Raw genomic sequence first — 144,179 nt, 5'->3', positions numbered from 1 at the left:
TATATATATATATATATATATATATATATATATATATATATATACATATATATATGTATACATATATATATATATATATATGTATACATATATAGATATATATGTATATACATATATAGATGTATATATACATACATATATATGTATACATATATAGATATATATGTATACATATATAGATGTACATATATATATATATATACATATATATATGTATACATATATATATGTACATATAGATATATATATATACATATATATATACATATATATATATACATATACATTTATACATAGATATATACATATATATATACATATATATGTATATACATATGTATATATAGATATATATATATATCTATATATATATCTATATATATACATGTATATGTATATACATATGTATATATAGATATATATATATATATATATATACATGTATATATATATCTATATATATACATGTATATGTATATATATATATACATATGTATATACATATATATGTATATGTATATATACATGTACATGTATATATACATATACATGTATATATATATGTGTGTATATATGTATATATATACATACATATATATACATACATATATATATATACATACATATATATACATACATACATATATATATATATATATATATATATATATATATATATATATATATATATATATATATATAATCACATTATAACCAAATCAACTGTAATGTTGACCAAGCGGTTCTATTGTAAACATGGGTTATTATTAGTTATGAGGAGTCCCAACCCACATTGGATCACGACTCCTTCTAGAGTAGTGATCCACCATGTGTTATGAACCCCATGGTGTCATATACATATGAAGTGCCACAGATAATATGCTGGTGAACACAAAGATAACAAACAGTCTTCTAAAGTATCTTATTGATGTCAATATTTAATGTGACATTCACCTTATCACAGTGTAAAGATCTATACCAATTACTACAATTTGCAATCAGACTAATATATATTGATTAGTGCAGTATGAAATTAGACATATAAATTGAGAAGCATTACAATGGTATCAAAGCCAATCTGATTTAGAAAGTCAACATGGTATTAGAACTAGGTTAAGGGGATGGTTAAGGAAATTAAACATGGTCAAAGCATAATTATTTGAATCGTATATGATGCCTCAAGCCTTAGTATGTGATGTTTAAGCTGTTGACTCGCACCTACACCTCCAACTCGTTGGTCTGGTCAATGTTGGAGTAATGAAAAAAATTCTTCCCAACCCAACATGAAATTTTGCCAAGCAATATTCCCTGAATACCAAATAAATGTCACTTAATTCCCAAAACTTCGTAATAAACAAGTGGTCTTGGGAGCAACAATTTCATGCAAGGTTGACATGCCATTATCATGGTTGTCTCAAACATCACATACTAAGGCTTCATTCCTAGGTTAAAAGTGTTAAATAGTCAAAATTGTCTCTTTTTTTCAAGCTTAATTTCTTCTTTAGTGTGTGATATTTAAGGATGGCCCAATTATCATAGCTTGGAGACAATCTGTTCAAGATGTCATGGAGGATTAGAGACACCAATCCAGATACACATATGCAGGCCTAAGTGGCAACAAAGGATAGTAATAGTTTCTAATGCCAAGCAAACATACATAATATTATTATTATGCATAAAGTATATAATGAGCATTTGGCAAATTCAAGAAGCATCTAAAATTCATTATAACAAAGACAAGGAAAGGAGTAATCAAATTTTAGACTGGATGAGTGTGGTAATTATGGAGGGTTCAACTGTGAGGGAATTCATTACTTAAGATGTGAATAATGTGGTAATTCTAGACATTTTGACTATGAGGGGATTCATTGCATGCTTTCCTATTGTGGACTATGCAAGGCATTTTGAGAGCCTTTGTTTGTTAAAGTCCCACCTTGGGGTAGAAGTCAGCATAAATAAATGAGTGGACTAGTATTATGTAAGGAATGAAATAAGTTTGATGTGATTTTTTTTAAGATTGATGATTTGTGCAACTGTATAAGAGTCCACAAAGTGTCAATTGAGTAATAAATTTATCAAGCTTTATATGACTATTATCACTAGTCTATATTTGGGCACGACATATAATAAGGTTTTTATCTATTAGTTATAAAGAAATCAAAAGAAGTATGTAAAATTGGAATCGTCAAACACTTTGGTAAGGAAATTGCAGAGGAAGGACTTGTAGGTACAATGGAGAAGTAGATTTAGAGATGATAGAGCTAAGTTTCATATCATAACCCCTCAACAAAAATGGAGTTAGAGTTATAATGATAATATTGGGCATAATTGTTACAACCCTTGATAGGCATGTATTAAACATGGAAGGACTAGAGGATGATGAGACTCTACATTTGTTCAGCTTGCACAATTTTTATTTTTATTTTTTGCCGGGGGGGGGGGGGTGTGTTCTTCAACCAGATGTTGAATATGCCTCTTTCATATCATAATAAGAAATGTTTCATTTATATTGTTTGGCAAGTACTTGTATGGAGCCACTCTTTAGTTTGATGCATATGGACCTTCATTGGAGCAATTTGTATCAAGGATGTCAATGTACAAATAAGTATTTAGTTTTATCTAGTCATTGTAGTCTCTCTCTTATATGTATTTGTATAGTACTATAAGAAGCTATTTTTCTTGATCTTTTCCTTTGTCTCTAGGGATGTTCTTGCAGGTAAAGAAGATTGGTACATTAGGCATGCTACCAAATATTGTATAGGACTCAATCTTATGACATTAGCTCTAAAGAGGTTTTGATCTAGGATTCGTTAATAGTCTGCTGATCATGCTAGATAAAGTGAGGCTCTTGAAGTAAATATCTTTGATGATTGAGATTATGAGTACCCTTCTATATTGAATTGAGGTTTATATTTCATTAGAGGCAACCTTGAAAAAAAAAAGTATTCTTTCGTGATAGAGGGAGAAGATAGAGGATATATTTTAGTTAACTTTTGAGGATCTTGATCATATTTATTCAAATGGGGTAGACCACTTTGAATCAATCATCCAACTAATAACACAATTATCAATCTTATTAAACTTTAGCCATATGATTAATATCATCAGAAAACACAACAAGATACTCATACACAAGAACACCAGATATGTTAACTAGGGAAACCCTTGATCAGAGGAAAAAACCTGGTGGGGATGGTACCCACAAGATGATGTACTAATATAAATATTCCTTGTTAGAGGATGGACCCTATTAGGAGTTTATAACAACATTCAGTACATATCAGTCCCTATTAGGAGACTTTGAATCCCTATTAGGACTTGTTGAAGACAGATGGACCCAGTGTCTAAATAGCTTCAGGGCAAGACCAATGAACCCATTGTCCAAATGATTTTTGTATTATTCCTTGCAAAATAATAGAAATGAATAATATTGCTCATTTCTCTTTCTCTATCCTATCAATCAGACTTATGTTCCTTATGATCTTGTAACCAGATCACAAATCTCGCATCCAATAATCCCTTGGATCACTTACTCACATTCACCAAACACTCTACTCCTTTTTGCATTTCGCACTCAATACAATGATCACAAAACACTTACAAATAAGGAAAATATATTTCCTTTATACTATATCTTTAAAATAATTCTTTGAGCCGGCCTTGAGGCTTTCTCAATTAATTATAATAAGATAATTATTTAATTCATAATTACAGTAGCATTGTCGTCTCACGGTCTATACAATTTCTCACTTATGCAACACTAGGGCTTAGGCATTCGCTGACATCATCATCAAAGTATCATATATCACTGGTCGACCATGCATCTCTAGATTATATCTCTGTCAAATGATATAATACAAACATTAGAAATTACTTTTTAGGTACCGTGTCTTTGTACTGCTCTCTGTAAATCAGGCATATCTTCTATACGTCTTTAACTCGGGTACTGTGCATTGAACCTTAACATCATGACACTATACCAAACATGTCTAAGAATGCGCATCACCAAACAATCAAAACATTGTTTGTACAACTAAGATCTATGTTTGTTTCTCTATTGGTCTTCGCAATCTTACTGTTATGTTGACATCGATGAAAAACATAGTCATGAATGCAACATGTCAATACTCTCCAATACTTAGGATACTCCCTCAATGTAGTATTATCAACATTCATGCTAACAAAGACCCTTATTCTCTGATATGGTTCGTGGTGGATGTCATGACAACCCCACATGAGAGTATTTGTGGTAACTCTGTATAACTTTTGATGTCATTTGTGTATGGTCCTACCCCCTTGTACATCATGAGGAAGTGACAGATTCTAAATGATTATCACTTGTATTTATAGAAGTTATTGAAATATGACAGTCTTAGAAGAACTTAAATCTTTCTATAATGATATACATCTTTTTATATAATTGTTGAATAAATCATGATAGATTATATTTTGTAAATCAACAACTAAGTATTGGATGGCATTCAATTGACAATCTATGAATTATTTGTATAGATATATCATAGGTACTTGGTGAATATCATGTGATGTGATATTCAGGAGTCTATTACCTTATTATTCAGGACAAGTTGGTGAATATTATGTGTTGATATTTAGTGGGCCATTACTGAGAGTATTTGGTGAATATCATGTATATCCCTGCTTGGGATCAAGAATAGTGTTTCAATCTTCTAAATTCTTCCTAAGGATCCACTTTATCTTTGTTTAATTTTATCTTTTATCATATGATGTCCTTTATTACTTGGAATTGTTTGTTCCTTGTGATAAATTTATCCTTTTTAGTAGGTTTCAATCCTAAATTACAACCTCTTTCTTTCTTTCTTGAAAGCATATTTTGATCATAAATCACCTCTCTAGGGTATAAAGTGTGTTATCCTTCACTAATAATCTCCTTTATAAAAAATTGAGGAAGGTGTGTATTTTTTTCCTCCTTCCCTTCTTCTGATCAATGATGTTATCTTTATTAAAGATATCATATTGGGGGTAGATATATTTGAGAAAAGATCTCTTGCTCCTTTCATTTTTTTTCCTTTGAAAGGATCTCTTTACACTTGCTCCAAGATATATTTTTACAACTATTTATTCCTTTCCTCAAAAGAACTGTGAAATCATTGGCTTGGACTATATGTACATCATTTCTTAAAGGTGTTTTGTTAGATTGTGGTGACTGATCAGGAAAAAAAATAAAAATTGGTACTATTTATAGATTCTCCATTCATAGATTCACCACTAAAGTTATGGCTAATTTATGGCCGACATGTTATAACCCTAAAGTGGTTTAATACTTGTATAAAAGGGCTTAGGGTTAGGGATTGTTTCATAGTGTGATGCGAAATTGGTTCTTGCGACACTGTTGAGCTGTAAGGGATTACGGATTGTAATCAGGTTGTAATCACTGGATTGTAATAAGATCGGACTTGTTGTTTGGTGGACATAGCTCAGGGATTGGGTGAACCGCATTAAATCTTGGTGCCTTGTGTTCATTTTTGTGTGATTTATTATTTTCTATTATTGGTTATATTTGCATGTAGTTTTTATTTATGTCTGTGATTTTATCCTAACATGTTTATCCTTTCTCTACTTTTCCTTAAGATGTTATCAATTCATATATTAACATCTTGAGAGGGGCCATATGTGCAACCTCCTTGTAGATTCCAAGATTTCCTTGCAAACAACATGTTTTGTTTGGTTATCCTTATTCAATTTTTTGGTTATTCTTTTTTAAAATTCCAAAATGAGTTGACAAAATAACCAACTTGGTAGACCATTTTACTCTTCTTAGCATTGATTTGTGGATTTCTTTTCAAATAATGTTTTTATTGGTTATTGTGAGCACCAACATTTTAGGATGAGTTTGATAACACTTCCCAAATAATTTGATTCTCCTTAGCACCAATTCGTAGATTTCCTTATAGACAATTTTTTTCTTGGTTATCCTTGGTACGATTTTTTAAGATGAGTTGACTAGCATAACACAACTTGATAGACCAATTAACTCTCCTTGACTCCATTCTTTTGGATTTCCTTGCAGATAACTTATTTCTCAATTATCCTTGGTACCAATGTTTAAGGATGGGTTGAATATCGTAATACAAAATGGTATACTATTTGACTCTCCTTGACACTAAATTATTAGTATGGGTGGACTAGAATAACACAAATTTCTAGACGATTTTGGTCATTTCTCCTCTATTCATGTAGAGCACACAACATAACACCAATTGTTATCTTGTAGAAATTATGCTCTATCATGGATCACCAAATATAATACAAATTACTACCCTGTGAAATCCATGTTTCTTTTATCTCCCTCCTACATGAGCCCACAACATAACACACCTTGCTTATTGATTACAAATCATGGCAATATCATCTTATCCTTTATGTATTTGTTAGAATGTTTGGAATAACTAAGAGTGGGGGTGAATCAATTATCCTCAAGTCTAGATGTACAAATAAAACACTTAAAACTTCAACAAACTTAATCCAATAAATCATTGATTAAAACTGTTAATAATAATCCAACTTATTCATTCCATTTTAGGTCTTTGTTCTATATGTGACATATTGCATAAACTTATCACAGTCAACAATAAACTTAAACTTAAAAATAGTAAGTAGCATGAACACACAACAAACATCCATGCAATGTTTGACACCAAGATTTAATGTGGAAACCTAATTTGGGAAAAACCACCAGTAACATGCTACCACTTTTTCACTCTTTTGAAGTGAGCTTTATTAGGAGCCAAACCTGTTAAAGATTACAAAACACACTATTAGGTGTGACCCCATTAAAGGATTTAATCACCCTATTAGGAGTGGCCTTATTAGAGGAATTAAGAACATTTCATTAGAATGTCAACTTGATTAAAGGATTTACAAATGACTGTTAGGTCAACCTTATCAAAAGGATTTTACAACTGCCACAATGGTTAGAAAGTAACGATGAAACTTTGATTTGATAAACTATGACTCATTTTGAAAATTCAAATCTATGTTCAGCTCAACTCTGGTTCATTGTCTAGACTCCATCATTCTCATCATCTTGAATCCACTTGGAAACTCTTCAAGAAATCCTTCACCTCACAAACTTTGCACAACTCCTTGCAAGTCTATCTACCACTTGTCTTTACAAGTTTCCAATCCAACAACCAACAAAAATACATACCATATACCTCCTTGAATAGGTATCTTTGATCTTTTGCCACTTAATCACAATCATAGATCTTAGGGTTTATGATCGGATCCAAAACATTCAATGTTCTAAATCAAATATCCAATTTATCGCCGCATCAGTGATGTAAATATGCAGTTAAAAATAATCCAACCAAAGTTATAGGAAGTAGACCTAACACAATTCCAGATAACAAAACTTCAATCATATTTTTTTATTATGACAAAGAATAGGTAAGGGGTTAATAGCTAATCTACATAGTACCTCAAATTGACTTGGAATCTCAATTCCTATTGAGGTTATTTTCTATTTCAAATAAGTTCTATACTGCTTAACCCAATGAATAAGACTAAGGTGAAAATAAGCAAAACTAATACAAAACCAAAATAACTAATTATAGTAAGCATGGAAGAAATCAATAAAAAAAACAATGATTGATATGTATTTTTGTTAGGCAATTACCTCAATTTATTCTTTAGGAGTAGAAAAAATAGTTTAAATAAATAGATACAAAGTTAGTATTGAATATCTGACAATGATGTTATCAACAAACATAGAGGGAATATACAATACAAAGATATTCTATTATAAAAAAGTAAAAATGAAATCCCCACCTATAAATAAAATAAATACCAATTATGTAGTAATTTAATTAATGATCCTACTCCTTTTCTATATTAAGTAAAATTATATTGCTATGTTAGAAGCAGGCTAGCTATACTTAATATACTTCAAATTTACCCTTGGTATCATATTGACAATCAAGCAAGGATTGTAGAAAATATTAGTAGTTTTCCATTTCCTGGTCTCTTTCTTTCATGGGATCAATTTACCCTTGATTTTAGAATAATATAGGGAGCTTAGCATGTCTGGGAATACGGGAGGACGCGCTTTTGCTAACATTATTACTAGTATTCGATACTGGGTTATCCATAGCATTACTATACCTTCTCCATTCATTGCAGGTTGGTTATTTCTCAGTACGGGTTTAGCTTATGATGTATTCAAGAGTCCTCGGCCAAATGAGTATTTCACAAAAAGTCGACAAGAGGTTCCATTAGTAACTGGCTGTTTCGATTCATTAGAGCAACTCAATGAATTTACCAAATCTTGATCTTTTTAGGAGGTATTAATGACTATAGTTAGAAGCTATCTAATTTTTACAATTAGATGGTTGGTCGTTCACGGGCTAGCTGCACCTAGGGTTTTTTTCTTGGGATCAATATCAGCAATGCAGTTCATATAGTGATAAACTTTATTATAAACTAAATCACAGAGCTACTTATGACACAATCAAACCCAAATGAACAAAATGTTGAATTGAATCGTACTAGCCTCTATTGGGGGTTGTTACTTATTTTTGTACTTGTTGTTCTATTCTCTAATTACTTTTTCAATTAGGAATAGTAATAATATTTTTTCTTACCTAATTGAATTTGGTGAGATCTAATATTTCTATGTATTATTATTTATGCCTCATGAATACTTTTTTAAAATGTGAAAGGAAATAATAAAAATGGGCGAAAGGATCCCTCTTTGGTTGATAAGTATTTTAGCTGGTATTCTCATTATTGTTTTAATAAGAGCCAGTTCTTTGGCTTGGACGGGGCATTTAGTTCATGTGGCTATTCCTAAATCAAGAGGAGAGCACATAAGGTGGGATAATTTTTTAGATGTAGTACCACATCCCCAAGGGTTGGAACCACTTTTTATAGGTCAGTGGAATCTTTATGCTCAAAATCTTGATTCCAACAATCATTTATTTGGTACCACTAAAGGGGCGGGAATTGCTATTCTAACTCTTCTCGGGAGATTCCATCCACAAACTCAAAGTTTGTGGCTAATTCATATCGTGCATCATCATTTAGCTATTGCATTTGCGTTTTTCATTGCTAGTCATATGTATAGAACCAACTTTGGGATTGGACACAGCATAAAAGATATTTTAGAAGCACATGTTCCTCTAGGAGGCTTATTAGGACGCAGGCATAAGGGTCTTTACAACATAATCAATAACTCTCTTCACTTTCAATTAGGTCTTGCTCTAGCTTCTTTGGGAGTTGTTACTTCTTTAGTAGCTCAACACATGTATTCTTTGCCTGCCTATGCATTCATAGCACAAGATTTTACTACTTAAGCTGCTTTTTATACTAATCATCAATACATTGTTGGATTCATTATAATAGGGGCATTTTCTCATGGAGCTATATTTCTAATATGAGATTATAATCCAGAACAAAATAAGGATAATGTATTGGCAAGAATGTTGGAGCATAAGGAAGCCATAATATCGCATTTGAGTTGGGTTAGTTTATTCCTAGGTTTTCATACCTTGGGACTTTATGTTCATAACGATGTTATGCTTGCCACCTTCTTGTTCTTCTTGTTCTTTCCAACACTTCTAGAAACATCTCCTTAAATCTTAGCCTTTAATGGATCAACTAATCCTTTCCATGCATTAGATAATACAACTCATCAATCCTTTTTGTCAACATGTTTTGTTTATTCTATGATTTTAAGTATATCAACTACAAATCTTCATCTTTCACAAACTATCATTTTGTTGTCACTCAGTCATCACTATGTTCTTTTGCTTAGTCTTCACTAGATCACTTGGTCATTACTACAATGTCTCACTCGGTCATCACTATTCAAATCAGTTAATATTATCACTCAACAATCTTTGTCACTTGGCCAACATTGTTCTGCTCGACAATGCTTAAGTTCCTTAATCTTCTACTTCAACTCCTTCATTGACTGTGCAATACTGATACTTGGTCAGGCTTACAATTATGACTTGTTTCAACTCTAAACTTCATCCAACTATCTCCTAAACTTCATGTATTGATTTTAAATTAGCTTGTCAAGTACTAACTTATTAATTAGTGCTCACTGTGATTCCATCTCACCTACACATCTCAACTCAACCTTTCACTACGTCATCTTATGATCTCTTCTTTTCAAATCACTAGGTCATCTTATGATCTCTTCTTTTCAAATCCTCTTCATCAAGTAAATGATATGGCACTCTACATTGTTAGTGAATGTCTCTCTAGTAGGTTTGACACTTGTCTTACCAATAGGTTTGACATCAATAACAATATAATAATTGTTCCAATTAAGCTCTTAATAATTGTAGCTCCAACAATCTCCCTCTTTGGCATTAATGGTGACACGCTCAAGTGGCAACACCTTTCTACCTTTCACAAGATATGCAATATCTTCAGGTTACCATGAAATCAAAAAAATAATATAACACCTTAAATTTCCAACTGCATTGCATTGCTCCCTTTGTATTCAATAGGTAGATACGATGTAATATCCTTAGTTTCATTCTAATTCTCATCTAGTCAACTTCAGTGGTTACAACAATCTTCAATGTTTTGCATATGATCTTCTATAATTGTTAACAATCTTCTTCATCTCTCCCTCTTTCTTTATCATCTCCCTCTTTCTTTATGTCTTCATTAACAACATTGTTCATTATCTTCTCCCCCTATTTATTTTCATCTCTCTCTTATGGTAACAACCTATTATCATTGCTCCCTCTCTTCTTTATTAACAATAGTATCATCTCCCTCTCTGACAACAATGCCAAAGATATCTCAATCACCATAGCAACAATAGGTACACTGTCATACATCTTCTTCATGTAGATATCATTAGTATTTCTTGTAAATTTTCTCACTCTATCATCAGAATCATCTTCGATACCATCTCTTCACAATATTTTACACCTTTAGGAAGATCCTAAAATGTGATCTCCTGCATCGATGTGTATGATATTATGAAAATAAAATTTGATGCAATACCACATTTCACCTTAGTTAGCAATTGAGAGGGGAATGACCCCTAACTTGTCTCTCAAGTACTCATGTGCTTCCTTAGGTAATGCCTTGGTAAATATGTCAGCTATTTGTTCCTTTGTGTTCACATATTCAAGCCTCACTTCTTTGTCTTGAACCAATTCTCTCAAGTAACAATACTCAATCAAAATATATTTTGTCTTAGTATGCCTCACTGGATTCTTTGAAATATTAATAGCACTTGTATTGTCACAATAAATTACTACAATATCAGTAATATCTTCATTCATACTTTCAACAATCGCTTGATCCAAACAATGCTAGAATAATTTATTGTTGTAGCAACATACTCATCTTTTGTCGTGGATTGAGAAATGTAGTTCTGCTTCTTTCTTGTCTGAGAAATTAATGTCTTTTCAAGAAATAAAGTGCCTCCACTGGTGTTTTTTTTCATCAACATTTCCAACCCAATTTGTATCAGTATGTGTCTTCAACTTAAATTTATCATTCTTCTTATACCATAGCCCATAATCTTTGTTCCTTTCAAATATCTTAGTATCATTTTGACAACCATCATGCAATTCTCCTTAGGATTAGCAAAGAATCTTGCAACTATGCCAACTATTAATGCAATGTCAGGTCTACTATGAACTACATACTATAATTTTCTAATCATTGATATGTACAATATCTAGTTCACCTCTTTAGAATCATCATTCTTTGAAAATTTATGTCATGTAGTCATAGGTGTTCCAATTGGTCTTGAGTTTTCCACAACAAAAGTTTTTAGTATCTCCTTGATATATTTTTTATTGTGTAATGTAGATACCTTTCTTCATCTGATATATCTGCAAACCAATAAATAATTTGATCTCTCTAAACATAGACATTTCAAACTCTCTTTTCATGTCATTAGCAAGTGATTTACACAATTCATCTTTTCCTCCAAATATGTTGTCATTCACAAATATAGATAAGTATGAGATAATTTCCACAGTAAGTCAAATTGTGATATTTCTATCAGAATTTAATTGTGTGATTGGATCTAGGTGATGCTCATAGGGGTGAAGCACTAGGACTTCCTAGGAGGTGACCCATCCCAGTACTACTCCAGTCTAAGCACACTTAACTACAAAGTTTCCTCCATGGTTAAACCCAAAGCTTGCAAAACCTTCACCAAGTGTTGTGCTTTATGAACCATTCATTAGAAAGCCCCTTAAGCTCATCAATTGATAAGTAGGAGATAATTTCCATAGCAAGTCTAATTGTGATATTTCTATTAGGATTTAACTATCTGATTTTTGAGTCAAACTCATTGACCCATGTTTGTCATGCCCAAAATATAGGGCAAAAAGACACTAACAATTTTATTTTATTTTTTAATTTTTGAAAGTGATAATAGGATTAAATGTACTACATAAGTATTCAAATATAATTACTTAACTTCCTCAAACTCAGGTAAAATTGCGAAATTCAAGTACCAATCAAATGTGAATTTTTCTTAACATATTTTAAACTTAAAATTGCATAGCTTAGTATATATCACCATGTTATCAAATTAATCTAAATTAAATAAATATGATTACCAATCATAAAAATGCTGCGGTAAGGTAACCATCATCACATCTTCTCTTTAAAAAAAAGAAAAGAAAAAGTAAACATATGCAAAAACTGAAATACCAGAAAGATCACATGCAAGAATATTACTCAATTTTTTTTTATCAAACTACGTGATCCAATCATTTCTCATTTATTTTATTGAACCACCTGATTCAAAGGCTCCACCGAGAAAGAACCAAGAAGAAAACTCGACTTCGTTGCCATTTCAACAATAAGTTCAAAAATAACATTTTTACATAAGATTAATATCCGGAGGAGAAATCTCCCAACATAATTGAAATCTAATACAATTTTGAATTTCCTTCTTGGCCCCTAACAAGGGATTCATTATGAATTTTGCAATACATCATGGTGATCATGGAGAGAACGAAAACTAACCGGGAGACAACTAATCATAACATGAAGACGAAACAGACATTCACTCCCATCCCAAGTTTGCACAATAGGTTCAACATTTAACCAGACTAGAGAGAAGGTGGATTTTTCCAACAAAAGACGTCGGTCACAACACCATAACATATGCCCTTTCGGAGCTAAAATCTCAAGAACTTCCATTCTTCCACAAATGCCCTTTCGAGGCCAATATCACAAGACTTTCATTCTTTCACTTCTTCAAATTTCAAAATTTCAAAACATGGTATGTGATGACAAGTAGGGGCCCATAACACCCTACCCTCTTTCCCTCTTCTTGTCTTGAGAAGAGACTCTACACTGTTGGAGTCCAACTAAAGCCCTTCCCCTGTACATGGCCACTTCTTTCCTATCCAAGGGTGAGTAATGCCAAAACAACCCTCATAATCCCTTTGAAAAATCAAGAAAAACACAAGGGAAAGATATTCAAAAAACATGTTTCAATCCCTCCCAAAACATACTTAACACCCATAGAAACATACATATGCAAACACAATAGCTTAAGCATAAACAACATGAGCGGAATGAGTTGAAAGATTCCTACCTTCAAAATAGGGTTATGGCAACATGAACAAATTTGAGATGAGCTTTTCCTTCCTTCCTTCAATCTTGAAAATTTTTCTCTAAAACTAGAGATTGGGTGAACACTCAAACCCTCTCAAGAATGCCTCTAAAAAGGCTCCTAACTCAACCACTTACAAAATGCAATAACTCCCCCACTTGACTAATGTTTCTAGAAACTTCTAACTCAACCTCCCTACTAAAGTAAACTTCAAGGTGGAGTTTATCTTGTCAAACTCATGATGGAACTTCAATTTTCGCAATAAAGCAAAAATGAGATATTTTGGTGACCATAAAAGTCAACAAAAGGGGCTAGGGAGGTGGAAAATGCCCCCAACCCATACCCATACCCCTTAGGCATTTATATTTCATGATTTTAGGCCTCTAAGACTAATTAGGGACCTATCAAAAAGCTATAAATTTTTTGGACTTCCTAACATCCCTTCAAAATGCAAAATAGTCACTAATCTTGGTTAGGGCACTTAATCTCGATTACCACCTGATTAGCAAAAGGTCACTAACCTAGTCCAACTTAGCTCTTTAAGTTACTCAGCTAACCTAACTATCAAGCTGAAATGTATATACAATTCATGAGTGTCAAGTGACACTATAAAATCACTGTTACGAAACATTAACACTTACTAATTACAGAATGATACATTCATCCAAACCACGATACAAATAAAATAGAAACAACAAGGTTTTCGTCTTTTGTTAGATTCAACCCTAGTTTCCACAATCAATACATAGGGTTCAGTTTCGTTTCTCCGTTAGATTTTTCGGCTAAAATATTCTGCACACTCATTGCACACATCAGTAGTTCAAGAAAATTTCATGCATCTATATATAACTTATCAGGGAAATTACATAAATTAAAACATGAACCTTTCATATAACTAACTGTTTAATTCATTTCTACTCACATTTAATCATCAGAAGTCACATAATCAATATAACATAACTTATTCATTAATTCAGATTAAAATACTAGAACAATCATCGTTAGGTATGCATATACCTAGACATCATGACATCACCAATAGAGCATACTAAACCATCTAAATTGCATATAACCCAATCATTGAGGTACCATAATCAATGTCATCATCATTGGGTGACAACACCTCATATCATAGTTAGTGAAATTTTAAAGTTTTAAACAATTGAGATAATGTAGTAGCTTTCAAATCACTGGGCATTAAAACATAGATGTATCAACTGATCTCAATTCCACTAGGACATTCACAACAAAAGCATTACTTCATATCCATTTAAATCTCCTATAACAATTTTAATAGAGAATTCATAATTGATAATTACATATGAGGAGGGACCTTACAATGTTTCATGAGTAGTGATTCAACATGAATCCATTTCTCATGAGAATAAATGGAACACTTAGCACTCGTTGGATCTAGGTGATGCTCACAGGGGTGAAGCACCGAGACTTACCGAGAGGTCACCCATCCCAGTACTACTCTAGCCTGAGCACGCTTAACTACAAAGTTTCCTATAGAGTTAAACCCAAAGCTTGCAACCCCATTTGCAAAACCTTCACCAAGTGTTGTGCCTTATGAACCATTCATTAGAAAGCCCCTTAAGCTCATTAATTGATAAATAGGAGATAATTTACACAAGAAGTCAAATTGTGATCTTTCTATTAGGATTTAAGTATGTGATTTTTGAGTCAAACTCATTGACCCGTGCTTCATGAGTAGTGATTCAACATGAATCCATCTCTCATGAGAATAAATGGAACACTTAGCACTCATTGGATCTAGGTGATGCTCACAGGGGTGAAGCACCGAGACTTACCGAGAGGTCACCCATCCCAGTACTACTCTAGCCTGAGCACGCTTAACTACAAAGTTTCCTATAGAGTTAAACCCAAAGCTTGCAACCCCATTTGCAAAACCTTCACCAAGTGTTGTGCCTTATGAACCATTCATTAGAAAGCCCCTTAAGCTCATTAATTGATAAATAGGAGATAATTTACACAACAAGTCAAATTGTGATCTTTCTATCAAGATTTAACTATGTGATTTTTGAGTCAAACTCATTGACCCATGCTTCATGAGTAGTGATTCAACATGAATCCATCTCTCATGAGAATAAATGGAACACCTAGCACTCATTGGATCTAGGTGATGCTTTGGGTTTAACCATGGAGGAAACTTTGTACTTAAATGCGCTCAGGCTAGAGTAGTACTGGGATGGGTGACCTCCTGAGAAGTCCCAGTGCTTCACCCCTGTGAGCATCACCTAGATCCAGTGAGTGCTAAGTGTTCCATTTATTCTCATGAGAGGTGGATTCATGTTTAATCACTACTCATGAAACATGGGTCAATGAGTTTGACTCAAAAATCACACAGTTAGATCCTGATAGAAATATCACAATTTGACTTGCTATGGAAATTATCTCCTACTTATCAATTGATGAAATTAAGGGGCTTTCTAATGAATGGTTCATAAGGCACAACACTTGGAGAAGGTTTTGTAAATGGGTTGCAAGCTTTGGGTTTAACTTGGAGGAAAATCTATAGTTAAGCGTGTTTAGGTTCAAGTAGTACTGGGATGGGTGACCTCTCGGGAAGTCTCGGTGCTTCACCCTTATGAACATCACCTAGATCCAATGAGTGCTAAGTGTTCCATTTATTCTCATGAAAGATGGATTCATGTTGAATCACTACTCATGAAACATGGGTCAATGAGTTTGACTCAAAAATCAAACAATTAAATCCTAATAGAAATATCACAATTTGACTTGATATGGAAATTATCACAATATGACTTTCCATGGAAATTATCTCCTACTTATCAATTGATGAGCTTAAGGGACTTTCTAATGAATGATCCATAAGGCACAACACTTGGTGAAGGTTTTGCAAATGGGGTTGCAAGTTTTGGGTTTAACCATGGAGGAAACTCTGTAGTTAAGCGCGCTCAAGCTGGAGTAGTATTGGGATGGGTGACCTCCTAGGAAGTCTCAGTGCTTCACCCCTATGAGCATAACCTAGAACCAATGAGTGCAAAGTGTTCCATTTATTCTCATAAGATATGGATTCATGTTTAATCACTACTCATGAAACATGGGTCAATGAGTTTGACTCAAAAATAAAATAGTTAAATCCTAATAGAAATATCACAATTCACAAATATTTTAGCTAACAATATTTTTCTCTCAAATTCATTCTTTAGATACATATTGCTATTGTCATTTGTTTTTACAAACCAATTTTCACCAAGTATGCATGCAATCTCTCATACAATGTTGTAGGATCTTGTTCCAAACCATATAAAGCTTTATGTAATTGACATACCATGTTTCTCTTGATGGGCTCAACAAAACTTTCAAGCTGTTCAACATAGACTTCCTCTTCAAGTATACCATTAAAAAGTGAAGACTTCACATCCATTTGATAAACTTTGAATCCTTTATAAGAAAAATATGCAGGCAAAGTTCTTACTCCTTCCAACCTTGCAACTAGAGCAAAAGTTTCTCCATAGTCAATACCTTCTTCTCATGCATATCCTCTACAAACTAGTCTTTCCTTGTTCATGAAGACCCACTTTGTTCCAGTCACATTCTTGTCCTTTGGTTTGGGTACAAGTGTCCATGTCTTGTTCTTTTCAATTTTCTTAATCTCTTCATTCATTGTTGCAATCCAATCTTCATTCGCAAGGGCATCCTTGACTAATCTAGGCTCATACTCACACAATAAACATGTATCACTCATTAGTATTCTTCTTGTCATAACTCCTAAATCTTTGTCTCCAATGATTTGATCTAGTGTATGATTCATCTCACATACTTTGCTAGCACAACTTATTTTATTCTTTATTCTTGATGAGGTTCACTAGGTTCATCTAGTTCAACATGTTCAACCACTTCAGGTTCTTCTTGATGCATTTCTATCTATATCACAAGTACATATTTTTGACGGTCGACATTCTTTGCATATTACTTGGCTTCTATTGTCTGACACTCGGTAGGTTGTTGTTTCTCGATAGGAACTTTATGTTGTGACTCGACAATATTCACATTTTGTATTACTTCAGCTAGTTTCTCAAGTTCAAGAATGGTGTTAGGTTCTCCTTCATAGATATATACAAAATTTATATAGTCCTCAGGTTCTTTCTTACATTCCATCTCATTCTTCTCGGCAAATTCATCAACTCTAACATTTGCACTTTCTATAACATTGTTAGTGTTATAAATCAAATATTTATATGTCTTACTCTTTGTGGAATAACCTAGGAATATGTCTTCGTCAGTTTTAGCATCAAGCTTTCCATTCCTTGAATCTTTTAGAATATAACAATTGCTTTAAAAAACTTTGAAATAATTTACATTAAACGTGAATGTCCATACCATAGCTCAAAAGGTGTTTTGTTTGTACCTTTCCTGACTTGTACTCCGTTTAGTGTGTAGATTGTGTTGAAATATAACTTCAATTAAATTTGATTATGTGATTATATCAAACATACATATATACCTATATATATGTATATACATATATGTGCACACACACACACACACACACACACACACACACACACACACACACACACATGTCTGCATTCAATATCTTTGACTCATATCGGGCTTTACTTGCTATCACTAATTTAATCAATAGATTGGTTATGATATTTATCGGGCGTGATCACTACCGTCAATCTTAGCATTGTAATTATATTGTGTTAAGTGGTAGTTATGCCCACGTAGGGTCATGATCCTACATGGCCCTTGGCCACGTGGAGTCATGCACCTATACGGACATGACTCCTAATTGTATATAAATATTATCATGCATCAGTGGAAACTAAATATATCAATTACAAGTCATATATGCAGCCCCAATGATTTGTTCGTCTTGCAGATTATTAAAGAACAACTATACATTATCATTCAAGTAGAAGATTCTCCAAGCAACAAAGCATTGTTCTAAATTGAAGATTTGCAACATACGAATCTGAGAGCAAGTAAGTTACATATTCTATTATAGTCTAAAGTACATTTTATTCTATCAAAGATCCTATTGCATTAACATGGTATCAGAGCTATCTTGATAAGAAACTCTGCTATTCATAATTTTAAATCTAAATCTCAGATTTATAAAACTTAAACTTATCCTCTAAATTAAAAAATGGTTAATCACATAATATTAGAGGATAGACTTGAGGGAGCATCAAACTTCTCATCATGGAAAATTAGAGTCATGATAATATTAAGAGAAATAGAATTAAAAGAGTACATAGAATCAAACAAATCCATTCCTGAAAATGATCCAAATAAAACGACATGGAAAAGGCACAACAACAATGCTATGAAAATCATTATAGACTCTATAAAGGATCATATTCTCCCCTCCATATCCAATCTTTAAATTGTATTTGAATTCTTCTCTAATATCAGGGATACTTTTGAAATCAATAATACTAGTAGATTACTAACTCTAAAACAAGATCTTCTATATATAAAAATGAACAATGGGGAGTCAATTACATCTTACTTCCTAAGAATTTCTAAACTAAAAGATCAACTTGCAGCAATTGAAAATCGAGTTGATGACAAAGAACTCCGCATGATAGCTTCAAGAGCTATTTTTCTATCTTGGGAAATATTTATTTGAGGTTTAAGCTCTCGATCTAAACTCCCTAAATTTGAATTATTCCAAAATAAGTGCACACAAGAAGATTCAAGGCTAGTTTCAAGGGGATTAAGCATAGATCACGAGGGAGAAATTCAAGCCCTTCATGCAAATTCAAACAAGAAAGGAAAATTCAAACGTAATAAGAAGGAATTTGACAAATCATATAGGAAACAAGATTGATCAAAATTAAAATGTTTTAAATGTAACAAAATTGGTCATTCACACAACTTCTACCTGAATGGAAAAGAATTCAAGTTGCTCTAGCAAAAGTTAAAGAAGAGAAAGAGGAAAAAGAAAACATTGCATTTTATTTAGCTATTTCAAGTGAATTAAATTCAAGTAAAAATACATGGATTATAGACAATGGAGCATCTCGACATATAACAAGTTTTAGAGACAAATTTGAAAGCTTCTTTGATTACTCCTCAGAAGAAGTAAATGTTGGAGACAATTCTGCTCATCCAATCAAAGGTATTGGGTCCTACTCAATCCACTTAAATTTAGGTATTATTCTTCGACTTAAAAATGTTTTATATGTCCCTAGTATAAAAAAGAATTTGGTCTCTATCTTTGATCTTGCTAACCAAGGTTTTAGAGTCACCTTTCAAGAGGATAGAATTCTATCTTGGCCAAAAAACTCTAACATTAAGAAAGCTATATCTATTGGGTTTAGAGATAGAGGTTGAAATGTCCCTTTTCTGATTTTTTCATGATATTTCCAACCTCTAATCAGATCTTTAAAATCAAACAGCTAATATCCCAAAGATCCACCAAATTCCTCAAGAAACCCCAAATCGGGTATGTTGAAAATAGTGCTAAAAGCTTCACAACTTCACAAATTATTAATGAATCTGAAAATGGAAATTTTTACAGAACTTTCAGCAGCATAATAGCCTACAAATTGATATTTCCAGATCCATATAGCCTTTACACAACAGCTCGAAAATGTAGGACCAAAACTATGCTCATCGGGCTCCCGGAATAGCACAAAATATGCCCGGAAACACCACAAGAACACTAATAATCTATCTCAGAAGTTTAATCACATCCCAATATATATATTCAGCTCTATTTTAACAGCTTAAAGTATAAAATATAGCAGCAACCAAAACTGATATGAAATACTCAACCGGAAACACCAAACTCTTACAAAAATACACCCGAAAACTCACAAATCTGCACTGTTCAGCACAAAGGCAAACTCTGTATGAGCATGCACATGGAATGGCTTCAAACTCCCGTCCTTAGCCTTCCTGGAAACCTGCAAACTCCCATTCTTGGGTCTCCCTGGAAACCTGCAAACTCCCGTTCTTGGGTCTCCTTCTCCACAGGTTTGGCAGCCTCTGAAGAATAACAAAGAAAGAGCAAAATCAAGTTCTGGAATGAGCCCAAAATGCCTCCAAACCCCTTAAAAGAGGGCATAACTGTAACTCACGTCCAAGAGAGGTTAATGAAACATATTTTAATAATAATTTTCATTTATTAGTCCAACGGTTTTCAAAGATTAACCCCCTTTTTCCGAAACTTCACTTTCTTGGGCCTGCCTGCCTTAGCAAAGATTATTATTTTTTAATTATTTGAAAAGGGGACATGACAAGTCCTCCCCTCCCAAACATTGCTTGTCCTCAAGCAATGGCTGAACAATAAACCAATCAATCCACCTGGATCCTAAATGTAGTCATGAACTATACTACTACCAATTAACACAGGCTCCTGCAATATCCTCTGCAATATGACCAAGATGAATCCATAATCAAACTGACAATTATAGCTCAACCAAACTCCAAAATCACCACTACCACAGTCAAAAACCCATGAGACACAAACTCTTAGAACATTAGAACCCAAGTAAAGTGGACAAATCAAACTGCCAACACCATAAATACCATCAACGCATCCCACTGGCCTATACGGAATGTACAATCCAACTCTGCAACAATGGTGAATGCTCTCAAATGAAACTATACCAAGTATGGAGAATCCACACACTGTACAACTCCTGTAGTCAACACAACTCTGTAGATCATCGGCCACTGTCTCATAACCATAACTCCCATGCACCCCTAATGGTGAAAAGCCATCACAAGATAAACAACAAGAAATGGAACCCAAACCAAATTTTCCTACCATCAACTCCTCAACACAAGGATCATTTGCTAACTGATGTACATGACCTGCAATATAATGTTGATTAAAAAAACCAACCTCAGTCAACAACTCACCATGAACAAGTGATATAACCCACTGTGACTGATCACTAGCTAAGTCAGGAGATGTCATAGCCAAAGGAGTAGAATCAATAACAACACCTGCTGAAGCATCACTCCAAAACTCCTACTCTAAGTCATGTATTATCAAGCTATCAACTGCAGGACCTATCACCATGTCGTGCCCATCACAACTCTCATCCCGAGGCATCAAACTATTCCATAACTGATGATAAGCACTAGGAACCAAAGTACATCTCTGTATCATAATCTCATCAACATGGTCATCAAAGGTAAATTGATGAGCGTACCTCATAGTGTAATGCCGATAGAATGCGCCAATCTCAGTCAGTGGCTCAGACTGTAATCTAGATGAAACTAACTGCAATTGATCATTAACCATGTTGGAACTGACTACTACCTCCAAAGATATCACCAAGGGAGTAGTATTACTAGCAAGAACCATGCCAACTGTCGGCTCACCAAAATCACACATGGTCTTTGATACATCATCTCTAGTCTTCGTGCCATCAGTACTAGAGGCCACCACCATGTCAGGCATATGACAATCTGCTACAACACCCAACTCAACTAAACCTGACTCTAGTGGGAATGAACCTGATATGCCAATGTTAGTATCAAGGATGGATGCATCCCCATCTCCACTGTCTCTGACAATCTCGGCCATGGACATCCTCGGATCACCAAACACCATAGCTTGTGACTGTATAGAATCAGGTAAAGACTGTAGTCGCTCTAACTCCATGGTCACCTTAGCCAATTAAAACTGTGACTCCTTGAAAGCCAACTGTGTACTCTCAAGAATCTCAAAAGTCACCTCAAGTTTCTCAGTAAGCTCACTCACCTCATCTTCCTTGGCCAACAATGCATCATATGTTGTACTGCCCCACTCCATAAGATAATCTCTGTCGGCTACCAACTGCATATAATTCTGTCTCAAAATCTGAATAGCCTCCCATAAAGAGTGAAACTCTATCAAGGAAAGATAACTGCCTCCCTGCTCATCACTAGTAGGAGAACCCCATCCATAAATTGCTAACAACTGATGAGCAACATCGAAATGCTGGCAAGTGATAGCAATGTCTTGGTCACTAACTCTCAACTGATTAGACACATGATGGCATTGGCTTGACTGTCTCCTACAAACCTCCTCTGATGCACTGTCTAAAGGAGTATCCTCAAAGTTACTAGTCTCTAGAGTATTACCATCCATATCCTGTGAATCAAATCTAAAACTCATATCAACATACGGAGTATCAAAAACTATAGCATTACTGTCCAACTCCTCTGTACCCAAGGAAACTAAGTCTTCACAATTGCCCACTGCATCCTCCTGGATGTCATTAATGCCAATATGATCCTTGGACTCATCTGTACACACTACCAAATATGAAATATCATCAACACATTCCAGCAAGTATGGTCGACTGGATATATGAACAAAGCCCAACACTGGTGTATAAAAACTAATACCAACATCGGATAAGCTCCTGGCACAAGAAAAGACAACACCGTGCAATCTGCTAATCAAATCCATGATAGCACCCAAATAATCACTGCTGCCAAAAAGTGTTAAAGATTTCCAATCAACTGAATCCCAAATGCCAATATAACAATCTCGAGTCCATATCCATAAACTATAATCAGCTGGTAACTCAAGCAAAATCTTCACTTGAGTAATATGACCAATACCAACTAATTTCACATACCTGTCATGATGAGAGAATGTAGTCACAATACTGCCTTCACTCACCTTCAGCTGGCTGGACAAATCATGTGAAGTACTACCAGCCTCAACCTCATGTGATGAAGCATCTAACTGTGCCTGGTATTCTTTCTCAGCAAAGTCATGAATGCTCAATGTATGCTCATCTCTACCAGGTATCTCACCATCCTGCACAACAACATCCTCATAATCATCATCTGAACCCACTACACTGTAGTCACTGCCTGTTGTAACTATACCATCCTGAATACTTGTGGCATCACCCTTTGACGACCTGTAAACAATTGTCTCAATCTGAGTATCAAGTTGACCGTTACTATCAATCTGTGTAATATCCTTTCCCACCACCTCCTGTGGCAGAGTAGAATCTGAGACCTCTACCTGGCTATCAGCTAGTTTCTCAAACTCCTCATGCAAGTTCTTGGGAATTGTGTCATCTGTCCTGTGAGAAAATGTGCGAAATAGAAATCCAGTCAACTTATCCACCTTAGCTGGGTCAGATAACATGTCATTCATTATACGGTGGTGCTCAACCAACTGTTTAGACATGTCATGGCTTATTTTCATAAGTTTATCTCAAATGTCTAAATAACCATCCTTTCTACTATTTTGACTCTGGCTATCAATTGTCCAAGATCGTTTCCACTGAGACTCTGTACTATACCTGTCCATTCTGGATAAAGTAGAGTGTAACCCCAATAGGATATAACTTCTTCAAACACCAAGAACTAACATGCAAATGATTACAAGTAGCATGCAACCATAGATTTGGACATGAAACTGATTAGAAGCAACATGCAATCATAAATTATGACATGCAAGATTTGGGTAGTTCTCAAAACTGAAATGCAAGATCTGGGTAGTTGTCAAAACTGACCTGCAACTTCTACAAACCCTCAGGCTGGCAAGATCATGGCTCTGATACCACTGAAATGTCCCTTTTCTGATTTTTTCATGATATTTCCAACCTCTAATCAGATCTTTAAAATCAAACAGCTAATATCCCAAAGATCCACCAAATTCCTCAAGAAACCCCAAATCGGGTATGTTGAAAATAGTGCTAAAAGCTTCACAACTTCACAACTTCACAAATTATTAATGAATCTGAAAATGGAAATTTTTACAGAACTTTCAGCAGCATAATAGCCTACAAATTGACATTTCCAGATCCGTATAGCCTTTACACAACAGCTCGAAAATGTAGGACCAAAACTATGCTCATCGGGCTCCCGGAATAGCACAAAATATGCCCGGAAACACCACAAGAACACTAATAATCTATCTCAGAAGTTTAATCACATCCCAATATATATATTCAGCTCTATTTTAACAGCTTAAAGTATAAAATACAGCAGCAACCAAAACTGATATGAAATACTCAACCGGAAACACCAAACTCTTACAAAAATACACCCGAAAACTCACAAATCTGCACTGTTCAGCACAAAGGCAAACTCTGTATGAGCATGCACATGGAATGGCTTCAAACTCCCGTCCTTAGCCTTCCTGGAAACCTGCAAACTCCCGTTCTTGGGTCTCCCTGGAAACCTGCAAACTCCCGTTCTTGGGTCTCCTTCTCCACAGGTTTGGCAGCCTCTGAAGAATAACAAAGAAAGAGCAAAATCAAGTTCTGGAATGAGCCCAAAATGCCTCCAAACCCCTTAAAAGAGGGCATAACTGTAACTCACATCCAAGAGAGGTTAATGAAACATATTTTAATAATAATTTTCATTTATTAGTCCAACGGTTTTCAAAGATTAACCCCCTTTTTCCGAAACTTCACTTTCTTGGGCCTGCCTGCCTTAGCAAAGATTATTATTTTTTAATTATTTGAAAAGGGGACATGACAGAGGTCTATATAAATTTTGTAATAGTCAAAATTTAGCCCTAAGTCATGAAACCTCAATTTCTTCCAAAATTTCTCATAGGAGGCTAGGTCACCTTAACTATCGTGCATTATCATCTATAGGAAAAATTGTAAAAGGATTGCCTAGTCTCAAAACTGATCACTTAAGCATTTGCAAAAGATGTGCCCTAGGAAAAAAAACTAAGCAGTCATTTCCTAAAAGTGTTCACAAATCAAAATCTATTCTTGAACTTATCCACACTAACCTTTGTGGTCCCATGTCTGTACCTTCCTTAAATGGATGTCTCTATTATGTAATTTTTATTGATGACTATTCTAGAAGAACTTGAATCTACTTCTTAAAATAAAAGGAATCAATTGAAGTATTATCAAAATTGAAGGAATTCAAAGCTCTAGTTGAAAATAAGTCAGGATAGAAAAATAAAAATACCCAGGCCAGACAATGGAGGTGAATACATCTCTAAAATTTTCAAAGATTTTTGCATCACTGTTGGGATTAAGAGGGAGTTTTCTGTACCATATAATCCTCAACAGAATGGAGATGTAGAATGCAAAAATAGATCAATTGTTGAATCAGCTAGAGCAATGATGCACAATCAAAACCTTCATACTTCTTTCTAGGCTGAAACATCTAACACTATAGTTTACATTCAAAATAGATGTCTACATTTAGTATTAGAAAATACCACTCCTAAAGAAGTATTTACAGGTATCAAACCAAATCTACATCACCTAAGAATATTTGGGTGTCTTGTTTGTATTCACATTCCTAAAGGGAAAAGAACAAAACTAGAACCATTTGGGAAGAAGGGGATACTCATTGGATAAAGTGAAATGACCAAAAGTACTCATTGGATATAGTGAAATGACCAAAAGCTATATGATTTTTGTCCCGGGTCAAAGAACAATTGAAATTAGTAGAGATGTGAAATTTTAAGAAAATGTTGCCTTCAATCTTTCTGAAAATAATGATGAATCTTACAAAACCTATCACTAAAATAGATGAAAATCGCTTAGCAGAAATTGAGAGGGAGATGATGTTGAACCTTCTTCTACCACTACATCAAATCCAGAGGATATTGAAAATGTTAACAATAAAAAGAGGCCACTTTGGGCTAGGAAAATGATGAAAGAAAATCATGTTGAACCTAATGAATTAATTCGAGAAAGTAAAAGAACCAAAAACCAGTCATGTTATGCAGCATTATTAACTAAACTTATCAAATAAGAACCTTCAAATGTTGAAGAAGCCTTATCAAGCAAACCTTGTAAAGAATAAATGATTGAAGAATACAATTCTATACTAAAAAATGTTGTATGGGATGTTGTACCCAGACCTAAAAAAAAATCATTTGTTTCTTCTAAGTGGTTGTTCAAAATCAAGCATGCACTTGATGATAGCATTGAAAAGTACAAAGCCAACTTTGTAGCACGAGGTTTCTCACAGAAAGAAGGCATCAATTATGAAGAAACATTTGCTCCAATTGCTAGAAATACTTCAGTTAGGACTATCTTGGCTATCGAAGCACTCAAAGGGTGGAAAGTTCATCAAATGGGTGTTAAAACAACATTCCTAAATGGTGAAATTGAAGAAGAGGTTTATATTGAGCAACCATAAGGGTTCTACACTCATGATGGAAAATCTTGCTTGTGTAAGTTAAAGAAAGCAATATATGGTCTTAAACAGGCTATTAGAGCATGGTATGAAAGAATAGACAACTCTCTAACAAAGTTAGAGTATTTTAAAAATGAAGTTGATCCTAAATTATACTTCAAGATAGATGGTGATGACATAATTATTCTTGTATTATATGTTGATGATTTGTTGATAATAGGTGAAGAACATCTTATAAAGAAGTGCAAACAAGAACTAACAACAAAGTTTGATATGAAAGATCTAGGTCTTCTTCACTACTTCCTAGGACTGGAAGTCTAACAAAAGGGTAACTACATTTTTCTAAACCAGGGAAAATATACTATTGATATTTGGACAAAATTTGGAATGATGGAATATAAACTAGCTACTACTCCTATGAAAGTCAACCTACACAAGTTGAAGGATGATATGATCAAATCTGAATTTGTACGGATCCTACTCACTATAGGTACATTATTGGATCCTTAATGTATTTGGTGAATACTCATCTTGATATATGTTATGCTACTAACACTTTAAGCCAGTTTATGTGTGCACCAAAGAAGACACATCTACATGTAGCTAAATAAATCTTGAGATATCTAAATGGAATTATTGGCATGGGAATCAGATATGATCAAGTAGACATCAATCTTCATGGATATTCTGATTCCGATTGGGCAGGTAGCTCTATTGAACGTGAGAGTAATTCTGGATGTTGCTTTAGTCTTGGATTTGGAATGATTTCTTAGTTTAGCAAAAACCAATCCTCAGTTGCATTAAGCTCTACTAAAGCATAATATATTGCCTCTTCTTTGGGAGCCAGAGAAGTTGTATGGTTATGGAAGTTGCTAGTTGATTTGTTTAAAAGGCTTTTGAAGCCCATTGTGATTCATTAAGATAATCGAAGTTGTATCAAGCTTTCAGCTAATCCAGTTTTTCACAATCGTTCTAAGCATATTGAAATTCCTTATCACTACATTAGAGATATGACGGATCAAGGTGTTATCAAACTAAAGTACATCAATATTAATGAGCAAACAACACATATCTTTACCAAGCCTCTTAATAAAGTGAAGTTGGAATACTTAAGAGGCAAACTTGGTATGATTAAATTGTAATATTGGATATTGAATTTAAATTTTCAATTTATGTGTGGTTGTGCTTCTATGGTTGTTTAGTTGCATTAGATATGTAATGAAAGGGGACGATCTCTCATGGACATATATATTCAGAAGGTAATCCTTTGTAAGGTGACAATCTTGCAAATGATAGGCCTATTATCATGACGTTTGTTATGGTTACACTGGAATTCATTGATAATGAATGCATTATGATTACTCTAGATATTGTGTTGGACAATTAGAGATCATAATATATGTTATGATAGTGTTCATAGCATGGTGATTTTAATTATTTGACTAGTCAATATTTCAAAGTGTTAAAAAAGTCAGATAATGTGTTATGTACAAACATTTGGTATTCTTATATCTATTGAGGAATCTATTACTTATGCCTTGCTAAGAGGGAGTGTTGAAATATAACTTTTGTCGAAGTAATATTAAACAGATTAAATCTAATTATGTGATTATATCAAATAGACATATATACCTATATATGTATATACACATATGTGCACATACATACATACATACATACATACATACATATACATACATACATACATATACATACATAAATACATACATACATATATATATATGCATCCAATGTCTTTGACTCATATCAGGCTTCACTTGCTATCATCGATTTATATCGAGATTAATATACTATCACCAATTTAATCAATACATTGGTTGTGATATGTATCAGGTGTGATTACTACTGCCAATCTTAGCATTGTAATTATATTGTGTTAAGCGGTAGTTATGCCCACATAGGGTCATGACCCTACATGGCCCTTAGCTGCGTAGAGTCATGCTCCCATGGGGACATGAGTCCTCATTGTATATAAATATTATCATGCATTGGTGGGAACTAAATATATCAATTACAAGTCATATATGCAGTTCTAGTGATCTGTTCCTCTTGCAGGGTATTGAAGAACAACTATACATTATCATTCAAGTAGAAGATTCTCCAAGTAGCAAAGCACTGTTCTGAATTGAAGATATGCAACATATGAATCTGAGAGCAAGTAAGTTACATATTCTATTATAGTCTAAAATACAATTTATTCTATCAGAGATCCTATTGCATTAATAAACTGTAGTGTTGACATCTTATCTCCAATACCTTGATGAAACATTATTTTCCATCATCAATGTCTTTGCACAATCCATTATGGATCTATTCCTTCTTTGCGCAATACCATTATGTGGTGGAGTCCTAGGTGCATACGTCTACCTTTTATTCCTCTATCATTGCAAAATACATGTTGAAATATTTAGATACAATCTCTTCACCTCTATATGATCTCAAGCACTCCAAACTCTTACCAGTTTCCTTCTCCACTATAGCCAAATACCACTTAAATAATTGAAAAGCATCAAATTTTTCTTTTAAAAACATTACAGTCATCATTCTAGATAAGTCATCGATATATAAGACAAAGTACTTATCTCTAGAGTACACTTTGCACTCCAATAGGACCACATAAATCAGTACGAACTAATTCAAAAATATCATCAAAAGAAATATTTTTGCTCTTGAAACTAGACTTAGTCATTTTTCCCAATTAACACTATTTGCACATCACCTTATTCGGTTTGCTCAATCTTAGAAATCCTCTTTACTCTTCTTTTCTTGTTAATCTCAAACAAATTGTTAAAATTTACATGATGTGATCTCTTATGCCAAAGCCAAACATCTTCATATTGTGCAAATAAGCATGTATATTCGTATAGGTCTAGATAGAGCAAATTACTTCTATCTTTCTCTATACTTCCAATTAGTTCACCAATAGCATCATAGATCTTTACCTTCTTGTTTAAAAATTTAACCCTATAACCAGAATTGATCAATTGTGCCACACTCAACAAGTTATATTTCAGATTATCAACCCAATATGCATTATCACATCTAATCTCATCATTAATAATAATTGATCCTTTACCTTTCGCATAACATGGCGCATCATTTCAAAATTTAACACTATTACCATTGCATTGAATCAATCTTTCAAACTTACTTGTATCACCAGTCATGTGATGTAAACATCCACTATCAATTATCCATCTGTCATTTTTGCTTGTATGTGAAATTAGGGCAGCCTTTTCACATTTCTCATCTTCATCAAAACAATCTTTCCTAGTAATATACACAACTTATTCATCATTTTCATCAATACCACTACCAAAACTTTCTTCAACAATGTAACAAGATTTCTTACCTTTGCCTTTGTAGTCTCTATTACCTCTACCATCTCTGTTATATCTTTTGTCTCAGTACATTTTGTCCTTTCCCTCATCCCTATCTTCTATTTCAGGATACCTTGCAACAATATGACCAACTTTATTTCATGTGAAATAGATAATAGGAAGTTTACCTTTGTATTTACCTTTTCCTCTAGGTAGCCTCTTGGCCTGTAATGCCTTGAGTTCATCAAGTTCTTCATCTAAGCCACTATCAAGATTCACATGTTTATTTTTCTCCTCCTTTCTAAAACCATAAAGAGTTTTATTTCTTTGAAAACACTTTCAACATTAGTAAGGGAATAATTATCAAAATTAGCTAACTCAAAAGTTGTGAGTCTACCAACTAGACTATCCAATTGAGATCGTTACCAGGTGTGCATCTCCACTCTTGTATTACAGATACTCTAATAGCATAAATAGGAAGTGAAGTTCTTAGTAGCTTGCTAATCATTGTCTTCTTAGATATTTCACCTTCTTTTTCCCTGATAGTATTCACAACTTCTTTAATTTGTGCAACATCTTGTGTTATATTATCACCTTCATTCATTCTCATGTCATCAAACTTTCCTCTTAGACTTTTTGCCTTATCTCTCATCACAGTTGTGTCTCTTCCATGAATTAATGCCAAATTGTCCCATAATTGCTTTGCATTCATAGTCTTTTACTTCATCAAATTCAGAATATTTTATAGAGGATGAAAGCTTAATCATCATTTGGTTATGCTTTTGCTTCTCTTTAATTTGCTCAACAATCATAGGTTTGGGAAATTTAATGTAATCATTTTCAATATAGTAAAGTGTAGAATCTCCAATACCTGATAGGTGTAATTTCATTAGCCTTTTCCATGCAGAAAATTTCTTCTTGCTCAGCTTGGTTAAATCTTTCTTATACATCTTGATCTTTAGCTTTAAGTCCTTCAAACTTTCACAGAAGCACCAAGTGCTCTAATACCAATTGTTAAAATGTTTGGAATAACTTTTTTTTTTTTTTTTTTGCGGAGGGTGGGGGAAGTGAATCAATTATCCCCAAGTTCATATCTACAAATCAAACACTTAAAACTTCAAAAAACTAAACCCAATAGATCACTGATTAAAATTGTTCGCAATAATCCAACTTATTCATTCCATTTTAGCTCTCTATTGTATATGTCCCCAATTGCAAAAACTTATCACAATCACTAATAAACTTAAACTTCAAAAAAGTAAATAGCATAAACACACAACAAACATCCACACAATGTTTGACACTAGTATTTAATGTCAAAACCCAATTTGGGAAAAACACTAGTAACATGCTACCACCTTTTTACTCTTTTGAAGTGAGCTCTAGTAAGAGCCAACCCTGTTAAAGGTTACAAAACACACTGTTAAGTTTAACCTTATTAAAGGCTTTAATCACTGTATTAGGAGTGGCCTCGTTAGAGGACTTAAAAACATTCTATTAGAATGTCACCTTGATTAAAGGATTTACAAATGACTGTTAGGTCAACCTTATCAAAATGATTTCACAACTGCCTCAATGGTTAGAAAGTAATAGTTAAACTTTGATATGATAAACTACAACTCACTTTCCAAATTTAGATCTCTTTTCAACTCAACTCTGGTTCATTGTCTTGGTTCCATCATTCTCATCGTCTCAGATTTGCTTGGCAATTCTTCAAGCAATCCTTCACCTCACAAACTTTGCACCACTCTTTGCAAGTATATCTACCACTTGTCTTCACAAGTTTCTATTCCAACAACCAACCAAAAAACATACCAGATACATCATGAAATAGGTATCTTTGATATTTTTTTGCTTAATCACAATCATAGATCTTAAGGTTTACAATCAGATCCAAAGCATTTAATGAATATGTCCCCCTTCTTATTGTTGTTCTTCTCAACACTTCTAGAAACATACACTCAAATATTAGCCTTTGATTGCTCAACTAATCATTTCCTTTCATTAAATAATACAACTCATCAATCCTTATCGTCAACGTGTTTTGCTTATTCCAAGATTTCAACTATGTCGGCTACACATCTTGATTCTTTCACAAACTAATATTTTGTTGTCACTCGATCATCACTATGTTCTTCTAATTGAACTTCATTGGATCAATTGGTCACTACTACAATGTCTCGCCCAATTATCACTATTCAACTTAGTCAATAGTATCACTTGGCAATCTCTGTCACTCAACAATCTCTGATAATCGGCCAACATTGTTTTGCTCATCAATGCTTATGTTCCTTAATATTTTGCTTCAACTCCTTCATTGACTGTGCAACACTGATACTCGATCAGGCTTATCATTATGACTTGTTTCAACTTTGAAATCCATTCAACTCTCCCCTATACTTCATATATTGATTTGAACAACACATTAGCTTGTCAAGTACTAACTTATCAAATTCCCATTGTAATTCCATCTCACTTACACATCTCAGCTCAACCTTTCACTAGGTCATCTCGTGATCTCTTCTTTTCAAATCCTCTTCATTAATCAAATGATATGAGAATCTACACTGTTAGTGAATGTCTCTCCAGTAGGTTTGACACTTGTCTTACCAATAGGTTTGACATCAATTAGACTATAACAACTGTTCCAATCAAGTTCTCAACAATTGTAGCACCGACAATATTCTCTCAATCTTTATATCGAATCACTTTCTCTCTTGCAATGACATTCTAAGAATTATATTAGTCATTAAGACACTCTGATTATTAAAATATCTTCAAGTAGTTAACTTGGAGCTTTTTGTTTTTAGCATTAACACCTTTCATGTTGCTTTCAATTTTTTGTTTTGTTTATCTCTTTTTTCTCCATTTTATGTATCCTTGAATATGGTTGCATGAGTTAAGATCCTTATGTTGGGATATTGTTCCTTTGAACTTACTAATCTCTCTCTCTCTCTCTCTCTCTCTCTCTCTCTCTCTCTCTCTCTCTCTCTCTCTCTCTCTCTCTCTCTCTCTCTCTCTCTCTCTCTCTCTCTCTCTCTCTCTCTCTCTCTCTCTCTCTCTCTCTCACACACACACACACACACACACACACACACAATGTACATGTAGAATTATACTACCATTAGAGCAGGGGTGAAATGTATCATTGTAAATTATAACATGGTATAATTTGCACCACATTTTGTGTCCTTAGCTTAGTCTGTGGTGTTCTATCCCTTACCAAACCTATTTATGGATAAAATTTTGAAAATATAATGTATTATGATTTCATAATGATTCAAATGGCTATTCTAAAATTCAATGCACTTTATTTCCTACTCGTCTTCTCTATTTTGGTGGGTAAATGGCACCTAAAGCACCCTTGACCCACTAATTCCCAACCAATTTTAAATATATTAGTGTCAGGTTTCTATTAGTTGTTCCTTGACCTTAGTATCTGCATATGACCACCGGAGGTCACCTTGATTCATGAAATATATTAAGAACTCTATATAATAACATTCTTTCATTTCACTTTCACATCAATCCATAATCATTTATCACATTAAGCACAAGTATTTAAGGAAATACTTCATCTGACCATATCCTTCTAGTATTCTTATGATGTAAGTACTATGAAAGGTTTAAAAAACCTTAATAACTAATCTTTGCTATGTCATGTCACATTAAATTATATCAACACGTGATCTTATTCAAAGAGCTTCACATCAACAAATCAAAGGTATAAGATTTAGTTTCATACCTTAAAGCTTCCATTTAAATTCAATTTTATTATTGATTCCAAAAGTGGAGTTAGATATAGAAAAACCCCACCATTTTGTCCTCTTTGTTTGTTTAAGAAATAAGATAGGGAGACACGTAATCGGAAACAAACTAAGATAAAGGCCTACAAAATGAGATTTTGCAGATATAGGCGTCTCTCTATAATCTTTGGGGCTTGAATTATTTCATTTAATACCTTGAACCCTATGTAAGAGAATTCTTCATTTATTTAGATGTTGTATCAATCCAATACATTTATCACATCATCCATGAATATTCAAGGCAATATTTCATCCTACAATATCCTTCAGCGCTTCTTCATATCTAAGCATTATGGCAAGTTCAAACAAACTTCATGCATGTATGCCTTTATGAGTTATATCCTTTATTTATTTTCATGATATTATATTAAATTATGTGATTGAATTAAAAGGGTACTGCATCAACAATAATGAGGTATAAGATTTAGTTTCTCACTTCAAAGCTTCCATTTCAAGAACATTCCAAATCTATTGTACGATTACTTACAAAATTAGGATGAAATCAATTTGATTAGGGATCCCAAAATAATTGTTTTTTTAGGGATTCCCAACTATGGTTAAGAGAACGTAACAATATCATGTGTTGATTGTTTACCACTCCTAAAATAATCACTATTTCAAGTTAAAAATAGTATTACGGTGAAATATTTTGAAAGGATTTCCCTGTATGTCAATGTTATTGGAATGGTTTTATTACGAGGGGAAATAAGTATAACCATAGTAGAACTAATGTAGATAAGGTACCAAGTGAAATTATTTATTTCTAGCTCAAGAGGTATAGTCATAAATATTAGCTAGATGTTTGGCGGAGTTGTTTATCGCTTGAGAATGATATGAATATGCCAACACAAAAAGATTGATACATGGAATGCAACAAGAGCACAATATAATATGAGGCATCCCAAAGGTGCATCACAGGGGACATGGCATTTAGGGTTAAAACCAAAGATAGAGGGAAAACAACTTTAAGAATTAAAGGAGAAAATCCCATAACGGTCAAGATAGAAGACCATTGGGTGAAAAACACAAGTTCTTCTAGAGTCAAGATGCTTGATCCAAATAGTGTATGGTATATAGTGGATATGTTCAACATTACACTCCTAAGGTATAATAAAACAATTATAAAATGGTATCTTACTATTAAGAACCAACAACTTGACATGATGATGATGGGAATTGGTCATAGATATGAGTCAAGAGCCATTATGAGCATGGTACCAAATTATAGATCTAATAGTCTCATGGTGGAGTTTAGAAACTATTGTCATTTTTAAGGCATTTTCAACTAGTACAAGGTGGGTTCTAACTGTTCAATTTTTATTTTAAGTGAGAAAATGTAGTATATGGATGTGTATGGGAAGGTCTTTTTGTCATTGTGTGGAAACAGTATCGCCATTTGGAAATATTAAGCATGAATAGTCCAATCGATATATCATTATTTTAAATGGATTTGAAGTTTAATATGAAAACGATGGCCATCCTCCAACCTATGTACAATCTAATCTAAATTATCTTTCAAGTAATAAATCTTGTGGCTTAAGGGTCAAGATCTTTACTTTCTCAGGTAAACCTTATAATACCAATTTGGTATAGGTGAACACCACAATTGACATACACTAGTCAAATTTATTTGAAAGGTATAATGTAGAGGTAAAGTTCAATGCAAAGGAGTCCATACAAGAGTATTCAACCATAGGATTGACTGATCTTTAGTTTGAAGCTATTGTTGGAATATTTTTAGACATTGTATGGTTGTTTTGAACTTCAATGCTATTAATTTTATTAATGAATTTTGAATTTTATAATCATTGTATCTTTTCAATAATGCCAAGTTTAAGAGTTTTTAATTTTGGATTACTATCATCAATTATATTCAACTACCACTCTACAATTTTTTGGAATTTTTTTATGAATCATGCTATTGGTGAAAAACTTTAATGGTTTTATTTGTTGATAAATTTTATTGAAAGAAGTTTTTTTTTTCACATAATCAAAATAGTTGTTTAAGATAACAACTAGTCATGGACACTTACATTTGTGTTAAGAACGCTAGAAAATTTTAAAAATTCATTCACTGAAACAAGATCTTTACATTATGAACACATGCATCCACACCATTAACCATTTTTTTTGTTATAGTAACAAAACAAAATAGTTAAATAAGTTACAATAGAGAGAAAAGACAAGTTGCATTGCATAAACGAATTGGAACAAATGAAGTAAAATATAATTGGAGTAATGAGACATTGAAATTGTGTCAACCAATTGTACCATCTTAAATTGGACAAACTCACTATTTAAGAACTTTTAGCTCCCATACTTTAGTAACCTTATGAACCATGGATGGACTTGTGCTCAATCATATATTCCTCCTTTTTTGCCTCATATCTCTCACTTTCACTGTGCAATTTTTGAGTGGGCCAATCCTAGAATAGGTCAACCTAGTTCAACTTGTTCCCCGGGCATTTTGAACCCTATGGCCAATTTTGTCTCAAGGTTAAAAAATTAATAATTAGGTAGTCTTGTTAGCTTTCCTTGTTTTTACACCTGAAAACTAGTATAAAAGGAAGCCTAAGCATCTCATTTTGACATCCATAATCATACATAAGCTATCCATAATGATTATAGAAATATTATATTTAAGCATTCAAGCATCCAAGAAAGAAAATTTCCATCAAGAATTCGACGCATCGAAGATTCTAGGATCCTTTGTGAGCATTTCCTCTTCAAGATCTAACATTTTGCTAGCCATGAAGGGAGGAAATCTACATAGAGGCATTCATCATCATCTTCATTGATGCACATTTAAATCCATGGCTCCATGATGTGGTTTTAGAATATCCATTGCATTTGTGGAGATTTCCTATATCCTTCGTTGTGAATTCAACATCTACAACATACGAGCATTACAAATCCTTATTGATAAGGGTTTTCCATGAGTAAGGTGAATACTTAAACTTGTCTTCTTTTCTTTACACATTTACATTTCAATTTCAAGGCTAATATAGGGCTTGACCAAGCAAGCCTTCATCCACCTATAACAAAAAAAAAAGTTCTTTTGTGTGCACAAGCAGGATAACAGAATTGCTACCACAGATATGAAAAAATTCTTCGCTAAACCATTTTCAAAGAAGTTGGCTAGACTTTGCTATTGTGTGCTGAGAACATGATAAATTCATCATAAAGCATCCTATACATGTTGTACCATGTCAACATCTTCCTCAGGTCCTAAGAATTTAAATAACATTTTGTGTGTTTTATATTGTGATCATGAATCTGTAGTCTGAAGTTTTATCACAAGTTCAAATCCACAATTTATAGAGATAAAAGAAATATTCCTCTACACATTTCAAGGTGAGTACTTTATCATTCATTTTAGTTTTTATTCTATAACTATTCTCATATCTTAATTAGGCTGATTACTTACATTTAGCACTTAGATCTATCTTACACTTCTTATTAAATCAATTAGTTCAACAACGCATTTACATTTTTACATATTTAATCAAATCTGACATTCCATGAAAGAGAACTTGCTTGTGCCTTTCCTCAAGATAATTAAAGTTTAGCATTGGCATCCCTTTATCCCTTTGGGATTTTATAATATAACTTGAGTTATTTTTGTAAAGCCCTCTTCTCTTGTATTGAATGTTCACATGCAAATGGTTAGTGAATGAATTCACCTAAACATAGTTTATATTACAAACTCATTAACATCATCCATTTTCACCACTAAACACCAATTACTGGTATAAATCCAATGTTTGTCTTGCATGCTTGAAATAGACCAACAATAATTAGTGTAAGAGAAAATAAATATTTGATTAACATAACAAAAAAAATTTTGAAAGAGATTTATGGAGGAAACATTGGCAACATATCCTTTTAAGGGTGCTTGGAAATCAAAGCAGTGTCTTCAAACTTTGGAGTTGGACACAAAGATTATGGAAAGTGGTGACAATAAAAAAATTAGTGTGTATAAAGGAATTGATAGTGAGCCACATGGAGACTCAAATTAGAGCAGATTAGATGAAGCTTAATGGAGCTAGGCTACTGAGTGTTGGAGAATAGGATCAGGCATTTTTAAATTCAAAATATGCTTAATCATTAATTGCCTACAAGTATGAGTGATCATATTTTTGGCTTTAGAGGACCTTGAGAGATCACTTTTCTAAGATAATCTAAATGAAAAAAGAGTGGAGATGCCCAATAAAAGTGAATGTCACAATTTCTTAGAATGACTGCAATACCAAAAGGCATGTTCAATGGATTAAGGGTGACTACAAAATAAACAATATGATGAAGGATAGATAAAGGTGATATATTTGCAAATGGGAAGCTTTTCTGAAGGGTCCTCCAAGCTAATAATTGGGCTTGAGAATTGACCTTAATTTCCAAATGCGTTGACTGAGTTTATTCCATTTACCCTGACGAAGCCTATATTTCCAACATGAGTTTAATAAGGTAGAGGTTGCAAGAGGGGGTAGAAGTTGTCTATAAATGGTCTTTAATGGGAAGGAATGAAGGCTACATGTAGTAACCCATCTCCAATCACAAACAAACATTTTTGTAATGAAGGATGGATACAAGACTAAACAAATGAGGGAAAATAAGTTGTGGAATACACTCAATTATATGTTCATTAAAAGGATCCAAGTTTTAATGGAGTTTAAGAAGTTTCCAAAGCTTCCAATTAAAGCTCATGGGATGCCAAAGGTCTTAAAAAGTTTGAAATTCCTTTTTTGAAAATTCTTTTGTCCTTGAGATCCAATGATTTACTTCCAAGCTAAATCAATATATTCCACCAAATTGAAGACCCTACAGAACTCAAGCCACATCTAGGAGATTTGTCAAATTGAATAAGTTTTTTGAAGTAAATTCCCAAGACCTCCAAATAGTGTTAAATGGTGACAATCCATGTATTTTAAAATAAGGGGCCTTAAAAAATTATTCCTCGAACCAACTGATTTCCAAGGGCCTCCTTTTGTATCAGTATAGATAAAGTGCCTAAGTAATTGCTTCCAAGGATAATTTCTTCCATAGCTCTAACCAACCAATTCGTAGTAAGACAAATCCCTTGTATAAAAGGGTATATAGCAACCAACCCTCCTTTATCTTTTGGTTGAATACAATAACCAAGATATAGTAGGGGAGCCCTTTTTGTTGTCTCATTTTTCCCAAACGAAGTTCCTAATTAGCTTGGTAAACTTTATAGCAAGTCTTGGAAGGAAGCTAACAAGACAAAATACATACATGACTAGCAAGAAGAATCTTGTTGGCAAATTGAATACATCTTGTCATTGAATGAAATTAGTTGGACTAGGGAAAAAAACTTATTTATTATTTTGGTCATAACCAACTCCATACATCCTTAAGAGATACTCCAATGAAAAAGGGAACTCTGAATGATCTAGTGATAGAACCATGTTTAACTTCTCTTTGATCCTTAGGAATCCAAGGAGGGGAAGCAATAGGTTGAGTCATGAGGAATTTCATCTTATTCTTAACCAATTTTGAGCCTTGTATTATGAAAAACATATCTACTACATCTAATTTGTTTGAAATTGTTGAAGTTGAGATTTATATGAATGATATAATATCATCGATAAAGATTGAGTTAAGACAAATGAGCCTCTTGGAAAAGGGACACCTTTGATGAGATTGGTGGAAATGGCATGCTAAAAAGGTATCCTAAAGCATCTACAACTAGAACATAAAGAAGAGGAGCCATCAAACAACCTTGACATGTGAGCCTTTATAGAGGAGATTTAGGGGATGAAGAACCATTGACTAAAAAATTAACATTAGCATTTGTGAAGAACATTTAAAAAAAAAAAACATAAGGCCAAAAATCAACTACTTAAGAGTATTAAAAATTAAGGAAAATAGCTATGATAATAAGCCTTGTCAAAATATAAGTTTATGATTAGGGCATCTTGAGTTGTTTGCTATGTGGACTCATTAATATCTCAAGGTAGCAGAATATTGTCCAAAATGAATCTACCTCTAGGGAATGTAGTCTATTAAGGTATAATAATATATTGAGCGATTATTTTTGAGTCTGCATGGAGGCTTTGACTCTTATATTGTAAGAAGTGTTAAGAAGGGTGGTAGGCCTCCAACCATTAACTGAGTCTTGTTCATTTCCTTTTGTTATGAGCTTAATTATTCCTTGATTTACAAAGGCACCTACAAGGAACTATTTCGATGTATACATAATAGAAGTGCTTTCAAATTTATAACCACATATCTTTGTAAATTTAAATTGGAAGACCATCAACCCTAGGTATTTATCTCTAAAGGCATACTAGAAAGGGCCTTGTCTAAATTTTCCATAGTAAGGAGGCAATCAAGGTAGGGACTATATTATGGACCTATATTTATGAGCAATGCAATACGAAAAGTTCTCTTCCAAAATATTTAGAAGGGAAAATCTAATAAAATCATCGATGAAAAGGACTTTACAATACTCATATAAGACTTAAATGATTATGGAGTGTTGAGTTTTTATTGATCCTTTAGAGCTCTCGATGGCATAACTATGTTCTTTTTTGGGAGGTTTATATGAAAAGAAGTGGAAGAATAATTTTGAACCTCTATGATCCTCTTTAAGTCATTGAAGACAAACAAAAAATTGGTCACTTTTGTTCTTGCAAGCTTCAAATTTACATGGGAAAATTTTCAGCTGAACCACTTGTTATTGACTTGTTATATTGGAAGAATTGATAGTAAGGAGGGTTTACTTTGAGCACAACTGACTTCCAAGTGACTTTACAAGTCTTCTAAATTTGACAATAACTCTTTGACCAGTGTAGAAGTGATGGTTGTTTCCCACAAAGCAATCTAATGGCCTTGTTGGAGTTTAGGTTTAGATTTCCAAATAATAAGGAGATTGTCAATACAATCATATTGCTTTAGGTAGGAGATCTTAAGATTAAAAGGAAGGTTTGAAATAAGTGAGCTTGAGTTGGAAAAGGAAATGGTAGTAATAATATGAAGATGGTCTGAAAGTGTAGCAACAAGGTCCAACTAAGCATGCAAAGTAATAGAGAAGGGGAGAATTTGACAATTATAAGAAATGTAAAATTGATCAAGGCATCTCATTTTCCTTAAATACTCATTCCTACATTTATGCCAAGTAAGCCAATTTTCTTTTTGAAGCCTAAATTTGGCAATGATGGGATAAATAAACACCAAGGACATTTCTAGCTAAAGTCCATGATTCAAATTCTTTATGAGAAAGGTTGACATTGTTATTCCTACTATGGTTTGCAAAATGTTCCACCATATTAAAGTCACCACCTATAGACCATTTAGTTGGGGATTAGTTGAGGCATAACTAATCCCATCAGAGAATTCCATTAGTAGGGTAGTTGGGAGCATAAATATAACAGCTAGGAATTGGTTGAGGCATAACTAATCCCATAGGAGAATTCCATTAGTAGGGCAGTTGGGAGCATCAATATAACAAAAGCCATAGATGATATCTTGAATCATAATGGAGACCCAGACTCAACAATTATAAGTATTTATGTCAAAGCAAATAATATGTTTAAAAATCTTATGGGAAAGGCTCAAAATAACACCTCCACTCCTTTAGAGTGTTTAGTATGCTGGAACCAAGCCTTCTTCCAAATGGAAGTTAGGGTTGCTTACAAGTGAATATTGCCACTTTTGAATTATTGAAGCATAATGCCATTGTGTTAGTTAGATTTCTAAATGGGGAGAGTCAACCCCCTAACATTTCAAGATTGAAACATTTTAGGGTTGGGAAACAATGGGAGGATCTTCCTCCATAAGAAACAAGGTTCCAATTTTTTCATCAGAACTAAGAAAAAAATTAAGACTAATATAATAGTTAGAATGTATAGGTGAAGTAGAGCATAATTAGGCCATGACAACAACTTAGGAAGAAGGAGTTGAAATAATGTGATATTTGTAGGAGATAGGGTATCCTTTCATCTTGTAGGAACTCTAGAGTTGGGGATGGGAGTGCTTCTTTAAATGACTTTGATTCTTGGGATTTAGAAGAAGGGGTTGGAGAAGACGAGGGAGTGGAACAAAAACTATCAAAAGAGGGATCAATATCTATGGGAGAAAGAGGGTTGGAATGATTCTTAGAAGGCTACAAGGGAGCATCATTGGATGAGTTATTGGTGGGGGAAATTAGAGTGTTAATAAGAGTGGTTGGGAACAAGAGTGTTAGTGGGAATTGCATTGTGAGGTTCACGAGTAAAATAATATTGATTTAGATGGCCCTCTTGATGACAATAAAAATAAACATTGGTCTTGTTGGGGTAGTGCAAATTTTGCTCGAATTCAAAGCCTTACCCAACAAGTTTGATATAATTAGGAAGATCATGAGTATGGTCCATTTCAACAATAAACTTTAGGTTTGATTTTGAGGCTAGACCATTTATCTGAGTTTTTCTTAGACCATAATACTCTTCCAAGTTGGGAGGCTATGTAATGTAGAAATAATTTGAAAGCTAGGTGAAGAAAAGGAAGTTTGACCCACATTGGGTACTTGGACTTAGTAGTTCCTTCTAGATGAAGTCAATATCTCATGCTTGAACATAGCAAATTTGACCACAATCTATCCACGAATCAAATTGCAAGATTGTTTTAGCATGGTTTGGATCAACAAAGATATATGAAATATAACTCATATTAGCCCCCCAAATGATTCTGGAACCGGCTATCCTTCCTAGAATTTGCACCATTGACTAAATTTAAAAAAAACAAAAACGCAATGACTTTTTTTGAAAATTTCAACTTCATGATCTTCATGATCTATATATTTTATGATCGAAAACAACAATTTTTTTGAGAAAATTTTGCTTTATTTTTGTGAATCTGAAAAAGAATCATGTTTGATTTTATTTTTTTGGTCTTTGGTGCATTTTGTTTGGAGATTAGCCAATGCCAATGATTTAATGAGCCAACCCTTAGACTCCCAACTATCTCTGCCACCTTTATAATTTATTGTTTTGAGAGAATCCCTTTAATAAAAAATAAAATTATTTTGGAGTTAGAAATAACATCTAGGATATTGTTAGGAAGGTGAAGGAATGGATTTGCCTTTCTTGTTATCTTTAGATTTGTCCAAATTCGTCGAATCCTATTGTGTTTTGGTAGATTTGGCATGAGGAGAGGATATCATGAATGGTGTTCTTGAGACATTTAGATTGACTTGAAAATCTTGGGCTTGGTCAACAATAACTCAATCAATTGCCTTTGCATATGTGTTGGCTTATTCTCGTGCTTTTTTGTTCATAGTAGTTGTTCTAAGCCTCAATTTGGAGTTATTTTTTGGTGCAATGTCCGCCTATGCAACATGCTAGGGGGCCGCAAGGTTTGTGGCAATCTTCAACACTAAGGTTAGTTGTAGACAAACCATCTACTTCTGTCATCAAAAATAATTTTTCAACTATGCTTGTTGTAAATTTTGTCGATAGCTCATTTTTAACATGTATTCTAGTTGATTGATTAAAACTTGTAGGTTCAGATCCACCAACACAACTGAAAGGGCCCCTAGAACTTAATGGAGTTATCATTATCATCACGAGATCATAATAATACAACATAAATACAGATACAAATTAATAGACCATCTGACAATCTTATATAGATTTATAGATAATTCCATTTCTTATCATATGGAAGAAGAGTGTATAAGGAATTTGATGTCTTCATTTTTAAATATAGGTGAAAGATGGAAAGCTAGAAGATCTATATTATACGAATATTATGCATAAACCACATAAAAAACTATGTACAACATATATTACCACTAAGCATCATCAAATACTCTCAACGATATTTTAAGTCGGATATATAGTTTTAGTTCTTGCCTTCGGCAGGTAACTATTGTTTTCATTTAATGCACTTATATTTCTTTTTGTCCAATCAAATTTCAAGATTTTTAAACTTGTTTACATATAATATAGTTTGAGAATTTCCATATATTTATCAGAATTTAATAATACAAATTATCTATAGTTCTATTGGTTATTATAGAAAATTGCAATGAAAAAATCAAATTCTACAACTTTAATTCAAAAAATATATCACATCACTTTAAACAATACTAAATATCATTTATGTTCGCCAATCTTAATAAATGAAATCGTTGTTCTGTATTAATTACGATTTGTCTAAGTCAGTGAGGTTGAAAAGGACAAGCATACATTTTAAAACTCAGCGCACTTTTAATTTATGAATAGAATGCTAATCGCGAATAATCCAGCTGCCATTATGGCTCAATCCCGTATTCATATGCATAAATACATCTCCAGAGCCACATCAAATAATCTTTTTAACTATCATTTTTTTAATTCTGTCTAGAGGGTAATTTAAAGAATGTTAAATAAAATAACTTTATAATTGATAAAGTAAAAATTATTAACATTTTAGAAATGTATTAAAATCTATTTATTTGTGTGATATAGTTTATTTATTTATTGAAAGAAGCATTTTATTAATAAAAATAAACATTTACAAATAAATAACAGCAATACAATGCTGACTGCTATAACATAAGTTATAACATAAAATCTGACTGCTATAACATAAAATCTAATTATTTGTGTGATATAGTTATAAAATAAGTTTTGATAATTTGATTGTTAAATTAAATAATTATAGTAAATAAGTAATATTAATTTAATTTATAATAGTACTATTTTTTTGATCATCTAATGTAGGAAAAACTATCTATATAATAGTCACCCATATTCCAAAATCATATGAATTAGAATTGGTCACAAAGGAGAGTCATTAAAGAATGTTTTTGTCAAATGAAGTTCCATGGATGGCCTTTTTCATCAAAATAGGTTAGCTATTTCCAAACCTAAAATCAAATTCTTACTATGTAAATAAATATCTTCTTAGAAGCATTTCTAACATTTTTTAAAGTATCTTGCATGAAAAATCTAATGTGCTCGTAATTTCTTGAAAAAAAATTCATTTATCAAAATTCACCTATTGAATGTATTTAAGATTACATTTAATTCAATAGTAATAATCAATCCATATAAATAAATATATAATTTTTATTATTAATTATTTATTTTTATACTTCCAAATATTTTTTCATTTGAATCTAAAAGCATTATACAGGAACTTTGACGCTTGCGTTGCTTGTTTTAATATAAAAAAAAAAATTCACCACGAGTCCCTTCCAACTCCAGAAGAAATGAAATATTTCTAAATGTGCAATCAAAACAGTCTTTCTGTAATATTTATAAACTCGGGCATTCGTATTGATCGAACGGAAGATTCGATAGCCGAATGGAGGTTGCAAACACTGATGTTCTTTGTTTTTCTCACCTGGAAGAGCTTACCGACGTTTTACTTCAGGCGAGGATTTTGCCCCTTCTAAATGCTACGGATCTTGGACGCTTGGCCTGCTGCAACAGAAGGCTTCACACAGCATCACTTGCGGACCATTTATGGTACCCTCTTTTCATTTTACACAATTCATCTCTCAAATATAGACATTACGGCGACAGTAAGAGATTAAGCCATCCTCCAGCATACCCCTGGCAATCTTGGCACCAGGCATTCTGCTCCAAGCAGGTAAGCTTTACATTCTTTAATTCTTTTTTTTGATAACAAAAGTTAATTAAGTCTGGGACAAGGTTTATAATAAGTGGATTTTTTAAATTTTCCCAAGCATAGGGTGCGAGCCGATTTTTGTGAACCAAAAACAAAAGCAGGCGAATGCTGTAGAAAACATTTCTTTTACCTCTACATTTTGATAAGGCTAATAATTTTATGGGAAAGGTTTGGGTGATTTTCTGAAAACATGTTAATTGGCAAATGCGTTTTTGGCCGGAAGCAAATCACAGCGTCCTTATGATTTACCAGCTAGCCCAAAGCAAAAGTTAGGGTATTCCCTTCTAAAGACTAGCCCATCTAGTGGTCAAGCGTTCACCGTAGCGATCTCAATGGACCTGGACCTGCTTAATTTCCGGATTTCAGAACTGAACAAAATGGAGCTTCCAATCTGTCTGTTCAGCATCCAGATGCTAGCTGCATGACCTACAACTGCTGATTTCTTCACAGGCTGGCAAGACTTTTCATTCACATGTCAAAATAAGTAACAAATTCTGAAAGTTATGCTTTCATTTGGGGCTTTCAACGTGATTTCTTTATCATCTAATTAGCAGGATCTTTGCTTGACCCTACTACCTTAATTTGCACAACATCTACTGCTCCCACAGGACTCTCTTTTTGAGTAGACACAACAGTTTTGCTAGTAGTATCTCACCTCCACACTTTCTTATTCAATTTCTGAGTTTCTACTCTTAGGTTGGTAAATAGGGCATCTGACTGATAATTTTTCTAGTTTAATTTTGGTATAACTGGAAAACATAAACATAATAACTTGGAATGCCACCCAAGATCTCCCCATGAATCCCTAATTTTATCAGTAAATTAGTATGGAAATTTACTGATTTTTCAACATTCCCGCACTTTTCTTAATGTTGTGCATTAGTTTCTCATAAATGTCCTCAAATTATAGTATCATTTATATTGGTATAATTGTTGAAGAAGTTTGGTTTGGAGAATCCTAAACCAGTTTGCACTCCTCTGTTTACAAGATGTAAGTTGACTATGGAAGATGATTAACCGAAAACTGATGCAAGTACAGATCACTGATTTGAGGACTATTGTATTTGACTGCTACTGGACCAGATATCATGCATGTTGTATGCTTAGCAGCCAGATTTTCACAAGAACTGAAAGCGTCACTTGTTATGGAAGTGAAAAAGGATTTTTAAATATTTAAATGGTACAAAAGAGTTTGGATTAATGTATCCAAAATATTCAGATGTCACTCTGACAACTTATGTAGATTGGGCTGGATGTTTGGATAACCGGTGGAGTGCTAGTGGTGAAGCTTAATTCCTTGGCTTCTGGTTGGTTGCTTGGTCAAGCAAGAAGTAGGATTTTGAAACATTATCAACTATTGAATTAGAATATATTGCAACATCAATTATGATTGTAGTATCAATTATATTAAGCATAACAACTTGGAACGCCATGTAATGTCCCCTGGTAAGGTTGGACCAGACTATTACTTAATCCGAACTTAACATTATGAGCCCTAAGAATATATTCTTAACAATAGTTCCAAATGTCCAATCATATTACTATTTGGCTTAAGGATGGAAGGTGTAGGTGCTATCCGAGTTGCCTAGAAATCAACAACGGATTCCCTCAAAGTTGATAGGTCCAAGTCTGTATCACGAAGGTTTACAGAATGCTGACCCCTACCCTCCCTCGGGATAAGATCCATTTGCTTGGATTTGTACAAAACCCCTCTTTGGTAACATACAACAAATTCCTTTCTATAAATCAAATAGTAATAGGATTAGAAATACAGTATACAATTATATATATATATATATATATATATATATATATATATATATATATATATATATATATATATATATATATATATATATATATATATATATATATATATATATCGTGGATAGGACTTTCAGGTCTCATTACATATATATTAATAATTATATTGGATTATTCTTTCATATTCTTTTTCTTCTTAATTTCTTCGTCTGTGATGATATGGTTGAACAATATTCTGCTGTTCTTACTTTTCAATATTTCCTTCATTGCCTTCTGCCCCCACTGTGTTTGGCATTTAATATCTTTTGTGTGTATTGTGGTGGTGCTTCAGTTGTGACCTTCCTTTGATCCATCAGCACTACCGGCTGTGTTTGTTCAAATTGGCACGAAGCCTATGCCAATTGCAGTAATCTATCTCCAACGTGGTAGGACATGTCTGTATTTTATGTCAACAAAAATCATACTAAATAAATGAATAATGATTGTTAGTTAGTATACGTTTACTGAATAATACTTATGTTTAAGCTTATAGGTCTCCGACTCATATTGATTATCGGGTTATGATATTATTATATTACTTTATTCATGAGTATTTAAAATATTTAATATATTATATAATTGCTCATTTATGAATATTGTTTGTCAATTATTAATTATTCATTTAACCAATTATATATTTATAATTGATATATTAATTTATTTAATTATTTATTAAACAATAACATTGATTTAATTAATATACTTTTATTTCTTTATATCAATTAATAATAAGAATCTTATTACAGATAGGGGATACCGCTCCTAAATTTGCTTGTTGTCAAGCAACTTAAGGTCTATGTTACCTGGGGACATGTTTCCGGCAAAAATTGACCTCGTCCCCATGTCCCCCCGTCCCGGAAACTCGGAAACTTCCGGAAACCTTTCCCTTGGCTGTCCCATAAAATTAATGTTTCAGTTTTGATAATTTGTTTGATTTCCACTCTCATGTGAACTGTAAAGTTAAATTATTTTACATAAACATCATATGTTAAGGTTCTATAATTTATATAAGCATGCGTTATCCATGTTTTTATAGGAATATTTAAAATTTCTCTGTATATTTTAAATTTTCCCTACTTTTTATATAGTTGTTCCCACTGCCGTCCCCTGGCGTCCCTGACTCTGAGAAAAAAAATCCGTCTCGAAAACTCGTTCCCCCGTCCCCATGTCCCCCCGTCTCTGAAACCTGGGGTAACATAGCTTAAGGTTTGGGTGCTCAAAATCTCTGCTCCTCAAGTTGCATCTTCCTCCTATAGGCCTTTCCATTTAACCAGGTATTTGAGAATGGTTTTATTTCTCAACTTCTTTTCTCTCATGTTAAAGACTCTTTCTGGTTCTAGGATGAGTTTGCCTTCATCATCCATCAGAGGTAATTCTTCACATGGAGTAATTTGTTGTTGAAGGACCTTATTTAATCGTGATACATACAAGATTCTGTTGTTCTCAGGCAACTCTAGTTCATAGGCTACCTCACTAATTTTCCTTAAAACTTTGTAGGGCCCATAGAATTATTGAGCTTTTAATAAATAATAAAACATTATTTTAATAACTTCCCTTAATGTTCAATCAATCAACAACACCAATAGAGCCCTTGAATTTCACAATCTTATTTGGATTGAGGGGCTTGGTGAGGATATCTGTTGTTTGATCCATTGTGGGAACATACAATAACTGAATAGATCTGTCCTCAACAAGCTGTCGAATGAAGTGACAATGAGTTTCCACATGCTTGGTTCTTTCATGGAAAATTGGATTCTTGGCAGGTTTGAGAACACCTTGATTATCACAAAAACAAAGAAGTGAGACTTGCTTGAGATATCTGCATATCTGCAAGCATCTATCGAAGCCAAACTGCCTCACAAGTTGCTTTAAAGCTCCACAGTACTTTGCTTTTGTCGAGGAGAGAGCCACAACTTGTTGCTTATTACTAGTCCGTGCGACTACACCAGATCCCAAATTGAACACATACCTAGATGTTGGGTTTTCTATCATCAATTGAATGTGCCCAATCTCAATTTATGTATAGGCTCATGACTCCGAGTGTACAAGAGTCCAAAATCAAAGTGCCCTTTACATAACGCAACACACACTTCATTGCTACCCAATGATTAGCCATGGGGGCTGTCATAAAGTGTGAAATGTAGCTCACTGCAAAACTGAGGCCAAGTCTAGTAGTAGTAAGATAGATGAGACTACCCTCTAGTTGCCTGAACAATGATTCATCTACTACAGGTGAATCAAACCTAGCAGACAACTTAGGCCCTTTTCCCATGGGTGAGGAGGTAGGTTTGCAATCTTGCATTAAAAAATTATCCAGAAGACTTCGAGCATACTTGGACTGGGAGATGAAGATACTGCTCTCTGTTTGCCAAACCTCAACAACTAAACAATAATGAAGAAGTCCTAGATTTGTCATGTTAAATGAGCTGAGCTCACCAATCAACTATTCTGAGTTGCCAGTAATGGTTAGGTCATCAACATAGACAACAACTGGAAAAATCTCATTAACAACCTCTTTGACATACAAATTAGGATTAGATGGACATCTTTGATAGCCTTGATCTGTGAGATACTTATTAGTCTTGATGTATCAAGACCGAGGAGCCTGTTTCAGGTCATATAGTGTGTTTACCAGTCTGCACACCTTGTGTTTTTGATCGACAACCTTGAACCCTGGAAGTTGAGTCATATAGGCTTCTTCCTTCAACTCACTGTTGAGGAAAGCATTCGTAACATCCATTTGATGAACTTTCCAACCAAATTGGGTTGCTGAGGCAAGGACAAGCCGAATGGTACTCATCTTGGCTGTAGGAGCAAAAATCTCCTCATAGTAAATGCCTTCCTTTTGTGAGAACCCCTAGCAAAGAGACGAGCTTTGTACTTGTCAAGGGTTCTTTCAGCTTTGTATTTCACCTTATACACCCATTTGCAGCTAATGGGCTTCTTCCTTGAAGGAAGATCAGAAAGGACCCAAGTGCGATTCTTCTAAAGACTCTGATATTTGACTTCCATAGGCTTTTCCCACTCAGGTATCCCTTTAGCCTCTATATATGTTTGAGGATCATAAACCTTGTGAATGTTGGCCATGAGAGGAAAATTATAACTGTATGCTCTTGTTTATGGATGATCTACCCTTAATAACCTCATCATGATGAAGATCACCAATAGTCTTAGCCCACCATTTAGATTGGATAGTAGAAGAACCAACATCGAATGTAGGAACTAGAATCGGTACTAGATTAGGAACAAGTTCAACAGGTGGAAGATTACCATCATCTGGAGGAAATTCAGGTTGAGAATCTTCAAACTCAAAATCTGCATCATCCCTCCCATCAGGTAGACCTATCAAAAGATAGACACCCAAATCAAAAGCCTTAAAAGATTGATCCTCAAAATTCTGCAGAAATGAGGATGGGTGAAAAGGTTAACACGTTTCATCAAAGACAACATCCCTGCTGAAGACAAGATGGTCAATGTCTACATCTATCAATTGGTAAGCCTTATGGTTGTCACTGTACATTGTGAACATAAGCTTTTGACTATTGGAATCCAACTCGAAGCACTTGGCATTTGGGATTCATACATAAGCTAAAGAGCCAAAGATTTTGAGATGATTGGTCCTAGGTTTGTGATTAGTCCAAACTTCTTCAAGAATCTTTCCCTTAATAACCTGTGTAGGGGAACAATTAAGGAGATAGACCGTAATGAAAATTGCTTTTGCCCAAAACTTATTACCAACTCTCCTATGTTGTTACATCGAACGGGCCATCTCAACAATAGTACGTTTGCGTCACTCTACAACACCGTTTTGATGAAGAGTGTGGGGTGTGGTTAACTGACATTTTTATGTTTGCGTCGCTCTACAACCAAACTCTTTTTTTACCAAGGCCTTAAACTTCCGAAATACAATAAAAGCATATGATTTGTGCCTAAGAAAGTACACCCACATTTTATGACTAAAATCATCAACAAAAAGCAAGAAATACCTATAACCAGTAATAGAAGGTGTATGCATTGGCCCACAAATATTAGCACGAACCAACTAAAGTACCTTTGAGGCTCGCCATGAGTCACCATTTGTGAACAATGTTCTATGCTTCCTAGCCTGATATGCTTCGCAAACACCCTGATGTTGAGCCTAGATCTCAAGTAAACTAGCTACAAGTCCCTCCCAAGCCAACCGAAAGAGATAGTGCACATTTAAGTGCCCACGCTGCTGATGCTAAAGACTGGTGATGGAAGAACTTCTGGCTGCCATGGTTAACTCCAGAGAATCACTAGTATCCACAAGTCGGAAAAGACTGTGATCCTCAATGCCAACAGCTACAGTAGTGTGACTCTCCCAATCAACTTGTGTGAGCTGAATACAACATCTAGTTGAGGAGAATTCCACATGATCTAACTGACTGAGAGAAGATTTAGTTTCATGCTAGGAACATAGTACACATTGAGGAATATGAGATCCCTCCTACTAGAATGTACTTGGACAGTGCCCTTTCTAACAACATCGTATTCTGCTCCCTTAAAAAACAACTGAGTCATCGAATATAGAGAAGTCTATGAGCTAGGCAATGAGTAAAGTGTCATGAAGCACCTGAGGTAGTCTACTAGGCAGAAGATTTCATATGATCTGTAGATCTTTTAGCCATGAAGGCATAAAAGTCAAATTCTTTCTGATCAGTGTGCTCGACAACTTGCGCTTTCTACTGAGACCCTCCTTGCGTCTTTTGTTCAGAAGCCAATTGTTGATTGCAATCTTTCTTCATGTGACCGTATTAATGACAGTAATTACACTATATGTTCTTTTTCTTAGAACTATCCTGAGGTTGACTGAGCCTTTCTGCTGTGAAGGTTGAACTTTCCCTTTGTTTTTTGACTGAGAGTGTGTTGCAAAAGCTTTCTCTGTAGAAGATGAGGAAGAACCAACACCAAACTATTGTTTCCAACGGTCTTGCAGTAGAAGCTTGGTACAGAGGCATGGAAACTTCAGATCAACATTCATGGAGGTAATGTTGAGAGTTCAAACAAAATGTTCATAAGATCTCGGAAGGCTCTTCAAGGTAATAACCACCATGTCTTCTTCCTCCATCTTCCATCCAATCGCCTCCAACTATTTAATAGATGGTCCTTAATCTTCGTTAGATGCTCCTATAAGGACATTCTCTCATCCATCATGATGGAGAAAAGCTGATTCTTAAAAAGAATGCACAACTTTTTTCTAAGGTTTCATGCAAGGTCTACAGGTGCTCCGAAATCTCAACAACTGATTTTCCAGAGGGAACCTGTAGAAGTTGATCATCTGTAATAGAAAGTTTATTGAGCATAACAACTTCACGTTTGCACTCATCAAACTTTGCCTGATCTTCATGTTATTCAAGACACAAAAAAAAGGTACTATGAAGATGGTGATTGCACAAATTTCAGTGCACTAAGACATGCACAATTTCAAATTTGCCGGCACAAAAATCAAGGCATAGATTTGGGACAAAATTGTCTGAAGACCCAGAAAAATCCAACAAATACCTAGAAGAGATCTCAAAAAACCTAGAAAGAATTTGAAATCAAAATGAAATTCCGATGTCATGGAAATCAAGGCATGGAAGACCAGGTATCCAATTTTTTTTGACAATGACCCAAATGAGATTTGAAGACCCACCAAGAATTTGCAAGTAGTTTTTAACAATGACCAAAAACCTGAAAGTTTTGAAAGAAACCCTAGCCATTCTTGAAAAAGCCAAAAACATTGTAGATTTTAACTGTAGAAAATGGCAGAGTGGTCGTGGATCTGATACAGAGGGTGTGTGGAAACCCTAAACAGCTTGAGATCAGAAGAGGGCAGCTAAAAAAATGATCAAAGTGTTTTACAAAAACGACTGTTTCAGGAAAAAAAAGTCAAGACAGCATAGATAGGGCCATTTTTGTCTCTGTTGCAAGTCGAGCAGCTTGCAAAGAAGTTTGAACAGAGGAAAACATTGATAAAAATGATGTCTAGTAGAAAAACGACAGCCAACAGTGAAAATGAGCAACAATGACGTTAAGAAAACCCAAGTCGGGTTGTGCTTGCTCACAACTTGAAGAGAAAAAAATCGTTGAAAAAACCTATTCAGGTTTTGAAAAAAATGTTTTTTCTTGCCCATGATTTTGCAAAGATATCACAACAAAAACCCTGGTCAGGTTTGAAAGAGATTTGCAGACCAAAATTCTAATGAGCCCAGGCTGAAGAAAATTAATTTCGAAATTTTTTAATGCAAATAATTTCATAAGAGAAATTGTAAATTTTTTGAATTATTTTAGAGCTCGCTTTAATACCATATAATGCAAGTAATTGGTAAATTATTGGATGTATCAACACTGAGCAAAGCGCTAACTAAATTTACAATATTTACAAAATAAGCAAGTTTCTGAAAGGAAACTACAGATAAGATTAGAGACGATCTTATCACCTAAAATTACAGTAAAGTACATTATTGAGCATTAAATAAATAATAAAACATTATATTAATATTTTTGAGATTCTCAAGAGTTTGTTGGGCGTGCTGCTAATTTCAAAAATCCTTTCACAAACCTCTTGTTGTAGCTTCAAAGTCCCACAAAGTCTCATAATTGAGTCAATGTTCTAGGTTTTGGCCATTCCTTAATAGCCTTGATCTTTTCTTCATCAACACTTAGACCATGTTCACTGATTTTGTGGCCCAAGTATAGAATTTCCTATCCAAATTTGCATTTTGAAGCTTTGGGACAATGTGACTCTTGTTGAAGAATTCCCAATACCTCATCAATGTGCTTAAGATGATCTTCCCAAGTTTTACTATATATTAGGATATCATCCAAGAATATTAATAATTTTTTTTTGAGTTGCTTTCTGAAGTTATGATTCATACAAGATTGAAATGTAGCAGGGGCATTGGTTAACCTCAATGGTAAGACTAAAAACTCAAAATGCCCATATTTGCATCTTAATGCTGTCTTTGGAATGTCTCCTTCTAATTCTTATTTGGTGATATCCCGACCTTAAGTCAATTTTTGAGTAGTACTTAGCTCCATAGAGTTTATCAATGAGTTTGTCCACTCTAGGGATAGGATATCGATTCTTGACAGTTTCTTATTTAAAGCCCGATAATCGATACACATCCTCATTGTCCCGTCCTTTTTAACTAGCACAATCAATGATGCAAAAGGGCTGGAACTTGGTTGAATGTGGCCAATCTCTAATAATTCATTTATAGTTTTTTTCTATCTCCTTAAACTTTTGTGGATGCTGGTATGGAGTGGTGATTAGTGGCTGTGCTACCTTTTCTAATTCTAAAATGTTTTCAAATCCTTGTTTGGGAGGTAATCCCGGAGGAATGTCATCAAAAACCTTTTTGTGCTTTCTTAGGATAGGTCCTCTATCAATGTGAATGGCCTTTTCTTGAGGGGTAGATTTGTCAAGTATCATGCACTGTGCTGCCCATTCTCCTTGGTTCTTTCTAAACATCTGTTCCATTTTTTGCAAGAGACTACTTTCAGGGACCTGTTGGGTATCCGTATCCCTTTTAATGTCACTTCTTCTCCTTTATGTTGGAAACGAATTGTTAAATTTGGTAGATCAAATAAAAAGCATCCCAATGAGCATATCCAAGGGTTCACTAATATTATATCGGAGGCTAATGGTACCGCATAAAATTTTTCTTTAATGGGTTGTGTTCCCACCAACATTTCTAATTGTGGAACCTTTTTTGTGCAATTAACCAATGCTCCTGTTGTTGTTGCTGCTGAAATTATTTATCCTAGATTCTAGACTATTTTTTCTATCCTAGATTCTAGCTATTTTTAGCTCTTAATTTTAACATCTTTGATAGGTCAACACTGGGGCAAACAGTGAAACAGATTTGATGTTTAATAATGAATTTTGGTTTGGTCTATACATGCCAATCTGGAGATTGTAATCTTGCAAAAGGAGGTGTAGCTGTTTGCACAAGGGCTGTAGGTAGCAAACTGAGTGGTTATGAATGCAACTATGAAATTAAACCTACAACAAATCAAAACATTGCTGGTGACAGGAACTATCACTTCCTGCTTACAGTAATCTGTGACAGCAACAACAATAACAATGATAGTAATAACAACTGTCCACAACATTGGCAATGAAAACAAGAGTTAAGTTTTTAATTTTTTAATTTTTAATTTTAATTTTTTTGATAGATAATAGGCCTAGAGGCCAAAGATTGTGAAGATTAATTATACAACTCAACTTAATTGGGCATTGAGGGTAAGAGATGGGTAGGTACTGTAATACTCCAAAATTGGCTCATTGCCATCTCAACCAATTCTGGTCTATTTCTGATCAATCCTAAGACCTATTCTAATAGGCAATCCGCATTTTGCTATTCGCTACTTGACTTAATTGTCAGATGCAGAAAACCCTAATCTGCATTCATCATATTTCTTATTTAATTCCTATAGTATTTACTCATATTTGTCGCATTAAACCTACTTGATTTAATTATAATTTAATTATTAAGTATTTATACATTAATTAAATTATAATTATATCCTAAGGCTGATGTATTATGGAATTAAATTTATTTAATTTAATAAATACGCCTGTCTTGATTAATTAAATGGGAAAGGTATTTCTAATTAATTAAACGAAATTATTTAATTAAATGGAGTACTTACTTCTAATTAATTAAACAAAGTTATTTAATTAAATGGGAAGCCATTCCTAATTAATTAAATGAAGTTATTTAATTAAATAAGAAAAGTATCTCTAATTAATTAAAAATTATTTAATTAAATAGAAAAAGTAATTATGAGAGCATATCTCATTTTATTAAATTAAATATCTCAACAAAATCTCTCTTCAGTTCAAAAAGGGAAATTTCCAGTTCACTATTGATAAAAAATGAGTTAAATGAGTTAACTCCTTTTTCTACTCAAATTAAAACAGTTAACTCCTTATTTTACTCAAATTAAATTTGTTAACTCCTTTTAATTTGTGAATCTCCCTTTATGACTGAACCTCATCTTCAATCCTGACTGTTGATCCGAATCGATCTCAACGTTGATGGATTCCAGGAAAGTCTATTTAAGAGACCCTCATCTCTTCATTTTGAGGAGGATGAATTGATTTGTTATCAAATTGCTGTTGAAATTCATGCTCACATTTATTTACATTTCTTGCATACATTCTCATTTTCTTAGTTTAATCATGCATATGCTTAATCTAGTTTGCTTTATTTGTTCTTAGATTACATTGCATCTTTCATGCTAGATTAATCTGCATACTCATTCTTAGCTTAATTTCATTGTCAAATCCTTCGTTCTTAGAGGGTCTGGTTGCTTAAACACCTCGAATCTGAGGATATCTGACAAGCAATTCCCTCTAGATAGAAGGCAACAGGTCGCTTTGTAGGCTGATTTTTGGATGAACAATCCAATGTTCATTCTGGGATGAATCCGCATGTAAAGACCATGTTGAAGTGTGTGTGTTAGCATAGGTCGCATTTTCACGCATACATTTTCAGGCATATCCGGCTTGATAGGAGGTCGTGCACCTTCGGACTCTCGTGCGTACTGAGAGAATCGCTGAACTTGCAATGTCTCATCAGGTACTGCACTAGTATATGCCGCATAATAATATGCTGCCTGAGCTGACTGGAAGCGGATCTCATCCTGTGTCAGCTCCAATCTCCGCTTTGCAGTCTTCGCGCGCTCTCTCTGAAAATCTGTCTCTCGTTGTCGCTCTACCAGCTGCGCATCCCTGACTGCCAATGCAATCTGCAACTCTCCCAATTGTCGGGAGGCCGCACAAACCCGCTCTCGGTATCGCCGTACCACATCCTGTACCCCACTTGCCGGTTGATCCGACATATCCTCATCAACCATCTCTGGTGCCTGCTGCGGTGGAGGTACCTGTGGCTGAGGCACTTGCTATTGTGGGACCTCCTGCTGAGGGGCCTACTCCTTTGTCCTCTGCCTCCTCCGTCGACTGTGTCCTGCGCCACTGCCCCCAGCACCTGGGTCTGATCCCATCTGACGTGGGGGAATAGGCATCCACTGTACCCGGTGCTGGACCTGTGGTGGCAACTATGGCTGTGCCTGTTGTTGCTGGGGCACCTGTCCCTGTCCCTGTCCCTGTACCTGCCCTGCCATCCCTACTGGATCTGTAAAACGTGGGTATGGATGATTGATAAAAAATGCCTGATATGTAGGCGTCATCTTGACATTTGCTATCGCCGGCAGGTAGTCCCACTGAACTGCAGCTAGGCTGCGGATGTCTATCATGGATCGTCCTGGATTCATCCGTGGAGGCCATCCCCGCTCAATATCCCTCTGCACCCTGGCATAGGCACAGTACTCAGCTGAAATGTCCTGTGGTCGGCCATACTGCCGCCACACTCGTGAGATCACGAATCTCTCTATGACTGATGTCGTCCTGCCTGCCAGTGGTCGAGAACTAAACATCCAAGGCAGCTCTCTGGGGGCATCATCCCAGTCCTCTGTCTCTCTCCAGGGTCGCCATATAACAGACACCAGGTCATCGAGATGTGTCCGACAATGCTCAATCTTACCCAGGTGGGCCTGGGTAATATGCCCTCGATATCTGCAGATGTAGGGTTCCATGGGCTCCCGAGAATCCTCAAAAATCGGCCTACATACAGGGACATGCTCCCAGGCCCAGATCTGTAGAACATAAACACCCGCTGCCGTGGTCTTCTTCTCGTGGAAGACGACCTCATGCATCTCATGAAAAAGATGGGCCAACATACACTGACCCCACCCAAAGATCTCGGGTGCCTCAACCATCCTACGGAGCATGACACCCCATCTACACTCCAACCCATGCTGTCCCCTGTCAGGACATAGGAAGCAGCTCAAGAAAATACCCAGCACGGATGCCAACCTGTGTGTGGGTCCATAGTATGCATCAACTCATCCCAGCTGATGGCCCTGCCTCTCGGTAGCTCTCTCCCGAATACAATGGAAAGTGCCTCTGTCCCTAATCGAGGCACTGCATCATAGACGACCCAGGCGCCGTGAAATGGGATCCTCAGTAGCCTCCATATATCCTTTGGGGTAATTGTCATCTCACCCATCGGCAAATGAAATGTGTTCGTCTCCGAATGGAAATGCCCTACCAAAGCAGTCAGTAAGCCGTGATTCACCATCACGGCTGGAATCCGGCATAATGAAGACAAACCCAATCGGGCAATGTGTGCCCGATCTGCGTCATCCAAACTTCGCAATAACTCTCCATATGGCGGATAATGAGATCTAAATGAAACATCTCCGAAGAACTCCTGCACGCACAACAAAAAACGACAAACAAACGATCAGTATCAAGTCAAATCGAAGCATCAAAACGAAATAAAGTGCAAATTTCCAAGTGCGAAATCACAAAACTGTCACGGAATTTCGCGCGAGATCCGTGAAATCTCGCGCGAAAACATTCAATTTCGCGCGAAATAATTCTTTCTTCGTGCAAAGAATCTAGCCTTCGCATGAAAAAAGATCTCCTCGCGTGAAGATAGAGCTGCCCGGGCGAGAAAAGAGATTCTTGCGCGAAACACGAATCGCCTCGCGCGAAGAATCCCCATCCTCGCGCGAAACCAGAATCGCCTCGTGCGAAGATTCTCCGGCCGCGCACGAAGAAACAACGCATCCTGTTTCTTCGCGCGAAGAAAGAAGATCTTCGCGCGAAGAAAGAAGATCTTCGCGCGAGAAGAGATTGGTCTCGCACGAAGAAAGAATTGACAAACCTAAAACATGCTAAAAACGTGCATAAATGAACTCAAAATGCGTGAAAACGGAAGTACGAACATGGGAAATTGATGACTCACCGGTGGTCCATAGTCTGCTGGTTGGCTATGTCGTCTGGAGCGCTCAAAACAATGATATCTCACATTCACTGCCATGTCTCTATCAGAGCTCAAAATCACTACAAGACAAAAGCACAAATGAATTGAAAATGAGCCTTTGAGCCCTTATATAGGTGTTGACCAAATTTTTCAAAGTGCTCGGATTTGCTCAAAATTCACACCTTTGGCTAATTGGACTGTTGTGGATCCATTTTCAGGATCAAATCCGAAATCTGACACACCTAAGAGCCTAAAAAATGCGTTTTAAAATTTTGGGGACCGACGCGATCGAACGCTTGTGCAGCCCAAATCTTTCTGATCCTTTGTGATTCTTGGAATCCTTTCAACTTTACATTCTCCATATTTTTCAAAATTCATTTTGGAAAATAGTCAACTTAAGTCAACTGTGGCTAAATCTGGTCAACTTTTGGTCAAACTCGGTCTTTGCAACTTCGAAATCATTTCAAATCAACTTTGAATCCTCTTCAGATCATCCAAATTTCTTCAGATCATTCTGATCTCTTCATATTTCTTCAAGATTGTTCTGATCTCTTTATATTTCTTCTAATCATTCTGATCTCTTCTATATTCTGCTGAATCTCAAAATATCTCATGATATACTGCTTCAAATTATATTTCTGGTGTGTCATCTTTCGATTTCGCTCCCGAGAGGGCAGGATGACCACATCATTGAATACCTAATTGCTCGGGGCATCTAGTTCCCATCTTATGCCTTAGTCACTTGGGGCATCTCATCACTTGGGGCATTTTGTTCCCTTCTATCTGGCATCTTTGCCATCTATCTTATCTTTTCATCAATTGATGAACCTTATAACAACTCTTCTCAGAGTTCGATAGACAGGTATTGGGACAGTCTAAACCCCGACTCCTGAGGATCAAGCCTCGTTCTGGGGATGATTCTATGACTCATGATTGGACCTTGTTATCTTTTTTTCAATCTCTTGGGTATCTAGGTGTTCTATCTAGATCCTTGAAGGTTAAGCTCAGTTCTGGAGATAGTCTTCTAAATGCTATCGATCTCAGGTATCTAGGTGTTCTATCTGGATCCTTGAAGGTTAAGCTCCGTTCTGGAGATAATCTTCTAAATGCTACCAATTTCAGGTATCTAGACGTTCTGTTTGGATCCTTAAAGATTATGCTCTGTTCTGGAGATAGTCTTTTAAATGCTACCAATCTTAGGTATCTAGGTGCTCTACTTGGATTCCTTGGGATTAAGCTCTGTTCTAGAGATAGTCCTTAAAAGCTTATCAATTGGTCTCTATGTCATCAACTTCGGAACCAATCTCATCTTTGCGTCATTCTTTCTGATTTTCTTTGAATTGAACGTACTGCTCGCACATTCATTCAAAGAGGGGCAAAATGTAATACCCCAAAATTGGCTCATTGCCATCTCAACCAATTCTGGTTTATTTCTGATCAATCCTAAGACCTATTCTAATAGGCAATCCGCATTCTGCTATTTGCTACTTGACTTAATTGTCAGATGCAGAAAACCCTAATCTGCATTCATCATATTTCTTATTTAATTCCTATAGTATTTACTCATATTAGTCGCATTAAACCTACTTGATTTAATTATAATTTAATTATTAAGTATTTATACTTTAATTAAATTATAATTATATTCTAAGGCTGATGTACTATGGAATTAAATTTATTTAGTTTAATAAATACGCCTATCTTGATTAATTAAATGTAATTATTTAATTAAATGGGAAAGGTATTTCTAATTAATTAAACAAAATTATTTAATTAAATGGAGTACTTACTTCTAATTAATTAAACAAAGTTATTTAATTAAATGGGAAGCCATTCCTGATTAGTTAAATGAAGTTATTTAATTAAATAAGAAAAGTATCTCTAATTAATTAAAAATTATTTAATTAAATAGAAAAAGTAATTATGAGAGCATATCTCATTTTATTAAATTAAATATCTCAACAAAATCTCTCTTCAATTCAAAAAGGGAAATTTCCAGTTCACTATTGATAAAAAATGAGTTAAATCAGTTAACTCCTTTTTCTACTCAAATTAAAACAGTTATCTCCTTATTTTACTCAAATTAAATCTGTTAACTCCCTTTAATTTGGGAATCTCCCTTTATGACTGAACCTCATCTTTAATCCTGACCGTTGATCTGAATCGATCTCAACCGTTGATGGATTCCAGAAAAGTCTATTTAAGAGACCCTCATCTCTTCATTTTGATGAGGATGAATTGATTTGCTATCGAATTGCTGTTGAAATTCATGCTCACATTTATTTACATTTCTTGCATACATTCTCATTCTTAGTTTAATCATGCATATGCTTAATCTAGTTTGCTTTATTTGTTTTTAGATTACATTGCATCTTTCATTCTAGATTAATCTGCATACTCATTCTTAGCTTAATTTCATTGTCAAATCCTTCGTTCTTAGAGGGTCTGGTTGCTTAAACACCTCGAATTTGAGGATATCTGACAAGCAATTCCCTCTAGATAGAAGGCAACAGGTCGCTTTGCAGGCTGATTTTCGGATGAACAATCCAATGTTCATTCCGGGATGAATCCGCATGTAAAGACCATGTTGAAGTGTGTGTGTTAGCATAGGCTGCATTTTCACGCATACAGGTACCCTTGGTTTAAGATTTATACTCAATCAATTTTAAATTCCGTTTTTGATTCCATAATGTATAGCTTTAATCTTGAGCAGTCCTTTATATAAATCCTGAAAATCAAAACTTGGCTAAGATCAAGTTGTTAGAAGATTAAAAGAAATTACAATCCATGTTCTGAAATATATCTTAAGTCGAAAATCTTAATAAATCAAAAGCACAAGGAGTGGAATATTAGAAATAATCACAGCAATATCATAAAATTTTCCTCGACATGCTGTCTATTGATATGAGGATTCCCAAATTTGTAAAGGATACCAGATTTTGTTGATCAGTAGCGTTTCTTACGAATTACATATATTTTCTTTTTATGCATACAAATGAATGAGAATAAATCATAGACATGCATCCTTATCTTAAATCTAGAAACAAAGGCTTGAAGCCAAACTACTAAGAAGGAGTAACATCTGAATCGGACAATTCGTCAAAGGGGTTGTTTGGCTTAATAAATTTGAGATTGATGTTATCAATATCCTCCCATAAGCCCACTTGATCTTCGTTCATAAACTTATCAATCCAGTCATATCCGGGAGGGTATCTAACATGGAGGAAGTGCATAAGGAAATCCACATTCCTCCTTATGACAGGTTTCCACTTTTTGAGTCTTTTGCGATCTTCAGTGAATACAATAGGGAAAAGAGGAACATTATTTCTACCAAGCATAAGGAACATTATTTCTACCAAGCATATTAAGGTCATAGTTGCAAGGCCTAAGAATCGTTCGATATTACTTTCTCTAGATCTCCTATATAGATGCTCTTAAATACTCTCCTACAGAGAAGATCTATACTGTATTTTTCAGCCTTCACTGACTGAACCATTGCAACAAACATTGATGAGATGTCGGAAGGGACTCTATACCGATCTTGGTTAAGAATAAATTCCTTATCCAGAATTCTGTCCACTGCTCTTATGGCCAAAAAATATGTAGACAACAAAATATTTTTAATTATTACACCTGTTATAGGCCCATCAAATACAGTTTGTACCATAGGTCCGTGAAGTTTAATAATAGTTTCTATAATCGGGCCTGAACAGGAGAGAGCCTATGATAGTGTAATAGTTCTCTAAATATACTAAACGTTCAGGCCTATGACAATGTAATAATTCTAGCTCTCTATATATACTAAACATGAAGGCCTAAGGTGGGAGCTGAAACGATGCAGATGTTAACCGAAAAGATGAAAAGTAGTACTAGTCTTTTAATTATATATTAATATAATTGATTCTGCCAAACATAAAACAAGAAACTTAAGATGCCAAAAGGTCATGTCTTACGAGAAGTCTGGGAAGACACAAAACAACCAAAACCTAAATAAGAAATGAATCTAAAGAATTCTTAATTTGATAAAATCGTCTTAGGCAATGAAGCGTTCCCTTTCTAGCGTATACTCTGGGTTATTATTCCCAAGATACACCAATAAAAGAGGAAGGTTTCTGTGCTAAGACCAGAAAAAGGCACCTGAAACCATCTTCTCCTTCCAAGCATGGTACAGATAGACATCGTCATTATACTGTCAGTCAAGAATAAGCTAAGGTTAGAAGACGACCGTCCTCAAATAAAGGCTAATAGCAGGCTAAAGAGTAAACTATGTGTTCTTCAATATCTTGAATCAGAAGGATAGAGATACTACACGTTATAAAAAACAAAGAACACACCTGTTTACATAGTTACCAGTCCTATATGCGTGAGAAAAGCTCAGAAGGAAAAATGAAAAATGAAGGGGTAATTGTATCTGGGGATATCATTATGTTTGAGAGTATGACTCTCAAACATACAATATCACTAGAAACTAGAATCCCAAACGACACTGCCTAAAACTCTACAAACTGGTTGTTTAAATAGAGAAAGAAACTCCGAACTTAGATAACCTAACCAGTGCATCCTTCAGATTTGATACATTGAGATAATTGTTCTGACAAAAACCTGAATTCCAAATATCAAGTCTGTTATTGGGAAAAAACAGAAACTATTAAACGTAAAAAGCCAAAAAGAAAGGATCTGCAACTAATTTGAAGGGGGCAGAACTGAAATAAGGTATAGAATCTCTAGAAGAGAGCAGGCATCAAAATTAGAAACATCTTGATGATAATAAACTGCATTGAAAAAGGCAAATCAAACAGTCCCATCCAGAATTTGTGTAAAAGCACTTTATTATGTCTAGGATGAAACTTAGATTTGTAACCTAGATTTATGCCATATTGTACAGATAAGGCACCTTAACAGATTTACAAACATAAAAATGGATTATACCAAAGCCTTTGACATTAATTTTGAGTTGACTATAGTAGAATATTTCAAAAACTTCCACTATTCAAATCCATAGCTTCTGCGATGTCCCTACTAACCACCGCCCAAGATAGCTTAGCATAATTTAAACTAGGAGTTAATTTTTCTTCTTCTTGAGTTGTTATTGATTTTAAAGATAATATGATTTTCATGCTATTCATATAAGAATTGAAAAATGAGAATGGGACGTGATTGATTTTAAAGATAATATTATTTTCATGCTATTCATATAAGAATTAAAAAATGAGAATGAGAAAACTAAAATACCATTCGATGATATCTTAATAAACCTTCTTGCTTCATAATTCTGGACAAATCCTAGTTTTGAGATTAACACAAGGGTTTTCAGTCTAAGATTAAATTTATCATTACATATTTAAAATATCAAAATAGAAGTTACATTTTGTCTGTTTAGGCAAGAAAGCGATGTCCAGTTTAGTGAGATTCAGTATACAAAAACTAGCTAGATATGCATAATATTGCTCGGAGACAAGTACTATATCTAAATAAACTAAGCTAATTCTGATAAAAAACACAAAATCTGACCCTAAAGCTGCTATATATGGCTGCCTAAAGGTTTACATCATCCTGTGAGTCAGATGTAGTATGGCTTTAATATCTCTAATCTCTAAGGGCCCGTTTGGTTGCTGGAATACAATGAGAATAGGAATAGAAAATTAGAATTCGTTTTTAATTCTTTGTTTGGTGCGTCCAATTGGAATTGAGAATAGGAATATGTATTCCCATTTTGCCCCAAAATGAGCATTTGTCCATTCTCAAAAATACTTGTAATTGGAATTGCTATTCCCATTCCCATTTTGAATTTTTCTTATTTGAAAATGTTTTCAGATCCACTTTACTGTAACTCCCTGTTGAAGCTCCCCAAAATGACCATTTTCAAACTAATGATACTGAAGGCATTGTTCAGTGGCAAAGTGAATAATTTGATATTCAAATTTCTTTGCTGAGCTCTCATCGGGGCAGATCCGGTGGCTCTTGGCCTGACCAGTCTGGGGACGAGCAGGCCAACGCATGTTAAGACATGGCTTGTGCCTCAGCTCGCCCCAATTGTGAGGTCAAGCGTTTTGCCCAAGGTTCTTGACGAGCTCACAATTCACACAATCCCTCTCCTATTTGCTCTCATCTCCATGGATAATAAGAAGCTCTATGATTTCATCTACACGAGCGGGTCCGCTCTTCTCGATTTCGCTGTAAAGGAGTTAGGGCTTCGGAGAGACGAGGCCTGCCACGACCTGCTTTTCAACCTCGGCTTCAATGCATTCAGTGAAATGCTCATCTTTTTCCCCAGTATCATCAACTATCCTTACCAGTGCGACTACATCGCGAGCAGACAATGCGAGTATATCAGCACAGGATACGACTTCTATTCCTATTCTAATTTCTAATTTGTTTATCCAAACAGAGAAAACAAATTTCTAATCTAGAAAAACAATTCGAGAATAACAATTCAAGAATAACAATTCTCATTTCTCAATTCCTATCCCCGCAACCAAACGGGCCCTAACCGAATTTCCAATGTTTCCCCTTCCCCTCTTTAGATTGCTGGATTGCTTTAGTTTAGGAAGGATGAATTTGAAGTTGTTATGATCCTCTCCATCCTTCATTGGATAACTCTCCATTTTAGCTTTTCTGAAAATAGGAATCAGCCACTGGATGTTTTTCTCCTTGATTACATTGCACCATCGGAGTAAGAACTGGAAGTTGACCTTCATTTTGGCCACACCCTTTCAAAATATACCGGATCCCTGATGGACATAATAGGCCGTTTGGGAATTTTTTCCAGTTTTAGGCTGCCAATGAGCCAATCCATGTATGCCTCAGGGTATGGTATTTCCAAATGGCTATTGATGTTGAAAACTGCATCATGGAGACCCTTCATCCAAGTTGGATAAAAAACAAACTCACAGATTCTTACCGTTTCCCACTGATTAACCCCAGCCTTCAGGAAGCATGCTATGAAACATCCTATGATCTCAGTATTCGTTCTTCAAGTGCAACTGTAATCAAAATGTTTTTCTCCTATCACCCTACTGACTGCCAACTACACCATATCATCTTGGACCTGAATAATTCTTCCCTATCTTTCAGGTTTAACTGTTCCATGAAATGTCATTGTTCTATTTTCAGAGAGCGGAATTAGATTAATGCAAAATCCATTGGAGATCAGTTGAGATGGACTCAGAAAGCAGCTAATTTGTGACAATCCAATAGAGGAAGAGAGCAAAGAAAAGCAGGTACTAAGAAGAAACTTGAAAGTTCGAGAACACTATCATTAAGAATTGAAGACTCCAAACCAAAAAATAAAATGGTTGAATAATAATGAGAGGCAAATCATTACTCCTTCAGGGGTTAAAAGCGACTATATATCCTGATGAGAGCAAAGCCTTGAGAATTTTAAAGCCAGAACTAGATAAATAGGTTAGAAGAAGGGTGTAAAGAGAATCAGAAATCACAAATCAGCTAGACACCTATATGACCAAGTATTAATTGAGCCAGATAATAAGGATAAATTATTACAGGTATATTGCTAGGCGTCGAATGGTTATGATTTCGTTAAATCATAAACTCCCTTTAAGGAAAGCAGCAAAAATCATATATTGTAAAGAAAATAATAATAATTTTAAAAGGGAGGCATTATGTTTTCATAATGCTACTTAGATACTTCCACTAATAATCTACCACAATATCTTGCTGAGTGGGATAAATGCTTCCAAAAACTAGTTCCCATAATCACATACTTAACAAAAAATGGAAGACAACTCAATGGATAGGATCTAGTATCTAATCTCCGAATTCATAAGCTGGTTAAGTTATAAATTGAAGAAATATCCTTCCTAGGCTAAAGTTGATCCTTAAATTTAAAAAGATCATCGCTATAAATTCTCAATCCTTCCTAAATATCAAAAGCTTGTATTTGGATGGGATTTTAAAAAACAATTGACTTTTGAATGAAAGACTTTAAGCGTAAAAACTACCTATCGAAGATGAGAAGAAAGATCATAATTCTGCATTAAATCTAATGTTATCAGGATTAAAACTACAAAACCTATGCTAAACCTTGAATAGAATCAGGAATAAAACACAAATGTAATTGTTTTGAAGATGATGTCGACCAGCTAACTACACTTCATATGATCAAAATAAAATGATAAAAAGGTAAAGTTATATGTTAAACCGAAAATGATCCTAAGCATTTCAAAACTGAAAAAGCTAAGGACCTGAAAGGAAGAAAATAATGCAAGGGTGCCAATACTTAAGCTGCAAATGGGGCTAAAGCTAATTGCTAACCTTAACCTATAGATGAAAGATAGAAAGGATCTATCGTTGATAATATTTTTGATAGAAGCATCTATTAGGATTATTATGACAATTAGATACTAATAATTGGATGTATTTGAAAGCTAAAAGCCTAATCCTCATTATAAGGTGTATGATCAGTTTTGAACACATAAGACGTGCAGGGAATGTTCATCTTTAGGCCAAGATACTCCATAGTTCATTTCCCTAATGTCATAACATAGGATTCAAAGGTATACAATTTATCAATTAGTTAATGAACAATCCATCAGCCCCTAAATTTGCTAAACCATCAGCCTCTGTATTGCCTTCTTGGTAAATATGTTTGAATTCAAGTTCCTCAAAAGCCTTTAATAGATCAAGGGCTACCTCTAAATAAGATTGGATTTTCCAATTCAAAGTTTTGCCAACTCGTAACGCATTTGCGAATCCCCTTCAATCTCATCCCCCTTAATCTCTAAATTGGATATGTTCAAAGACTGGCTGAGTTTTGAACCTTCAATTAATGCAAGAATTTCTGCTATATTATTGGTGGTATTGAACATTGGCCTAGCTAACTTATTTATTACAATGTATAATGCATCCAATACCCGCTTTTCTCGGAATTCCTCTAGATGCATCATCCAAGTCTAGTTTGAACCACCTCGCTTTAGGAGGGTTCCATTTGCATTTATCTCTCAAATGTTTACTAATGTGCCTATCTTGCCCAAATTGGGCAGGAATGATGAATCCAAACCAGTTTTTACCAATGATACCATCCATCAAAGAAAAAACACCCATGGGGGGATTTTGATTATGAAGTCTGTTGTTTAAAATTTCGACAATGCTAGCTTCCATTTTATTAGAGAGTGACTCAATTGTCAATTCTTTGTCCTAGAATTTACGTTGATTCCTTTCTTTTCATAGTTTCCAAGTGACTATAGATGGGATAATTTTCGAGATGTTTTCATAAAGTCCTTTATGTAATTTTTTGCGGCCATTGACTGAGATGTGCTATGAGGTCAAAATGGAAAGCAGTTTCCCAATTTACTTTTGCACAAATATTGAGCCAACAGTTTTTGGCATATGAACAATTTAGAAGAATGTTATCTACAAATTCCTCGTCTAACTTACACAGACAACATCTAGAAGGGCCTTCATAGCCCCTCTTTCTAAACCATTCTACAGTGAGGATTTTCCTTTGCATAGCTGCCCATAAAAAAGTTCCGGCTTTTGGGGCACAATTTCTATCCTAGTAGAGGTCTATAGGAAGAGAGAAAGTTGGATAATAGACGAGGATAGGGAGTTATAACCATCCTTGACTCTATAGTTCCCATCATTGGACCCATCCCAGACTTATCTATCTGACCTATCTTTTAAAGAGAAGGTTTTGTTATAATTAATCTTTTTAAAAGCCTCTAATTGTTGATTTGATAGTAGGAGCTTACTAAAATCTTTCCACTTCCAGCCTAAGAGAGCATCCCTATCCTTAATAATATTATTACTAAGTTTCAAGCCTCTAGCTTTACATAGAGAATTTTTAATGGAAGGGTTTGTTGTGGGGTTTTCACACCATCGCCCCAGTGCAAATGGGGACCCCCTCTTTTTCTCTTGGTTTTCTCCTTTTGGCTTTAGTTTTTGGTAGTCTTGGGCTTAGTCTTCTAAGGTCCCCTCTTTTGAATGAGAATTAGTAAAATTAGCCAAGTTTGGAAAGTGTTGTCCACCTCTAGGACACAGGGTTCGCTGAATTTTTTGCTTTAGGTTCGAAATCCGGCGAACCCATAAACATGAAAAACATTCATTGAAATTCGATATGAAATTCGTACGGCAGCAGTTTGGTGTCGTTTTTTTCTTGGAAACATTGGAAAAAATAATCTAAGAAATGAACCCCTGTTAGATAAAAATGCATCGATTTCGGAAGGCCTCTGACGTTCGCATCTCACATCCCTGTTTGTTGTCTCTGTCCATGTCTGTGCATACATTGCTGTTCGTTTGTATGTGCATCTCACATTGCTGGTCATCACCGTCGAGAGCGGCCATTACAAGTCTCAACGACCTTCCATCAAGAGCAACTATTAGCAAATTCCTGGCAGGAATCTTCAATTCCATTTTTAGGTTTCATTAGTATATATTATATGGATGTTTATTAGGTTTGGATAGTTTACGTTATATGTATGTTTATTAAACAATATAAATATTAATAGTATATTTATTATATTTGAGTTTTTCTTAAATCTATTAGTTTTGTTTATTTGTAGTATTTACTAATTTATTTATTAATTCATTATTTAGTATTATTTTAAATGAAATAATTATTATTGTTTTAAATAAAATAATAGGTATAATAATTATGTTTATATATAGAAAATTTAAATAATAAGTATATTTTTTGTTAGAAAAAACTTTAGTATTTGATGTATATTTAATTTATTTATTAGTAGTAAAATATTAATAGTTGGGCTGTTTATTTATTATTATTAATTCATTATTTATTATTTATATTTTTAAAAATTATACAAGGCAAATTTAATTTCAATTTTTTTTTGAATTTTTGGACCTTGTTGAACTTCATCCGAACTTCATAGTTGTCGAACTTGAACTCGAACTCAAACTCAAACCTTGTGACTTTGGTCCACCTGGCTCCAAGAATGGAAACTATTTGTATGTCTAAGAATTGAACGTCTTGACATACTATATTTGGCTTGTCTATTTTAAGTAAATTGCATCACCTGCTAGATTAACCTTACTTTGACTTTGGAACAACAAAGTCTATTTTTAGTGAATTTCACTATCTCTTGGATTGACCTTAATTTGACTTTGAGACAACTTGTTATTTTTAGAAACTCTATTTTTAGTAAATTTCATTGCCTCTTAGATTGACCTTATTTTGACTCTGGGATGACTTACTATTTTTAGAAAGTCTATTTTTGGCAGGTCTGATTTGACGACAAGTGAGCTCTGGTTGATAAAGAGACAAAAGGGTATCTATTTCTATTTCCAAAAGAATGAGCAAGCAAGGCAGTCAATTAAAAAATGGTTAAGTTTGGAATCATCCTTGAAATATCCAAAAGTGGAAAGGCATAAAAACACTAGGAAAAATGGTTGTCATGGAATTCTTCCATCATGGACAAAATCTGTACCACTCAAAATTTTGTCAGCGAAAAAATTAGAAATCTTGGAAAAATTGGCTTAGTGTTGGAAAGGTCTCCTTCATGGAAAAAATGGCTAAGTGTTGGAAAATTTCTCCTCCATCGAAGAAAAAATGGCTAAGTGTTGGAAAGGTCTCCTTCATGGAAAAAAATGGCTAAGTGTTGGAAAACTTCTCCTCCATGGAAGAAAAATGACTAAGTGCTGGAAAATTTCTCCTCCATGGAAGAAAAATGACTAAGTGTTGGAAAATTTCTCCTCCATGGAAGAAAAAATGACTAAGTGTTGGATAATTTCTCTTTCATGGAAGAAAAATGGCCAAGTGTTGGAAATTTCTCCTTCAATGAAAGATAAAAATGGCCAACTGTTGGAAAATTTCTCCTCCATATCTCAATTCACCCTCTTCAAATGTGCACCCACGATAGGAGAAATGAGTGATAATAACAAAAAATAAGGGAAATTCTTCAAAAACATAAGGAAAGGTGTAACAAAGTGAATTTAAAGCATTGAAAGAGAAATGTGTGAAGGAGAAAGAAAGAATTTTTGGAGGAAGAAAATATGTCTCTAGAGAGAGAGAATATGTAATAACTCTAAATGTTTCATTTTGAATTTATTGCACGATTCTTATATTGCTTATTTCTATTTTGCAGGAGGAGAAAACTCTAGTTCTAGAAATTCAGGAAAGATGCTAAAGTCCAAATTCTAGTCGTAGCATCAAAGACATTCAAGTACCGAGTAATCCAGTCCCAAGTGTTCAAAGTTCAAAGATCAAACATCAAAGTTCAAATCCAAAAATCCAAGAACACGTCAAAGGAAGTTCAAAATGAAGAAGTTTTTAAATGAGATAATCATCAACAAGGGATTCCAATCCATTTCACTAAGATAAATTTACAAGCAAGTAGATGGTAGACGAGAACGTTCGAGGAGAGATTTTCAGAAAAAGTTAGTCAAAGTTGGATCTTAGTTATAGAATGATGTAGTTGGAAAGGACTCAAGCTTACATGGCCTCCATCATGATTTTATAGCATCCAATTATCTTTGGTGAAGACCGAAGGTCTCCATGTCAAACTTCTATGCTTTTAGAGAATGAAGTCGAGAATAATGTATTCAAGGAAGACTGAGTATTTATTGTGTAATGGACATGTATTGCACCACACTTTCTTTCTGTGCAAGCATACATATGGGCGTTTATTACCCACTATAGTAGTGGATTCCTTATTGCATTAATATAGATTCCTTTTCTTTGCCCTAATCCTAATTATGGGTTGATGTGACATGATTTGGGCCATCGGTTATTGTGATCATCTAGGCCATCCATTGTAATTGAGGACCTATATAAAGGCCTCACTTCTCATTTGTAAGAGGAGGATTCTCTGAGATTGTTGCTATGAGCTACTAAGATAATAGAGTTTTCATTGAAGCTTGGTGAATACTTGATGTGTCTTGGTGCTTGCTTGTTCTCCCAAACTCCCTCAATTAGATTAAGTTTAACCTAGTTGAAGTGTTGTGATTACAATAGAGAATATGATGGTTTATTGATGAATTCCTTTGGTTCATACTTTTGATGTTTTGTTGATTCTAAATCGTTGTGCAAAGTTAGCCAGAACCCATTTTATGCATATGTTTAACTTTGATCATTCATATACTTTGTTCTTTATGATGGTGTATGTGGTGGTATGAAAATCTTTGGCGTTACCCTTGAAGATTGGACTAGTTCACGTGTAGTTGTAGTATAACTTGGCGAAACGGAGCTTGGTAAATTAAGGAATTTGTCCATTAGAGTACCATTTATTGTCATCACTTCCCTTAGGAATAGATTAGAATCTCTAAACCGTATCCCATTTCATTTCTGCATATTTCGTGAAAACCCAAAAGGTACTTTATTGCAAAACCTTTAGATAGCTCCCACATCTAGTATGACCTGAAATGAATCTGAGTAAATACACGAAAGGCCCTTGTGATCATCAGCAAGTCACATCAATCACTGAGCTTATCCATAGTCAAGACTGAACATTGAAGGAACTGTATCCCATTTCATTTCTGCATATTTCGTGAAAACCCAAAAGGTACTTTATTGCAAAACCTTTAGATAGCTCCCACATCTAGTATGACCTGAAATGAATCTGAGTAAATACACGAAAGGCCCTTGTGATCATCAGCAAGTCACATCAATCACTGAGCTTATCCATAGTCAAGACTGAACATTGAAGGAACCTTGGAGTCATCGTATGATCTTCTAGGAACAGGGTCTAAACCTAAAGAGTCCAAAGAAACAAATCCAACCCAAGAGTATTCCCAGAAAAGAGCATTAATCCCATCGCCTATGTCCCAAGATAATTTCTTATTGATAACAAGGTTTCAGGATTTAATGAAGTTCCATATAGCCTAGATCCTTTAGGATGATTATGAGCTTAAAAAAGATTAATAGGACCAGCATTGATAACATATTTGTTAAAAGAATGGAGACCCATTTCCTATTTAGATCTTCAAGAAGTTTACAAATCAATTTTGCTCCTAATGCAAAATTTTGCTTTTCCAAATTTTTAATTCCGAGCCCTCCATTCTTATTAAATGACTGACTGATGTTTTCCCATTTAATAAGAGAAAACATTTTATTTTCAGAAGATCCTTGCCAAAAGAATTTTTTGATTTTGGCTTCTAATTTGTTAATGTTTGCTGGGTTAATGGGGAGAACCGTCATTTGATATATAGGAATGGCTGAAAGAACAGATTTGATATTGGTAATTTTACCTGCATTGGACTACCATTTACCTTTCCATCCCTCAATCTTATGATGGACTTCAGATATAATATCCCTCTAAGGAAAGTTACTTTTAGTTCCCTTATCCAAAGGAACCCCTAAATATTTACACGGGAAATTTCCCAATTTGAAACCCAGGATGTTACATATGTCTTTCTCAACTTGGGGAGGGGTGTTCATAAAGAAAATCTCTGATTTATCAGTGTTAACCTTCTGACCAGAGGCTTCCATATAAATATACCATATAATTTTAAATTGCTTAGCTTCATCAAGATTTTATAAACTGTGTTGCAGAGGGAAATGGGTCTAAAGCCTCCCATAGACTCAAAGTTAGACTCTTTGTCGATAAGTTTGATAAAGGTGGTATTAATTTCGGCTAGGAGGGACCCAACATTTCTAGAAGCTTCTATAGCTTTATATAGATCATATCCAATGATGTCCCAACACTTTTGAAAGTACTTAGGGTTAAATCCGTCAGGACCTGGGGCTTTATTTGGGTTCATTTGAAACTCTGCCAACCTAAATTCTTCAATTGAAATAGCTTTATTAAGAAATTTATTATCCTCCTTGGTAATAAGGTTTGGGATGGAAAATAGTAACTTAGTTTGCACATCCAAGTTCAAATGGTCCTCGTTATAGATGTTGAGGAAGAAATCTACAATTTCCTCAGATATCTCTTCCAGCTGCTCAATAATTTCACCTTTACTATTTTTAATTCTAGATATCCTATTAGCTACTCTTCTATATTTAGTACTGTTGTGGAAAAGCTTTGTATTTCTATTACCTTCTGAAAGCCACGATTCTTTGGATATTTGTTTCCAGAAGATTTCTTCCTTGGACAAAACATCTTCAAGACTCGCAAACAGTTGTTTTTCCTTCATGAAGCGTTCATTATCCATCCCTTAATGACAATATTGTTTAAATTTTCCAAATCTGCTTCAATTGCTAGTTTCTCATCAAAAATATTGTTGAAATGCTCTTTGTTCCAGGCATTTAATTTGATCTTGATGTGTTTAAGTTTAGAAATAAATTTAAACATCTTAGAACCCTTCACTTCACACTCGTCCCACTAAGATTTTACCAAATTAAAAAAGTCCTTATGTTCCAACCACATATTTTCAAATCTGAATGGATATTTTTTGTCAGGGAGGGATTCAGATATATTAAGTCTTTGGCTGGAAAGTGATCTGATCCATAGTGATTAAGGATTCCAGCTTCAAACATGAAGTCGAAGTTTGGAAGATCACCTCTGAACAATAATATATCCAATTTTTCACTTCCTTATATCAGTCCAAGCGTAAATGCCTTTCTTAGTTTTGATTTCGGAATAGGTTTATTGGAGATTATCCACTGACTAAACTCCTTTTGGGCTTGAGAACTAATGTTACTACTTCCCTTTTCTCAGAAGCATCTAATATTGCATTGAAATCACCCCCACTAATAAAATTCTCGGTTGCGTCTTGGGAAAATAAGGAATTGATTTGGTTCCAAACCGCAACCTTGTCCCTAGTATTAGTTGGACCATATACATTAATTATAGAAAAAGATAGATTACTATGAACTCTTAGCTTTAGCAGTGAGCACAAATCCAGTTTTGCCCATTGGTAGTATTAGATTAAGTTTATCCTTTGTGGATCCAAAAACATTGCAAGTCCCCCAGAGACTCCTACTGATTCAACCCAGGTAGAATTCTACAATCCCACTCCCACCTTTTTACTGAATTTAGCATATTCTACTTTGTCCATTTTTGTTTCTTAAATTAAAATTAAATATGAGTTGAAAGTTTTAAAGCTCCTTTTCAGGAGCCACTGTTTATTAGGGGCTTTAAGTCCCCTAACATTCCAAGCGGATATTGTCATTGGGGGGTGGAAGGGTCCTCCACCCTTCCAACTTTGAATAAATTAGTTAATTTTGATTGATTTACAGCCATCCCATCTTTTTTATGAAGTTCTGATAGAGGCTTTCTTCCTCTCTTCTTTTTATGTTTTGTAGCGATTTTAAAGCAGCAATACCTAAGCTTTCTGCAAGTTTATCATCTAAATTGGAGGGGTGAACAGAAACAAAATCTTTACCCTAATTTCTGTTCACATCAACCTTCCATCCAAGATCAGGATCCATGCCCCGATCTTTACTTTCTCCTAGCAAACATTGGTCTGTGAGGGGGGTCCCAGAGTTAGCTAGGTTAAAATTAGGACCCTCACAGGGGAGGGGAGGAAGAAAAATATCTGGGTCCAATTGGGGTTCAGCACCTAGCTCCTCGGTCCCGTCTATTTCTTCTTCTATGTGATTGTCTAGGATTGCTGGATTGTACTCAACAGGAGAACAGGGCTTCTCAGTTCAAGTTTGGGATTGGAACAGATGCCAAGAGGAGATTTCTTCACATATTTCCTCGTGTAATCATTAAGTCTTTCATTAGGAAATTAAGGGTTGACATGTTACCTTTGACTTTATTTATAAAATTGTTTGTCTTTCATACTATTGAACTTTAGATTCCTACATAGGGGAGCAATATCCAATGAATCTCTGTCAGCCTGCTTCAGATCTGGATCAGAGATGAAATCCATTTCAGTTCGATTTGGAGAAGGATTTTCATGTACTGTCCTCTTATGAGTCATAAGGTCTGGAATCATATGGGATGGAACTTTATCCATGATAGGGGATGCGTTAGACAAAGGACCCCCCAATTGAACATGGGAGCACAAATCCGGTAAAGGAGAGGAAAGGGGTCACAAAACCCTCTCTTTTTTTGATGGAGGAGTTTTCAGAAGACAAAAACGTCCTTTATCTTAAAAACGAAAACCTACCTCTATACTTGAATTAACCGATCTCTTTTCTACAGGATAAAATTTATTGCTTAAATCAGAGTCTACCAAGGCTATATTTGAATCAATTTTGCCTCTAAAAAAAGATGGTTTTAAATTATAAACCGAATTATTGGTAATAATCTTGATCGTTTTTAATGAATTCTTAGTGGAAAAGTCTATCAAAATTTTCATGCAGCTGGAACTAAGGAAATTCTCAGGTAAACCTTTAAATCTTCCCAGTAAATTCCTAATTTTTTCAAGGATTAAAACTTTCGTTAATTCAACAGGGAAATTTGAAATTTCTATCCAACAAAAAGCAGAGTCAATGGGGATTTTGGATAGATCGAAATTGGTACTCCGTTTGTAAAAAGAAATAGAATGACCCTTGATAGATAGTGATAAATCTGAAAGAAACTTGTCTTTTATTTGTCTATTAAGGCATTTTACGAAAACAAAATCATTTTGAAGTTCAGTGGTACATAACTCTCCTTTGTAGTGAGTGGAAAGCCAAGGTGCTAAATTAAAATCAGGAAAAAAGACTACCTTGCCAGAACGCTATTAGACCCAACTCATGACAATCACGCCATAGTCTTTCCGTTGTCTGGTTTCCGACGATCAAGTATTCACATTCCAAATTTTGATTGGAAATGTTGGATCTAGGTTTAGGAAGTGATTTATTGCCTTGCTGATAATCATATAGAATATTGTTTCTTTGCATATTCTGCCTTAATAAACGCTCATTGTATGCTATGGTTTTGTGATCGGCCCTCCAGTTTCTCTGAAACTTGCAATATTTCGTTTTGTGAAAATATGCACCTGCCTGGGAAGAGAGATGGGAGTTTCCAATATTCTGTGTAACCTTTAGTTGGTTATCTTGTTTATGCTTTCTTGGTTTCTGATTTCTGACCAAGATCCATCCCTTTATTTTATTGATAGAAGTTTCCACTGCCTGGGTGTTAGCAGAAACCTGTTTTGGAGTGCTTCCAGGATCGATCGCTGAAAAACCTTCTGGAGCCAATGTGCCAAATGTATTAGTTGTTTGGACTGCATATTTAGTTTTCAGGAAATTGTTTGCTGCCCTTGCGTACTGGCAGCCTGCAAATTGTCGTATTTGAAACCTGATGTCACATTCACACACACAGCTTTTTATGAAAACAAGAGTTTATTAGTATAAATAAAATATCATCAAATTAATCATACTGGAATCAAACACTTTGAAATCTGCTTCAAATATTCTGATTGAAAACATTAATTTAAAACGTGGCATAAACACATAAATATGAAATGGAATATAAATAAATAAATATTACTGTGCTTCACCAAAGAGTGGGCCCTTGGTGCATGGTTTTCTGGGTGAATTAAATAAGATTGCCTTTCTATGTGATCAGAGGAAATGCCATTTTTTATTATTAAAAATGATGATACAACAGTCTACACACATCAACCTGCTCACACCAATCTGTACAGAAAAGTCTGCCTCCAAGCTGATATTTCATAGCATATATATAGATCAGGTCTTTAACAATAGCCTGGAACAAATTGACTATGTTGCTGTTCACAAAATCTAGTCATTGGCCATAAATCAGAAACTGATCTCTTACAACAACAGATATAAATAGGAAATACAATTTCTTCCATAGAGTGCATCCTTTATCACAGCTATTCTCCATCGTATGCTTCCTTCTTTAGTTGGTTTCAGTCACTAGTGGCACTTGAAGTGGTTGATGGAGAGTGTAAACCCTAAACCCTAAACCCTAAACATTGAGCTGGAAATGCACCGATAAAACATTTACGTGGCCAAAGCAGGAAGTAAGTAGAGAAGGCAGTATTTTTCGATGACAAACCATTGTGACCATCATGTAAATAGATGTGGATACATTCAGCCAATTAGAAGAGCAGGTTTCCTTGAGCAGACACAATAAATCGACCCAATTGCAGTGGATGAAACATGATAAAAATCCACATTATGATAGGTCTAACTTTAGCCAACTTGATAGGTGAAAAATACATTAGTGGAAGATGGTGCTGAGTATTTTTGTGGTAGCCAGAGGAAAGAGATTTCCATAGAGAGTGACATAGAGGTTCCTCTATGAAAAGTGACATTAAGACTTTGCATCCTTAAATCAGCACGGTGAAGGATTTTATTTTTTGAGGCCATAATAGAAATGCTCATTAATAAAGACAATCTAATTTAATTGATTTGCATAATTTTTTCTCAATACTAAGTATTACCTATTAATATTTAATCATATGGAACATGAAATGTTAAAATTGCATGGAAATGGTGTATAGAAATTGTTAGAATCTGAAAAGATTAATAACCCAGAAAACTAGTGCAAAGAATAAATATCTAAACTATGAATGCAAATGATACAAAATCAAAATAGCAACACAGAGTTAGTCTCCAAGAGAGTAATGCAAATGTTAGAAGCAAAATAGCATTAAGAGGATGCAAAAACAAGAGATACAAATACAAGCCAGGTAGCATGCTTATATAGGTTAGGAAGAGGGAGGAGGTGGCAACACCGACCAATGAGGAGCAACCATCTATCGGACTAAAGATAGCGAAGTATCTCCCTGAGATAGCTAATGGATGCTCACATGTAGGAAGGTGACACCTTACAACCATTCACCTAATAAGACATGCTTTATTAACCTAAGCGAGATTATTAAAAGTGTAGGAAAAACTGAGCAATATAGGGAAAAATAAATAACCTACTAGGAAATAAAAAACTACACTAACACCCCCCCATAAGCGAAGCTTAGGTGGATGTAAAAATGGGTCCTGGCAAGTCAAGCCTGATGAGGTACCCATGTACATAAGATTCCCCCAAAAGAGAGAGAAAAGAGACCTCCCAAAAAAAGTCAGGACTCCGAGTGAGAGGAAGAGGACTCCTCAAAAGATGAAGCATCTCGTACCCCCAACAAAGCTTGCAAATGAAGGAACTTGCTCTCAGTGAAGGGTTTGGTGAAGATATTAGCAACCTGCTCAGATTTCGGACAATAGCGAAGGTCAATGATTTGACCATGGATGAGCTCTTTGATGTAGTGCATGTGGACCTCTATGTGTTTGGTTTGCTGATGATGAACCGGATTTCGTGAGATCTAAATGGTACTCCGGTTGTCACAAAATATGATTGATGGCCGTCTAATCTGGATACCAAACTCAGTGAGAAGATGTTGAAGCCAAATGGCCTTAGTGGTGGCATTTACAACCCCCCGATACTCAGCCTCAGCAGAAGATAGAGCAATAGCAGAAGATAGAGCAATAGCAGACTGCTTTTTGCTCGACCAATAAATAGGACTTGAACCAAGTGAGAAGTTATACCCTGAAGTAGACTTGTGATCCTGAGAATCACCTGCCCAATTTGAATCTGTTAGTCTACCAAATCAAGCTCAATACCTGCTATGTAGTGAATCCCACAACTGTGAGAACCTTGAATGTAGTGAAGGATCAGCTTGGTTGCTTTCCATTGTAGCTCATGGGGCTCCTGCATGAATCGAGAGACCATGCCTACAGCATATGAGATGTCAAGTCTCGTATGAGTCAGATAAATGAGACTCCCAACAAGTTGGCGGTACAAAGTGCCATCAACAAGTGGAGAAGAACACTGAGGCTCAAGTTTGACTCCAGAAAGGAAGGGAGTCGGATCAGGCTTATAGTCAGCCATATGAAACCTCGAGAGTAAATCTAGAGCATACTTGGATTGTGTGATGGTGATCGCGGAAGGAGACTGAAAGATCTCAATCCCAAGAAAGTAATGCAACAAGCCCAAGTCAGTCATCAAAAAATTGTCTTGAAGGGCCACTTTGATAGCCTTAATGGTGGGTGAAGAACTTCCCGTGATCAGCAAGTCATCAACATACAAAACCAAAAATAGAAGTGAATCACCTTGTTGCAAAATGTAGACATTAGGATCAGAATGGCACTGAGTGAACCCAACTGATAGAAGGAAGGAGTCCATCTTGGCATACCAGGCTCAAGGAGCTTGTTTGAGGCCATAGAGAGACTTTCGAAGATGGCACACAAGTGAAGAATCCTGAAGGAAGCCCTGTGGCTGCTCCATGTAGATCTCCTCATGAAGGTCACCGTGAAGAAAAGCACTCTTCACATCCATTTGATGTACTTCCCAACTATTAGCTGCAGCAATGGCAAGAACAAGTCAAATGGAATTCATTCGGGCAATTGGCACAAAAGCCTTAGAGTAGTCAATCCTAGGAACTTGGGAGAATCCTTTGGCGACCAAGTGAGCCTTGTGTTTGTCAGCTGACCCATTTGCTGCAAATTTTGTTTGATAGATCCACTTACATCGAACAAATTTTCTTCCCTTAGGAAGAGGGACAAGATCCCAAGTGTGGTTCCTCATCAAGGAACTAAACTCTTCCTGTATAGTTGTATCCAACTCAGGAATACCAGAGGCCTCATGAAAGGACTGTGGATTTGAGGCAGTAGCAATGAAGACATGTGGAGCATCCTAGAATTGTGAACGAGTCCGCTTGGTGTTTGATGGATCCCCAACCCAATCACCTGCGGACTGCAAGGTCTGTCTAGCCCAAAGTGGACCGGAAGATGGAGAATCTGGCGGGGAATCGTTAACCTCTGAATGATGACTAGGAGAGGAAGGAGGTGAGTTCTTTGAATCACTCTCTGCATTGGAAGTGGAGATAGAAGACTGTACAAGTGAATCTGACTCATCAGAAGATCTGTCATGTATTCCAAGTGACTCCAATGTCAAAGTAGGAGTTGGAGAAGTGATAGAAAGTGAGCTTGAAGATCCCTCCTCAAATCAAACACTCCTCTCAATGAATAACTCGTGTAGTAGGGTGGAGCAATCAATAACCCTTCACACCATCAAGATAACCTACAAATATGCAAGGTCTGCTTTGCGGATCCAAGGCCTTACGTTTCTCTGTAGGAATATGGGCCCATGCAGGAGAGCCAAAAACTCGAAAGTGCTTAACTGATGGTTTCCGACTGCTCCAAGCTTCAAAAGGAGTAACTCCCTTCAAGGCTTGGTGAGGACACAGTTCTGGATATAACAAGCATAGTTAACGGCCTCTGCCCAATACTGTGGTGCAAGAGATCTAGAGTGAATCATACAGTTTTCCATTTCCTTCAAGGATCTATTCTTCCAGTCTGCAACACCGTTCTGCTGAGGATTGTATGGAACTGAATGCTGTAAATCAATCCCCTCTAAAGTGCAAAATCTTTCAGATTGATGGTTGACATACTCACCACCATTGTCTATGCGCAAAACTTTGATGACTTTCCTAGATTGCTTTTCTACAAAATTTTTGAAGTCCTGAAAATGATCAAATACCTCTGACTTCTGTTTGAGAAAGTACACCCAAATATATCGAGAAAGGTCATCAATGAATGTGAGGGCATATCGGGCCTTGTTGAAAGAAGGATGTTGAAATGGACCAGCCAAATCACTGTGCACTAACTCTAGTATTTGTGAAGCTCTCCATGCCTTACTTTTGTCAAACTTTTCCTTAGAATGCTTACCAAGAATGCAACCTTGGCAAACATTGCCTAAGAACTGAACCGAAGGCAACTCTGTGACCATGCTCTGCTGGTTGAGCTGATGCAAATAGCAGAAGTTAAGATGGTCAAACCACTCATGCCATAATTTACTCCCATCATTAGAGTGAGTGAGCAAAACAAACGAAGGAGGATCAGGAACAAAGTGAGAAAACAGATAGAGTCGTGACTGATGATCTGCTCTCCCAACTGCAACTATAGAATCACTGTGCAACTCACGTATCTCCACGGAATCAGGAGTGAACTCAACCCACTTGCTTGAACTTGTGTGAGTGATCTGGTATACTGATAGGAGATTAGTTGATAATGAGGGTACACAAAGAACATCATGGAATGTGCCATCCCCCACATCACAGACCCTCTCCCACACACCTCAACAAGAGTGTCATCACCCATCAAAATAGAAGGCATAGTGCACGGCTCCAAGGATGCAAGTTCTTCCTTAGATGAAGCCATGTGGTGTGAAGCACCCAAATCAAGAATCCAAGTGGATGGTGAGGAAGCAACTGCAACAAGAGCCTTGCCCTTTCCTTTCCCCTTGGTGTTTTCTTTTGCCTTGTTAGACCCTTCATTAGAACTTTGTTTTATAGACTTAGGAACACTAGTATTATTCTTCTCAAGAATGTATGTCAAGTGATCAATTTGTTTCTCCAAACATTTATGTTCATCATGACTGGGTCTTTTACAATAGGCACATTTGACCTTTTCTTTCTTATGCTTATTGCCCTTGGAGGATGGGGTATCAATAGTTGCTTTTGAAGCAACCGATATCTGATCCTTCTTTTCCTCGCTATTATTTTGTTTCTCATCCTTACTATTGTTGTTACTACTTTGCCCTTTTTGTTCTTTTCTGCCTTGGTTGGCAGCCAAGGCATGTGATTTAGAGGACTTAAGAGTGCCCTTTTGGATTAGCTTGTCTTGTTCTCGAGTGAGATTGACAGCAAAATCATCTAAAGATGGCATGGTGAATTGAGTACCAAATGCACCTTTAGTAGCATAAAAGGTAGAGACAAACACATAATATTCTGAACTTAGCTTAGAGAGAATACTCATAATTAGTTGTTCATCTTTATTTTCAATTCCACATTGTTTTAACTGTAGCCTTAGTGATTTCAATTTGGTGAAGAAATCCTGGATTGTGTTGAAATTGCCTGGACTTAAACTAATTAGTTCATTTTTCAACATATGACTCCTCATTGAATCTTGTGTGGCCAAATAGTGTTTCTAGCTTTGTCCATATTTCATTTGGTGTATCCAAAGACTCAACGTGAAATAGCAAGTCAGGAGAAACAGACAAACACAATGTTCCATATGCCTCATCACATTTGTTAAACCACTTAGGCTTATCTTCATCTTTATTAGGTTCAGTTTCAAGTCCCATAGTTATCTTATTTAATCCAGCTTTCTTTAAGTGAATTGTCATGCATGATTTCCACTCAAAGTAATTGTATGGAGTTAGGATGGGCATATTTGTTTGATCCATGATGAAGAAATGCTAAAAAAAGAGAACCCAGCCACGACAATGCCCCCCCCCACCCCACCACCTTTTTTACTCAATCAAAGAACCCCCCCAAAGAAATATGATCTGGCACTTTGTTTTAGTGCATTTACAACTACCACCAGGAAAAAATACTTAGTGGTCTTGATTTCAATGCATTACAAACCCTCATGAAGAGCATATGCTGAAAGTGAAACTTAGGCACAATAATCAAGGAACAAATAGCACCACTGCAATCTACTCGACAAATCATGCACTTTTAGAAAAAGAATTGCCTCGATATGAGGTCGTATGAGAAAGTTATGATCCTTCGAAGTTTCCAAAACGAGAACTATGCACAGTCACGGCTAAGAATCTGCAATTTTTGAAAAATTTATGCATGAAAATCAAAAAACAACTCCACTAGTGGATAGAGCACAAAAAAAAAGCCAAGGTCATAACAAGAATCGTCAAAATCGGAGTCCATATGAGCAAGAATGAGGCATTTGAAAACTGCATTCAAATTTGCGACTATTAACGGAGAGAGGTACGGCTGTAGCTTTATGCGCTCGATTCTGCAAAATATATGAATTGCATGCAAAATCTAAAAGATACCCAGATGGTTTTTCAAGCTGCAAACAAAACCCAAAAAGTGTTTTCTTTGTTGATGTACAGAAGATGTAGCTGTAGTGTAAATCAGATGCTTTTAACAACAAAAAACGGCCTCAACAACCAAAAAACAACCCTAGCAATCGAAAGACGTCATGAAAAGATTGAATTAGCTACCTAAGTCAATAAATGGCATGTTGGAACTTGCAATATTGATTGAAAACACCAAATATGCAAGTTGGTTGTCAGATTTGAGATTGAAACCCCAGTTTTGCAACTTGTATGACGATCTCTGATCTCGGTGAAATGAAAGCCAAATCTGACTTTCTCAAGCTTGTTGGACACGTTGGAACAACCAAAAATGTTGCCAGTATAACCAGAAATGCTGCAATCACTCAAAGATTAAAAATGTTTTTGTCAAACTTTTCTGATTCTCAAGATCATCCGAAGATGTGAGAGAAGAGCATATTGAGTTTTTCAAAAACTTACAATAAGATTTATTAACCCCATCGGAATCTCTCAAATAAGAAAACCAAAATCTACTCTTGCACGTAGAAAAGCTCTTATACCATGTTAGACTCTGAAAAGATTAATAACCTAGGAAACTAGTGCAAAGAATAAACATCTAAACTATGAATGCAAATGATACAAAATCAAAATAGCAACACAGAGTTAGTCTCCAAGAGAGTAATGCAAATGCTAGAAGCAAAATGGCATTAAGAGGATGCAAAAACAAGAGATACAAATACAAGCCACGTAGCATGCTTATATAGGCTAGGAAGAGGGAGGAGGTGGCAACACCGACCAATGAGGAGCAACCATCTATCGGACTAAAGATAGCAAAGTATCTTCCCCAGATAGCTAATGGATGCTCACATGTAGGAAGGTGACACCTCACAACCATTCACCTAATAAGACATGTTTTATTAACCTAAGTGAGATTATTAAAAGTTTAGGAAAACCTAGCAATATAGGGAAAAATAAATAACCTACTAGGAAATAAAAAACTATAAAATACAGTGTAATTGACTCTCATCAATCTTTTTTTTGACCAGTAATAAAGTATTTCATTAATCTGAAAAAAGGATTACATACATTTGGGGGAGTCATATAGTGACAAAACCAGACTCCCAAAAAGAACACTTGACACCAAAAGCACCCTGCCCATTACATGTCCATTAGATTGAAACTAAAAAACATGGAACCTGTACTAGACAAAAACTAGGTCCATGAGACCACCAAGGGGAAAACCAGGATCACTTGCGGAACCAGCCTGCATGCAACCTCCTTCTTGGAGAACTTAGTAATCTCGATCTCACGGCTAGGACTAGCCACCACCATCCTATGCCCTGCACCAGATCCACGGCCCCTATGAGCTCCACTTGCGCTTCCTTCTCCACCAACATCTCTACCTTCCAGCAGTGACAGGTCGACTCCAATAACCACTCCACTATTGCTACCAGTTCTCCACCCTGTGTCACAATTCTTCTTCCTTTTTTGGGGAAGCTAACAACGTTACCATTGGATGATCCTCTTCATCGAGTGGAGCCTGTGAGTGGATAGGTGTTGCTTCTTCTGCCATATGCCTGCTGAGTTGGCCCTTTGGGTCTTCTTGCATTGCCTCAGACATTTTCGTAGCAAAAACCACCCCTTTTTTTGCAAAGGGGAGATGCCCCTCTGTTGTGGAGGAAGATGACCACACCAATAGTGGTTGGAGTTCACCATTTCCACCACCAATTAAGCGCCTTGGCCCTTGTCCCATGTGTAAACTGATCCCAATCTCTGCCCTTTGCACCAAATCTTCCAACCCTACAACCCATTTGGGTTCCAGGCACACTCATGCTATGCAAACTACCTCTTCTTTTTCTTCGCCAACCATCAGAGCCAAGGCAATGAAGAGGTAAGAAATGTCCAGATTGCACTAAGGGCACCAACCATGGACCAGGTATTCCTCTTCGAAGATCAAGAAAATAGCCTCCCAAAACTTGTCATCATCGAGCCTGAAGACGTTACCTACACGTTTCACTGTGATATCTTCTGTGAAGGACGATATTTGGCCAACAATCCTTTAAGAAAAGTTGGCTTCCATTGTAATCACAGACTCTCTCTAACCCTTCACCAAATTCACAACGACGATTGCCTTGGCAAATACACTATCTCCGACTTCAATAAATGCTTGCAAGCGAAGTCTCCAGAAAAAACACGCTTCAAAAGTTGTGCCATCATTACCATTATTGCTTGCCTAACTTGCCGTCCTTTGTGCAGTTAGAGGGATGCTCATTACATCTGCCACACAATGAATTTATTGCCACCTTTTCGAATGAAGCCTCTACGTGATCAATCCAAATCTTTTGATCTGCTACAAATCTAACTCTTTTGGGCGTATGGTACTAAAATCTTCAAAAAGTTCCAGGTTGTTGTGTGATAGTCTCGTTACCCCAACCTTGGATAGTTTATCAGCCAATGAGTTGGCATCTCTCAAGACATGGGAAATTCTAAATTCATCCAATTCCCCTAGCAGTGTTCCAATTTGTCTGACAAATCTATTCAGGTACCATGTATCCATTTTCCCTTTGAGAATCCTGTTGACCACGATCTGCAAGTCCTCTTCAAGATGCAACTTGTGGACCTCAAGTTTGATATCCATGAGAACTGCTTCAACCACTGCCAAATATTCTGCTTGATTATTTGTACCATCTGCCACCCGCTTTGCCCCAATTGCAATGATGCTTCCTTCATCATTTCTTGCAACAATCCCGATTCCAGATGGGCTTGGGCTCCTCTTTGAGGCACCATCGACATTAATCTTGACCTATTCGGGATCCGAGGGAATCCAACTAACTATTACAATTTCCTTCACAAGCGGAAGAGGATGATCCCTCTTAGGCCCATTAACGACCAATTGACTCTCATCAACCTTAGTTAATGGTCATTGAAACTTTTACTATTCAATTTTATTTGTAGTCGTCTATAATTAGACGAATTTGGCTTATTGCTAAAGCTTTTTAAAACTTTATATACATTATTTTTTAGAGTTTCATGGTATCAGATTGGGTCCAACTTAAAGATTGTTTTGTGAGCGGAATTTTGTGGGCTGGTGTGAAGCCATAATTTGAAATTTCTTTTTGCAGATTTTGCATGCTATTAAAGAGGGTGTTTTGTTCTGTTCTTTTTTGTGGAATGGTACAATGTTTTTAAAAGATCGCAAGCAGACATCTAGGTGTAAACATACTGAAACATGTTTTCTACCCGAGCTATGTTGAGCCATTTTCAACTAGCATTTTTGGGAGAATTTGGCTCCTTTTTTTTGCAATTTTTTTGCTAAATCTGCAGTTATCCACTGCAATTTTTGGAGATGGATTGTGTGTGGGACTGATTTCTTGGTCCCTTTTTATATATTGTCTCTGGTCAATCTAGAGTTTGTTTTAAAAAATTTCTAAAATTTTAGTGCTTTTTGGGACACACATAGGGTTTGGAGTTCTGCATTGTTATTTTGTGGGTAGTGTTGAGTTACATGGGCTGAGTTTTTAGAGTCTCTAATTGATTTAGGTATAGCTTTTGCTAAATCTTTGTAGGCCTTTGCATTTGATGTGTAACGCCCTGCCAAGGGATCCAAAAGAATTAACTTAAAGTTTTACTAAGTTTGCCAACATTTTTTTTTTTGAACAAGAAAGATAAATCATACACATCAAAGACATAGTAGTGGAAGCAATAACATACAATCAACTATAATCATACATATCAGGTTACATTTCTTAAGGATCCCAAGACGTTGAGTCACATTTAATTTTTAATTAATACTAAGTCTAATAAATAACACATCCATATGAAAGAATAATTAAAGAGTCCAATGTCCATTTAAATAATATACATTTGTTCTGAATGCTTGTTGGCAAATGAAATTCAGAATGCTCAATCATCCACTGTAAATGTCATAGGGTATGAAAGGCTAAAGGAATATACATATGTAGAAATAGAAATACATCCTCCTCCTCGGATCCATGATACAAAATACAATAAAATAAATGAAACCATCCACCATATATGATATATCCATCCATCATAAAATATAACTATCCATCACAATGATATAAAGATAGAATGAAAGGAAATGCAGACAAGGAAGCTCCAACCATGGTAGCATGGACGGATCTCAATGGTAAGAGTAAAAAGAACTACCACCCGACCGTGTGGAACCTAAATGGCCCACTCCCATCGCACCGAGGATATAGTCTCAAGTACCAAACAGGATATCAAACCACATATCAAAAGTACTCTCTAAGTCCAGGAAATCTTAAAAGTATTCTAACTCAAGGGTTCCACGATAGATCGACATCTAGACCCAAAGGTGCACAAAGACACGTAGGAAACCTACTATGTAAGCGGGTAAGTGTTATCGCACGAATCACGCTAGAGTTACCCTGGTAGTCTCTCAAGACCCTGGCCCCTTAGTGATCCCTATGCAGCCACTAGTGTCCTCTCGTACTGACAAGGCATACTACGGATGCAAGGTTGCAACCAAGCGTTCTCTCTACTCCCATCCTAGTTTATACTAGCACTCGAGGCATGGGCGAGAACATACAAAGACTCTTATTAGGTTCATTTTATTCCCATTTAGTGTAATGTTTTCACTTATTAAACAACTTACAATGGGTTACCTTGGTAGCCACTGAGGGACCTAGCCCCCATTGCAAGCCACTTCCCAAGATTACATGTAGATAACCTACCCTAGGCTCATAAAATCACAAATTGAATAATCATATAAAATCACCTCACTCCTATACAAGTTATTGGAAAGCATCAAAAGATAATTCACAATAATCACATCAGTTCTCTATGAGCAACTAGAAAGCATCCCAAATATATTGATCGAAGACTCAAAATGGTTAAGTCAAACATCTCATAAATCTCGCTATCCCCACAAAGACATTGAAGACAATAACCAATAATATAAACACACTCATCATAGAGCATACCATCACATTACCATGGTTAAGTAAAAATAATCAAGATTGAGTCAGCATAATACCACACTCACATAACTCCCAAGCCTTTGGTAGACGTCCTAAATTGGTCAACAATTTAGTCAATCCAACCCAAAAACACAGACAACGAATAGGTAACAAGGATGTAAGTTTCATGTTTTGGTTTGTTTGAAAACACATGGTTGAGTTAAACAGTAAGGTTTCAATTTCTGTTTTCAATATAAGTTTCGAGCTTAAGATATTACATCTTAATCCTTATAGTTTGACCCATTTCCTATATTTGAATAAAAAGTATTATTACCCTAGTTCAATTTAAGTCTCTTTCCAAAAATAATCAAAGGTAATTATTTTTTTAAATTATTAAATAATACATATCGATTTTCAAATAAAATAATTTACAATTTTATTAAAATCAGTATTATTGATAATTAAATAAATTAAAACTCCATTGAATAACTTTAATTATCAATTAAACTTAATTAATTTACAATTAATTAAATTAATTAATAACTACATAAATAATTATATTGATATCTCAATAATTATTAGTCATTAATAATTAATAAAATTATCAATAATTTCATGAATTAAAAATTAACCATATTTAAATGCATTAATATTTAAATTAATATAATTAAATAATAATAAAGTAATATTAATATCTTATTAATAAAATATTATATATCAATATAAAAAATAAACTTGTTAATAAATTTTTATTAATTAATAAAAAAAATTATTATTAAATAATAATAAAATTTATGATTTAAAAATTTGATTTAAATCAACACCCTCTACATGTAATAAGCCACTGGCCTTATAAATAGCCGTGCGGCCCTTCCCTGCTGTCGTAGGGCCTGCGACAACTATCATTGGCGCCGGCCATGGTGTTGGGAGGTGGGGGGGTGATGGCCCTGCCTCCCCCCAAAATTATATTTTTATATATATATTTTTAAAATTTATTTTATGTTTTTAAACAACCATTCAACCACAAATCATGGAGTTTTATGAGCATGTTAGGCTAGGAAGTAGAATTGAACTCCATTTTTAGATGATGACGCTTAGTGGGCATCTAAGGTCTTACAATTGGTTCATCCAGATATTTGTGGACCTGTGAACAAACCATCGATCATTGAATGCCAATATTTTCTACTTTTTTGATGATTTCAGCGAGAAAATGTGGGTGAATTTTCTTTAGCATTCATATTAGAATATTTTAATTTTTTTTAATACCTTGCTATATTTAGCTAGTCCCAGTTAATGGTCATTCAGGCTTTCTTTTTAGTTTGCTCTTTCAATTTTATTTATAGACACTATCTTTATTAAAATAACCTCGCTTTTTTGTTACACACTATAATTAGTGTCTATGAACTCTATTTAAGAGTTCATTGTCAATGCAATATTCATTTTGTTTTTTTCGTACATTCAGTCTTTAACATTTTGATGGTATCAAAGAAAGTTTTCTGGAAAGTTATTTTTTCTATAATTCATGTTTGGAAAACATTGTGTTCCATTTTGCAATTACTGCAACGTTTGTCTCAATTTTTTATACCTTCATTGGGTTGACCAGCAACCTCTTTTTGTGATGGTATCTTTAACCAACATTATGTTGGAAGGTAGTGAGTGGTTTAATGGCCGCAATTACAACACCTGGAAGCAACGCATGATGACAATATTTGAATATTGTTGTCTTGAAAATATTGTTTTGGGTACAGAAGCACGTCCTATGCAAGTTCAGACATATCAAGATAAATGGATGAATGTATTGATGAAGCTGTCATGTTGATCAAACTTTCAGTTGCAGTTGAAGAGATGCAGGACATCTCAAAGGATCTTTATGAGATGTTTGACAAGAGTCACACTTTCTTTCTGAAGAATTTGTTGTTTTCTATCATGATGGATGAGCAAACAACTCTCCAAGCACATTTACAGAATATCAAGAATCTACGTGACCAATTAGAGGCTATTGTATGCAAGATGGAGGAGGAAGATATGGTAGTGATTACTTTGAAAAGCCTGCCTTGATCTACAATCACTTCGTAGAGACACTCAATATCACTTCTACTAGTGTTGCCCTGACATTCTCTAATCTTTGCAAAACTTCTGCAACAGGATAGATGGAAGCAACAATTTGGAAGTCATGATAGTTCCTCTTCTGAATAGGTGGCCTTTTGAGTGTAAGTGTCAAACAAGAACACAAGTACACCTCAGTGCCACTAGTAGAAAGGCTTTTAATATTTTTTGCCTAAAATATATTCTGATGGATCATAATTTCTCCCTTAAAAAATTCAGATGGGTTTTCTTAACTTTTCCTTAAAAAATTAAATTGAGTTTTACTAAATTTTTCCTCAAATATGGAGAATCATATTCAGAGATGCGTATTCTTTGATCCGCATTTGATTGATTTTTCATCTCAAAATCATGTTTGGTTTTTGTTGATTTTTTCTCCTTAAAATTTTTTCTGATTTGTGATACGCGAAGTTCACGTGGGAGGTCATTTTAGGGTTTTTATAGTTTTTTCTCTAAAACAACAATGTTTTATACTCTTCAAATCATGGTGTTTTGCAGTCCGTTTTGGGACATTTCGATCATATACAATAGTTTGGAGGGTTCTACAACTCTTCTCAATGAATCTTTGTTTCTAGGGAAGAATAGTTCCATTATCCAACATCAGATTGGATAATTTTATGATGATTTTTGGTTGACGGTTTTGTCGATTCTAGGAGGGTTAGTAGAAGAGTCCATGATAGACTCTACTCTCACACAAGCAAATTATCCTGAAGAAGGGGATCAACTTCTCCATTTTTTTTTGGCTATACTTGGTCATTAACATTTCGCAGATCCAGGGAGGGTCTTAGTAGTAATAAAATGTTTTGATGTATTTGTGACGACAAGACATGTATTGTCTTCAGTAGGGTAGTTGATAGAATCAACATTAAGGGAGGGTATTAGAATATTTTTAATACCTAGCTTTATTTAGCTAGTTCTAGTTAATGGTCATTTAGGCTTTCTTTTTAGTTTTCTCGTTCAGTTCTATTTATAGACGTCTTTATAAAGGCAATCTTTTTGTCCTTCACACTATAATTAGTGTTTTTAAACTCTATTTAAGAGTTCATTGTTAATGCAATACTCGTTTTGGTTTTTCGTTCATTTAGTCTTTAACAATTTAAAATCAGAGGTGTTCAACATTTTCAGAAGTTCAAGGCCTTAGTGGAAAAAGAGTTAGGTTATTAGATAGTTACTCTTTGGTTTGACAATGGTGGAGAATTTTGTTCTTTTGAGTTCTCCAACTTTTGTGCAATACATGGGATTAAGCGTCAACATTAACACCTCACAATCCACTGCAGAATGACGTTATTGACCATAGGAATGTTATAGTCACTGAGATGGCTTGATATAGGTTGGAACATAGAAATGTTCCAAAGAAGTTTTGGGAAGAGGCGGTCTATACTGTAGTTTATCTTTTGAATTAGTCTCTCATACATGCCTTTAAAAAGATAACCCTCGAAGAAGCTTGGTCTGGGCAAAACCCCAAAATTGGTCATTAGAAGATTTTTGGCTCTACAAGTTATGTTTGGATTCTTGTTGCCAAGCACATCAAATTGTATGCTAAGACTCAAAAATTGATGTTTATGGTGTACAATGATACACATAAGGCTTATCGACTAATCAATGTAGATAACGATGGTTTGATATTTAGTCGAGATGTGGTGTTTGATGAAGAACAAGGTTCATTCCAACCTTCTCCAATTTTGAGCCACAAATGTTTAGATAGAAATGTTCGTCTTCCATTTGGTTCCTTTGATGGGAGGGATTTAGATGACATTATGTCACCCGCCCCTCTGTAGGATATTCAAGCTCCACAACCAACCATTCTAGGTGATGTTGTTCCTCCTATAGTGGATGTTGGTTCTTCTACTCTTCGGCCTAAGTGGTGGGCCAAGACCATTTGTGATCTTCATGTTGATGAGCTTGTTGAGGGTAGATCTACAAGGGATAAGAGTAAGTAGTGTAGCACAATCAATTTTGCTTGTATGACCAATATTCACAGTATTTTTGGGTCTTAGACATTTTCAGAGGTTAAGGGCATACCAAAGTGGAAACAAGCCGTGGCAGTTGAATATTAGAGTCTCATGAAAAACAATACTTGGGTGTTGTTAGATCTTCTACTAGGGAAGAAGCCTAGATTGGCTGCAAATGGGTGTATAAGGTCAAGTATAAGGCTGATGGTACACTTGATATGTACAAGACATGGTTTGTAGCTGAGGGGTTTCCATAGGAGGGCATTGATTATAGCGAGACCTTTCTCCTATCGCCAAAATGAGTACCATTCATCTTGTCCTTGCACTTTCAGTTGAGTTTGAATGGTGAATCCATCAGATGGATGTCAAGAATGCTTTCCTCAATGGTGAGTTTTAGGAAGAGTTCTACATGACTCAACCTCTAGGTTTTCAAGTTGCTGATAAAGACCACCAAGTTTGCAAATTGATAAAAGCTCTCCATGGCGTTAAACAAACTCCTTGTGCATGGTACACTAAGATTGATAAATATTTGCACCTTGTGAATGGTACATCAAGATTGATAAATACTTGATTGATCAAGAGTTTTAGTGCAGTCCTTTTGATTCTAATCTGTATGCCAAGCATTCTACTTGTGAGAACCTTATTCTTGTCATCTATGCTGATGATCTGATCATTACTGTTAGTGCAACACATTTTGTCTAGCAGCTCCAACAGCATTTGTTCCAAACGTTTGACATGACAGATTTGGGACTTCTCCATTATTGTCTTGGTGTAGAAGTTTGGCAGAAAGATACCTCCATCTTCTTTTCTTAGTCGAAGTATGCCAAAAGCTTGCTGGATAGATTATGCATGCATGATTGCAAATTAGCATCTACGCCTATGGAGAAAGAGCTGAAATTTTCAGCTAAATCAAATTAACTTGTGGTGGATTAGTCGGCATTCAGGCAACTAGTGTGCATCCTCATCTATCTCACTGTCACTAGACTTGACATTGGTTATTCTGCGAGCTAAATTTATCGCTTGATGACAGCCCCCAAAAATGAACATTGGGTCGCAGCGAAGCGTTTTCTGAGATAGTGAAGAGAACTCCTGATTTTGGCATTATGTATGATAGAAGCACAGGTCCACAACTCATTGGTTTTACAAACTTAGATCGGACAAAAACTGTTGACGACAAAAAGTTCACTTCTGGGTGTGTTTCCAGTTTGGGCATAGGTGCAGTCACACTGAATAGCAAGAAGCAATAGGCAGTATTACTGTCCTCTACATCAGCTGAATATATGGGTACTGTTAAGGCAACTTGTGAGGTAGTTTTGCTTCAATGCATCCTTGCAGACATGCATATGCCTCAAGGCCACCCTACTCCCTTGTGATAATGAGGGAGTTATGAAGTTAGTCAAAAATGGTGTCTTCCATGAGTGGACAAGGCATGCTGACCTTCATCGTCACTACATCCGCTAGCTTGTTGAAGATGGATCGGTGATGTTGCAGTATGTCCCCACTGAGGACCAGACTGCAGATATTCTCACCAAGTCTCTCAGTCCAGTGTAGTTTGTCAAGTTTAGGGGGTAAGTTGGTGTAGTTGACAGAATGACCATTAAGGGAGGGTATTAGACTATTTTTAGTATCCTATATTCTAGCTATTTTTAGCTCATTATTTTAGCATCTTAGTTAATGGTCATTTAAGCTTTATTATTCTATTTTATTTTTAGTTGTCTATAATTAGATGAATTTTCTTTTTTGGTAAAGCTTTTTAAATTTCTATATATTCTGTGTGTATTGTTAATACAGCTAAATTATTTTTTAGAGTTTCAGCTATCCCCAGGCCTGCTAGAGGTTTCCTAAATCAACATGAAAATTGGCAGCACTTTCAAATTGCCCCTTTGGTTGTTTGCTCTCTTGGGTACAGCATACAGCTGTACAGTGGTAGTTTACAAAACTGTCACAAAACTGTGAAATGCTCCTCGCTTGTGGACTGTAGCGGGTACAGCTGTTGAAAAAGCTGGCCAGGGACAGCAAGGAAATGTATCTTGAGCATCTCTGAGCACTGAATTTGGCAGGATACACTTTCTGGGGAACCTTAATTTTAATGTATGGAGTGGAAAATATAGCTGTAGATTTTAGCATTGCATTTGGATATTGGAAAGGGTGAAAAGGGTCCAGCACATCTTGAGACTCTTACCCCAAATTTTTGGCCAGGAACCATTACTAAATGCAGCTTTCCTTTAAGTCCTCCAATCCATTGCAATAGGAGCATACAAAGTTACAAACAATTTCATTTTACCACTATAATTATGCATGCATGAATACATACATATCGATGCACGTGTATGTATATGTGGAATGAGACAGAATGCGAGAGAGGTGGAGGGAAAATCCTAAATGATATTTGTAGTTCACTCATTGAGATACATATTGTTTTGCGGTAATAAGTCATTCAAATGTTTGTAATTAATTTGATAGAAATAATATCTAGGAAGTGATATTAATCCCTGAATTATGCGAGTCTTCAGGTGCCCATTGCTGGTAACCCTGATTACTTTAGATATAAGCAATGATGATTTCTTTCTGCATGGATATTCCATCTCCTGAGTAGCACACTATCCTTTGATTACTTTGTATCTGTAACTGAATTGTATCGTTAACTTTTCTGTTGATTTTATTGTAGCTAGAAAATAAATAAATGAGCAATGAATTCTGAATTAATCGTTTCTGCAATTTTACATGTTATGTTTGCTTTGGGCCATACTAATATGGATTGCTCATATGCTTTTGCTTTCCTTGAACAGAACATAAGATGTGTTGAATGCAAGGAACATACTCCTTATGTTTTCACATTATTGCCATCTAATGTCAGGCTTTGTGAAAGGTTAGTTCATAAGAGATTTACAAAGCATCCAAATTTTTGTTTCCCATATAATTTACTTTCTCCTTTTCAAGATAAAAGAATATATTTTGATGATTAAAGACTCTATAATTATTAATAACCATCAACATTCTGACTGATTGGGTTTTCTGATCTGATCAACTTCCACACATTTGGAGATAAGAGGCTTACTCACAAAGGATTACTCAGTAGTATTCGAAATGTATTGTTCTTAAATAACAGCCTTCCTTAATATTTACACCTTCTTGCCATCTAATGTTAGGCTTTTTGAAAGGTTATTTCTCAGTTTACTATTTTCAAGATAAAAGAGCTACATTTTGCTAATGAAAAACTGTAAAATAAGTATCAACAACCTGATCAAGGGCCATGTCTGCTGCTCTGTTGAACTTGCACTTATGGAGATAAAAGTCCTCTTTAAAGCAAATTACTCAGAAGCATCTGACATACATCTTTATTTAATAGCGGAGTTGCTTTCAGCAACCAAATTACTATTCTGATATAGCTTAAAGGATTAGATTTAGTATTTAATTGTAAAAAGTAAAAAGAGGTAAGTGAAAATACATCATGTCTTTTAGTCAGGATTAGCAAAGGATGCTTTATCCTGCAGCTGAGGAAGTCTTTACCCACCTTGTAAGACTAAACTTGTATGGCTTACACTTGACAACATAGTAACAAGACTCGCTGCGAGTCGGGTGAGTTGTCTGAGTCGGTGAGTCAAGTTGCCTCAGCCGGGTCAAAATGACCCGTGACCCTGGCTCGGCGGGTCAGCTGAGCTGACTCGGCTGACTCACCTGACTCGGCTGACTCGGCAGGGTGACTTGGCTGACTTGCCTAGGTGGCTCGGCTGACTCATTTGATTCGGTTGATTTTTATTTTTTTTGCCTTTGTAGTTACGTAATTGATATATGTTATGTATGTGATCAAATTACCTTCTATTTTATGATGTTATCGTGTCTTTAATCTTTATTCAATAATTGGGTGCATGGAATTAATTTAAATCCAAAAAAATCCCTAAATTTGAAGGGTTTTTTCACTTTGCCAAGTCACAGGCGAGTCTGAGCCGGGTCACGAGTCGAGTTATCCTTGCCGAGTCTGAGCTGGGTCCGAGTCTCATTACTTTGCTTGACAACCAACAAGAGCAATCAAGGGCATTCCCACATGACGAATTGTATGAGTTAATAATATGGAATTGAAGGCATTAAAAATAAGATTGGCATTCATCATCTTCATAGGATGACTTCTTCTGTGAATCACTCAAGGATGACTTACAGGGGTCAACCCATCCCCTGCTCCTGCCATTGTATCTTGTTCTCACACACAGACACATAAAATTAAAAATGTCATAAGTATTTATTTGTGTCAAGAGGTGCATTTATGCCCTACTTGGACTTTTGATGTGTGTGCGTTTGCATGGTTGGATTGAAATGGCCAAAATTAGATCGTTAAATAAAAACCCATAATTTAATTTTAAGCAACTCATCAAAATATAAATTTTCAAAACTTGGTTTTATTGGATACTTAGTCAAGTACACCAGCTCTTCTATACATATGAATAAGTATTCTTTTCTCTGTACGGGATATGTATTTTTCTATCCATAATGGATAGGAATTGATTTGTTCACATAGGACATGTATTTTTCTATCCATACTGGATAGGAGTTGATTTGTCCACATAGGATATGTATTTTTCTATCCATACAGGATAGGCATCAGTGTGTCCACATGGCACACATTCTTCTACACAAAAAGGATAAACATTCATCAGTCTATATGGGATTGTGAAAAATGCTTCAGCCAGAGACTTGACTCATTAGCAGCAACGAAGTCCTACATTCACTGAAGACTACACTTTCCTAATGGAAGTGCATTGAGGTTGCTGTCATTCAGGATTGTTTCCGAATTTGGCCCAAAGCCTCAGGGAGCAAGCAAATCCTTTCATTGGTTCTAAGTACTAGATTTACCGATTAATATTTGGTGAATTATGAGCACTAGTTAACATTAATTTTTTAACACTAAATTTAGAGTGCTGTGGGAGGGTATCACCTTCTATGCAATGAATGCCAAAAACTTACTAGTGCTATAGCTCAATTTATTCTAAGGTGAACTTTTTCTTTGTCTGTTTTAATCTCCATAAAATCTTAAGTAGCAACCAATTAGTTTTTATTCAGTATCTCAATCATCCTTCTATCAATTAGTTATAATCATTCAATAAATAGATGAATTCAATAAGCATACATGGAGACTGGAGAGTTTATCTAATCACCTGAATCTACTTAACTAAATAGTTTGATTAGCTGTTAATAACAATTTAGTCAACTAATATTATTTTCTTCTAGCATGAGAATGGCAACCAAATCCTAAAGGCCAGAACTTGTGCTCAGAAGCTCATACAAAATGGCCTTGCCTATTTATAAAGAATCAGGGGCATCATGATATGTCAAATTTGGACTTGTAAGCTTAATTGTCCCAGTAGTTGAATAACATCTTGAAATCTCACTGATAGGTTTACACTTAATTTTATCTTCTTTAACTGATGGCCATTTCAATGCAAGTGACTACATAGTCAATTGACTTTTAATGTTTCACTAATAATGTGATTGAAAAGCAATAAGGTATTTTACATAGAAGACTAATAAATACAAGTTTTTTAACATTCATCTAAAAAAGAACACTTCTGATGGTTCACCCAAGCATTAAATAATCACTTTTTCTTAAACATGAAGTTCTACTATTTACTTTCAAAATTGGATCATGAATTGACCCAATTCTAAAGATATATCATCCTCCACCACCCAAGTTTATAATTAATTTGATTTGCAAAATCAATAGTACATCCAAAATGCTATAATCAACATATATATATATATATATATATATATCCTTATTATGAGAACATAAAAGATTACCGAATTTTGAAGTACTCAGAAGATTGAATATTATAATGATGAGTTATTATAAGGGTTACCTGATGCACCTACCTCACAATATTTACTTTAAATTCATTACGGGTTATGGCTAAACTCAATAAATATCCATCAGTCATATAGTTCAACTATGCTAATGATCATTAGTTAAAATTATTAATTATATTTTAATCGACTCTTGGCTAAATTATCAACAGAGGAGAGAGAATTGAACTAGTGCTATATTCACTTTATTCAATCATATACAAATTGTAGGAGTTTAAAACAGGTCTGTTCATTAGGTTCCTAATGGCTACATGATTTGTATGCACTGTTGGTGTGAGAAATGGGGCTATGCAGTCCAAAGATTTGTACCCCAGTTTTCTCTTTTGTAGTCAGTTTATATCCAGAGGATACGGTAAGAGGATACAATAGGGAGAGCTCATGATTCAATTTAGGGATGAAAAAATCCTTGGATCCAAAGGTCAAAGACAAAAGCCTTCTGGTTTCTTGTGGGAAATTGTATCCAAAGATTGCATAAAATTTAAAGCATTCTTCTTTCATTGGCAAGTTTATGTGGGAGGTAGTTGGAGCAATTACACAACATCAATTTTGATCTGTGGAAAGATTTTTTCACTTGGTGTTTGAATTGCATATTAGTTTCACACGATTATTCTGTGGATGTTTTTTGCAAAATAGCATTCTTGTTTCCTTATTGATATATTCCAGTAGATTGTATCAATAAAACACAATTCCATTGTTTTCTTTATGATATGCAAATTGCTACCATGGGGGCAGCTCCCTTTCCATTAATACAATAGAAAAGAATCAAAAAATGCTAGTGGAGGAAACGAGTTTATAGATATAAGCATGAACAACTAATTGCTATTGTGAAAGATGAAAGAACTCCTTTCAATTCTTCCAGATGTTCCACTCGTTGCTCATTTAATGAACCGAGGTGCCTTGTGACAAAGCTTCTATGATTCTCGAGATTGTATTTCCATAGCCCTTGATAAATAAACTAAGTCTTTTATGCAAATCCATATATGTTTTTTCGCTGTATCTTGTTTGAAACTTTCACCCATCTCCTTTATCATTCTATGAAACTGCCTTAAAAATTAGATTTCACCATAGTTCCTTCACATATTTCTTCTTAGCAAGCTTGTTTGGATGTCAATCATTGTCAAGATAGAAACTTAGATGATCTTTATCGTGGACAGGCCATTCAATAAGTTAGTGGCATCCATGATTTTGATTATTGCATTAGCCACTTGAGAGACTGATATTAAAGAGGCAGTTGATTTCATTTGCCAACTCTTCATTGGAACTGTTGCCCCTCGATTCTTCAAGGGAGATTCCGCTTGCCATTGTTTGGTGTAGAGACCAAAATGCCTAGCCATTTATAGCCGAAGCCAAGCTTACTAGGTTTTTCCCTGTGCAACCCTGGTTCCTCTATATATATGAGGGTGCTCATTTGTAAATAATCATCTTTTGGCAATGCAACAAAATTTTAATCGATAAAAAGGCCAAGTTGCGTTCAAACTTCAATCTCTGTGTTGGAATAAATTGTTTGGTCATACAGTTATTATGTCTTTATTGTCACATAATCTTGAGTTGATTGTCAGTATTTGTTAATGTTCTGGTAGCTGCGTCTCTGTTATGTTGGAAATCTGGTGTAGCTTCAAGAGAGATCTGCTCTCTGTTTGTACCTACTGCATTAACATATGAAGTCACCAGAATTTACGAGTTTCCAGCAAATTTTGGTTATGTACTGCTGAAGTTGAGCTTCTAGCAATTTTGATTGAGACTGCTGAAAATTGATGGTAATCTTTCGGCAGCTATAATATTCTATATATTTGTCTTTATCTTTGCCTCATCCTATCGCTGCCCTCCTACTTGGCATTTTCGCGTGGATGTGTGTTTGTCGGATGCAACCTCTCTTGTTTGACACATCATTGGGTATGACCATGGAGCAGCTATTTTGTAACGGCAAACTCTTCTTGTTTTGGTTGCATGTCCTTTGCATCAGTTATTGCCTTTCTCTCTTCCCATAGGCCGTTCATGTGATGGAGTTCATTCAATATCTTTGGTGTAGAGTTGCTTATGGCTATGAGTGTTATTGCATTCAGAGTGGAAAAGCATCGTGGGTGTTTACTGCAGAAGTATTTGTCTTTCAGTGTGTGTTTGTCTGTAGTTTGTTTGTGCTCTTAGAAGAGTCTTTTCTTCTGATAGTTCATATTCTTGGGAGTGCTTGATTCCGGAGGAAATCGCTCATATTTTATGTTCATATCTTTGATAGTTGGGTTCTTCAGAGTGATTATTGATTTCTATGGGAAATCATTTCTAGTTGATCTGATTTCATGCATGTGTTCTGAGAGTCTCCATGCTTCGCATACGTCTGCAGGTTCCTAAGGAGATTGTGTTGGTCTTTGTTCTCATTCATATTCAGCTATTTGTGTAAGGGATCGTGCTTTCGTTCAGTTTAGCATTTCTTATATTCAGACTGGAACTTCTGTGTCAAAAGTCGGTCTTGTTTTTAGTGTTCTCATGTCTTACGTTGATACTGAGAGTGTGAAAGAAGATTTTTAAAAGAATATTGGAGATTCTTCCTTATTTATAGTAAAGAAATTAATTTTTGTGGGGCGGGGTTGTTTCTGTTAATATTTGGTAGCTTTAATTGGATAAACTCTATAAGTGTGAGATATAATATATATATTAATTTATTAAATATATGAGATATTTATTTGTCATTTTATTAATTACATTCTAATGAATAGACATTTCTTGCGAAGAGACATGTCTATCCATACTGCATCATAGATTAGAGAGATGGCTGGCATTTGGAAAGAACATACTGAATTTAACAGCAGTGCTATTACATTTGCAGCAGATCTGGGAAACACTAACATGGTATTAGAGCCATACTGCAAATGTATGTAAAATATGCCATCAAAAGGAGAACACTTTTAATAATCCAACACAAGCAATTTTTTACCTCTTCTGCAGCAGTGAAATTCTCTAAGAATTGGCAACAAAATAAATCCTTGAAAAAGCAGCAAGATATCTCTTCATTTGGCAGGGGTGATTTTTGACAAGTTCATCTTGAGGGGTTTTAGAAACAGCAATCTTGCATGTGAAGGGGCAGATTTCTTCAAAATCTGAAGGAAAATGGCAAGAAGAAAGAAAAATCCGGGCATGCCTGTTGTTGTCATTGATGTTAAACATATTGATGTGAAGATAGGAGATTTGTGTGTAGAGAACTATGTGAGAAATTAGACATTGACATTCATCTGGTCATTTTCAGTTGGTTTCAAGGCACTGTATCTTGGTTCAATCTCCAGCAGATCTCCAGTAACAGGTGTTGAGTATGGTATAAATTTGCATTAACATGTAAGAGTCGGTAAGACAGATTTGTATATGCAAACGGTTGTAAAAGGAATCAAATGGCTTTCAGAATATAAAAGTGATCACACAGATTTTTTTTGTCTTATCAGACACACACTCAGGCTGGACACTTACAAAGGAGGAACCGATAATATTTCATTTGTCTCATTTGGCACACAACCAAGCAGCTCTCTGTTAATATCATTCATCTCATCTGACACACAACCAAGTGGGTTAATCTATTGGGCATAGATCCTAGAAGGATTTCCAAAGAAAGACTTTTTGCTTTTGTTTTTGTTTTTGTCTTTTTGTGTGAATAAGCTGCCTGTCCGCTAGCCTAATAGATATTGGGTATATATGAGCACATAAAAAAAGAAAAAGAAAAAATTAGAGCATTGTTTCAAAAAAAACCTTTATCGGAAGATAATAAAGACAAAAGTAAGAAAAGACAAATGAAGGTTTATGGGTGCTGTCTATGTGGCAACCTGATAGAAATAATAAAGCAATCTTATTAAAGTTTTTGGTTGTGCTTATTGGGGGAAACCTATTACACAGTTATCATTAGATTCAATAAAGTATTGAAACAGTGACATCAATTCATATTTTTGATGACTCAAACATTCAACGTTAGGCGTGAGAAATGAAATGTTTAAGCATCATGTCCTTTGGATTGAAACTGCCAGTTCCTTAAGCATATTTGTTAATATTAATATAATTGGTCTGCCAAGCGTTCATAGCTGAATTGAGTCTGATAGGTAATTATAAATATAATTCTGGAATGATGAAATGAATGCTTCATCGACATGTGTAAGAAAAACTCGGAGTCAGATGGAAATGAAAACATATTTCAAGGTGATGTAAGAGCGGAGGAATCAATGATACAAAATTATGAATGGTGCTGAACTTAGTGATTTGAAGACAGATAAGGTATATCTTAACAATTTAGTTTCTTGTTGCTTAAACACATAAAATCTCTTCTAGAATTGGATTTGCATTTGTGGAAGATGATAGGAATTGACTTTTTCAAAATCCAGATTTGAAATTTTTCGCATGTGTTTCGAAATTGGCAAAGTGGAATTAGCATACAAGACTTCTAATTTTGCCTCAAAATCAAGTTTTACAACTTCCTACTAGCAAGTAGGAATTGAAAATCAAAACCTAGTTATGTTTTTTAAGAAGTGGAAAAACAATAGATTGGACTACTTTCTGAAATTTGCCTTCAACTCCAAGTTTATGCATAAAAAGTGTCTTCACATGCATCTTCCGAGTGAAACAAAAGATTCAAGTAAAATCCCAAAAATCGGAATGAAGATTTGCAAAACCTTGATTTGGCTAAACCAAGGTTTGTAGAAATCCCGGTTTTCCTAAATTCCACGAACCAAATGGACCATTAAAGATAATCAGTCTGCAATTTTAGAGTCTTCATTTTATTTTGATTGAAATAGTTATGATTCTGGAATTTAATATTATAATAAGATTTCATTTAGCTTAAAAGTTTATATGAATTAAGCTCCAGCCTTGAAAAGGATATCAGTATATAGAGTTGGGATAATTTACTGAATGATTATCAAGTCTATTTTATCAGAAGTAACAATATACATAATTGGAATATTTTTGCTGATTGTTTATCAGATCTATCAGATGTTTATTTTTGTGTGATACAAAAGGATATGAACTGTAATGGACCTTCAAAGTATTTGAAAGCTGTAACTGGTTAGATGCTCAAAACTTGTTGAGTTGTTTCTCAAATTGAAATAGTTGTAGCGCTGAAAGTAGGGGTTGTTGCTCTTTGGTTTGAAGCCCTTAAAGTGTAAGTGACAAGTTGATTGGGACTGGATAAAGACAGTAGATCCTAGTAGTCTTTGTATTGGTGGTTTTTCCCGAGTTGGGTTTCCACATTATAATTGGTGCATAGTATTTTGTCAATGCTTCTGTATTTACTTTGATTACTCACAAAGTAAATCAATTAGTAAATTAAATTGATTAAAGATTTTCCAAACTACTAATTCACCCCCCTCTTAGTAGTGTAATTGTGTTCTTCAATGCTCGAGGATGAAAATTGATTCATGCGTTATATTTCCTATATGGGCTCACCTTTTGAAAGGAAATATTTGGAACAAAAGGACGAAAGCATATGGAATTCAAATTCAGAGGGAGTTTGACATCTTCAGAGGTCTAAATGTCGATGAACTCAAGCTTCAGAGGGAGTAGATGGGTTTAGACATCATGTGAAATCTCAATCATAGTGATTGAGAGGGAGTTTCACTTTTGAAGGTAAAACACTTATGAGATAAAGTTGATTTAATTGGTTATTATACTAATGATATCATTTTAATGCCTTATGGGCCTTGTGTAAATCATGAGGAAGTGATGCTTTCAAAATGATTATCGCTTGTATTTGTTGGTGTTATTGGAAAATGACAATCTTACAATAACTTAATCTTCTATCATGATAGACATTGTGTGATGGCTGAAAGAAATCATGATAGATGATTTCTAGTATGGTGGATTTAGTTCCTTAAATAGACCATGACCTTCTAGATTGTCAATGTTCCTATGGTAAGTGCACCTTACCTTTGAACAATTTTGAGTTATGGTGAATATCATGAGACTTGATATTCTTGGTCAAACCATCTCTGATATCTTATTGAGATGATACCTAAAATTGGGTATCACTTGTTAGGTGATTCCTCATATCACGACTTAGGTGATATGTAAAATTGGGTATAACATGTTAAGTGATTCCTCATATCTCAAGTTAGGTGATATGTACAACTGGGTATCACATGTTAAGTGATTCCTCATATTAGGAGTTAGGTGATATGTAAAACTGGTATCACATGTTAAGTGATTCCTCATATTACGAGTTAGGTGATATGTAAAACTTGATATCACATGTTAAGCGATTCCTCATATCATGAGTTCGGTGATATGTAAAACTAGGTATCATATATTATCTGATACTTCATATCATGTGTTATGTGATCACAAGATATGTAATATGATTATACCATTTATCTTCCCTAACTAAGAGGGAGTGTTGATGTTTGTAGCATCGATCAGATGTCATATGAGTTGACATTCTAGAAACCATTAATTACGTTGAGTTAATATGTTATTCATATTGTGTATGAATCTTGTTTATCCTCTCTAAGCTAAGAGGGAGTGTTAATATTTGGTAGCTTTAGTTGGATAAACTATAGTGCAAATATATATTATATATATTTATAAGTGTGAGATATAATATATATATTAATTTATTAAATATATGAGATATTTATTTGTCATTAAATTAATTACATTCTAATGAATAGACATGTCTCTTCCATACTTCATTATATATTAGAGAGATGGCTGGCATTTGGAAAGAACATACCGAATACAATGGCAGTGCTATTACATTTGGAGCAGATCTGGGAAACACTAACAGTTTCCCTCGAAGAGGAGAGTTTTTCCTAGGATATATCTTTTTGTGTGTGTTTTAGAATATTTTTTTTCTGTCAATCTGACTCAAATTTAACATGGTATTAGAGCTTGGTTGTTGAAAATTTGATTTGAATCAGGTTGCTCTATTTCTTGATCTTTAGTTCTCTTGTATTTAAAGATGGTGCACACACTTAAGGTTGAGAATAGATTGGAAGGTTCCTCAAATTTTTTGTCTTGGAAACCTAGGATTCTAGTTGTTCTTGAAGAAAACGATTTACTGGATTATGTTACCTCTACTGTTTCTGAAACTTCTGATGAGGCTGCTAAATCTCAGTGGAGGAAAAACAAAGTTTTAGCTAGAAAGATCATGATAGATTCTGTGAAAGAAAATCTGATTCTAGTCATCTCCAAATTACAATCAGCTAAAGAGATGTTTGATACCTTGAAAGAAATATATGAAATCAATAACACTAGTAGGGCTCTTGCCTTGAGAAGTCAGCTGTTGCATGCTAAGATGTCCAAAAGAGAATCTGTGGTTTCTTACATCATGAAAATTAGAGCAACTTGCCACCATAGGTGAATCTTTTGGTGACAAAAATTCGGTAATGATTGCAATGAATGGTCGTCCTTGCTCATGGGAATCATTCATTCAAGGCATTAGTGGTAATGGTGAATTTTCTAAGTTTGATCAAGGGTTTGCGTCCTCAAAGAGATAACCAGAAATCGTTTCTAGCTCCCAGATTAATATTTGTTTTAAATATTATATTCTTCATAAGTTCCCATGTGGAGCTTGTTATACTTTTATCGCTTTTCCCAATGTGATGCACACTCTTTTAAGCAATGTGGGATAAAGCACTTTTTTTGTTTGTTAGTCACTTAAGTGAACATAGTACCTTTTTAAAATAAAGTGACAAATTAAATGAACTTTTAAAGTCACTTAATAAACCATATAATCATCCAACATCAAAATAACTAACCAAATGAACTCGGATAAGCATGTGCAATAGCTCGTTGGAAAGCTCTCGGCGAGACGCTTCCAAACCAACACTTAGATACCAAGAACCCTGAGCTTTGTTTACTTACTAAAAATAGTAAGTATTCGGACAACTTGCCAAAACTGCTCTGATGGGTTTGAACTAGAATTGTCTAGGCCAATTCTCGAAGTGAACCCCGTAAAGAACTTTTTTCGCCCTCGAAACCAAGGAGAAGTGGCAATACCGAATTATAATGTCCTAGAAGAAGGGGACATTACACTGCAACTTGTAAGGCAATTGTATGTAAACATTTCTACTGCAAAATCACTATTTTATCAGCAAATAAGGAGGTTCTAGGCTTTGCGTATTTATTGTTGTATGTTTGCTAAGTGTTTGTCAAAATGCTATATTGAAAATAGCACTCTAATTGATAATACTTTGTAGTCAGCAAGTTCCACAAAAAAAACAAAAAAAGGGGTGGTTATTGGAGTGGTATCAGGGCCTTTAAGTCCTGCCATCCTATGGAAGCCTTATAGGGAATTTGGAACAACAGGATAGAGGGAAAAGTGTTTGATGAAATATCAAAACACTAAAGTCAGAAATAAAACAGGTTAAGAATGTATGTTTGAGGATGCGATAGAGGCCATTAACTTTTGCCATACTAGAGCAAGGCAACAAAGATTTAGATTCATAGAGCGAGCAATCTAGTTCATGTGTGTAGGTGGACATTGAATCCAGTCATACAAACACAGAGGAGATATTCTTTGAACAAGAGAGTGAAATGACAAAAATACATGACTAGGTAGAGGCAGGAATGCCGGTCCAGATCAGGAGGAGGTAATGTTTAAACGGTTACTGGGTATGTTAGAGGAGGGGCAGCATATGTTACAGGAGTAGAATAGGCGAATGGATATGATGTTGCAGCTTATGGCTAGATTGGTGGGCGTCAATATTAAGCTAGGTGATGCAAACAATGGAAATGAGATAATAATGGAGGCCGAGGCAACAACAATGGTCCTGAGGATAACATTAATGCTAATAATAATGGACATGGCAACAATGGGAATGAGGTTGATAACTTTAGACATGTTGCACACCTAGCTCGGACAGCAAGCTCGAGACCTCTTCTACCCACCTTCCCAACCAGAGAGTAAACAAATTGCAGAGTACTAAGTTACAAGGTCAGTTCAGGAGGGATTGGGAGGCTAGTGGACTAGAGTTTCAGGCGGATACTTTCCTCAGAGATTATATGGACTTGAGGATGAGAGACATGCCTAGAGCAGGAGGGAGAAATCAAAACTTTGAGTTTAGAAAATAAGTTGGAAAACTTTCTTTACCTTATTATGATGCTTCAGGGAAGATGACTGCACGAGCTTGGGTGCAAAAGGTAGATACATACTTCCAGCTGAATCTTATGCCTGAGGAGGAGGCTATCAAGTATGCGGCTATTCATTTGGATGGTCCAACGCATGAGTGGTGCCACCATGGCATGGTAACCTTGGGGGATAATAAGATCATATCTTACGAAGAGTTCACTGAGAGACTCAGAGAGATTTGATTCCAAAGATCCCAAGTTACAATTTAAAGAGTTGGCATAGCTCAAGCATTGGAGATCAGTTGAGACGTATATTAGTGAATTTCAAAGGTTAGTTGTGTTGGTTACAGATTTTTCAAAGAGGAGATTAGTAGTGCTGTTTATGGATGGACTCTCAGATCCCTTGAGGGGTTGGGTCCAGGGGCATGACCTAGCTACATTACAGGAGGCTACTAAGAAGGCTTGTGACTTAGCACTTTCTTCTTTTAAGAGCAAATTTCAGCCTAGGGATTCACATACGGAGAAGGATAAGGTTAAGGACAAAAAAGCTTTTTACCAGGATGCACAGCCAAAAGGGCATAATAGGAAGTTGGATAATGACACCTTGAATGAGCTGAGGAAGAAGAAGCTATGTTTTCATTGTAGAGAGCCTTGGGACTTATCTCATGAGTGCCCTCTCAATGCTAAGGCAAATCAAATGGAGTATTTTTCAGTAGAGGAGTCACAATTAGAGGGGGAGGATCAACACTTTGATTCGGATGAGAGTAGCACTCCGGAGGGGAGTGACGTTCCTAAGGATGATAGGTTGTTGGCACGATTGACGAGGGCGCAAAAGGCGATCACATTTAGGGTCAGGGATACTATCTAGGGGCAGAAAATGATCTCTCATTGACACTGGGGCTACACATAACTTCATTGATGCACAGTTGGTAGCCACGAGAGTTTTATAGATTGAGGAGCATGCTAGGTTTACAGTCATGGTAGCTAATGGTGACAAATTATTATGCTATGAGTTGGAGAATGAGTACTATGTAGTAGACATGAGAGACTATGATGTCATCCTCGGCATGACATGGATGGCCTTGCTAGTTGAGTTCACACTCAACCTAGCAAAATTGGAGATGCGATTCTAGCATGAGGGCAAAACTCTTGTACTCAGAGGACTTTCGGATGGGAGTTGTATTGTCCTTGAGGAGAATGCAGAGACTTTTTCGACATAATGACATAGAGTGGGCAGCAGAATGTTTCATTATGCTAGCTCCACAGGAGCCACAGGTAAAGAGTCATCCACCAAATATCCATGAGATACTTGACAAGCATGCCAAAATATTTGGTGATATTCCGCATGGGGTTCCTCCTAACAGGGGGATAGAGCATGTAATTGAGCTTGAGGAGGGAGCCAAACCGGGCATGATTACTTCCTATCATAATCGTAAGAAACACAAGGATGAGATAGAGAAGGCAATTAAGGAGTTATTGGAGATGGGGCACATTAGGCCTAGCAAAAGCCCTTTTGCTTCAGCAGTAGTTCTAGTGAAGAAGGATGGGACAATGCACATGTGCATCGATTACAGGGCACTGAATAAGAAAACAATTAAAAATAGGTATCCCATTCTTAGGATTGATTGTAATGCCCCGCCTAGAGATCCTTGGAAACAAGGATGAAATACAGGCAAGATAATTTTTATTTTATTTTAAAAACAAGTGTAAGTGCACATAACAACAACATACATAGATCATAAAGATCGCAATGAAAGATTGACAATCATCCAAACACCAACAGATCTCCAAACGCCACTACTAACCAAAACCACAAACAAGAAAACATAAGAGATCAACCAAGCTAAGAGACAAAAGATGACTACTGAAAATTGGCTTAGTGTGAGATCCTGAAGCCCTAAAATTTGGCTAAGTCTGAATTTCTGAAGCCTTGAAATTTCCTAGAATCTTTATCTTAGCCCCTAGAGGTCTGGAACCTATCTCAAATGAATCGTCACATATATTAAAATATACCTTAAGTATATTCCATATACTTAATTGATATATTTTAAACCCCAAAGGCAGAAAAACACACAATCGGAATAAAAATGCAACACCAAAGGATTGAAGAACACCGAAGAGGGTATTCGAAACAACTCTTAAAAAGTTCGGGTCTTACCAAAAAGTGCTTGTTGCCTACCCGCATAGTTTTTTGCAAAAATCCAAGCGATACTTTAAATCAGCTTTGGGTGATACTTTCTAGTATTGCGCGATACTTCTAAAGGAGGGCGACATTTATACGGACTGAGCGATACTTCTGTCAAGGGCGTTTGATACTTTTCATGTATCATACAATATTTCTTCAAAGGGGCTACGATAATGTAAAGTATCGCACAACAAAACTCCAAGAGGCGTGCGACACAATCATGAAACACATGATACAATTCTAATGGGTGTGCGATACATTATTGTATTGCACCATGCTGACAAATGGTCTCCCATGAAAAGCAAGAAAACACTTAAGGACAAATAACAGACAAAAACTGAGTTCAGAACCTCCACACCAGGGAGTACCGGATCCACATTTTGAGGCAAGGGCACTCGAACTATAATTGAAAGACAGAAAAACCACAGCTAACCATCTATCAAACAGTAAGCAGTGAAAGTGCGGAAGGAAACATCGTAGTAACTGAAGTAACATCGCAATGAACAAAACACTAAGTACAGGGATCCTCCCAACCGTCAATGGCATCATAAGACCATGGGCCCTAGCCATCCCTCGCGCGTAACATTTGAAGCCACCGACCAGATCGTCGGTACTATCATAATAGGGACATCACTACTAATCATGCTACAACATAAGCATAAGGAAATCTAACATGCTAGCAGCAAAGCATAAGATAATCCTACAAGTAAATAACATCACCTATCACATGCTAATCATCATAATAAGGAAATGTGTCAATAACTAACATCATCAAAACATGATATGCAAGAATCCCAATGAAAGTATAAGTCAACCAGATCGTCGGTACTATCATAATAGGGACATCACTACTAATCATGCTACAACATAAGCATAAGGAAATCTAACATGCTAGCAGCAAAGCATAAGATAATCCTACAAGTAAATAACATCACCTATCACATGCTAATCATCATAATAAGGAAATGTGTCAATAACTAACATCATCAAAACATGATATGCAAGAATCCCAATGAAAGTATAAGTCACTAGAAAGCATACTCCAGAACTTGAAGTACTAAGTGAAACATCCAGTGATTGTCGCGCTAGAACAATAGACCGTCTTTGTATGCCGGTCCCTAGCAGTGGTGTAGGTAGCTACGCCTCCCAACCATGTGGCACCCGTAGGTCCACACCCGCCGTGCTGATCGAGATAATGATCCAACCACAAACACATGCAAAACAAACATCCATGGCTAACACACATGCCAAGCAGTATGATGACTAAATCCAAGACATAGACAATGCATAACTATAGATCCTGGTCAAACATCTCAAAGCGCTACTAAGTAGGGGCTAGCATCATGGAGAGTCACTTGGCATCGACAAGCCCAAGCTGGTATTGGCCGCTGAACTCCCCAATGGGAAACACACACTCCGGGCGGCAACTCTTCCCAACGGAAGGCGAACAACCCAAACTTTTAATTATCTTATATTTTATTACCACCCAATGTTTTATTTAGTTATCACTTATATAAAACTTCCTTTGCCAACCGGGAAATGGTCACCAAGCTGCGAGAGAGAAGCCCCTCCATATGCTACCCTACCCTACCCATGCTCATCCAATGATGAGTGCCCGTAGGCATGCAAATTCCCAACCCAACCCCAATGATCTTAATTCCGAAAATACCATGGAATATTAGGACTCGCAAGTCGCTCGATAAATGTACGCGCACGTACTCGTGGGTGGTGCACCACCTTCACGAAGATCAAAGCACAAGGATTGGATGAGAAAACAAAGCAAAAAGTCACTCAACTGATAAACAACATCAAGAGGACGGACACAACATGCATCCCAATGCAACATAAACGTGCAATAAAAGTCTGACCAATATCTGAACAAATCATCCAAGTCCACGAACCACATTGTACCGAGAAAACCCAAGAAAACATGGCAGCACACAAAATGAGTTAAAAACTCCAAATTTTGGAAAAATTCCAAAATTAAACTCATTTGGCCTTTGGGTGCAAAAACCTCGAAAATCTAAAAATAAATGAAATCGGACACCGTATGCAAAAACAGCCAGCATAACAACTCAAAATCCCAAACCCCCATCCAGAAAACAGGAAGAACATTCATCCCTGATCAACCGGGCATAACCAACAAACAGAAACGAATGGGAACACTAGTTCTCAGCCTCTTAACAAACAACTACCAAAAACAAAAGCTAAAACAGAGCAAAGACCATAAAATAGAAAAGCCCTACATGACAGCAAAAGGGGTAGATTTTGAAAATAACCTAATAAAATAACAAGCCCACCGAAACTACCGAAAGTGGTGGCAAAGCAAGGTCTCTTCGAGCCGGATCCAACGAGACTGATCTTGTGCAAAACCAACGCTCACAGCTCCCAGAACGAACAGAAAATGAATCCTTCAGAAGAGGATTTCCAAAAAGCTCTCCAAATTTTGAAATCAAAATTAGAAAAAAAGTGAGGAATTGAATTCCTCTTTCAACACTTATTCACTTTTCAAGTGAATAGTTGATAATGGAAGATAGCTAGCTGGAGTAGCTAAACTCCGAATCGACCCAAATGAAAATAGGTTATTATCCGTAACAAAAATTCACCTAAGGCAAAGCTGCTAGAAATTAAATTCAAAAAGATTTAAAACTCGAAAACCCAAAATCACAGAAAATCCCGTAACACTTTTGCAACAGAGCAAACCTCTAAATGCATAGACATGTTCACTGGTCTTATCACATAATGCAGATGAGTTCGGATTTACTAATCACCGAAAGGTTATAATATAAACAATTAAATAAGGATATGTCGACCATATAGGGATGACATTGGTAAAATATGAATAGCTGAATTACTAACTCCATATGCCATTGCCAGGGATATAATTCCTGCACACTAAAACACACGATCAAGTGCAATTGCATATAATATAATAGTCGAAGCAATTAAAGCATTAATTAACTAATTAACCATTTACATCACTCACATTTGCAGAAAGTGTAAAGAACAAGAATGAAGTAAATAACCATAGCATAAAATCCATCTCATAACGTAACCGACAATATGTCCAATAAACCATCAAACGAGATATCATCATAGATCTACTGTCATCTCAAAATAGCATCTGCATGCAAATATGATAAACTGAACAATATAGCAGTAAAGCATCTATGGCACCAAATCAAAGTATAACATCTAACCCTCAGGTCATCTCAAAGTACATATAAGAGTATGAAGTATCTCTCAAATCAAAATAGACAAGGTACAGACTGCAAACACGAGAGGCACTACATCCTCCCCCACTAGTATAGGCTTACTCTTAGAAGCCATAAATAGACAAGGTACAGATTGCAAACACGAGAGGCACTACATCCTCCCCCACTAGTATAGGCTTACTCTTGGAAGCCATAAAAAAGATAGGGGTACAATCCCCTCAATCGTGTAGCATCCTCCCAAGTTGCAGAGGTCTCACCGCTCGGGTCCCATTGGACCCTTACTTGCTCTGTCTCTACCTTGTAAGGTTAGCCTTCGGTGCTGTAGGATACGAATGGGTTCCAAAGTAAGCTGCTCCTCCGCTACCTGCAAAGCATCCCAATCAAGAACAAGGGTCACATCCATAATATACTGCCTCAAAACAGAAACATGAAAAACATCGTGGATGCGTGATAGGCTAGGTGGCAACGCTAGTCGATAAGCAACAGGACTAATCCTCTCGAGGATCTCAAAAGGTCTGACAAAACATGGCGCCAACTTAGAGCCTTTCCCATAATGGATGGGGCTCTTCCTCGGACACACTCTCAAAAACACCTTGTCACCAACAGAAATGTGACGATCCAACCTATGGGCATTTGCATACTTCTTCTGCCTGTCCTGAGCAGTAACCAAATGCTTTACCGTACGACATGGTATACCGTACAAGGCCTGAAAAGGTGACATGCCAAGAGAACTATGATACCCGTTGTTGTATGCAAACTCAACAAGGTACAAATAGTCCTCCCACTTCACTTGCCCGTCCATAACCTACGTGCGAAGCATATCCTCCAGAACCTGATTCACTCTCTCAGTCTGACCATCTGTCTCTGGGTGATAAGTCGAACTAAAATTGAGCTGCACGCCCAAAGCATGCTGGAGAGACATCCATAATGTTGAAGTAAACACTGGATCTCTATTCGAAATAATCCGACGAGGAATCCCATGCAAACGAACAATATCCGCCAGGAAAACATGCACTATCGAAGAAGCTGTGTAGGATGCTCTCATGGGTGAAAAATGAGCTACCTTGGACAACTTATCCACTGTCACCATGATACAATCATGTCTCCATGATGACATAGGCAACCCTGTGATAAATAGATATCGTATCTCACTTCCACTCTGGAATGGTATGTGGCTCCAAAAGACCCGCTGAATGCTGATGCTCTGCCTTCACTCTTTGGCACTCAAGACATCTAGCAACAAAATCAGCAACGTTGCGCCTCATCCCTGCCCAAAAGTACAGTTGTTTAAGATTAGCATGCATCTTCTTGACTCCGGGATGTGCAGAGTACGGTGCATGATGCGCTTCCGACAAAACCAAGGTACAAAGATCTCCCCACATGAGCACATAGATACGCCCCATGTGGCGCAGTAGTCCATCAGACTCGAGTACATAACCTGAAAATCTCCCCTCAATGGTACGTCCAAACTCAATCTCCGCCCTCACCTCCTAATACCAAGTGTCACTAGGCAAAGCCTCAAAGATACGGCCTCGCAAATCCACTCCCAGTGACATCATTGATACCTCATGTTGCCTTCTGCTCAAAGCATCCGTGACGACATTTTCCTTCCCTTTAATGTAATGAACATCAAAGTCATACACAAGAACTCCATCCAACGACGCTGTCGTGCATTCAGGTTTGGCTGAGTAAAGATATATTGCAAACTCCTATGATCACTATGCAACTCAAACCTGTGTCCCAAAAGAAAATGCCTCCAATGGACAAGGGCATGCACTACGACCGTGAGTTCCAAATCATGAGTGGTGTATTTGAGCTCATGGTCCTTGAGTTTCCTAGACTCATATGCAATCACTCGACCATCTTGCATCGACATCGCACCCACACCTTCTAATGAAGCATCTGTGCAAACCATGAAATCACCTATAGGATTAGGCACTACAAGGATTGGTGCACTGCTCAAACACTCCTTAAGAGTATTAAATGCTGCCTCGTACTGGTCTGACCAAACAAACTTCTTCCTTTTACGCTAAAGAGAAGTGATGGGATGGGCTACTCGTGAGAAATCCTTCACGAAGCGACAGTAGTAACCTGCCAATCCCATGAAACTATGAACTTCTGAGACATTAGTGGGTACCAGCCAATCCATGATAGTGCGAATCTTCTTCGGATCCACTACAATTCCATCACTAGTGATGATATGTCCCAAATACTTCACCTCGGACTGGAAGAACCCACATTTACTCAGGTTTCCATAGAACTGATGGGCTCTCAAGCACTGCAATACCTGACATAAATGGACTTCATGCTCCTCTACAGTCTTCTAATAGATCAATATGTCATCCAAGAATACAATGACACATTGATCGAGGTAAGTGCGAAATACACCATTCATCAAACTCATAAATACTGATGGCGCATTGGTTAACCCAAAGGGTACCACTGTGAACTCATAATGGCCATACCGTGTATGAAAAGCTGTTCGATGAATATCAACCTCCTGGATACGAAGCTAATGGTATCTTGACTGAAGATTAGTCTTTGAGAACACTTGAGCTCCCTTCATTTGATCAAACAAGTCATCTATCCTCGGCAAAGGATAACGGTTCTTCACCATCACCTTATTCAACTGTCGGTAGTCAATGCACAAATGCAACGAACCATCCTTCTTCTTCACGAAGATGACTGGTGCACCCCACGGGGATACACTAGGATGAATATGGCCCTTGGCCAACAATTCCTCCAATTGCAATCTGAGCTCACTCAACTCTTGAGTAGTCATGCGGTAAGGAGCTTGTGAAATCGGCTCTGCTCTTGGTACAAGATCAATCTGGAAATCAATGTCACGTTGTGGTGGCATACCTGGAATCTCATCAGGAAACACATTTGCATACTCATGAAGGAGTGGGTGATCATCAAGAGTCACTGTACAGCTCTCAGCTTCCTCGAGATCACTGAGAGACACAAGAAACAACTGGCAAACCTTCTGCACACTTCGCTTTAATTGATTACCTAAGATCATACGAAGCGAGACTAGTCTTTGAACTCCCAAAAGTTCCACCTGCCCACCTGTGTCATCCACACACTGTACCACCTTACGATGGCAGTCAATATTAGCCTTATGGGTGGCTAACCAATCCATGCCCAACACAATGTCATACGATCCTAGAGGTAGAATGCGTAGATCTACTGTGGTGGTGAAGGTTCCCAAATTCAAAACACAACTCATAAACAACGAGTCAACAACCACCTTAGAACTCGTGGATAACTCAACTTGCCACCTATCAACTTGACACATTGCCACTAGCCCACATTGCTGAACAAGAGATGGCGATACAAAATAATCTGAAGCACCATAGTCAAACAAAATTGAAGTTGAAATACTATGTAATGTACCTGTAGCTTCGACTACCGTACCTTGATGCTTAGCTTGACTGTTGTCAATTGCCACAAAGACTTTGTGTTTCCGACCCGCATCTCCTACAGTAGGCTCAGATCTTGCTGCGCCCTTACCAGGTCTTGAAGATGTTTTGATGGAACACTCAAAAGACCTATGGCCAGGCTGACCACAAGAGTAACAATTCCCTATAAAGTTGGAACTTGTTCCATGACCACCTTGAGTAGCACTAGAGTAAGGTGCACTACCTCTATTGGAATTCTGCTGAGCACTCTGAGGGGGATGATCCTGCTGAGATTTCTGTCCTCGGTTCTTGTTATTTCCTTTCTTTCCCAAAGTACTAGAATCTTGTCTGCCTTTAGGCCATTTTCCCTTTATTTAAAACGACGACTACCACCTTGAGAGGGCTCAAATTGGGCTTGGCCCTTCCCTGAGGACTGGGGATACTGTGTATCTTGTCCCGAATTCCTAGCACCTAGATTCTGAGAACTGGATTTGCTAGTGAAACCTCTAGCCAGATTTTCCTCTATAATAGGTGTCTTCTCTGCAGCGAGAACAAGAGTCCTAGGTTGATGCATGTGGACTTCTCCAATGAGGGCATCCTTAAGGCCTCGGATGAAATGGTGAGCCAAGAGTAAATCATCATTGTTTTAGCACAAATACTGCCTAAGTTCAAATAATTGGATTTCGTACTAATCCACTATCATGTTTGCTTGCCGAATCGCGTGGAACTCATCAGCATAGGCCTTTCTTAACTGAGGAGATAAGAATCTCTCTCAGAACCTCTCCTAAAAGATCTCCCAGGTGAGATCTGCAACACTAACCTGAATCTTCTGACTCTCAATATTCCACCAAATGGATGCGTGGTCCCTCACCTGCATAATTGTACAACGGGCCCTCATGTTGGTTGAATATGGATACATGGTGAAGCAGTGCTCCATGTCCAACAACCAAGTCTCAGCCTTGAGGCCACTTCCCTTGCCATCGTACATTGGTGGTTTGGATTGCTGAAGGGACTTCATGATATCCAACTTGATGGAATCCTCACTGTTGCGGTCCCTACCACACTGACGGTGCCTTCTACCCCGTGGTGGGGTAAGAGAACGCTCACGTTCATGTTCCTCCTCTCTATGCTTTGAATGATGGGAATCTCCATGGTGAGACCCTCTTCCCGTTCATGATCCTCTTAGCACTCCTCAACACGAGAGCCCAACTGAGCAAGAATCTCCTAGAGTACTAGCAACAATACTCCCACGCCATCTTGATTAGCGTTATTACGTCGTTCTCCCTCTCCATCCTGACGTTCCTCTTGGTGGTGTTCTTCCTCTTGAACAATCCGTTGGTTACCACCCCAACCAGACCTACGTGCAGGAGGCATCCCTATGGAAGCATAAAGGCAAAATTAGACATAAGGATCACAAGCATAAGAGTCAAAACATGAACCCAAGAGATATCAAAATAACAACATAATATAACAGTACACAATGGAAAACAAAACCATAGTGGAAGCATAACACAGAGATCCCAATGTTTAAACATGGGCTCTGATACCAAATGTAATGCCCCGCCCGGAGATCCTTGGAAAGAAGGATGAAATACAAGCAAGATAATTTTTTTTTTTATAAACAAGTGTAAGTGCACATAACAACATACACAGATCATAAAGATCACAACAAAAGATTGACAATCATCCAAACACCAACAGATCTCCAAACGCCACTACTAACCAAAACCACAAACAAGAAAACATAAGAGATCAACCAATTAAAAGACAAAAGTTGACTCCTGAAAATTGGCTAAGTCTGAAATCCTGAGGCCCTGAAATTTGGCTAAGTCTAAATTTCTGACGCTATGAAATTTTCTAGAATCTTTATTTTAGTCTGTAGAGGTCTGGAACCTATGTCAAATGAATCGTCACATATATTTAAATATATCTTAAGTATAAATAATTAAATATACGTCAACATATACTTAATCGATATATTTTAAACCCCAAAGGATTGACTACGAAAAAACACACAACTAGAATCAAAATGCAACACCAAAGGATTGAAGAACACCGAAGAGGGTATCCGAAACAACTCCCAAAAAGTTCGGGTCTTACCAAAAAGTGCCTGCTGCCCACCCACACAGGGTTTTGCAATAATTTAGGTGATACTTTAAATTAGCACTGGGCGATACTTCTAAGGGAGGGCGACATTTTCAGGGACTAAGCAATACTTCTCTCAAGGGCGTGCGATACTTTTCAAGTATCGTACGATATTTCTTCAAAGGGGGTGCGATAATGTAAAGTATCACACAACAGAACTCCAAGAGGCGTGCGACACAATCAGGAAACGTATGATAGAATTCTAATGGGCATGCGATATATTATTGTATCGCACCATGTTGACACATGGTCGCCCAAGAAAAGCAAGAAAACACTTAAGGACAAACAATAGACAAAACTGAGTTTAGAACCTCCACACTGGGGAGTACCAGATCCACATTTCGGGGCAAGGACACTTGAACCATAGCTGAAAGAGAAAATCCACAACTAACCATCTATCAAACAGTAAGCAGTAAAAGTGCGGAAGGAAACATCGTAGAAAAGCAAGAAAACACTAAGGACAAACAATAGACAAAAACTGAGTTTAGAACCTCCACACTGGGGAGTACCAGATCCACATTTCGAGGCAAGGACATTGGAACCATAACTGAAAGAAAAAAACCACAACTAACCATCTATCAAACTATAAGCAGTGAAAGTGCGGAAGGAAACATCGTAGTAATTGAAGTAACATTATAATGAAAAAACACTAAGTACGCGGATCCTCCCAACCATCAATGGCATCATAAGAGCATTGTGGGCCCTAGCCATCCCCTGTGCCTAACATCCGAAGCCACCGACTAGATCGTCGGTACTATCGTAATAGGGATGTCACTACTAAACATGCTACAACATAAGCATAAGGAAATCTAACATGCTAGCAACAAAGCATAAGATAATCCTACAAGTAAATAACATCACCTATCACATGCTAATTATCATAATAAGGAAATGCGTCTGTAACTAACATCATCAAAACATGATATACAAGCATCCCAATCCCAATGAAAGCATGTCACCAGAAAGCATACTCCAGAACTCGAAGTACCAAGTGAAACATCTAGCCACTGTCGCGCTAGAACAATAGACCGTCTTTGTACATCGGTCCCTATGCCTCTCAACCACGTGGCACTCGTAGGTCCACACTCGCCGTGCTGATGGAGATAATGATCCAATCACAAACACACGCAAAACAAACATCCATGGCTAACACACACGCCAAGCAGTATGATGATTGAATCCAAGACATAGACAATGCATAACTGCAGGTCCTGGTCAGATATCTCAAAAGGCTACTAAGTAGGGGCTGACATCGTGGAGATTCGCTTGGCATCGACAAGCCCAAGCTAGTATTGGCAGCTGAACTCCCCAAAGGGAAACACACACTCCGGGTGGCAGCTCTTCCCAACGGAAGGTGCACAACCCAAATTTTTAATTATCTTATATTTTATTCCCACCCAATGTTTTATCTAGTTATCACTTATATAAAACTTCCTCTGCCAACTGAGAAATGGTCACCAAGCTGTGAGAGAGAAGCCCCTCCATATGCTACCCTACCCTACTCACTCATCCAATAATGAGTGCCCGTAGGCATGCAAATTCCCAACCCAACCCTAATGATCTTAATTCCGGAAATACCATGGAATACTAGGACTCACAAGTCGCTCGGTAAATGTACACGCATGTACTTGTGTGTGGTGCTCCACCATCACGAAGATCAAATCACAAGGATTGGATGAGAAAACAAAGCAGAAAGTCACTCAACCGATAAACATTGAGAGGACGGATTCAACACACATCCCAATGTAACATAAAAGTGCAATAAAGGTCTGATTGATATCTGAACGGATCATCCAGGTCCACGAACCACATGGTGCCGAGAAAATTTGAGAAAATAGGGCGGCACACAAAACGAGGTAAAAATCCCAAATTTTGGAAAAATTCCCAAATTAAAACCCATTTGGCCTTTGGGTGCAAAAACTCCAAAAACTCAAAAATAAATGAAATCGTACACCGTATGTAAAAATGGCCAGCATAATGGCTCAAAATCCCAAACCCCCATCTCGAAAATAGGGAAAACGTTCATCCCTGACCAACCGAGCAAAACCAACAAACAGAAATGGAGGGGAACACTAGTTCTCAACCTCCTAACAAACAGCTACGAAAAACAGAAGCTGAAACGGAGCAAAGACCATAAAACAGAAAAGCCCTACCTGACAGCAAAAGGGGCAGATTTTGAAAACAGCCTGATAAAATAACAAGCTCGCTAAAATTGCCGAAAGTGGCGGCAAAGCAAGGTCTCCTCGAGAAGGATCCAATGAGACTTATCTCGAGCAAAACCCACGCTCACAGCTCCCATAACGAACATAAAATGAATCCTTCGGAAGAGGATTTCCAAAAAGCTCTCCAAATTTTGAATTCCAAATTAGAAATAAAGTGAAGAATTAAATTCCTCTTTCAACACTTATTCACTTTTTGAGTGAATAGTTGATTATGGAATATAGCTAGCTCGAGTAGTTAAACTCTGAATCGACCCAAACGAAAATAGGTTATTATCCGTAACGAAAATTCACCTAAGGCAAAGCTACCAAAAATTAAATCGGAAAAGATTTAAAACCTGAAAATTGAAAATCATAGAAAATCCCTTAACACTTTCGCGACAGAGGGAACCTCTAAATGCATAGACATGCTCACTGGTCTAATCACATAATGTAGATGAGTTCGGATTTTACTAATCACTGAAAGCTTTTACATTAAACAATTAAATAAGGATACGTCGACTAGACAGGGACGACATTGGTAAAATATGAATAGCTAAATCACTAACTCCATGTGCCACTGCCAGGGATATAATTCCTGCGCACTAAAACACACAATCAAGTGCAATTGCATATAATATAATAGTCGAAGCAATTAAAACATTAACTAATTAATCCATTTACATCACTCACGTTCGCAGAAAGCGTAAAGAATAAGAATGAAGTAAATAACCATAGCGTAAAATCCATCTCATAACATAACCAACAATATCTCTAATAAACCATCAAACCAGATATCATCATAGATCTACTATCATCTCAAAATAGTATCCACATGCAAATATGATAAACTGAACAACATAGTAGTAAAGCATCTATGACACCGAATCAAAGTATAACATCTAACCCTTAGGTTGTCTCAAAGTACATATAAGAGTATCAAGTATCTCTCAAATCAAAATAGAAAAGGTACAGAATGCAAACACAAGAGGCACTGCATTGATGAGCTGATTGATGAGTTGCATGGTGCACGCTTCTTCACCAAAATTGGTTTATGATCCGGATACCACCAGATCAAGATGAGAGCAGAGGACATCGTGAAGACAGCCTTTCGGTATCAGTAGGGCCACTTCGAGTTTATGGTTATGCCATTTGGGCTAACCAATGCACCCACCACATTTCAGAGTTGTATGAACTAGGTGTTCAGGGGGTAGTTGAGGAGATTCGTCTTGATCTTTTTTGATGACATCTTGGTCTTCAGTAAGACTTGGGAGGAGCACTTGTAGCATGTGGAGGAGGTGTTATTTATTTTGGATAGAGAGTCATTGTATGCTAAGGAATCAAAATACGAGTTTGGCATGACTGAGCTCCTTTACCTTGGGCATATCATTAGTGCAGATGGTATTCGGGTTGATCCCGAAAGGATTAGAGCTGTTGTGGATTGGCCTACTCCCACAAACCTCACACAACTTAAGGGGTTCTTTGGTTTATGTGATTTTTACAGGAGGTTTGTTAGGGGATTTTCATAGATTGTCGCACATTTGACAAATCTCACCAAGAAAGGAGCCTTGACATGGATAGAGGCAGTGCAAAGATGTTTGACCACTTCAAACAGGTAATGTCACCATTTGAGCTTCAGTGTGATGCTTCAAGAGATGGGATATGGGAGAGTACTGTTATAATACCACTTATCATATGTCCATCAAGATGACTCCTTTCATGACACCGTATGTTTGTGAAGCACCTAGCTTCATCTATTTAGTTTTGGGGGAAGTAGAGTGCCCAAAGCGAAAGACTTATTGCAGGATAGTCAGGATATCTTGAAAGTGCTCAAGGAGAACATAGAGCAGGCTTAGAATCAACATAAGTTGTATGCTGATCAGCACAGGGTAGAGTGCAGTTTTGAGGTAGGGGATATGATTTACTTGAGGCTACAACCATACACCAGTTATTGCTCAAGAAGAGCGGAGCTGAGAAGTTGAAGCCTAGGTTTTATGGCTCCTACAGAGTAATTCGCAAAGTGGGTGAGGTCGCCTATGAGATTGAGCTTTCAGAGGGCAATTGAGTACATAATGTGTTTCATGTGTCGAGACTTAAGAAAGCCATTGGTTAACGAATTGTGCCTAATGTAGATTTGCCACCGTTGGATGAGGAGGGTAAGCTTGTGTTGGTCCCTGAAGCTATTCTGTATACCAGAGAGAGGACTCTTAGGAATAGGGTAGTTAAAGAATACTTGGTTAAGTGGAGAAACTTGCTAGAGGAGGATGCTACTTGGGAAAAAGAGCAAGTATTGCAGCATCAAGAACTGAGATTGCTTGAGGACAAGCAATTTCAAGGGGGGCGGATTGTAATGTCCCTTACTTAATGTGACCATCAGGGTCAATAGATTAGCCTATGACAGGAGCTTCCGTAGGCTAATGAAGTGATTAGGGAGCTCATTTGGCAGTATTTTTAGGAGTTACTATTTTTATCAAGTTAGTGGGAGTCAAGTGATATGGAAATTTCCAGTGTTTGGCTTGGTGGATTTGGTTGAGCTCTTTTTCGACGAGCTAACACACATGGTATTCTGAGTTCGACTCATACAATTTTAATGCCGAAGTTAATTTACTGTATTATAAAGTGATAATTAAATAAAAGACTTATCAATTAAGTCACTTTATTATAAAGTTGTTTTAAAAAGGTGTTTCCCATTTATCCCACATTGCTTATGCAAATGAAGTCGACTTCTTGGAGGACTTCATATTCTTTTGGCTGAAATGAGTTGGGTATGCTTGGATGATATTGCTACTATGCTATTGGATTTTTGGGAAATCGAATTGTTGAGCTTGGGGGACAAAATCCCTCTTTGCTAGCATTCTCTTTGCTGTTGAAAGACACTGTTAGGAGGATTATCAGGTGTTTTCACTCAGGAAACACAGTGGGATTTATTGGTGATTTCACACATAATTTAAGAGGTCTGAAGTTCAGGTCATGCAGCCATGAATAGTGTTTGCTACAATGCGCGTGAATAGTGTTCTTGCTACAGTGCGCATGAGTAGTGTTTTTGCTACAGTGCGCGTGAATAGTGTTTTTGCTACAGTGCGTGTGAATAGTGTTTTTGCTACAGTACCATGAATAGTGATTTTGCTTGTGAATAGTGAAATTGCTAGTGTCGTGAACAATGCTGCTACAGTGCACGAACAATGTTGCATTGAGTTTCATGTCCACTCTCGCCGGTTAAAGGTTGGGACACTGTCATTTTCTTTGGAGATCACTACAACATCTACTTCTAGGTTCCTTCCATCATACTGTTCATTTTAGGTATTGTAATTGTTAAATACCAGTGTGAATATTTGCTGCAGCCTATAAGGCAATTGTATGTAAACATTTCTATTGCAAAATCAATACTTTATTAGCAAATAAGGAAGTTCTAGAATTTGCATATTTATTGTTGTATTTTTGCTAAGTGTTTGTCAAAATGCCATGTTGAAAATAGCTATCTAATTGATAATACTTAGTAGTCAGCAAGTTTCACAAAAAAAGAAAAAAAGGAGTGGTGCAATTCTCCAACTTCAAGTGAAGCCAAATCAACATCAGATGTTTCCTCTTTCAGATCTTCGTGTACTGCTAAGTTTTGTTTGTCAATCATTCTACCAGGACATTCAAAAGCTTGACCTCCCTCCTTGCCACATTTGGAACCAGTACATTTGTACACAATTTTCTTATAAGAAACGACTTGCTTATCCCTTATCCACTTTTGTCAACCGTTTACCTTGCTTTCTAACTAACTTATCTTTTGCCTTCAATGTATCTTGATAAGCATCTTCAACTGAACTAAGTTTCAACATACTCAAATTATCCTAAATGTTAAATTTCAAACCATTAACATACCTTGCAACCTTTTCTTTAGAAAATTTATGAGGTCTAAATCTGATCTGTACCTTGTAAAATTCTTCAGTATATTCCTTCACTATTATATCCTTTTGTCTCAAGTTTTGTGACTTCTTAAACAATTCAAGTTCATAATCTTTAGGAATGAATTTAGCTTTCAATCTAGAAACCATAGGCTTCCATCTACTAATATTAGGTTCATCATTATCTTTTCTATCTTTTTGTCATTCTTTCCACCACAAGACAACATGACCTTTCAACTTAGTTTGTGCTAACCTAACTTTCTGTGAATCTTCAATATCCTCAAGCTCAAAATAATCCTCAAGTTCTTTAATCCAATCTATCAATTCCTCAGGATCTAAAGAACCAGAATAATTTGATACCTTTATTTTATGACTCTTTACCAACTTTTGCCAAAGCTTTCAACAATCTTTCTTCTTCTGCAGGGATCTCTACTTTAGGTACTTCAAGATCTTCAGTAGTGTCCACATGTTTATCTTCTATTTCAGGATTCCTTTTCAATCCATTAAAGACATTACGGATCTCATTACTCATCTCCGCCTTAAATTCTTCAAACATATGTTCCAACCTCCTAGGATTCAACCTTTTAGGCGGCATACTGGGTCAAACCAAGGTGCAACTGCCTCAACTTCGGCGATCTGTCCACCAAGCCAACAATAAACCAACAATCAATTGGTTTGCAACTAGTTACCAACCACTTAAACAAGTCCGCTTCAATTGCGAGCTAGAACAATGATTTGCCACCTCACAACCAAGAAGTCTAGGTCTTGACAAGTCACCAACAAGATCAACTATACCCAAATAAGTCATCAATCAAATCAACCTTTGCTCTGATACAATCTGATGCAGTTCAATGTTGGTGTATCCCCAAAGGAGATGACCAAACCCACAACAAATACAACACAACAGAAGTATAACAAGATACAATTGAAAACAAACACTTTTATTAACAATATATCTTGAGTTACATCGATTGAACAACTTACATGCCAGGCTGTAAGGCCTCTTGGTTACGGTCAACATTCTAGATTACAGACTAAACTCTATTCTCTTGAGCTATTACCTTGCTCTCACACCTTACTACCTCTGACTGCCTCTACAAGACACAATTACATTACATATATAGCCATCTAGACACACAGGTCAACTTTGAGCTCACAATCTCCTATAAAGGAAATGTGCTATACAATATAACATAGTTTAAAAATTCGATATCGACAATATCTCGGCTGACCCAAAAATTGTGAAAATATTGGAATCAGTAAAAACTTGGCAAAATATTCGGCAATAAATCGACACTTTTATTGAACATTTGAAAATATACAATTTTTTAAATATTCTTAAAAATGCATACATACACACTACATTTGTAGAACATATAATGATTTGAGATATCTACCATATATGAAGCAAAGTTTTGAGTTAAACAATAATTCATAATTTCATAGCAATTAAAACTTAGTAGATTAACATAGTAATAGAATCATAAACCGAAAAACAAGTATAACTGTATAACATCAAAATATAAATAAGTTCAATACATATAGCAATCAAACTCCATGAAAGTTTGAAATAACAACTTCTGAATACATATTAAGTTCAAGTTTCAGTATCAATGAAAACTAAAAGTAGCAATCATAAATTGTGTATACGAGTAAAACTCAAAAAAGATCCCTGTTGTTGGGTGAGTGGTGTTGAAGTAGTTGCCTTAGCAACATCCTCAACAGGTGCCCTAGTAGGTGCCTCACGCTCCGCAGAAGCCTCTGATGGATGACCAAGCTCAGGTTCCACCTCACGTGCTGCCACATCTGCATCCTAGTCATCTGCCTCCATCTCAAACTCAACTAGTTGCTCATTTGTCAATAAAGGTTCACTCACATCCTCATTTGCACCCTCACCATCAGGAGGAGCAATCCAATTTGCTGCATATGGATCAATGTCATCCAAGTCTAGTGCTACATATGATGTTTGCCCTTTCAACTTCTTCTCGTGCAAGAGAAGGTTGTACTTCACATAGACCAAGTCATTTAGGCATTTTTGGGTCAACCTATTATGTTTCTTTTTTTGTATGTTTTGAAAAGTACTCCAATTTCTCTCGCAGCCAGAAGCACTACAAGGCTGTTATAAAATTCGGATGGCAAGCTGTCGAAGATTAGGCGTTGTGGCACAATAATCTTCCCACCACAGATCTGCAAGGTTTAAAAAAATCATTTATGATGCGATAAAACTTCCAATAAACTTCACGAGTGAAATAAATGGTATGATAAAATTAAATGCAAGTTCTTTTTTACCTGGCTGCAAGGTGTATATCCTACGCTTGCAATTAGGAGAAGAAAATAATGGCCCCTCTTCCCTCTTGTACCTCGGCAACTCATCAAGTATGACGTCTCGGAGGTCCGTATCAACAACCAATCTTCGAATACATGTGTCCAAGCCAATTTGAACCTCTACATCTGCTTTAAAAATGTTGGAGAAATAGTACTTGGAGTTCAAGTAGTAGGCAGCTGCATGAATGTGTTGGTGGAGTTGTCGGTTCCACCTACGATCAACGATGTTCCATATGGGTCTATATTTGGTCTCATTTGACCTACACAAGTGTTGAATGACCTCTTTTGCACTATCCATAGCCTCATATAGAAACCCCATGGGGTTTTTATCCCCATCCACAATTCGTAGAACCTTCAACAACAACTCTGATACGTGGACATAATAAGAAATACAAAATCAGCCAATGAAAATATTTCAAAATTAAATTCTAAATCATCAATTAAGATTTGAAAACTTACTTTGAGGGTCTCCTCCATTAGCTTTTCAAAGCTACCATCAAACACAATCCTCACAATCTCCTCTACTTCAGGTTTCTTGGCATAAGGACTCTCTAACCATTTCTTATCAAGAAACATGCGCCTAAGGTCTAACAATGTCTTTGATATGCTTTGCAAATTTAGAAAATTAGTAACAAAGCATGTGACCCCTGCTCGTACAAGATCCTTACCACTAGTGTGCTTTCTTATAAGACTCAAGACCCATGCATGATTGTAGATGTACTTGCAATATTCCTTCCATCTTTAACCACCTTCTCCACCAAGCTCAGTTTCCCTAGATCCTCAAGAAGCAAGTGGAGACAATGGGTAGCATAGGGCTCCAAAACAATGTGGGATGTCTCTCCATCAGAAGTCTACCGGCTGCCACATATGCAGCTGCATTATCAGTCACAATTTGGATGGCATTAGCCACTTCGACTTCTATTACTACTTCATCCAACATGTTACACAATTTTTTTGCATTTTTCACTTGATCAGAGGCATCAACTGATTTTAGAAACACCAACTGCCCCCCTGAAGCAACTAGAAAGTTGATGAGCATCCTATTCTTGCCATTAGTCCACTCATCAGAGATAATAGTGCAACCTTTCTGTTCCCAAACGCTTCTTTGCTCTTCCACAAGCTGATGAATGTTTCTTACTTCGTCATCTAACAATGGCCCACTCACCTCATAGGGAGTTGGGGACTTGAACCCCTTACCAGACAAAGAAATGGAAGTTACCACTTGATCCCAATATGGATTGCATAAAGCATTGAAGGAAAGATTATTCCGGACCCAAAATCTCATAATTGCCACTTTTGTCTTTTCGTGCATCTCTTTGTTTCATGCAGTACCTAGTAAGCTGGGTTGAGCATCAGGAGTGTTACGTGGAACCCAAAAATCTGCGAAAGACCCACTCACACTTCCCGATCCCCGTATCTGTGGCCCAATAGAAGAACTTTCTCCACCTGTTTGTGATCTTGTAGAACTAAAAGTCCCCATTGGGGCTGCCATGGCCTCGAATATCCTCTTTTTTGCTGCCTTACTTTGTGCATATTGTTGAAGGCTTGCCATAGCCTCGCTTGTAGCCTCTTCTGGACACTTTAGACACGGTGTAATATCATTGCATGAAATCTTTGCAAGATGATATTTTAATCAACTTATGTCTGAAGTCATGCATTTAAAGCAATGGATACATTGGATATCTCCTTTGTTTGCTCCTGGGATACCATGTTTCCATAAAGGGTCCTTTGCTCTGCCACCAGTCATCCTGTTACAAGAATGAAAAATCAAATATTAGATTAGTTTGAGATCAAACACAATTTGTAGCAATTTCTAAAATAGTATGAATCTATAAAGCACAAATCACATTTAAATAATGCCCTTATTTAAATTTAGATTTTATATTTTATCTTGTATCTGCTATTTTTTTTAAAATTTAACAGTTTACAATTTTACATTACAGCTATTAATATTTAATATTTAATAAAATAGTGAAATAGTAAAATATAGTAAATACTAAATACTAAATACTAAAGTCGAATACTTATATATAATAATAAAATAATATTACTATAAAAGTTCAATTTATAGTAATATTGTTTTATTAGTATATATAAGTTATTGTTTTATAATTTTATTATTATATATTATTATTATATATAAGTTTAAGTTTTATAATTTATTAATTTTATTATTATATATAAGTTATTGGTTTATAATTTTATTATTATTATATATTATTATTAATTTATTATATTGTAATCACTAATCTGTTTGTCATAAATTTAGTCCAAATAAAAAACTAAAACTTCATATTCTGGAATCTGAATACAAAACTAAATATAATAATATATATTAAAATTTAATATAGTATATTGAGTATTGTATGACTATGAAGTTGGATGATGAATGAGATCTATGAAAAACAGAAAAATGCAAATATAAAATGAACAAAAAAAATGAAAAATGAATCCTACCTGGGGAGAAAATCCCTATGGCAGACTGCAGAATCGTGGCTAGATACTTCACACGGCAGTTTGCAGGCCTATCACGAATCACGGTGACTGCTATTCCGACTGCAATCCGACTGCTATCCCGACTGAATCCTGGCATCAAGTTTCACTCTCATGACTCACAGTGACGATGAAAAGACGAGTTCATTTTCGCGTATATAAGCCGCGCGGCAAAAATGGAAAACCTAATTTGCGTTGATGTTGACCGCAGTCAACAATTTAATCTGGCGTTTTATTGTTTTATTCGTGTTATATTCTGCTAGAAATCACTGCGAGTTTTATAAAAATCCAGGTGCGATATTTTCAGCGTTTAATTCGTCTTGAGTTTAGACCCGCGATAATCCACGATTTCGGTGATATATCGCTGACTTTTTAAACTATGCAATATAGGACTGACCCTCAATAAAGCATCAAATATATTTCGTATTCTCCTATCCTCCTTTTGACACCATCAATACAAAATATAGACTAAACTCTTTTATTCCATGTCCAATGTATAAATCATGTCATTGTTAATGTCTCATGCAGAGACCATATCGTTGCCTAATGTTTTATTTAGAGATCAGATCCTTGTATATATATATATATATATACACATATCATGCCTACGTGGTATCTTTTCAAATGGCAGTATATACGAGTTGCAGGAGTCTTGTTGTCTAGGATACGATATCTGATCTATTACTATCTTGAGTCCATTATGAACAACACCCAGCACACTGTTTTTGTCAGTTATTAATTTAATCTCATTTGCATGCCTGTCTTGATCAAGTTGCCCAAGTATGTAAAGATACGAATAATTCATCCTGGGTAGTGATGCTATTTTATCTGCCTATGGTCCTTGTTATTATTTTCTTATATTCAGCTTTACCATCAAACAGTTGACTGAATACAATAATAACGAAAAAACTGCCTTCCTCCCAGTCTGCAATTATTATCTCGTGCTCCTATATTACTCTCTCTTCCCCCCAATTATTATTTCAAGCTCAGTTTAATATCCCTGTCGAAAGAGGCAGTGCTTCATCAGGATTCATGGCTTAGTGGGAATGACTGTTGAGGGTTCTCGTTAATGTCGACTACAAGCTTTAGTATTTTTAGTTCTTGCCATAGCAGGATACTATAGAATGCAACTTTTTTATTTGATTCTCCAATCAAAGCAATTTATTTTTCAAGAACTTTATGAAACTATATAGTTTTAATTTATATTTTTTCCAAAATTCAAGATAAATTATTTATCTACAATCTCATTGACTAATGTATGCTACAGTAGTGTTTCGCTTCTGATTTTTTATTCACAAAAATAAATAAAAAGTCACTTTTAAAGTATTCCACTGTTGTGAAAATGACAAGTGACTTACATTAAAATAAAAATAATAAATATGTACCAACCACCTCACAATGTCTATCCTGCCATGCAGGATACTGTAGCATTCATTGAATGCAACTTTTTTATTTGATTCTCCAATCAACACAATTTATTTTTCAAGAACTTTATGAAACTATTAGTTTTAATTTATATTAGTTTTTTCAAAATTCAAGATAAATTATTTATCTACAATCTCATTGACTAATGTTGCTACAGTAGTGTTTCACTTCCGATTTTTTGTTCACAAAAATAAATAAAAAATCACTTTAAAAGTATTGCACTATTGTGAAAATGACAAGTGACTTACATTAAAATAAAAATAATAAATATGTACCAACCACCTCACAATGTCTATAAATATCTTCAAATTCTTTAATAAGAGATGATATTCAATTAAATATATAGAGCTTTCCCAATTTTTTAATTAAAACTATTTAAATTAAAATAATTAATAAGTACCAATCATCTATGAATATCTTCAAATACTTTAATAAGAGATGATTTTCACTTAAATAAATAGAACTTTCCAAAAAAAAATTAATTAAAATCATCTACATTAAAATAATACATATTTACCAACCATCTAACAATGTCTATGAATATCTTCAAATTCTTTAATAAGAAATGATATTTACTTAATAAGAAATGATATTTACGAGATGAATGCCTTTTATTTTCAGACCTTTTTTCATTCTTGAAGGAATTAAAAAACAAAAAAAAACAAAAACTACAAATCCTTTATATTAGTTTGCTTAGGAATATTTGCATAGATTCTTAAAAAATATTGGTACTTCCTTTAGGTTATTTATCTAATTTGTTTAGAATTTAATTAAGATCTAATTTTAATAATTTTATTAGATTTTATCAAGATATTTTATAATTTAATCTAAAATTTAAGTTTAAATTAATAGAACGAAAATAGATTTGTGAATAATCATTTTACACAAAAAAAAATTGATTACATTTATATTTGCAATATAATATATTTATTTAGAAATAAAATTAGCATATACTTAAGCAAGTTTATAAAAAAGGTCAAAATTTTAATGTAAATATATTATTAAAAGTAGTTATGTTTTTAATGTATTATAAAAATAACATTTACTCTAATTTATTTACGATATTTAGTAGTAATTTTGTTCCTCATTTCATGACACCTAGAAAATCACTAAATACTCCCCTTTTTACTTTGGTTAAGCTACTCTCAATGTCATTTTTGGCATGGTAGACATGTAACACATGACATTTAATTTATGCGCAAATTTTTTTAATTTATTGCATTTATATATATTTGTTAAATATACTATGAGAAAATGCATAATAACCATTTTACTATTGCAATTGCAAATAAAACAAAATTTTCAAAAGTCAAATTTGTAGTTTAACTGTATACTTCATACAATAATAAAAATAGGTGACACTTTAACTATAAAGTTTAAAGCAATTTCTACATTGGCAGGAACTAGACGCTGTGTGTCCTTGTTATTTAATAATCTTTGATTCTTCGTTCTTATTATATTACGAACTTTGATTAGTATTAATTTCTGGTACTGCTGGTTATGCACTCTTTTGTTTCTTTTGTTATGTTTGCTTTGGGTCTGTCCTGTTTTGGTCTGATGAGACTAAGAACTTATTGAATATCTAATTTTAATGCTGCTGTAAAAAGTTTTGGGGCCCCTTCAAAACCTGTTTCTGAATTAATCGAAAACTATTATTATTAATTAAATATTATTTATTATAATATTTACTGTTATTAATATTTATTGATATAAATATTATTGATATTAATTAGTTATATTGATAGCTAATTATATTATTGATTATCCAATATTATATATTATTATTTAATATTATTAATATCAATTATTGTAATTAAATGAAGAATCAACTAATAATCAAACCATAGTATGTTTGGACACAATATATATGCATTAAGAAATATATCTTAATTATGGCTCATGATATGTTCCTAAATAATAGGATAGGTTGTTCCATTCTTTGGCTTATTAATAATAAGCCATACTACAATGTAATATTCAATGGCCCATGAATATAATCATAATAGAGGAGATATCGTTTGTATATGTTTCTTAATTGCCAGTTTTGTCCTTTTGGTAGTTGTTGGGAGGATAGAGCAACTAACGACTCCCTTTTATTTAATAATACAATTAATGTTTTAATGTGGCGGCCAACTTGTTCTGTATAGCTGTACATCTGGCTACTATCATACATTGTCAAAATTGAAATGGAGCTCTAATCACTTCCTTGTATTTAATAATACAATTAATGTTTTAATGTGGCGGCCACTTGTTCTGTACAGCTGTGCAGATGGCTACAATCAATGATCATGCATTGTCAAAATCAAAATGTCACTGATATGTCAAAAAAGTGAATGATAATGATAGAATGGTGATATTATTATGTCATCATCTCCTTTGATCTTCTTAATTGTGTTTGGCTCCTTTTATTTCTTGTTGCAGACTCTCTTGCATTAATCTTGAATTCAAATTTGATGGCTTTGTGGAGTATGGGCTTAAACATGGTTGTGATGGCTGCTGTGCAATGTTAGTTATTCTTGCTTTTGAGTAATGTGACCGTTGCTCTAGGAAGCTTTTAAAACAAGTTCAGTGTTTTCTCATAATTGTAGGCCTGATTTATGTGGTATATTTGTTGGGCATATAGACCTTTTGGAATACCAGGATTAGTAGAATATGTAAAACCATCCTTGCATTTATAAAATGGGAAGAGGTTATGTGGCTGAATAACTTCAGATGCTGGATTCTGGAGCATCCTTCATAGCTGTGTTTGAGAAATTAATTCAATCTTGGAACAATATCTGCCATTTGTATGTTCACAGTGTTTTATACAGAGTACCAGGTTTTGCCGTGGGTAGCCTGGGTCAGCGAGTCAAGCTGGCCTGGGCGAGTTTATATGACCCGCTGCCATGACGCGCACAAATTTTTCAAGTCAGTGGGTCATGCCATGACCCGCTGGGCCCATGGTCTATGACCCAGCTAGCGGCATCAGTCTGCTGCACATGCAAAAAAATATAGTAGTTGCCTTACTTTGTTTTACTTATTTATGCACTTGTTATGAGAAGAAGAGAGCAAATGTGAGAGAGGAAAAACAAGAGGCCATAGGGTTGCATTGCAACCAGTGGGGAAGAAGACCATCAAGGAGTCCACAAATCATATTGGCAGAGACTATGGCTTGTCAGTCATCCAGGAGCTACCTCAGATGCCTTTGTAGGAGGCAGACCGAACTACTCTGAGGCTGAGCTTCAGCCTAAGTTGTAGACTTAATTTTGTTTACACATATGTTTGGGAATGTTTGATATCATGGGTTTTATATACATCTGACAATATATATAATTCAATGCATCTTTTCAAATTAGCTTCTACACAATGATTTTATAGTGTCTTTAAGCTTTGTTCAATAATGGGTGCATGAAACAAGTTTGAAATCATAAAAAATCTCTAAATTTCAAGAATTTCATTTTGCCAAGTCATAGCCAAGTTGTAGCCAAGTCATGAGTCGAGTAAGCCTTGCCAAGTTTGAGCTGAGGCCGAGTCTTGGAACTTTGGTTTTATATTCTTGTACTTATGCTGTACAGATTTGTAACGTGCTTTTGAGTAAATAATAGTAAACTTGCATTGAATTTAGTTTGACTAAGAACTAGCATGATCTTTATATGACTTTAAAGATCTTTTATATTCCAGAACGTCCACAATTTCATTAACATGTTCTCAGTTAAAGCTGTCACCATGCTATAATACTTGCAATATGCACTGCATCAATTTTTGGGGTTATTGAATATGTCCATATGTTTATCATGGGAATAAGAGGATTAAAGGTTTTGATTTTACGATGAAATGCATTACAGGTGTGAATATACCTGCCCTAAATATGCGCTTGTAACTGAACGAGAGGCAAGGGGTCGCTATCTTCTTGATGATGAAGACCTTCGCAATTTACAATATAAGGAGGTGAGAATAAGAAAATTCTCTGTCTATCTTTTCCTTAGATCAGCTGTTGAAAGCATTGCTCATGGAAAGGGTGCAGACATTGAAGGGAGAAATATGTTTAGAAAGTTCAGACATGAGGAAGAAACAAGTGAATGTTCCATAGAAGCCAATTGCAGTAAATGCTGTATTGAAGCATGGATGGAAGGTTATGGAAGCAGCAGTGAAAGCAACAAGAATCAGGATGATGATGACACACTAGCAGAAAATGTATCTAATACTATGGTATTGAGTGTGATGAGCAACAATGAGAAGCCTCTGCATGGTTCTGTAGAACTTATACAAGATAGTGCTGTACAGGGATTGGAGAACACAAAACATACTTATGATAGGGAAGATAGGAAAGCCCTCCGGAAGGAGCACAAGCGGCAAGTAAAAGCAGAAAACAGGGAAAAAAGAATGGGAAAGAAATTGGGGAAAAGTCCAAATGGGGAGCATAGTTGTGCAGTAAATAGTGGCAAGAACTCTTTGCAGTTGAAGGGGATTGAAAATGCAGATGAAAATTTGAGTATCGGTGACTCCAGTAAATTTAAGAAAAAACATAGGACAAAAAGAGACCACGTGAGTGCATCCAAAGGAGTGTACAGCAAAGAACAATTCCTTGGATATAATTCTCAACTGACAACCAAGTCTCTTAGCGATTGGGTACAGGAAAGAGATTGGCTGGAATCAGAGTTGGGGCGAAATGGAATTACTGCATTAGCACTGGCTCAAATTTGAGGAGTTATATTTTTCTTTTATTTGTAGAATGAGTCTGTATGTAGTTGTGGTACTTAGCATCATCAGGAAAAAACTGTATTTAGCTGCACTAGATCTATATATCATGCCTTTCGCACGACAAAAGCTTTGTGGAGTCACCTGATTGATCTTATAAAAATCTCAGTTGCTGTCTTTACTTGGATCGTTTTCTGTACTGCATCATTTTGTGGGGTTCTACCTGTCGATCAATTGCTTTTGCTTTTGAATTATTTTTCTTTGGGGTTTTGGGGCACAGCTCAAGTTTCATCTGTACCTGGAGAATATAAGGGAGTTGTATATATTTGGGTTTCATAAAATGGAGGTCTATAAAGGTTATAGACGTGTATTAGTTTGGTGCTTTTCATTTATTAATCCTTCATTTCATTTCTACTTTGAATGGAGATGAATCAAATAACAAAATGCCAGAGCACTTTTCTTAATCAATCTTTTCTATTCGGTAAGAAGATACAAATAGAGTTGGGACGATTGCTTCAGTGTTAAGAAGATAGAAATAGAGTTGGGACGATTGGGTCAAACCTGAAAGCATCCACCCCAACAGAATTTCCGGTGTCAGTTATGACCTTGATTTGATTATGCTACATTGTAAGATATTCTTGAAGAACTAAGGCTGCTACATCAAAAGTCTTTTTATATGGATGAAATGGTCCAAACTTCACGCTGTCAGATTTAAATACTCTTTAATATGGATGAAATGATCTAACCTTCACGCTGTCAGATTTATCTTTTAAATTGTGGGTACTTTCACAACTTCAGTTTTCTCCCGCTCCAATCTGAATATTAAGGTTGTTTTTCTTTCAACCATTGTCAGAATAAGGTTTGGAAAAATTGCTTTTTGCTTGAGTTTTCACAAAATTCAATCTGAGAGCTTCTGAAAGTTTAACATAATTTTGGATATTTATTTTTGACATTTTAATAAAAAATAAAGTTTATTTCTAAATACGAGAGCTTCGAATTTGTATTGTTTCAGATATTTAATGTTTTAAGATATATAAACAAAAATGGAAGTTTGAATTGTGAATTTTCAAAGCAGATACTATTTTTTATCTTGTAGTTATTTCTATTGTCTATCCGGTTTCAAAATGGACATATAACCTTATTTATCATTTTTTTTAATAGATGTGGTAGTTACTGATTTATATAATAGATAGGTTGCTATCTGCATATAATTTTTGTTTGTATAAAAAATAATATTATTAAAAACAAGTTAAAAAAAAATAAATTTGAAATATTCTCATTTAGAAAAAAAATTTAAAAAATAAAATTAAGCACAACTTGAACTGGTGGTAGAGTTGGTTTGGGCCATGGACCTGTTTACCGTTAGTTCTAGTTTTGACTCCAAAGTCGAGTTTCCGCCCTATTCACCTCTCTTTGACCAAAAATTTGGCAATAAGTAAGACTGAGACAAGAGGGGTTGGACGTTGATAGTTCCATTCAAAACTATGTTTATGATTTCTTTTTCCCAAAGTTATAGCGGCTGCTTGTTAAACTACTATAGTGCTCAAAATACTATAATTTAACTCAACCCACCATCCCTTGCTTTTCACATCTTGTTAGTCCCTAGGCAGGGAATTAATGTTCACGGTTGCACTTTGCAATAAATTTCATTAATCAAAACTATGAACTTTCTAAACTTCAAAAATAACTTTATTTTTAAATTAATTTTTAATCAGTAAAACTAATTTTTTGATTGACCAATAACAATTTTGTAGGGTACAAAATTAATTTTTTGAGTTAGAAAATTAGAAAAATAAAATCTCCAGAAACTTCTCAAGTTCTAGAATCCTCCACAAGGCTCAGCAGATGTAACTGCAGATCTTGCCACCAACACTAATGCAATAAAATTATCACTAGTCTGCCACTCTTAAACAAAATTTTCTAAGCTCTAAGGTCATTTTGGATTGAAGATTCAAGAACGGAGTTGTTTTGCTTTCCTACAGTCGTTAGCTAGGTATGATGGCCGAAATCATCAATGACAGATAACATAGATTCTGCAATGCCATTCTCTATGTTTTTTTCACATATGTTAGAAGAACTATCTCTCTTCCATCATATGACTGACCTGTCATTTTTACCTTCTGAACATTGTATCCCTTGTCACATTTGAGTAGAAGGTTTGAAATGTTTGAGACAGTTGTGTTGGAAGGGGTTTCTATGTTTCTTTAGAAACGAAACATCTTTGAAAATGAACAGTTTAGGTGGAGTATATTGCAGACGCTTGCCAAAACACCTGATTTTCACCAGACCCTTTAAATCCACTTGTGATGGCAAAGCGCAGAGCCCAAAATTAGAAACTTTGATGTTGTCATCTCTGTCAAGTAACAAATCCTTGACCCTAAGATAAAAACCCTTGCTGTGGCAGTAATCTATGACGCTAATTAGCTGCCAGAAATGTTTCTGAGTCGAATATGCCATTTTCCATAGATCTGCTTTGCCCTTGTATTCCATTACTAGGAAGAGTTTCTTGTTTATGCTGATTGTCGTATAGGCTTATTCCTTTTGAGTCAGTAGAGCAGTAGTATTTGGTTGGGGTTTCTACATCACTGATGGCAATCTTCTCACTGTTGGGATATGCTCTTCATTAGTAGCAAACAATCCCAATTGATCACTTGGGCACTGTTGCATACATTAGCCATAAAAAGATCTTTCAGCCTCACTGAGAGATGCAAGCAGGTTTCCCTTTCGGGCACATCCCTTTGCTCTATGGATGCAAATATTTTATATTTTATTTTTCATTTTTAATAATCTAATGTTGAGTTCTAATTTTTTAATTAAGTTTTCTTTGCACACGAATCTCCCAAAAGAAAGCTCCAATTACATTAGAGTACCAACACAAATTTCCTGTACTCAATTCTAAAATGGGAAAAGGAAAGATTTAAGCTGTCGTATAATTTTGGAGCTTCATTGTCAAAGAGTCTGCAATGGAATAATTAGTTTCCGCTCTCTTATATAAAAACACAAAAGACATTGCCTTTGTCAAATACTTTTTCAGCAAACAAAGCATGTCAACTATTTCGGTTATGGCTGAGACAATACTTTTGTTCAACGCTATTACAATATTATTTTGAATACATTCAATTTTATAATGAATTACATTTTAAAGTTTGAGAGTTTCTTGATTAAACCTTGAGGTGGTCTTTTTGATATTTACTGGTAAAATGATTAGTCCCTGCCTTTATAAAGGCATGGAACTAATGGTATGGAAGGACACGTCCAGGCAAAGTTATTTAATGAGAACAGGGAGCAATTAAATGTGCATCCTTTCATGGGCCTAAAAATGCTCAACTTTTCATTCTTCAACCATTTGCCATTTGCCCCTTTAAGCATATTTCCGATGGTCTTAGACTTTTTTTTTGTTGCTAACTATGTATTTTACTCTCCCCCACTGTTCACTTGAATATTTTAGCAAAGATGAATACTTTATTTATACCTACTTACATTTTAACAACCCACATGAGCCTGACTTAAAAATAAAAAATGAATATTTAAGTGGGACTTTTAAATTTGGTTTAATTTTTAGTAATGAAAGTTAATTTTTGTTTATTCCGGATTGGTTTTTGTTTTTATTTAAAATCAGATTTATTTTCAAAATTTAGATTGGTTATTTAATTTAGATCGGTTAGTAGCTTATATTAAAATTAGTTCTAAAGTTTTTAAGAATTATTTTATTTTACCTTTAAAGTTTTCATTTAGATTTTTTAAAAAATCTAGATTATTATTTTAAATTTGTGATGATTTTTATACTTAATTTAATATTAAATATTTATTTTGATGATATATGTACAACTACATTACTATGTGTTCTATTCAAATCATAATTAAAAAATAGATGTTATACTATAATAGTTATTATAATTATACATTTTGATTAATAATCTAAAATTATGTTACTTAAATGTGATAATAGATTATGTATTAATACAAGATAACAAAATAAATATAATTATAGTTCAAGATAGTAATATTATGATAAAATAAGTAATTCACTGATAAAATTATTAAATTGTTTTTGAAATTAAAAGTGACCAAAAACAAGGGGGTTGGCCCTTAACAGTCAAAAGGTTGGTAACCAGCACATTACCAACCAGTAACAAAAACAAACAAATAGAACAGGAGTACCAATAGGCAGAGACTTATACCATAAACTAGAAAGCTCGAACCATAAAGGAAACAACCTAGCTACTAACCACATAGTCCATAAAGGCACCCAAACCTAATAAAATCTTAAATATAGTTGATTACTAGCAAAACCATAACTGCCATAAAAGTATATAAAGTCTTTGGATCCTTAGACCCTCATAATTGAACATAACTAAAAAAGACTTAGATTTTCTTTTCCCTTTTCCGCTTGCATGAAGTAGAATCTAGGCCCAGTCATTGGCAAGAAACTTGAAGAGTAATTTGTTGTCCTCCATGTCCAAGCTAGCTTCCTCCTTCTCCTGTGCCAGCAATTGGAGGGTAGTAGCAGCAGCATGAGTAACTTTAAGTCCAAACTTGGAGAAGGTGAAAAATCCCTCCTCCAAAGCTTTGACCCTTTCCTCCAGGTTCATGTAATGCTCCTCCACCGCCTCAGTCTCCTCTTTATGCTCCTCGACCTTCTTTGCAGCAACCTCCTTCATTTTTTGTCCCTGTGGTTTATTCTGCAGCACCCGTGGGTTAGAGGAAATCTTCTAATTTTCCTTAACAAGGGAAGAAATGGTAATTGGGGAATTATCCTTTTTGCTCATCTCATCACAAAAAGTAATAGGTTTAAGTGAGAAGCTGGCTGAAACATGGGTTGTCTCAGTATTCCTTTCTTTGCTGTCTGACACTTGAGTTTGAGTATCATCCATCAAAATGTTCCCAGAATTGAAACTTTTTTCCCCCTCATTACCTTCATCGTTTTTGGAGTTGGAAATATTTTCCTCCTCCCTTCTGTCACTGTTATTGCCTGAGCTATCTTCTTCAACTTTCTCAATAGGGTATCTGATGGACTTCTGCTTAACCCTAGCCTGAGACTGAGCTAACCTACCAGACCTTCTTCTTGCTTTTCCCCCAATATCCTCACTAGAATCCTCTCCAACAACCTCGACCACCTTATCAGCTTTAATTTTCTTGTTTCCCTTTTGTTCTAGGGCTATGTCAAGTTTTTTCTTTTTCTTAGTATCCTTCCTAGGAGATGGCCTAGGAGTATAGATTTTCGTCCCCGTATTGGAGCTCGGGGGGGAAATCGGATTATGACGGGGGTTGTCCACTACAACCTCTCTGGGGGGACACAAAGCTAAGTGGAACTGATACAGACGGAAAATTAACCCCTGATGAATAATGGTGAAGTTTAAGCTTTTACTCTTTTTTTCCCTAATATCTTTAATCATATCCTCAAGCGAATGCAAAAGGAAAAACGTAATGGAAATGAAATCCCTATTTCTAAAGTGATTCAACAAAGGAAAATGATAATAATAGCACACTCCAAACTTGCCTTCCAGTGTGAGATACTTCATTAGGACCAGACACACATCATCCCAGGGCTTAGGTAACTTATCCCTTTTAAACCCTCCTCTGTAGCGAATCATCTCCTCATTCTCCGCAAAGAAGTTATTCATGCTAGCCTCATCCAAGACTTTAGTGACTTTCTTCCATTTTTTGCCCTTCACTGTGAGTCCTGTTGCCATGGCAATTACCTCCTCCGTGACTTGAAATGTAATGCTGTTGATTGTAACCTTCCTATCGTTCCAATTATTCACAAATTGTAACGCAATATTTTCATCGTACCCAACCATGGACATCATATAGGGCAAAAAACCCCCTTCTTTTAGAAGATACCAGGTCGCCATCCTGTCCTTGAAGTTCTCTAATCTCATTGGTTCCAATTGATTCAGATCACCTCCCATTTCAATTCCTCCACTATCCGGCCTCTCTTCCTCAGAAATACGCATAAGAACTTTATCACTTTCAGATTCTCTGTGGCTACTCTCTTGCTTAAATCCTTTGAGGAAATAGGGATCAAAATTACAGACCCGTGTATGATGTGCTCCAGAATCCCATAACATCTTATTATGAGATTCGTGGGTATTAAAAAACCTAATTTTCTCTCCACGTCGATTTCTGACATCCCAATTCATATTATCTATCATACTTCCCTTTGGAGAGCGATTCGAAGCATACAACGAGTTTCCATAATTACGAAAAGACAATTTCCTTAATTCGTAATTACTCCACTTGTCATTTGTATGGTCATGTTTGTCTCTTATTTCCAAAACGCTAAAGTTTAATTTAGCGACAAAGTTCTCCATCTTACCAAATTTGGCCTTACTTTTAAATTTAGTGATCACCATTTTGAATTTTGCCGCCTTTTTCCTTGGATATCAACATCCTTAGATTTTCGTTGATATCAACTAAATTTTTCCAGCACGTGATTGTCCTAACGTTAAACCCCATGGCAGCCGCAATGTCTGCCACTTGATTAACCTCCCGGTAGATATGCTGCAAGTGGACCATTCTCATTTCCTCCAATATATTTTTAATAACCAGGATGATATTTCTAATCTTCCATCCCAATTTTGCCTCCCCTTTTACCCAATTGATCACTAGTTTGGAGTCCCCTTCTATAGTTAACTCTAAAATGTTTCTTTCCCTAGAGAGTTGAAGACCTCATAATAACGCTGTAGCTTCTGCCACATTATTGCTACCAATCCCCACCTGTCTTGCATAAACCAATATGCCACATCACCATTCCTATCTCTCAGCACACCTCCAGCCGCTCCCTATCCTCCTTTCGCAGCTCCGTCAAAATTCAGTTTATACTGTGTGATGGTGGGTGGTCTCCATATTATCTGTTGTCTCCTCCTAGTGAAGTTATCAAATAGGAAGAAATCCTCTTGACAACCCCAATTCTCAGCCACAATGCCTTCAAGTCTTCTGGGTTCCTCCTTTGGCATCTTGTATTTAGCTACCCTTAGATTTTCCTTCAACAGTTTGTTCATCACTCCAAAAACCACTTCAACCATCCTATTTTCCTCCTTGAATATTATGTTATTCCTTTTTGTCCATATGTGCCAGCATACATATGGTGGGATAATCTTCCATAAAAGGATTAGTCTTGGATGATGGAATGGGCAATCCCAATTGTCCACAAACTGTCCCAAGTTATCTTTCATGACCTAAGCCACCCCCAATCTTTCCCAAACCTTAGTCTAGATGTCAATCACAAACTGACATTCAATGAAAAGGTGGTAAATACTTTCTTCCTTTTGTTCACAAAGGCAACAACAGTTTTTTATGTAGAATCCCCTTTTTTTCAAATTATCAATTGTTAAAATTTTTCCATGTTGAACCGTCCACCAAAAGAAATTAATCTTAGGTATAAGGTTATTGATCCATACTTTGCTCCACGTAGTTGGGCATAATTCCTTATTGAACATTAAGGTATAAGTAGATTTGACAGTGAAGTTCCCATTCGAAGTTAAATCCCAAGCCACGATATCCTCCTGTGGCAATAATGGGAGTCTTTGTTCCTTTATTAGTTCTTCCAGTTCCTCTATGAGAATAACTATCTCCTACGGATAGTCCTCCTTATACAGCTTCTTCCATCTCCTCCCCTGATCAATGTAGTCTCCCACTTTAACCCCTATGTCCTCTTTAAGGAGTTCCATTAAACCACTATATTTACTTAAGGCCAGCGGTTTCCCAATTGTCCACCTGTTTTCCCAAAACCTTATATTGAAGCCATTGCCCACAATCCACCTCAATCCTTCTCTTAGCAACCCTCTATTTCTAACATTGTTCTGCCAAATCTTTGAACCTCCTGGGAGGTCATTATTATATAGGTTCCACCAAAAGGAGGTATTAGACAAATATTTAGCTTTCATAATATTTCCCCATCCTCTGTTTCCTTCTGCCAGTCTCCATCCAATTTTTGTGAGAAGAGCTTTATTAAGGTCTTTCATTCTTCTAATCCCAAGCCCCCCCTTAGCTTTTGGTTTACACACCTCCTCCCAGTTGACTAGATTCAATTTATTTTTCTCTTCAATCCCTAACCACATGAAATTACTTTGAATTCTCTCAATTTTCTCAGCCATATTTAGATTAATCTTAAATATGGATAAGAAATAAATAGGGATTCCCTAAAGAGCAACATCAATCAGTTGTAGTTTTCCGGCATTGCTTAGTATCTTCCCTTTCCACCCTGCAAGCTTCTTTTGAATTCTCTCCACTATTGTAGTCCAAAATTCTTAGAAACCTCCTTGGTAGTGAGGGGGAGGCATAAATAAGTGTCTGGGAGGCAAGCGGATTGGCAATCCAAGATTTTCCTAATCCTTTTTTGAAGTGAAGAATCAATGTTAAAGAAATAAATCTTGCTTTTATGGTAGTTCACCTGTTGCCCTGAGCTTTCTTCATAATTATGTAAAATCATTTTCCAGGCTTCAGCCTCCATGATTGAAGATTCCCCAAATAGGAAGGTATCATCCACAAATTGTTGTATAATCTCAGCTTCAACATTAATGGATGGTTTAACACCTTTAATGCAACCCAAATCCACTAATTTACAGAATGACCTTCCCAAGACTTCTGCTACCATGATAAACAGGTAAGGTGAGAGCGGGTC

General features: G+C 35.7%; 1 protein-coding gene across 1 annotated transcript; it reads left to right on the top strand.

The window, feature by feature from the left end:
• The first annotated feature begins 44,931 nt into the window (after nt 1-44,931).
• LOC149542170 (uncharacterized) lies at nt 44,932-135,734 on the top strand. The gene is made up of 3 exons (XM_089797194.1): nt 44,932-45,410; nt 95,497-95,576; nt 134,701-135,734. The coding sequence occupies exons 1-3, from the start codon at nt 45,123-45,125 to the stop codon at nt 135,557-135,559; spliced, it is 1,227 nt and encodes a 408-aa protein (XP_089653320.1). The 5' UTR covers nt 44,932-45,122; the 3' UTR covers nt 135,560-135,734.
• Nucleotides 135,735-144,179: the final 8,445 nt, after the last annotated feature.

The sequence above is a fragment of the Cupressus sempervirens genome, chromosome 8, assembly GCF_028749045.1.
Source record: "Cupressus sempervirens isolate cs-2001-9-10 chromosome 8, ASM2874904v1, whole genome shotgun sequence".
Taxonomy (NCBI): domain Eukaryota; kingdom Viridiplantae; phylum Streptophyta; class Pinopsida; order Cupressales; family Cupressaceae; genus Cupressus; species Cupressus sempervirens.
The sequence above is the reverse complement of the archived record's forward strand: the minus strand, read 5'-3'. Positions and strand labels throughout refer to the sequence as shown.

Coding starts and splice junctions, on each gene's coding strand:
- LOC149542170 (XM_089797194.1), top strand. CDS start 45,123: ATGGAGGTTGCAAACACTGATGTTCTTTGTTTTTCTCACCTGGAAGAG. Junction 45,411..95,496: donor AGGCATTCTGCTCCAAGCAG/GTAAGCTTTACA, acceptor TTCCTTGAACAG/AACATAAGATGTGTTGAATG. Junction 95,577..134,700: donor AATGTCAGGCTTTGTGAAAG/GTTAGTTCATAA, acceptor AATGCATTACAG/GTGTGAATATACCTGCCCTA.